General features: G+C 35.3%; 2 protein-coding genes across 5 annotated transcripts; one reads left to right on the top strand and one right to left on the bottom strand.

Moving 5' to 3' along the window:
* Window positions 1-22,016: 22,016 nt before the first annotated feature.
* LOC145675737 (uncharacterized) lies at window positions 22,017-59,891 on the bottom strand. 4 transcript variants are annotated; one of them, XM_081746366.1, is made up of 3 exons: window positions 59,533-59,891; window positions 31,728-32,207; window positions 22,017-23,931 (listed from the first exon to the last, which is right to left on the bottom strand). In XM_081746366.1, exons 2-3 carry the CDS (start codon window positions 32,099-32,101, stop codon window positions 22,242-22,244), a joined length of 2,064 nt encoding a protein of 687 aa, XP_081602492.1. In that variant the 5' UTR covers window positions 32,102-32,207; window positions 59,533-59,891; the 3' UTR covers window positions 22,017-22,241. The 4 variants fall into 4 exon arrangements, 3 of the variants coding, with proteins under 3 accessions (XP_081602492.1, XP_081602493.1, XP_081602491.1); XM_081746367.1 differs by having other exon boundaries at window positions 31,728-32,150; XM_081746365.1 differs by having other exon boundaries at window positions 31,728-32,136.
* Window positions 59,892-76,665: 16,774 nt separating this feature from the next.
* LOC145675735 (uncharacterized) lies at window positions 76,666-87,720 on the top strand. The gene is made up of 2 exons (XM_081746364.1): window positions 76,666-79,178; window positions 82,740-87,720. The coding sequence occupies exon 2, from the start codon at window positions 83,008-83,010 to the stop codon at window positions 87,718-87,720; it is 4,713 nt and encodes a 1,570-aa protein (XP_081602490.1). The 5' UTR covers window positions 76,666-79,178; window positions 82,740-83,007.
* Window positions 87,721-112,899: the final 25,179 nt, after the last annotated feature.

Here is a 112,899-nt window from a genome sequence, read left to right as displayed (position 1 = left end):
CTGCTGGTATCAAAGGTATTACTTGATCGAAATGCATGTAAGACACATCTTCAACAGTCTTGAAAATTTTACCGCAGTCGCGTACGGTCTTCATACGAATTTCCTTGACTTCTTCGTCCTCTTCCATTGGGATTTGTGCGATAGTTGCATGTCTGTTTTCTTTTTCTGTCCACTAGAGAAAAATTCCATCAACAAAAACCGAATGTTTCTTGTGTTATGTCTTCAACAGCTGGTCTAACACAAGCCTTGTTAACATGCAAACCTAAGTCGTCGCTTAGGATAGCTTCATGGCTTTCGGAATCATTTTCAGAATATGAATGAAAGTCTGTTAGAAATTTAAATATTTTATACGGATGAAGCTCTAATTTAAAAGTTCGACGAACTACCAAATTTTCGCTGTCAAATTGCAGGAAAAACTGTTTTGATTTGGGACATTCAATTGACAAGAGCATTTTCCCGTCTTTTATTCAAAACGGCTTTTTTTTTTTTTTTTTCAATTTCTGCTGATCATAGTAGTGAAACAGATATATTTTGAAACGAAGAGTTTAAAGTTGCTACGAAATCAGCAGCACATTCTACAATTACTTTCTTTTGTTTCACAAAGTTCCATACTGTCATTTTTGTACGTACTCCAATCCCATCTACTGCTCCCTTGAAAGGAACAGAAAGGTGACGCTAATGATAATATTTATATGACACTTATTTTAAGTTAAAACATCATACTGACAGTAATACATAATCCTCTATTTAAGTAAATAATGTTCATGCTTAGAAAACTTTATTTTAGTACACATGGAATAATTTTCTATCATGAATAACCAATGTACACAAACTATCCCACCAGTGGCATGCCCACTGTCACGGGCAGGACAAGTTTTCAAATTGAAATAAATCGAAATATATTGTTAGTATTAGTCCAAAATTTGGTAAATGTGAAGTACACGTGAAAATTGTTATTTCTACTAAGTACGAACCACATTCACAAATTTAGTAATTCAGTACAATAACTTTTGGTAGTTTTCTGTCACGGGCAGGACACTCAAGTTGACGTTTATATCTTTAATGATATTATAAACAATTTTTATCCTGTAAACACAATTTCAACTGCAGCTTGTAGCAAAAAGAAGCATCTTGAATAGCCCGAAGTTACTTCAGCCAAACATGCACAATATCCCGTAAAATGTTGCCGATAACAAGAATAAAAAAAATCCTCGCAGCTGACATGTTACAAATTCACAACTCAGACTTAAAATTTTATGTGAATTCTAAGTATAAATAAGTTTTTCTTTATGAAAAAGTAAATTTCGTTCTATTTACTTGATATATACGTAAAAATGCATTGGTTTTGACAGTTTTCGAAAATTTTGGTTCAGGCTCACTTTCGCGTGGAATGGCCCTGGATTGTTTTCTGCAGTGCAATGAAGTTTTGCTTCAGTAACAATTCATTTCATCGTTCATCGAGTGACAATTACTAAAGTGTTTCAGTACGATGTTTTGAATTTCATTGGGACAATACTACAGACTCATATAAAGACAAGGTCGAAAAGCAGAAAGCCTGGAAAGATATACAAACCTTGCACAAGACTTCGACACTATGGACAAAAAGAAACGAGAAGTATGTATATTATAATATAAAACAATAGTGACTCAAACGCTTTCTGTTTACTTACAGTTGATACATAAAATGTAGATTATATGTAAATGAAAATAAAATGTACAATCGAAGAAATGGGCCACTTCGATATTTTCTTCGGGGTACAGACAATTTACCAGCGGTCAATTTGCCACCAAAATTCGACAAAGTGGACAATTTGCCACCAGTTTTCCAAATTCTTGACAATTTGACAGTATTGGATTATGGATCTAAGTATAGGGTTACTACCTATTGTGACTTGTCACAATTATTAATTTGGCCATGTTCTTCTGTGAATGCTTTTGATTAGGCCTATATACGGACCAATTTACAAATTTTTTTTGTGTACTAAACAAAAGATATTTGGTAATTTAGACGTTAATGCTCCTACGTCACTTGATTGACGTGATACAATTAACCTTGTTCTTTGCATTGAGCTATTTCTCAGATATTGAACGACCCTTCCATTTATTCATGCCAGCCTGTAACATTACTAGGCTCTTGCAAAAAAAAAAAAAAAAAAAAAGAAAAAAAGAAAGAAAAAAAAAATGAAACTGAACAGCGCTGAATATGATTACTAATTCGTTGCACTGAGAAATCGAACTTTGTTTAGACATGCGAAAGGAATTAATTAAAATATTTCGAATCATATTTCCGCAGCTTTTCATATAATGTATAAAACGAACCTTCCACATGACGCAATGTCAACAATGGCTGGATCCCAATCTTTCTAGTGCTGCTTTGTTTCCTCTTGCTTCGCCGTAAGTACAGCAAGGCAAGGAGATATCGTTTATTTATTGCTGGATTCATGTTCTCTCTTTCACGTTCAAACTCAAACTACCTTTCGGCATCACCTTTATCGGAATGTGTGTGCAAAGCAGCGCTGGCACCGACATTGCCGAATCCGGCACCGGTTTTGCCGGCTGCGTGTGCAAAGCAGCCCCGGTTCTGGTTCCGGCATTGTCGGTGCCGGATCCGGCATTGCCGAGGACGTGTGCAAATGCTCTAAAGAGCGCATTTAAAACTTTTGCTTTTACAGTTTAATTTCTTATCTGAGTTTTCCTGTGCTCATCAATCATAACAGGATAGCGACACTGCTTAATTTCGGTGTTTCCATACTCAAGAGGGCTAGTGTCTTAGAAACTTTGGGCAGTTCGGGATGCTACAATATCCAATTAAGTTCATTTAAATGAAATGTTACACATTAATGCTTTAACTATATAATTATAGCAGAGTAAGGTAAGCGCAGTAGCAAAAGCCCTTACTAGGGCGAGGTCTAGACTGGTTCGGAAATTTGGTTCGTCGGTCCGGATTGTTTCTCGATCCGTAAAAAAAGGCCGAGCTGCGGACCTTAAGGTCCGAATCTGAACACATTAAGCGTAACCCACTGTCACACACTGAAATGTGAAATACAAATTAAATTTATTTGTTTTTAGTGAGTTACGAAAACATTTCTTAATAAAGTGAAAATAGAAACAAGTAATGAGTAATTATTAAAATGTTTAATTTTTATCAGAGTTCTTCTCTCATCGAATGACCGATTAGATAAATAAGAGCAATTTAATTACACTGTTCAACAACGAAAATGTAAATTGAACAAAATCAGCTAATTCTTATTGAGTTTGTGGTGCTGATCACGGATTTGAAAGTTATTTTCGAATATTAGCTCTACTTTTCGTTTTACAGGCATGTCTAATAATAACGATTTAAAAATAAATATATTCGCTTCGTTTGGGGTAAAATGTTACACTGATCCGGCAACACTGGAGAAACTTAATGAACGCTTGGTTTCATTGTGTTCCTTATCTCAGTAGTGTTCTGCTATTGTTAGAAAAGACAGGTTTAGTGTAGTTATAAGCGTTTTGGGTGTGACGTTTGTCCAGTGCAGGACATAAAAATACAACTACAAGTACGCAAAAATACTGGTGTTTCGAATGTATATTTTTAAATAGTTATCGGAACTATTTCAAGTGACATTTTGAGGATTTCAATAAACAAAAATGCCGCGAAATTGTGTAAACAGTGCGGATAGCTTCTGCTATGTGTGTGGGGAAGTGACATTTTCCTCACGAAAGCAGACTATAACACCACTAATAAGAAAAGCCTATCAATATTACTTTGGTTGTAAGATTGGAGACCAAGATAAATCTTGGGCACCCCACATTGTGTGTAACACTTGTGCCAGCAATCTAAGAAATTGGATTAATGGGAAGGGGCGCTCAATGCCTTTTGCAGTGCCCATGATTTGGAGGGAGCCAAGCGACCACATCAGAGACTGTTATTTTTGTATGGTTCCTTTCGTCAAGAAGGGAATTTCCACGAAGAAGAAGCGGGCCTTGATCTATCCTAACATTCCTTCTGCAATGCGTCCTGTTCCACATGGAGAAGGACAACCTGTTCCTAACCCACCTAAAGAATACGATCTTTTTTCTGATGATCAAGAAGTTGAAGCTCCTGAATCAAGTACTTTGAAGGACCCTACGTTTGTTGTAGAAGAACCTCCATGTGAACCACATAGACTTACTCAAGAGGAACTAAGTGATCAATCAGAGACTTGGACCTCTCGAAAAGCAAAGCCGAAATATTAGCGCCACGCTTAAAGCAATCGAATTTATTGCAGGAAAAAGTAAATATTTCAGTGTATCGGAATAGGGAGAACATGTTCACTTCATTTTTTACTATGGAAGACACAGTTGTGGCATGTACAGATGTAAATGGTCTCATGAGGGCACTTAAAATTAATTACGAACCTACGGAGTGGAGGCTCTTTATAGATTCGTCCAAGGTGAGTTTAAAGGCAGTGCTTATACATATTGGAAATGAACTTCCTTCAATTCCTGTAGGTTACGCAGTTCATATGAAGGAATCTTATGAAAACTTGAAACGTTTACTTCAAGCCATTAAATGTTACGATTTTCAGTGGCTCATTTGTGGTGACCTTAAAGTAATAGCACTGTTGCATGGTATGCCGTTAGGGTATACAAAGTATTGTTGCTTTATATGTGAATGGGACAGTAGAGATCGTGGATCTCATTACCGCAAAAATGATTGGAGTACCAGAGAAACTCTTCAGCCGGGAGTGAAAAATGTGCAACATGAACCACTGGTAGATCGTAACCGAATTTTGCTTCCCCCTCTACATATTAAATTAGGTCTTATGAAAAGTTTTGTTAAGAGCATGAACCAAGAGGATGAGGCCTATAAGTACCTAAGAGGACAATTCCCTCGATTAAGTAATGCCAAAGTTAAAGAGGGTGTTTTCATAGGGCCACAGATTAGGCAACTATTCAAAGATCACAAGTTTGACGAAATTCTCCAAGGTGAGGAGAAAGCTGCATGGGAAAGCTTGAAGAGTGTTTGTTCACAGTTCTTGTGAAGACACCTAGCAACAAATTACCAACAACTGGTAGCAAAGTTGTTATTGTGCTACGAAAATCTTGGTTGCAATGTGTCTCTGAAACTCCACTTTCTTCATTCACATCTAGACTTCTATCCCGAAGATTGTGGAGCAGTAAGTGACGAACATGGTGAGCGTTTCCATGAAGATATTGCAGCCATGGAGAAGATATATGAGGGAAAGTGGAGTTCTAACATATTGACCGACTACTGTTGGACTATTACAAGGGATGCTCCAGATGTAACATACAAAAGGAAAGCCAAGCGAAGACGCTCAAAATAAAATAAACATAATCCTGTACAAGGGATCACTTGAAACTTTTGTCTACATTGAAGTATAGTTCTTGCACAAAAAGGTATTTGTATATATTTTTCATGTTTTGATGTTAATACTGATTTTTATTACGGAATTGTTGATGTTTAACTTGACCACGGTTACTTTATTTTCTGTATCGCTGTGAAACTGGTATTTGCGCAATTTTGAAAAAGGAAGTACAAGGGTATAGAAAGCTATAGGTTAGGGTACTTCTTAACTCCCCAGCTTATCACATCACAGTGAAATAGATAAAAAAAAGTGAAATGTAGTTTTTTTTCTCAAGGATTTTGCTTAAATCTTCTATAAATATTAATACATTTGTATATATACAGCTACTGTTGTACACGGCGTTTTTTCTTCACAACCTGAGCTAAGAAAATTCTTCTATTATCATTTCCTTTCATATTATGCTTAAATGAATGCAAAAATCGCAATTTCAAAGAATTTACATACTTTCGATCAAAATTTGTTGAACAGTGTTATCAGTTCTTAAATGAATTCATAAATATAATATTCCTTGTACATCCCATGGCAAGGTGTGTTCCAAGCATGTTTTTCTACCTCTCTCATTTCAGTGATTATTTGTATGTAAATGTACACTAGATAAGCCTACTGTGCTTAGTTTTGTGAGTGTAAATGACCTCAACTAACTTGAAATTACAAGTTTTCGATATTGTTTATTCTCGAGTTTCGTTAGTTTTTGGATATAATGCTTGCCAGTTTATATCAACTGTTACTCATGAGTTCAAGTAAAGAGATCTTGGTTTGAAAAGGTTATTATCTCGTAATGTAATAATCAACATGAGACGGCAATTGTAGGAAAAAGATACAGGGAAAACCAGCATACAAATCAATCAAATTAAGGTGGAAATTCCTTAGTGAAACCTGCATAGATGTTCAACAAATAATGCTGCAATTTCTTGCTGGAAAGAGCATATTAATTCACAAAAGCTTGCTAGAACCAGCTTAAAATCTAGAAAAACATGACAGAATTCCGTGCTGGAACCAGTTTGTAGTCCAGCAAAGCATGCTAGAATTCTTTGCTGAAAGAACCTAAAATCCAAGAAATAATTTTGGAGAACTTAGTAACACATAGTGGAAGTTGTCCCAATTACGAGGAAAGATGCTGGACTTTCTTTTGCTGGTTCAGCAAGAAATCATTCCTGGATATGCTGGAATTATTTTGTTAGAATATCTACAGTCCACGCTGAACCGGCGATAATTTTCCAGCAAAATTTCAATCTGGAATAGCTTTAATGTATTACAGGCAACTTATGAAATAATGCATACGAAAAAGGAACAATTTATAGTAAAACAATACAAATATACTATTATGCCTTCTTACATTTTTTTCTTTTCAGAAGGATACAAATGAAAGTCAAACAAAACTTCGTTCTTCCTAGATCTGGTCTAACCCTAATCGGGATACGGACAAAATCTCGCGGCCGAAACATCGCCGCCCAAAATCTCGCGTGGCCAAAACCTCGCTGCCCAAAATCTCGCCATCCAAAATCTCGCGAACCAAAATTTTAGAGTAGGGGCGCCGAATTCTACTTCGCCACAGGCGCCGAAATTTCTAGCTACGGCTTTGTATATATATATATATATATATATATATATATATATATCCCACTCCCTCTCCCTTTTGTTGTGCCGACAAAGTGAAATTATAAAAGACATTCTAGGCTCAAACCTCATCTATGCTGAAAATTTGATTGAGATCGGTAGGATGGCTCAAGAGGTATAATGTAACAAACATAGTCATTTATATATATATGGATTTCCAAAGCATGCATTAGAATTTTTCTTGTCATTATTTTAATGTAATTATGTGTTATTACAAAATATATACATATAGTAATATATAGAACATTCTACATTGAAGAAATCGTCGTGAAGAGGTTTTATCCTGGCGACATTTCTTCCCAGCAGACACTACGTCTCGCTTAATTTGGACCAGGCGAGATTCTTTGTCACGAGATTATTACGAGGTTTTGGCAAGGCGAGGTTTTGGCCCGGCGAGGTTTTGGCCCGCGATGTTTTGGGCGGCGAGGTTTTGCCCAGGCAAGGTTTCGGTCCGGCGAGATTTTGGGCCCCGAGATTATGGTCAGGCGAGATTTTGGTCCGCGAGGTTTTGTACCCAAACCGTTCTAATCATTTCACAAAGAATTGTAACATGTGAAATAAGTGTCATCGGCATTAGAAGCACATAGTTCATGATACCAGGTAGTGCAACCCACACACTGTACCCAGTCCTCACCGTTAGCACCTCGTTGTATTGAACCTTATGGGGCAAACGTAGTTGTCGTTGCGTTTGCGCAAGGGTTGGGGAGCTTCGAAATTTCGCTGGCGCGGTCTCGAAATTTAAATTTTCGGGTGCTTCTGTGGCTAGGGTGCGATTGTATTTTTCAAAGACCACCGATATATTCTGGAGACGTCGCTATTGTTCCACCTGCATTTAAACCTGTTTTTACTGCCTTTTTCCTTTGAGACAAATCACTATTATTTCTAGGTGTAGGAGTCAAGTCATGAATAGCGCGCTCGCATCTTTTGGCATGGGGTCCCAAGTTCGATTTCCTTTTTAAAAGTATTGAACTGTAGTGGTTCATATTCTACATTCAACTAGATCAATGTCTTGTGTAGCCTTGTCTCTGAAAAAAGAACTTAACGTAGATCAAATCAAATGTTTGTACGTACATCCGTTACTCATCACTACACTCTTGAACGAAAGCGAATTTTCAAATTCTGTTTCCACTAGAAGGCCCGGTGGATAACCGCATTTGACCTTCGACCCTTAGGCCAGGCCTTGAAAAGTTTCCATGGCCTAAACCTGTCTAAACTAGTATGTTACTAGGTGACTGGCCGGATGCATGCTTTTGGAGGATTGTGTGGATACAGAAACAAGATGAAATATGATTTTTCGTCTTCTTCTCGTCGTGTATTGGGTAGTTATTTCGGATACCCCGCCCCTGCCCCCGGGGAAAAGCTTGATTGTAAATGGGAAAAGAATTTGTAGAAACAAGATGAAACATGACTTGGTGGTCGTTGCTATGCGAAATGGTCATTTCCCAGGTCTAGAGTGAATAGCTTAGGATCACGTGATGAAAAGTAGCGAACAAAAGGATGATGACGTCGTAGACGGAACGCAGAGCGTACATTATGTGTTTGTAAAGATCTTTTCATTAGCAGCTGATACAAAAGAAGAAACGTCAAAATATAGATGGCAATGTCAATGAATTTATTAAATAAGCTTAATATGACATCATTGATATCCTTTACAAAAATGCGAGACTTAGAGATTCGTACCATTTCGTATTTGAAACTGTGAGATAATTACAATGACATATGGCAGGAATGCATGTCTAACATTTGAAGGAGGCGAAAATGTGATTTTACCAGGACGCTGTACTGAAAAATTGGAAGTAGATAATGGTGCATTATTAACGTATTTACAAAATGTATGTTTAACATATAGAGGAATGAAGATTAATCGATCTGGACATAACATGCACGATCTTCAATCTACTGAATTGGTATCTTCATCGTAGGTGTGTAGGACATGTAAAAAGAAGATAAAACATGAATTTTCCTCTTCGTCCCCCTTCATGGATGCATAGATATATGCATTCTCTGATGGTCAGCTACTGGATTAACATGTCTGAGTGCTTGTGCATCCACCATGGCTACTAAAAAAGAGTACTTGTCAAATGTTGAATATGGTCTTAATTCAATGAAAACCAAATTAATTTGTATTGTACTGTATAGTGATACATTTGAACCAGCGATTCGTGTTGATAAAGAATTGGTGTTTGCAATGAAGTTAAACTTGCCAGAGTGGGAGAAACTTGTACATTTGACCCAGTTTGTTTCGGACTATTAATTTTTTTGAATGAAAATTACATTTATAAAATCTCTTGGACGAAAAAATGAACTGGTTGTGCGGAAACTAATGAGTGAAAAATTTGAGATGTTAATAAAGAAAGGAACACTTCATGCTCCTCAAAACACTGTGTACTTAAATCCAAGCGATTGGCTTTATTTCTTGGAAATATTAAATTTATTGAACAGGCTGTGAAAAACAGTAAAGCTTGCAGTGTTGTGCTACGTGATTATTATGACGTGTAATACTATTCGTAATCATGTACAATCACAATGTCTTACATGTAGAGAACTTGCAGGAATTCATGCATGTGTGGATGAACAGAGCATTATTAACAGAATGAACATCAATTTTCAAAGTGTATCTCTTGATATGAACAGTGAGTTCAACATCGATGGGGAAAGTTTGAAATTGGAAATCAAAGTATTTTGCAAACAAAAACTCAGACTCAATTATTGCTGATTTATTTGATAGTGTACAAACACAACCAAGGTTGACGGAAAACGATACTCATCCGTTCAAGGGTATCGATAAACTGGACTGGGGGAAACCGATACTCAGCCTTTGTAGGGTATCGAGAAAGTGGACATCTGTTCATAACCTTCTCGTGCATGATGTATGTGAAACTTAATATTTTTGGCGATTATCTTTCTACATATGTTATACCTCAAGTGAAATCGATAAATTGGACGCTTTCCTTTTTTCCCTTAGTATCCTTGAATTATAGGCATTTTTCAGTCCACTTAAAAGGACATCATGCACTAAAGTAGTATTTGTGGTTTAATTAGAATCGAAATCACTTTCTGAAATACAAAAAGGTTTTTGTGTTTTATATAAAATACATTATACGTTTTATATAAAATATGCGAAAAGGGGCAGGAGTTCCTACAAAGCTATAACTTTTCTTTGTCCAGTTCCGTGCTGCTCCAGGTGCTTTTCTTCTTTTACTGCTGGTCGAGGGTGCAGGTTCATCTTCACCCGACAGGGATGATTCATCTGAAGAAATAGTACTGCGAGGTTCCCAATTACCATCATCATCATCGCTGTCCTCCGATTCACTCGGAAATGATTCGAAGATCTCAAACAAACGGCGTTTGTCCCTTTGAACCTGTACGAAAAAAATCTATAATTAGACGCTGGTAATTTGCAACATTCGATGAAAAGATAAACGTTTAATTCATTCATTCCTGTCAAAAAAGACGTACTATATCATTTGTGTTTCAAAGAAAAATATACTTTCCAAATGTTTTGTGTTAGTAATATTATTATTACTTTCGAATTACCTTTCATTTTATTTTTTATGCATTTATTGTCTTAATGTTTAGTTAGAAATTGTCAGAGTCAATGCGAACATGGTGTATGAACTTCTTCCCTGGGCGTAAATCCTCCGCAACAGAAAATATCATGAAATCAACTACTAGTTTCATAAAATCTCGTACACTTACTCAGATGCAGACCGCACTCATAACATTGGGGGGAGGGGGTCCAAGGTTGAAATCTTACAGATTTACATCTAAATGTATGGAAATGTGTAATTATTGACAAGCAAAAACCTATTATTTCAGGTTTCCAGAGATTTGGGGGGTGCTGGTGCCCCACCTCACACGAACCCGGTGCTCTCCCCTCCCCTCCACTGTGAATGCGCCCCTGTTCAGATATATTTGCATGAAGTTATAGTATACATAACAAAACCCAGAAGCCTTCTGAGGAGAGCTTTCTCCGACAAAAAATGTAAAAAACGGTATAATATGAATATTTATATTGTTTCTTAGCCATAATAACCCCGACTATGTGAAAGTCTAGTTATATATAATTTTCCTGCGGTTATTTTCTTAAAAACTACTAGAGTAATAAATAAAAAAAGTGGCTTACGCAGTAATGGCTAATGTCTATCTCAGTGGACACAACAGAAAGGCTTTTCACTCCATTATTGCATGAGGTCCAACGAATGGGACACATTGAAAGCAGCCTCTTACGCCACATATATAGCTATATTTCATAAACTACATACTAGTCCTACTCTTTAGATTATTATTAGTAAATAAGGAATACATACCCCTCTACTAGTTCCTCCGTAGAAGATATTCGGTGTAATTTCTTGATTTCTCACCGTTCGTTTTTCTACTCTTTGTTCTTGCCCAAGTGGAAAGAAACTGACTAATTCGGGCGCCCGCCAACAGGTGACGAAAAATTGCACCGGAAAACAAGAGAGAGAAGTTTGGCGACAAAGAAGAACCCCAAGCGCCATGAATTGCAGCACTTACGTAAGAACAATATCAGCCAATCAGACGCGTCCACTAGAGTCTGCTGTATGCACGAGAGGGATAAAGAAGAATAAAACTGATTTGTTTTTTCATTTATACTGAACAGGGTAGTAGTAAATTTAGTGCGTTTTATAACAAAAATATAGTGGAAATGAAATCTTTTATTTACAAATATACTTGTGTTCGTTTAATATAATTCAATACGATAGGATCTTTTTATTAGTGTACTAATGTTTTTATGATAACAAAATTCTATCATATTTTCCTTGTATACTATAGGTATTATTATAATAATAAAAAATGAATTAACATGTTTAGTTAAATAAAACAAAAAAAGTTTTTATTTAATTCATTACAATTATAGAACTCTGTTTTAAGTATGATAGACCATTTCTTATTTTTTTTAAAAAAATATTAAAATTTGAAACAAAGTTCGATCATAAAAATAATAATATAAACATACTTGTTTTAATTTACGAAAGAATAACTTAATTAAGTACTTGAATTCATTATTATTATTTAGTTACATGATTACATAATTGAATTAAATAACAGTTGTGGATTCTTTCTTAAACAGTATGAAATAATTTAATTCAATGAGTACAGAAACGCACAAAACATGTGTATGGTGTATTTATTTAATTACATAATTTATCATAAAACATTTACTAGGAAACGGAAGAAAATAATAAATATTTTTTTCAAAGACAAAAAGTAGAAAAAAGCTATTTATAGACGATGATAATATTTGTACAGGAAAAAAATGATGGTAAGTATAGTATACCTTTTTTAAAACACAGTTCGTCACTTTACACACACCCTGTAATAATATTCGTTTATATTCATAATGACTCCACACACACACAGCCCACACTATTTTCATAGCTAGAAGCCATACTGTATCATGTTGATCATCATACCCACTTCACACACACATCATAGTAATATTCTTTCATATTGATGATGATGACTTCATACACAGTTCACATTAACTTTCATCTGCGATTACCGTACAACCCAATTCTGTGGTTAGTCGTTAGTTTACTGTATTAAAAATACCTTAAAGTAAGGATTTGAGATGTAAGTGAACGTTAGCTTAAATACCGGTCGGCAGTCCAGTCCATTCCTTGTTGCCCTTTTGTATTTGAATAAATATTTATTAATTTCTGTCAATATTAAGCCTAATTACATAATCTTTTTTCTTAGGACAAAAACAAGTAATCAATCCAGCAATAAAGGCATTGTCCCTCAATATGATGACTCAACCAGTGGTGTTTGAGAAAGGCACAACATTGAGGGGGGCGGTAAACTTAGGTGAAAAAACGTACGTGTTGAAACGAGTACTAGTAGTGCGTGTAGTAATATGAGAAAGTCAAGTGAAAATATAATGAGTGAAATGAAAATGGGCTCTGATGACAATAATGGGGGTAGTTCAATTGTAAAATTAAAGTGTAGTGGTATCACACCGAACTTTTCTTCCAAGTCGCTTGATCCTGCTGCAGGTTCTGTAGAAGGATCCGATTTAAAGTATGTTAAAAGTCTTATTACAATTTTAGCTGATAGTCATGGCAGAAACATTGCTCAAATGTTAAGCAATACGCTGGATGACAGTTACACAACTTTCAGTTTAGTAAAACCTGGAGTTCCAATGAAGGAAGTACGAAAGGATCCTTCAATTAATAGTCTCTACTCAAAAACAACGGGAATATTAATTATAATGGGGGGAGCTAATGATGTATATTCAAATAGAAGTGAAAATTCTGTCTCAGTCTTAATCAGTGCTCTGTCGTTACTCAAAGATAAAGTTTGTAATATAGTTGTAATAGGCATTCCAATTAGATATAATCTAATCGAAAGCTCGTGCGTAAATGATTTAGTTAAATCAACTAATAGAAAATTTGAAAAAATATGTAAAGGTCACCCTAATGTAACCTTTGTTGACCTCTCAAATCTAGGAAGAAACTGTTTCACCAAGCATGGAATGCACTTAAATAAGATATTTAAGAAACAGGTAAGCCAGCTACTGGCAAAGTATAGCCAGAACAAGAAGAAGGTATACCATGCTATTCCAGCAACATGGAAAGTTCCAACAAATAACAACAGTCTTTGTTTAGCGAGTAATAGTGTAGAAGCTGAACTAAAAGTTAGGAATATTGCAAGTACAATCAGGAGAACAAGCATTAGCACACCGGCTAGGTCATGTAACAGTAAGTTTTCGCAAAAGTCAATCGACGAAACGATCTGTTCTGGAGTAGTAAATGGAAGACAAAATTATGCCATACTATCTAATGAAGAAGATATCAGTGTAGAATCGAATATTGCAACTAGGAGTGCTTCAAGTGACATTCTTTCTTCTCAAGAAATTACATCACATCAGGACAATATACATAGGAAATCAAACACACAAAGAAAGCCTCCAACACACCGTCCGGATTATTTTTTATGGTAGGATCATCAACCCAAAACAAAGACATCCGTAAAGAAAATTCCAGTTTTGATAAAAGTCTAATTGACAATAAATTAAATCTACGGTCTAGAAAGAGTAATACTGTTGGAGTGTAGACATGTTTTCAAAGTATACAGTCTGACAACTTAGGTTACAAATATAATAGCAATAATATAGTTATTTTTCATCAAAATGTACAAGGGTTTACGTTTCATAAAAAGAGCATGTTAGAAGAACTACTTTTGGACAAGACTGTTAGAAGTACATTTATTTTGTATAACAAGTTACGATCAAGTTGCTTAGAATACCTAAGCATTCCTCAATTTGAGCTAAGAGCACAATACTGCAGACATGATAGAGATAGAGGAGTGGCTTGTATATATGCAAAAAGATCTAATAATGAGAGAATGTAGTAGGTTTAAATATTTAAATGTAGAAAAACACTTTGAAAGTTGTGCATTAGAAATTGTAGGTTATACCTTTGTAATTGTATATGTATATAGAACTCCTGACAGTGATATAGAAATCTTTATAAATAAATTACCATACTAAACTATTTTATAAAAATCAAGAAGACTGTCTTAATTTTTGGGGATATCAACATAGATATTTTACAGCCGATAAAACACGAGGTAGAACTTTTTCTAGAATCATTTAATATGGAGGCAGTTGTTAAAGTTCCCACACGAATCACAAAATGCTCCTAAAGTGCCATTGACCAGTTCATAGTGACCAAACATCTTAACTACCGGTACAACACAGTAGACGTCTTCAACAGTGGTTTTTCAGACCACCTTGCCCAAGTACTCGATATACATGTAACTCCTAATAAAAGTTTTTGTAATACAAAAACAAGTAATGTAACGTACAAAAGAAACTTTAATGGTGAAAATATACAATATTTTAATCACCTTCTCAGGGAAGAAAATTGGAACGAGCTTTACTTGTATACGAGCTTTCAGTTACTTCATTGACACCATAACATTCTATTTCAATATAGCATTCCCTGTTGTAAAATGTGTAACTTCAAGAAAACAGTCAAAACCCTGGGTAACACAAGGGATCAGAATAGCAAGTAAAAAAAATGAGACTTCTTAAAAAGGCTAAAACACAAGGAAATCTATCACCATATACAGAGACATATTACAAAAGATAGAAGAACATATATAAAGGAGTTCTGAAAGCAGCAAAACAGTTACACAATAACAAAATCATTAAAAAATCCGATAATAAGTCGAAGGCGTTGTGGAAACTAGTGCAATGCGAGTTAAGTGTAAACACTCGTAATGATGACGGTAGTTTAGAGGTAATTAAAAATGGCAACGTAATTAAAGATCCTAGTACAACAGCTGACCTATTTAATAACTATTACAGCAACTTATCAAAAATGAACAATAGTGAGCCAGCAATGCCCACAAAAATATTCTCAAAAACTTGCAACAAAACAATGTATCTGCATCCAGTTACCAATGCAGAAATAATAAAAGTGGTGAAGAAAATGAAAAGTAAATGGTCAGCTGGCGTAGATGGTATACCGCCAAGTATTGTAAAGAAAAGCATTAAATATATTGCTGACTCCCTGTGTTTTCTCATAAATATGACGTTCTTAAGAGGAGAATTTCCTAGTATATTAAAAATTGCAAAAATAAAACCAACATACAAAAAAGGCGAAAAATCAGAGCTTGAAAGTTATAGGCCTATTTTACTTCTCTCAACTTTTTCAAAAATTTTAGAAACCACAATGCGTATCCGGCTATCATCCTTTTTACTTAAACATGATCTAATAACACACGAGCAACATGGCTTCCTAAAAGGGAAATCAACGGAAAAAGCAATATATAATTTTGTAGAAATTGTACATAAAACTTTAGATAGTAAGGATAAATGTATAGGTGTTTCCCTTGATCTTTCCAAAGCATTTGACTTAGTGTCAGATAGAAATCTTCTTTCAAAGCTCCAAGATTATGGAATAAGAGGCATTGCGTCCAAATGGTTTAAATCGTATCTGGAAAATCGGCAGCAAGTAGTAGAAATTACATACAGTAACAAAGATACAAACCAAACTACATACTACACATCGGGAAAACAAGAAATATCATGTGGAGTGCCACAGGGATCCGTATTAGGGCCATTAATATTTTTGATATACATTAACGATCTACCATGTAATATTGCTCCAGCAGAACTATCCCTTTATGCAGACGATGCTAATGTCATAATAAAAGGGAACACAAATGAGGATGTTGAAGTTAATGCAAGTCAAATCCTTCATAAACTATCTCAGTGGATTAAAGAAAATAAGCTTAAATTAAACATTGAAAAGACACAAACAATCAATTTTCATCATATGCCCAACAAACATACGCAGTCTGTTAATATTTTAATTGAAAATTACGGAATCGACTATGTGAACTCAACTAAGTTCTTAGGAATCTAGATAGATAAAAATCTCTCTTGGGAGGTACAAATAACTAAGCTTGGTAAAACAATTAAATCAAATTTATTTCGCAATTAAAGTACTTAAAAATATTTTAAAAGAGTCTACTTTGAAAACGATTTACTTTGGATTATTCCAGTCAAACTTAACATATGGTATTATATTTTGGGGAAATACTCACAAAGCCAAGGTAATTTTTACAATACAGAAACGTATAATAAGAATGATGGTGGCCGCTAAACCAAAAGATCACTGCAAACCAATATTTAAAAAAATTCGTATACTCCCAGTACCTTGTTTGTACATTTTAAATCTACTGATATTTGTAAAGAGACATCTAGAGGGTATCCTTACACGGGTAGAAGAAAAACATGATCATGATACAAGAAAAAAAAACTTTTCCATTGTAGAACACAGAGCCGTATTATATGAAAAAGGGTGTAAATACGCGGGTATCATGCTATACAGGAAACTTCCCAAAGATATAATCACTCAGGAATCTGTTGCTAAATTTAAAAAAGAACTACAGAAATATTTATTAAAATACTCCTTTTACTCGATAGAGGAATACATGAATTGCTTACAGAAACAACAACAACAACAACAACAAAAAAAAACATTATCTACAGTAACCAGTGTCGTTGCTTGTTTTTAGCATTTGATATATGTTCAAGGATTTCTACAAACACTGCAAGTAATAATTAGTCTTACTTTATTTTTAATAATATAATGCAAAATGTAAGTTGTAATGTGTAATTATTAACCTAATGTGTGTAATTTTCATTATTATTGTACTTTTTACTTTTGTCTTTCTATATAAATGACGTGCCCACTTCATATACATTGTAATACAGTGCTAAACGTATGAAAAAAGGACGAAATAAATACAATACAATACAATACAAAATAGTAAAACTTGTGATCTAGTTTGATACGGGTTGGTTTCCTCAATCTATAACATTGTTTGCCTTTATCTTGTATTCAAGGCTGAGTTAGTGATGGGTACCTAAATTTCCGGGAAGATATTTCTCGGCAATATTCCCAAAATGGGAATTTATGTTCAATCAGAAAGAAAATTGCATTCTATTACTATATTATGATTTCAAAATTGAATTAATTTTTATATCACAGCATATTATTACTGTTGTCCACAGAGGATTCTTTAAAATGTATATTCAATTTTATAACACTTTATCGTATTTAGAAAGTACGCATAACTCTATATTTATTTACAATATGTTCTATGAATTAAATATGTGTGAAAAAAATATATACTAACTGTTTAAATTTATATCTGGACATAGTATACATAAAGCTGCATCAGTTCTCAATGGAGCACGACGCTTATACTTTTAGGGATTATTCATTGAGTATGTACGAACTTACAAAACGGGTAACAAAGCGACTTTTATTTACTTATCAACTGATACGAAAATAAAAAGAACGTAGCTGTACTTTATATGTGTATGTGTAGTGCCCTTATACTTTATCTATGACTATGTGTGTGGGGAGGGGGAATTTAACGCATATCACATGTCTTGTGCACATGGATACTTTTCACTATTGCACTAGGTAGAAATTTATGGTAGTTGATGTAGAATTAATAATAAAACATAGAAGAAACGCAGATCAGGGTGTTCTCATGTATAGGTACTATTACCTTATATGTAAGTGAATTTGTCAAACTTGACTCTATTACTGATATTATAAACACATTAAATTTATAAATGTTATATACCAATTAGATTACGTAAATGCTAGAGGATACATATCTCACCAATTTATCAACATTTGCGCACACATATTTATATTCACAAAATTTGCAAGACACTTACTTATCTTTATATTTTAGCACGTAACATTGCCATACACGACCATTCGTTCTACCTATTTCTCGAAATTCCATACGTTAATTCACATGTAAAAGAAGTCCCAGTACTTCAGCAGAAATTCGAGTTAGAGAAAGGAGACAGCCCGACGTCTACTACTATTGGTGGTTCAGGGTTTATTACTAGTAGTTCATCTATATTTCTACATAATTCTAAATTACTTTACAAAATGGTTGCTTTTCACCATTTGTAAATAAATACATTGCTTTTTTGGCTGCTTTTTTAGCATTGGGGGCCAGCTTTTGCACCTTCTTTTTTTGCGATATTCTATTCCGATGCGCTATTTTCTATTTTATATGGTTTCATGCGTTAAATTACGTTACCAACATTAAATTCAGACAGCGTTGCCGAGCGAGCGTTAGCGAATGAAGGCGGGTTAGGGTCCCGCATGGCACGTTGTTTTCTATCTTCGTTACCAACAATTCACTTTCTTTTCTCACATAAATCACTTCCACTTACCTTTCCGTTTTGTATAAATCACCTGCTGCCCTAAAAGAAATTGTGTTCGGTACTTTCTTGAATACCTGAACATCACTATCAGGTCATTTCTTCCATAAATCATCCTACTTTTTGCTAGTTTTGGCCCCCCAATTCTTAACAATTACCTCACTTTTTAGTGCAAATGGAAATTGAACTTAAGAGATCATATTATTAGTTATAGAAAGTACCGTCAAATAATTTTTAATTTTTTAACTCCAAATTCTTTAAAACGTAGAAGTAAATCAGAATATATTAAAATAAAGTAATTAGTCATATGGTTCTTATAATTTAGAAGATAAAGTACAGAAATGGAAATAAATTACTTCCCGGGAATTTATAGGCCAGAGAAGAAACCCGAGAATATTCCCATTTTTTAAATTCCTTCTCACCGGGAATATTCCCAGTGCCCATCACTAGTTCTGAAATCAAAAGTTTGATGTTTCCTAAAACATATACGCATTTTGATAACGTTTCGCACATATATCATAAGCAAAAATATTACATCTCTACACATGGGAATGTAAACAATCTTTTTTCCGGAAAGCTTCTCCATAGTCATTGCAAGTATATGAGTACTCGGTTTGATTATGCATATGGGACCTTAAAAGACCCGTGTGTTCAAAAGCTTTGTCACACAAATACCAGCGGTGCGGTTTTTCCACTATATGACTAAGCTTATTGTACCACAATCTAGCTTTTGGATTTACACATTTTCCTCCTTCAATACAAATAAATGACTTCTTTCCGGTATGAGTTTGCATATGACACCTTAAATGACCCCTGTATTTTAAACCTTTGCCACGCTCAGTGCTATTACGTTATTTCACTTCTGTATGGGTAAGAAGATGGGATTTGATGTAAGGTTTCATCGTAAATGCTTTGGCACATTCAGCGAATTTATGTTGCCTCTGCTGTATAAGTAAGTATATGCGAGCTTAAGTACTCTTCTTGGCAAAATTCTTGCATCACTCAGCGCACCAATGTGATCTATCTCCTCTTTGAGTAAACATGTGATACTTTTAACAATTCCTTTTTCTAAAACCTTTCTCATGCTCAGTGCATGGATGTAATTTCTGTCGTCTATGATTATGTACATGGAGCTTGAAATGACCATTGTAATTAAGAGCAATGCCGCACTGAGCGATGAAATGTGCTTTTTCTTCTGGATGAGCACACTGGACGTTAAAAAATCTCTGCTGATAAAATGGCTCCCCCACAGTTACTGCAAATGATTGACCCTTCATGTGTATGACTTACGATGTGTAATTTTAAGGCATGCTTTCTACACGCTGAGGAGAGATATGTGGTATTTCAGCTGCTTAATAGGACTTTATTTGCCAACACATTCCTTTATGAATAAGGATATATATTTTAAAACTACTTCTTCAATCAACTATTAAGCCACACTTAGTGCAAATATGATTGCTTTCAACTGTTCCTACAATTAACCATATGAACTACCTTCCACTTTTTAAAGTAAGTCCTTCAAGATTAAATGTAGCGAATTGGGTTTCTGCCAGTATGAACAAACATTAGATTATTTAAAGGTTTCGTAATAAACGCTGTACTATTACTATAATTAATGAAACGTCATTTCGCCTGCAGTGATAGGGATGCGAGTTTTTTTAACGAACTGTCGTACAGAACGCTTCGCCAAAGAGAACACATGTCTATCAATGTATAAATAAATAATTTTCTTCGGATTATCTTTATGAGTAAAGGTCTTCCCACAGGAAGTGCTACGAAGCGTTTTTTCACTAGATTGTAGTGTTTCGTTCCTGCCTTAAGCAATAAATATTTTTCTACAGTGAAACCTAGAATATGATCTGACCGAATAGACGTAAGAATTCACACCTTTTGAACTACTCTACAGTATTTGGAACCGGAGATATTTGTACAGTAAATTTTAAAAAGAAAGTATTTTAAAAAAAATTTATATTCTCACCTGCGTTTGCTTAGTACACTGAAAACAAAATCTTGTTTGCTCTTATGTAGAAAAAGTTTTTAACAATGGGTTCGGAAAAAGACTCCCAGGGTTACAAATTGTTTTTTTTTTATCCAAACGAGGAAAATTATTATTTACATAACACATAGGAGATTTCCTATTACTAATGTTCATCAAAATTACTTCATTAGTAGCATAATATAGTAAGTCCGGGTGTAGTAAGATAAAATGTCCTCTTGATTTACCCTGCATTATTGGTGACGTTGTCTTTCTTCATGGAGAGTTTGGAATAAAAAAATATATTCACAACTGAATAATTTTATGCTAAGACTTATAGCTAAGAAATTGGATTGTTTTGAAGGGCTACAGCCAGTTATTTCAAACCAGAATTACAAGATGACATTTTAGTAAAACCCTAGTTATATTGTGCGCAACTGCTTCGTCTTCTCCTACATGAAAAAGACTGTTTTTTTTATATCACTTCTCTGTTACTTCTTCGCTAAACTTGAAAGAATGGTGACTTTCATATGCATGAGCAATGTGTTCCATTGCATAAGCATTTTGCCACAATTAGTCTAAGCATGCCATCAATCATCTGTATGAATAAGGACACGAACCCTTTAGTTTCTGCTTTAAGCAATCGCCTTCTAAGAATAAGCACAGCGAAGTGTCTTTACCGAATAACAGCCTTGCCGCAATAACTAAGATGATCTAAAGTTTTAAATGTATGGGTAAGAATGCGCGCTATGAAATTGGTTTTGTAATTGAAGGACATGCCACCAAAAAGGATTTAGATTTGGATTTCACCTATATCAATGAACATCTGGATCTGTAAGCAAGTTTTGTTTGAAATTCTTTTGCTGCTTAAAGTGCAACTAATGGACATTCAATTGTATAAGTATTTATAACACGATGTATAGTTAACAACATACTAAACAAACTGCTAGCATTTGCTCTTTCGCATTCGGATTCCTAAACAAGCTTTCTGAATTGTGACGTTGTCACATTATGTGTTGCAATGTGGCCTTGAATCCTATGAGTAAGGATGTGAGTCTTGAAAGGAGCTATCGTTAAAATCGCTTTGCCACATTACGTACACCTGTATGAGTAATGACAAGATCCTGCAAATAATATTTTCAAGTAAACGCTCTTTACAATGAAGGGAAGCATTTGGTTTTGCGTCTCTATGAGTAATAGTGTGTTTTTTTAAAGCAAACATTCCAGAAAATTTTTTCCAACACTGACTGCAAGCATGTAGCCTTGCACCTATATTAGAAAGCAAGTGACATTTGAAAGTATCTTTCCTACTAAAACCCATTCCACAATAAGATTCAAGTATGCCATATAAACCCTGTATGAGTAAGTACCTTTCTGATTAAAAGCTTCTCCACACCAGGTACTCGTGTGCCTTATTTTCCCTGTATGAGTAAGCAAGTGACGTTTCAAAATATCTTTCTTACTAAAACCCTTTCCACAATAGATGCAGTTACGCGATCCTTCCCCCGTATGAATAGACATATGAGTGTTTAAGTCATATATTCTATGAAATGCAATTCTACAATGAGGACATATGTGCTTTTGCGCGTGTATGAGTAATAGTGTGGTTCTTCAAATTAGACTTTGTAGAAAATGTTTTTCCACACACAGTGCATGCATGCGGTTTCTCACCTGTATGAGTAAGCAAGTGACGTTTCAAAGTATCTTTCTTACTAAAACCCTTTCCACAATAAGTGCAGGAATGTGATTTTTCCCCTGTATGAGTAAGCAAGTGACAATTTAAAGTACCTTTCTGACTAAAAGCTTTTCCACAATAGGTGCAGGTATGCGGCCTTTCCCCTGTATGAGTAAGCAAGTGACAATTTAAAGTAACTTTCTGAATAAAACCCTTTCCACAATAGGTGCAGGTATGCGGTCTCTCCCCTGTATGAGTAAACAAGTGCAATTTCAATGCTCTTTTCGTACTAAAATCCTTTCGACAATTGGTGCAGGTATGCGGCCTTTTCCCTGTATGAGTAAGCAAGTGGCATTTCAATGTACGTTTTGATCTAAAAGCCTTACAACAATAGGTGCAAGTATGCGGTCTTTCCTCTGTATGAGTAAGCAAGTGGTAATTCAATGTACTTTTCACACTAAAACCTTTTCCACAATATGTGCAAGTATGGGGTCTTTCCCCTGTATGAGTACGCAAGTGAAATTTTAATGTTTTTTTCGTACTAAAATCCTTTCCACAATAGGTGCAGGTATGCGATCTTTCCCCTGTATGAGTAAGCAAATGACATTTTAAAGTACCTTTCTGACTAAAAGCTTTTCCACAATAAGTGCAGGTATATGGCCTTTCCCCTGTATGAGTAAACAAGTGCAATTTCAATGCTCTTTTCGTACTAAAATCCTTTCGACAATTGGTGCAGGTATGCGATCTTTCCCCTGTATGAGTACGCAAATGACATTTTAAAGTAACTTTCTGAATAAAACCCTTTCCACAATAGGTGCAGGTATGCGGTCTCTCCCCTGTATGAGTAAACAAGTGCAATTTCAATGCTCTTTTCGTACTAAAATCCTTTCGACAATAGGTGCAGGTATGCGATCTTTCCCCTGTATGAGTAAGCAAGTGGCATTTCAATGTACTTTTCGTACTGAAAGCCTTTCCACAATAGTTGCATGTATGCGGTCTTTCCCCTGTATGAGTAAGCAAGTGGCATTTCAATGTACGTTTTGATCTAAAAGCCTTACAACAATAGGTGCAGGTATGCGGTCTTTCCTCTGAATGAGTAAGCAAGTGGTAATTCAATGTACTTTTCAGACTAAAACCTTTTCCACAATAGGTGCAGGTATGTGGTCTTTCCCCTGTATGAACAAACATGTGGACCTTCAAATATGATTTAGAGGTAAACGTTTTGGAACACTGTGTGCAAGTAATTGGACTTGAACCTGTATGTGTAACACTATGAGTCTTTAACACACGTTTTGTAGTACACGTCTCTCCACATATAATAGGAGCTTCTGTTGTTTCGGCTGTACGTGATACGCTTTCATTTACAAATATAGATTCCACAGTGTGCTCTGTCTCATCAATAGGATATCCGCGTAAGGAACATCTGGTATCATTTGACACCTGAATTAATGAAGCGGACCTTTGGCTATCGATTTCCACACTCGTATGGTTTACAGAAGTATGTAATGTCAATTCGAAATTTTGATTAATTTTTTCTGTATTTTTGTACCCACTCCAAGCCTCGCTATGCGATCTGAAAAATATAAAATATACCATTACGTGTGACAGAAACATCAATTACTAAATACGAGACACCGACTGCATACCATTCGTCGACAAAAGACGAAAAAAATGTGTTACAACGATGGTAAAAAAATTAGACACATTGCTGGTTAATAAATTATTTGAGTAATATAACAATTACACACTGATATCGAAATATTATACTGTGACTTAATTACTAAGATGATCAGGGGAAATTAACTATGAAAGGGGAAAAAAACTATCGCTGTGAGATTATTAGTTGGATAAGTGCGGTAAAAGTACCTTTTTGCTTTATCAACAGGTCACTCTTACGTAATAGTATCTCAACTTTAGTAAGACAGAATAAATGCACATGACCCTTTTCATTCTATCGTTACTACCCTGATTTCGGATGTAATCAAATGGCGTGAGTTTTCTTTCCTTGACCGATTACAATTTGCTACATAAACCTTTCCAGCAGCAGATTTCCTTTAGTTTCCAAACACTTTGAACTAAGAATGTGGAAGATACTTAACCGTACCACTACTTACAAGGCTAAAATGTGCAAGTACGATACTACACATCAGATAGTAGGCTTCATTAAGGAGATGTTAATGTAATTTTTAACGAAGACGCTATTTCTGAGAGCGTACTGATCGGCAAATATTTCATAAACATAAAGATATTCACCATCGTAATGAAACCATGACGAGTAATCATGCATCTATTTTTGTGAAAATTGATATAGATCTTGCCTGTATTTCTAGTTAAGAAAATGGTGCAGCCTATCCAGGACAGCTAATCACTGGATCTTGTGCTGTTTTCAATGAGCACCTTCACATTTTTTCCGCGTTCTGATCACGTTTGTCGGGAGACTTGAGGCCCAATTATTAACCCCTTTTGATTTCCGAATGAGAGAGCAAAGTTGCAATAAATCTGAGAAGGCGTAAAGCTAGAAATTCCTGTTACTTCGCAAAGTGTCTGACAATTGCAACTGACATTTGACGCCTGCGACATGAATTGACCAGTGCTGAAGTGTTATGTCCACTTTAAAACATTTACGGAGGTCCTGGTGAGTAACTGATCCGGAAGAAGCCTATAATTGTAACAGACACAAGTATATTATTTTTGAATTAACGATACTCTTTGATTAGTTTGTCCATTTTCGTTCTATTACTGTGCCTAGTTTGATGTGAATCATGGAGTATTAATGACACTGCGGAACTCCTCTCCTGATAATAAGCTTGGACTACTGCAACCCTTTAATCCTACATGGGCAAAAACTTTTCAACCTTAATGAATTTAGGCTTGGATCGTCAAATCCAAAAGCCAAAATCGTACTACAAGCGATACATCGATTAAGGCAAGAACTGTGTCTAAGCAATTTAAAACGAATGAAATCTTACGTTTTCGTCCCACTCTTATGCCGGATAGGCTAAAGAAGATGCTGATTATGACTAATGAATGAAATATTGGAATGAAGTAAATGGGAGGAAACAGTCGAAGCCGAACTCACGAACGCGGTGTCTGTCCACCTCAGAGTCCACTTGGCAGGAGCTAGGATCGAATTCGGGACCTCACGCACCAGAGGGGAATGCTCTACTAGTTAACCACCGCGGCCCCCTCTAAGCAAATTGAGAGCTAATGAACTAGCGCGATATATGTTACCATTATAGCCCTTTCTCCAGAAAATGTTAGTGTCATTTAGCTCTCTCCGATCTACTGCTGACAATTTCATTCGCCTTAAAGGTATTTCTCATAAAGGCCTTTTTTCGCTTAACGTGAGAAAGAAGTATGATGCACCAAAGACGACACATAGCGCAGAAATCATTTTAATTCAGATTGCAATGCGATAACACTCCCTTATAAGAATTCCTTATATTAACAGGGTTTCTGCTTAAGGCATTGACTTCCGTATTACAATATTTGCATTAACTCTCAAAACAGTTACGAAGTATATTCCGGCTATTAAGTCTCGCAAGGATTACGTTGAAGATATTGTCACTTGTAACTGTTTCAGATATCTTCGCTAATCGCAGGACGGCTTGAGTTTAAATAAATTTGCTTGCTGATCTATCATGCATGTCTGTTTTTTAAACAAATACTCTTTCCTTCTTCAAAAAGTTTCCCTGTTGAACCAGACAATTATTTTGATGACACTAACAACTTGTATTCTAATATGGCCACAATTCAGGGTATAATAATTCATCATGACTTATGGTACAAACTTAATAAACTCTTCGACATAAATCTGCTTGTTGAAATTTCATATCATCATGGTAGGGTTCAAGGTGTAATATTTTTGATTCGATGCAAATTATACTACGGTTCTATTGCTCAATCATTTGAACTTTCATTTCAGATGGAACACATCAAACATCTTATCAGAATTTCAAAAGCTACTGAGATACTTCGTACTATTTCTGGTCCTACGATTTCTATTCAAATGATAAAAAAAAAGATCATTTTATTTTATACTTTACAAACTTTACATAAATTACAGTTTATTATGTCTATTATGTCTCTATCCCTGAAGCTCCACTCTGCGTAGTAACCATTTTCAACAGGCTTCGTGGCTGTATGTCATGTTTATGAACTATACGTCAGATGCCGGCATTCCGTTATGAGAGTCTCAACGCAGGTAAATTTTCGTAGCCGTCTGCATGCTTGACATATGTTTAACTTGTATAATATGAACGTTGAAGCCACAAAAATAATGGTCGATTACCATCATACAGAATCCAGCAATAAAGTAACAAGGAATGTATTGAACTATTAAGAAAATTTTTATAACTTTATTCTGTTGTATACGAACGGCACCAGGAAGAAGCATTTTGTTGGCTATTCTTTCGGCATGCAGAAAGAAAGCACGAAATTTGGCATGTACCTATGTGTTCGGTATTTCCTATCGAAATAACCGAAAATAACTTTTCTCACGAACACTCGCTTCAGCTACAACTGTCATGTGCTTATCAGAATTGACGCGTATAGCGTTAATAAAAATGTGGAAATGTTTTAGGAATATACATTCTCCTAGATATCATTTTGCTTAAATGAAACCAGCTACAGCAATATAACTATGCTTTTGTTGGCTTCTGGTTGCTGGAGGTTAAGAATGGTGCACAGAGAGACGTTGCAATACTACAGCCCCTTATCCACATCTCGGTATTTATTTTTATTGGGTGTGCTTTTCTGACAATCTGAATGGAACTAGGTAAATGAAAATACATTCATCTTTCTTAAACTTGCTATCATAACTGGCAATCACCCTTCTATATTAATTTTAAAGCTTCTGGAACACCGGTGCATCAAACATTTCTCTCTCGGATCGAAATTTTGTAAGTTAGTCAAACATTTACTTTTAAACTATGTGTCATATACATGCATATATATAACCTCAGTATACGAAAAATTTTTGGGGGATACTGATACACTAGAAACTACTCACGACCATTTAATATTATTATACATATCTTGATAAACTTTTTCAATGTTCATATTTCATGATTTGTTCGTGTGATTAAAATGCATCAGGTTTTATGAAGTGAATTTTAGATAATTCCCTTTAAATGCTTGATTTGTATTGCTAATTACTTAGCTATATTCTCATTTTTTTGTTTCTTTCATTGTCTTGCTTTATGAAGATAACCCCACGTGTTTTATGCAAACCTTATTTTGTATTTTATTCTTAATTTTTTTAAATTAATGTGTTTTAGACAACTTGTTTTGATATTTTAGAATTGTTACTGATTACTGACCAAGCCAAGAAGTAACGTAGAGAGAAGAAGTTAAAGCTTCCTTAAACTTCAATCAATCTACCAATTCTAAAATAGAATTATTCAAGTCGAAACCACAGTAGTATGACAAGTTATACCTACAGTTGAACATATCATATACTGTTTCCAATTGGAGGTGATACCGAAAAAGTATGATTCTTAACCCTTCCGGACTCAGGTGGTGAGACACACAGATGTGTGTCACTTTTTTAATCCGCACCTGTGTTGACACTAATTAATATATCAGGATAATTTTTTTCCAATTATAGTTGGACACTTTACCATATTAGTTTTATTTCTTGTGAGTGTCGAATTTCCTTCTAAAATTTCAGCTAAAATTTATAAATTTGTGAATTTTCGAATTTTCTTTTACCTTTGCCCTACATAACGCACCATAGAAACTTTCAATAGGATAATTAGGGAAAGACTTGAGGTTACAGTAGACGTTCTCTAAGTGGAAAGATAATTGTTATTCTTTTCGCTAGAATGAGATTTTTTAATGACATGCTTAGCTTATTAGATATAGTCATAACACTTTCAGAATATATTAGTAGTACACCAAAGTTAAGATACTACAGGCGTGTCTAGTAACAGTGTTTCCAATCACAAAATTATTTGATTTTAGGTGTAAAAATCGGAAAATATCCCACTTTCCCTTCTTGTTAGCGACATTGGAACAAGCTTATCAGTATCTCAAAGCCTCGATTCTGGTAAAAACAAAGCAGCACACAATGTTTCAATAGGAAAATTAGGGAAGTTGCAGCACATGTATAACTCTTGATTTTTTCTTCTGAGTCGGAAAAAGTGTACAAATATCCTGTGTACTATGAGAAAGAGATACTTTTCTTCCTCTTTTTACAAGGCAGCCAGCGACTTCAGATTTTCCATGTACCTCGTCAAGATACAAAAGAATTTTTTTTTAAGTGACTTCCACCATATGGGAACAGTGGAGGCAATTACAAAAAATCTTGAAATTCATTAGGGAATTTTTCGTAAATTTTCACTCCTATAATTCTCTCACTGGCAACACCGCAATTTAAATTACACCAAAAAATAGCCACATCCCCCTTCTAACCGCACCAATCGGGTAAATAAATTTTCAGCAAATAACTCACTAACTGAAAATATAGGAAAACGCCAAAAATGATCTGCGTCCGAAAGGGTTAACTTAATTACACCAGTGCACAGTGGGCAAGGAACTTCGAAAACTTGGCCAAAAGAGGAAGTCGTGTTTTAATTTTTATGGAACTTGGTATGCATAAGTATAGAATGTTGCTATGTATGAATTTGATTCTAAAAGGGAAAATGGAGGACAAAAATTAATATATATATATGTTAGTGTGTGTGTGCGTGTGTGTAATATGAGTATAGATATTTAAGAACAAGCGGATGTGAAACTAGCAACAAATGAAATCATACTTGCTATACACTATTATGCTTCGAAACGTCACAAACTCTCGCATCCACTTTTTTTTCGACCTACATCACTTAACAGTTTGTGTATTCTGTGCTGATTGTCTTCGTATTTCGGGTTACTCATCTGTGTCCCAGCTTGACTCTTTTTAGAACATGTTGTCTGATTTCCCGTGCTCCATGTTTTACATTCTCATTTTACATCGTAGATTTCACATTGCTCATCACTGTATTAACCTCAAGGCTGAATGAAAAGGAAAGTGGAAAAATAGATACATAGGTACTTATATGGCTATTTATTCAGAATCAAACTCAATCCTTGTTGCACGCACGTGTTGCTTCAGGAGAGAAACGACTTCCCGACGGTGCTTTCTTCTGTTTCGTTGAGACATTGCCTGTCGGATGGTGGAAGTTAGGGGATCAGGTGTCACAAATTGTAGGAACATAACATTTTCTACTGCCTTTCCTTTGGAGCACTTACGTGAGTAATGCTCTTGGTACTGTTTAATGTGCGCTCGGTATTGCTGATGTACTATCGGGCCTCTTCGAACATTTGTCCTATTGGAAGCAAAGCATGGACGGTGATACACTGGTCAAGAGAGACAATCTTCTGAACTCATTATGGCATGTAGAATAACGGGTAACTTGCAATATACAATTTCTGGATATCATTTGCACAGTTTTTAAATCTGTCTCCCTCGATATCCAGTCCTGAAGATAACGCTTGCAGTAACACAGAGCAGTTTTCGATGAATTTCGTGTGGAGTCCAATTATCGTAGCTACAGTTTCCGCATTCTGAAAAAACCTTCCAGCCATGTTGCGTTCTTTTCATGTGCCACTGCTGCCAGGCTTTGCTTAATCAAGTATGAGACCTAACTTAAGCTTTAAATTGCTTTTATATGTCTGACTTCCTTTCCTTTGCTCTTTTCTGATTTTCTTTCCAAACTTGCCATTTCTTTATATCAAGTCTTCAGGCCACATGAAGAAGCCACCCCAAATACGTAATAAATACATATAATGTAAAAAGTCTAAATGTGAAGGAGTCGGCATTTTTAGGCTTGCTGATAGAAGTCTTCTAACTGTCCAAATCTTTAAGTTTTGTGCCGCTTAAAAAAAAAAAGAAAAAGATTGTGTACACTTTTGCGTCGTCATACCGTTGCTGATTTGCCGCCTAGCATCGTAAAATGGATCCTGTGTTTGACTTGAAACGCCATATATTCAACGCCAGACTTTTACCTGAATCGTACGACGTTGCAGTGTGTCTTTCAGATTGTGTCCAGAACTTACTAATATTGTTCGCTGCAGTTAAACTTGCTAGCTTTCTTGTAGTACTTTTGACTTGTCAAGTTCTCCTTGTTCTCTGCACCTTATCGCTTCTGCGCAAACAAGAGTGTTTTCACACTTGGCTGACTGAATTGCCTGTTTTTCTTCTTTTTAATCTTTCACTGCTTTTTAGTAAGTCTGCTTTGGGTGTTTGATTTTTGCCGAGGTGGGTGGCTATGGCTCACTGTCACCCAGATTAATATCAGTCCTCAGCCAGTTCGCAAAATTTCTCTCTACCTTATCGTACTCGAGATTGCATTTGTCGAGGTTATGGAATATCGGATGGGAAAAGGTGACTACTGATATTTGGCCATTACTACATAACATCCCTCTATCTAATACTTCATCTTCCACGAAACTCAGAAGCTGCTGCTTGTTGGCTTCTCTGTTCTCTTCTGCATTCCTCAAGAAGTCAAATAGCTTTCCATTAGTTATTTTTTGTGGTGTTGCTTTGAAAAGAAATCAAGCTAGGTATTAATATGGTGTATTTTGGTTACAAACTTTCACACACTATCCACAGTAAATATGCGCTTACAATCTAAACATGCAAAAACGGGCAAAATGTTTCATTGCTTCTGAAACAAATAATTCAAGTATCACACAGCGAAAATCTCCATCTTCTATCCGCTTTTCCCAGATTAAAAACCTACGAAACTACAAAAAATGTATTTTTCTTCGTGACTGACAACCTACTTCTCCATAAGCATCCATAATCGACAAATTACATACAGGTATAATGTCAAAACTAGATATGTATCATTGAATTTAAATATACAAATATAGATAAACAATAGTTACTCATCGGTGGATATGATGCTAATCTCCCGAAAATATCGCGAAATTAACTTTTCTAACATAGAAAATACATAGAACGTTTGCAAAGTTTTGTTTTGGCTTTCACTCCTGATCAAAAGAGTGAACATATGTAAATAACACTGACAGCTGTATACGTTTGGGATCTACCTGGATGATATGCGTTAGGTGATAGACCCTTTGACGAACTTTCACTTTTGAGATTTGCGTCATGTTTTCGGGGTTCTTGGCCTACTGTGCAGTGCCAGCGGAATTTCAATGTGAAAAACACTCACATTGGAACTTTGTTTCGGATAAACCTGATATATAGATCAGTGTCTGGGAAAATAAAAATTTATTAAGTTTTATATTGAAGAAATAAATGCTAATACTTTACAAAGAAATACAATATATATATATATATATATATATATATATATATATATATATATATATATATATATATTCAGGATTTTCAAATTTGATATATTACGAAATTACCTTTGAATATAAGGTTCCCCTTTTCCATCTTCAATTCCATCCTCAAATGGCGATGAAACAGCTGATTTTACAGATGAGGCAAACCAATCAATTTTTAATTCGTCAACGAAATTGGTTAAATATGTGTTATCATCATTGGTTTCTGGCTCAGGCTTCACTGCGGGTAGTAATCCCGAAGTTGGAGAATTAACGTTCTGATATGTTATCGGACTCTCATTTCGGACTACTGTCAGCTTGGCTTCTTTGTTATCTCTGAATTGCACACAATCTTCATCAACTGGATTCCCATTAAAACGTTTGCTTTTTTCAGCCGCGTGCACAATTTCCGATAGCATAGAAATTAATTCACATGTAAGTTTATGTTCATCTTCCATTGTGACAATTCCAACATCTACTTGCTATCAATCACCTAAAGAACATGAACTAATTAGAAGATGATTGTTAATTAAACAGTGTTTCCAGGTAAAAGTTATTCGTTTCCTACAAAAAATAATACAGAAAATATTTATCAAAGAGACTGGAAAGTTAAAAAAAATAATAAGGAATCGAGAGTTGTATATACAATCAATGACAAAGGAAAATTTTTATCTCATATCTGGCAAACTACATCAAATTGGCATTAGTACTTAACAATGAATGTGTAATAGTAATAGAGGTATATTCACACGCAATGCATCTAAGTGCGTAGTAGTTTGAGTACGATTGACGTAGACAACAAATCTATGCACATCTCAGAAGACTTCTAATATATATAGAAAATGCCCACACTCTTCTTTACTTTCTGCAAGTTTATACTGCCTTCGCGTATTATATTCTCCTTTAGATCTCACTATCTTTAGCGTCGTTACTTTACGATTTTTCGTGGTATTTCATGTTAACAAATACAATACTGATCTTGTATGGTCAATGTACAAGTTCTTGTACATTCATTCCTGAAACGAATAATCTGTAGATACTGAAAGACTGTATTAGTTTTATTGCAGAATACTTTTTATTATTAGAAAAATAAAACAGAGATTGGTTAGGCTGATAGTGTCTTAAGAACATAACAGTAATTTAGAAGTTATAAAAATGTTACACTTCTCCCTGAAACGAAAATGCTATAGATAGATAGATAGATAAGTAGATCGCTAAATCAATACTGAAATCAAAAGCCGAGGTGGATTTCTATCACTTCTGGTGTAATAGATAATAAAGGATACAGAAAATGTATTTCTGAAACGCTTATTTCATTAAAAAAATTGTTGAATTTATACTTCTACAGTGATGAACAAGAGTTAGTAATGGTCAGTTTCTATCACTTACATTTCGAATACTGCCTCCGTGCACAAACTTTTATGTTCTATCTTTAAACGCTTTGCGTTCTTGGTAAATGTGATGATACAAGTAGTTCTTGAGATTTATTTCGTCTCTTGGATGGACGGACACAGAGATAAGGTGAATGAGTAAGGGAGTTTCCTTAAACACATCAACTGAACAAAATTTGTTCATAATTATAGTACATTTGTGAACAGAATAAAAGTTAGGACCAGTATCTGTAATGAACACTCAAAATAAAATCTATATGGGGAAAGTTATACTTCTTCATGAGACCATACGTTTTTGGAGAGGGTAAACACTGGCATCTTTGTTAATGTACATAGTAGGAAAAGTAAGAGCTTTAACAAATTTAATAATAATTTTATCAAACCTACAAAACAGAAAAAAATGCTACGATTATTGGTTTCCTTAGTGCTTGGGGAATCTTCGGATAGAAACGGTGATCAGTGAACTACATTCTGAACTGTGACTTGTCCTGAAGAAAGAAAGGAAATGAATCATAATATAAGAAACTGTAAACTGAGATCAGCGGAAAAGTACAAGAATAAATAAATACAAGCATCAACTGCACATAGATAATTAACCACAAGAAAGCATTTAATCTGAAACGGTTCACGGTAACACATAATAGAATTCGAGATATAGGGAGTTATCTGATTGCCTGAATTAAGACCTCAATAACTTATTACGCTGCAAGCGAGGTTTCCTTCATCGTATCCCTTGCGAAGTCCAGAAGAACAAGCGCCTAGTACTCATTAGATCGATGGTTCGCGCCTAACACTGGATACTTCTGTAGTTTGTTTAAGACTCTCCTGAATATAAACAAATCACGCATGGTACCTTCCATTTCAATTCAGGCGAAGCATGTAGCATCACCATCTCAGATCTCGTTGAAACCTTTTTATAGCACCTAAACATGTTTTTAAGGCACCCATATTTTTGTTTTGTCAAAACAGTTCCTGCCAAGTAATGGGCCATCAAAGATGAGGAGTACAATGTATGAATTGTAGAAAATATGGCAAATGGTCAAGTTTGGAAACCCACCATTCAGCTATGGAGACAGGCAGAGGTATAATTCTTGTTATATATACATAGGGATATAAACAAACTATATCTTATTATAGTTTGATTTCCGCATGCGTATTTTTGTACATAAATTAACAAATAAACGTCAGTTTATCTGAAAAGTAGAAGTTTGCGAATTTTTGTGAAATTTTTTCGAGCACTTCCGGTTCGAATTTTAAAATTCTGTTTCCACGGTTGGTAAGACCTAGTTACCCGCTTTCCGAGAAAAACAATACTATCGCTTCTGTGTGCAACCGTTTTGTCACAATAAATTGCAGAATTTGTTAAATTTTCCAAATTGCCATTTTTGGGCGCCATTTTCTCCAAAACACCATATTTTAAAATTCTAAAATTTTGCCAGATGGTAAAATTTTATATGAACAATAAACATACGAAATACCATTTTCGACCAATGTTTCATGAATAAACTACAGTCTTTTCAAGTTAGCGAAGTTCCGTTAACTTTGATGTCACAGTTGGCAATATTGAAAACAATAAAATTTCAACGATTTGATGATGTTTGTGGTTCACATTCATTAAATGAAGAACAAAAGATTTTCCTGGCCATTTTTTTATTATTCTGATCAAAAAGGCTCCCTGAAATAATAAAATGAGCCTCCCCCTATTTCTTCGTTTTCTTTAACCGAAGTAATATGCGGAGAATATTACGATTAGGAAACTCACAAATTTTAAGTTTACTTAAAACGGCCATCCAATAAATTCTGATGATCTATAAGAAGCTTGAACTATTACCTCAGTGATGATTTGGAATGTTCCAGATAAAGTCATACTATCTGCGTTGTCATTACAGTGATCGAAAATGTACAAAAATTTAAATCGGAACATTTTCTTACGCGTTCCATTAAAAAAAATTTACGGACTTTTTAAACAGAACAATCCCAGCATAAGAATGGGTCATTTTAAATTTTATTCGACCAAACTAGGTAAGTTCGTAACCTGCGAGGGAAGTGTGTTTGTGTATTGTGCGAATTTTAAAAATTAATGAAATGAAATGAAATCTTTAAGTTTAACGTCCCGCGTTATGCCTGTTAGGCTAAAGGAGAGGGTGATAATGACAGATGACTGAAATAGTGGAATGGAGAAAGTAAGAGGAAACGGGAGAACCCCGAGAAAACCCACGAGCACGGTGTTTGTCCGCCACAAATTCCACATGGCGCGAGCTGGGATCAGACCAGGGACCCCAAGCACCAGAGGTGAACCCTCTAACACTGAGCCACTGCGCCCCCTGCAAATCTTAAGCTAGCTGCTACTGCGTCGCAACAAATAAAAGGTGCAGCCTTTATTGAAGGTGTTATGAGTGACCTATATTCTTTAGTAGTATGATCCGTAGAAAATGACATCTGCCTTAAAGTATGTGGTGAATGTTCTGGAGTGGAAGGAATAAGTGTGGAGCTTTTAATTATTGATCCTGATGAAAATGAAAGTGCTACCATGCCATATGGGAAAACAATGATATCGTTAAAATCTGTGCTATTTTTTGTTTTCTTATCCTACGTTGGTGGTTTAATAGTAAGAATTCATTTTCATAACTACATCAACAAAATCCAAAGAGAATTAATTGCTAAAAGAAACAAATTTATTTCGTGTAGACCACTGAAAACTGCACTGTTATTCTTTAAGTGAAATTCAGAGTTATCATCGTAAAACGAGCAAATTTCCATCTTTACAGAACAACTGACAGCTTTGTAATAATAAGCGACGACAAAACACGATTCGGCTCATATACTCATAGCCATAGACAAGATTCTAAAAATACTCGAAGAAAAGCGAAAATATAGGTTATAGAAAAAGGTTCGAATACGTGAAAATAAGTGTCTGCAATTTCCTAAACCATGTCAGTGATTTCTGATTGTGCTGCATCCATCTAGAAATCGCTTTCAGGTGTTCGAGATGCAGAAAAGTCAGATATAGCTTTGGTTTTTTAGTGAAACCGTCCATGTAAGGGTTTCTGCGACAGTATTGGGGGTGGGTTGTAAAGAATGTGGCAATGCAGCATAACCTGAGGCAAACACACACACACACACACACACATATATATATATATATATATATATATATATATATATATATATATATATATATATATATATATATAATTAAAACTGCAGAGGAATTCGTCAGTATAGTGCAAGTACAAACTCTGGGTATTACTCTTGTGTTGTTGCCAGCAAGAATAGGAAAGTGTGCGACTGGTAACCTGTATTCAACAAAGATACCTTTGGCTTTCGGAAAATGGCGAAGTTTTTATGGCGGTAACGGGTCACCATAAAGTAACTTGATGCTGCCACAAAAATTGAGCTTCTGCAACTCAAACTGAAGATTTAAGATGTCTGCAAAAAGAAACTTTTTTTACATGTATATATGATAACCAGTGCTGGGTAGGAGAAATACTATGCATAAATCACGAATTACGTCAAGTGCTGTCCATGCTTCCACATGGACCTTCAACAGAATACAGGTTTCAAGAAGATAATAACAGAAGTGAAATTAAGTGTTTTGTGACTATCAGCAATGTGCTACGAGTTGTGAATGCACCAAAACCTATTGAAATATCTGCAAGATTAAATGCTGTCACCGAAGAAGACACAAAGCAAGCAAATGATTGGTTCACGTGAAAAAAATGTGAAATTTTGTTTTCTAAAACCATTTGAAATAAGTGAACTTAAAATTTGTTTCGTTAGTTCGGTTTAAGAAAGCAGAGGAGAGGGGCAGGCTAATTTTATTATTTCAGGGAGCATTTTTGATCAAAATAATAAAAAAAACAGTCAGGAGAAAAACGTTTGTTTTTTTTTATTTAATGAATGAGAACCACAAACATTATCAGAGTGTTGCACTTTTATTACTTCCAGTGTTGCAAACTGACACCAAAGTTAACGGAACTTTGCTCAATTGAAAAGGCTGTAGTTAATTCATAAAATACTGGCCGAGAATGGTATGTGGTGTTTATTACCCTTTTAAAGTTGAACCACATGGCAAAATTTCAGAATATGAAAGTATGGTGTTTGCGAGAAAATGGCGCCCAAAAATGGCGATTTTGTAAAATTTGACAATATCTAGAGTTCTCATAAACAACGAAATGATTGCACGCAGAAGCGATACATTTTTTTCGGAAAGCGAGTAATTAGGTCTTACCAACCGTGAAAACAGAATTTAAAATTTCGAACCAGAATTACTCGAAAAAATTTTGCAGACTTCGACATTTCAGATAAACTGGCTCTCGTTTGTTAATTTATGTACAAAAAGATATGCATCTGCAAACCAAACTATTATAAAATATAGTTTATTTATATCCGTATGTACATACCACAACAAGAATTATACCTCTACATGTCTCCGTAGCTGAATGGTGGGAAATCGAAATTGACAATTTTCCTAGCTTCCTACAATTCTTAAATTGTACTCCCCGTCCTTGGTGGCCCATTCCTTGACGGGAATTTTTTTCTACAAAAAAGGGTCTGTCAGAAACATGTCTTGTTGCTATAAAAAAAAAGTTTGAACAATAACTGAAATGGTGATGGTAGAATTTTATTTTTTCTGCCTGAGTTGAAATGGAAGGTACTGTATACATTCGATTTAAGATATTTTTGTTAGTATTTTGATGTTCGTTGGTGCTCGTTTGTTAATTTATGTACAAAAAGATATGCACTTGCAAACTAAACTATAATAAAATATAGTTTATTTATATCCGTATGTACATACCACAACAAGAATTATACCTCTACATTTCTCCGTAGCTGAATGGTAGGACTTCGAAGTAGACAATTTTCCTATTTTCTTACAATTCTTAAATAGTACTCCTTGTCCTTGGTGGCTCATTCCTTGACGGGAATTTTTTTCTACAAAAGAAGGGACTGTCAGAAACATGTCTTGTTGCTATAAAAGTTTCAACAATAACTGAAATGGTGATGGTAGAATTTTATTTTTTCTGCCTGAGTTGAAATGGAAGGTACTGTATATATTCGATTTAAGATATTTTTTTTAGTATTTTGTTGTTCGTTGGTGCTTCGCCGCGTCTCTACCACTGGTGGTATTATTTTCGTAACACAAGTGGGGCCACCCTTGTTCGTCGCAGTGGCGCTGTCAATTTTTGGCGATATGTCGAAAGTTGCCTATCGGTGATCCGCCGACGCTTACGTCATGGGGAATTGTGTTTGAAAAATTAAAGAATAAAGAATCATTTTATCCATGAAGTCCGTTGGAACCACTCAAGTCTGAAACGGTAAATCAGATGTCAAGATAGAAAACACGTTTTTCCTCATTTCAAAGGTACCTGCTATCGAGGTAAAAGCATTTATCACAGGGTAGTCCGTTAGGTTCACATAAAATTTGCAAACGGCAAGGGGAAACAAGTATTATATCATTTAAAAGTATTACTAAAAGAAAGAATGATGGTAAGATTCTCGAGTCCCCATGCTAAATTTGTGCAAAATAGCGATCAAGATGCTAATAAATCTTTCACTGAAAACTCTGGCCACCTCTAGAAATGCGAAATTGTGAAACCGATATCAGAATAAGTACACACCTGTATTACCTTTGCAAAAGAACAATGCACAAAGGTAAAACAAAAAGTGCCCGATTTTAGGTTTTTCCATCACTAACGTTAAATTCTAAATTCCACGTAGTGCCCTTTATGTTAAAGGACAAGTAATTATGAATTATCATTAATGGTAGATCACAGAAATGAAAGGAATGCTAATGGGGTTAGCCCTTACGTAACCAAGTGATTGGAAAAGGTAAAAGCAAAAGAAACGGTGGATATTATTAAAGGTTATGTCGAATTGTCTCTTCTACTCATATATAAAACTCATCTTGCCCCATCGTCCCTCAAAGGATCAGCAAATACACGTTTTCCCGCTTTGACATGTTTTACCGCTTCCGACTTTTAGGGGTGTCAATGGAATTTATGGAGTTTCAATTCTTTTATTTTTTAGATACAACTCCCCTCATGCCGTAAGCGTCGGTGGACTACCGATAGACAACTTTCGATCAATCGCAAGAAATTATCGGCAGCGTTGCCTCAATTAAGTTTTGACAATTACACCACTAGCGTCAGAGACGCGACGAAACAAACGACCAACAAAATTACTCCCACGAAATATGCTAAATCAAATATATGCGTGATTTGTTTACATTCAGATGTCTTACACTAAAAAAGTACCCCGGGATGCCATGGAAACAATGGAGGAAACCTCGTTTGCAGAAGAATAAATCATTGAGGTCTTAATTTAACCAATCACACAAATTCGCATGCCCCGAGTTCTACTAGAAGGTAAATTAATCATTTCAGATTTTTTGCTTCCTGGTATTGTACCTGGTGGCTGTGCAAAATTTGTGTAAAATTGAAGATGTGCACCTTCCGTGCCTCTGCTCTTTAGTACAATTTTAAATTGAGGTAGCGTGGGCAATCAAAACTTGATCCACGACACACTGACACACGAATCACAGTGACCCATTGACTCGCTGAGACACATTTTGATCCACCACCGATTATGAATCAATCTGACTTTTGTGACCAATTCCGACCCACTAAAACTTATCGAAAACTCTGACCCATTATGCACGCCTTCCTCTCTACTGACTAAAGAGTTTACAGTTGTAATAAACCAATTATATTTCCAGTAGATAGCTGCTTTAAATAAGTACAGGCTGCATCACAAATGCCAAGTCGTAAGTCCTCTCGCTATTATAGTTCCAAATATCAAAATCCAAAAGGACCTGAACGTCTTTTCTCATTAGAATCAAATAGAAAAAAGAAAAATAGAGGTGTTGAAAGTTAAACGTGGACACATTCACCAGTGTTCAGATGAAGTTCCCTACAATGCAGTGAGCAGAATGGGTCGATAGATCGTAATAGTTCCGTGAGTCAGTGTGTGTCACGGCGAGTGGTGTTTCGCACTGGGTCACGTGCTGTTGACCCACGATCCACTGACCCACTTACAAATCTTGATCCATTTGACCTACCGACCCACTCCATCTCCTTTTAACATGCCTTATTTCTTAAACATACATTAACTCAACTTTTCTCGATTGCGAAGATTGGCTTGAAACACATACTGGTTCAGATGGCCATTCCTTCTCACGGTGAGAAATTGATATGATTAAAAAGTAGGCAGAAAGTGCACATTTTGAAGTGAAAACAAAATAACCTACAAACTTATTAGAAACGCTTTCCCCAAAAGTATGAAGTCGACAATAATTTCAATAATATTTGATATTTTCCAGATCTCCCCTTCATCCTCTTAAGATGGGAATAAATTTGGATGTAAACACCACTGGGAAAATCACTATTCATATTAACGACCGAGAAAACTATGATAACACACTACGATCAGTCGTTTTACATTATTTTTACATGTCACTCCCCCTAACTTCCGTAACTTGAAGTATCTTTATATCACAATATTTTCTTATATTGAAAGTAATAACTCTCTAACGTTTCGTTGAAGTTGCTTCAGACAGTCCGGAGATACGCTAGAATATACATTTATCCACATACATTAAAATACGTGTAACTCTGTGAGCATCGCCTTCGGTGCTGCCTCTGTAAATTCAGAATCCAGCCGACATGCCCGTTCACGTCTAAACGTGGCATTAAATGCTATTGCGCCTGTTAATCTAATAATTTTACAAACAAAATTATAAATTTGAGACTAATCTCAGTCAATTGAGACATTTTATTTTCCATCCCTTCTTCACTCCACACTAATATCCTCGATTTTGATCCCTATTAAACGTTAACATCTTCCCACCAACGCAGGGTACTAATGGAAGCTAAACTTAGACTTAAATGGTATAGGGATTGTCCAAAATCAATTTAGGCACCCTAGAACTATGGATTCAATACTAATACCAGTTGTTTTGATTATTTTTATCAAGTCACTATTTCTACCAACAAAGGGATACTAATGGCTTAAAAACAAATTTCTCCAGTAGTGTTGCTATTTATCTCAATGATCCCGAAACTATTGACTCTACACTAATATCAATCATTTAAAATCACAGTATATATTACTCCCTTATGTGCTACGGAATCTTACCTCCATTACAAGCTGAATTCAAACTAAAAGCTCCTCCGAACTCCTCATAATGAACCTGCAGACCCAGAAAGATACAGATTCGAAACATTACTGATTTTCAATTATTTCTACATTTCGCCATTTCACACATCCTTTTAGGGTGCTGATGGAGGTTTACCTGACATGGTATCTGTAGTACCACTCGTTATCGAAGCGACCCAAAACGGTCTTATTTTTAATCATTTTTATGTTTGCCTCCTCTCATGAAAAGAATAGTTATGGAAACGCTGGGGGTTAATTTGTACTAAAAAGGCATTACCACTGCTACCAGTTAACTTACCGACGCTGAAAACGTACGGTTCGACACTAATATCGGTCGATTTCGATATATTGTCGTCTCTGCGTAATTTCCTGGGCGCTAGTGGGTAGAGATGAGCACGAGACGAGCTAAAACTCGACTGAACTCGAATTCGAATCAAGTTTATATTCGTTTGAAAGGTAATTTTCACGAGTACAGTTCCGAGCCCAGTCGCTGTTTTTGAGATCGAGATTCGAGTCGAGTCGACTTTGATAAATGGCTCGCTCGTTCACCCCTTTTTAAATCTTATGAAATTAAGAGCTCATTAAACAGGCAAGTGACAGACATGAGGAATGTAAGGCGTTCTGTTGAGTACTTTTAGTGTTCCTCACGAGAGGGAACAATTCTAACATCACGTCTTGTCTCAATAACGAAACGACAACAGATTTTTTTTAACAAGTCAGCTTCAAATGACGTGAGAACCAATATAAGTATACAGGGTGAACCTGAAAGAAGTGCAAAAATTCTGGGTGCAAAGTCTCATCAAAAATAGTCCAAACGTCATCTGCATACTGTCGAATTCCGCATCATGTAAGATTGACAGGGGTACAATCTTAGAATCGAAAATCGACTCATGACAAATGGAATAGAACAGAATGATGTGCACATACTTCGATAGGTGATTAATGTAATCAAAAAAGACAAAACGTATTCTGTATGTTGTCGCATTCCGTGAAGTGTAGGAGTGACAGGAGTGCCAACTTGGCATCGAAATCGACTGCTGACAATACAAGTGGATCAGGAAATTGGGCACCGCAGTATGCTGGGCAGCAATGGCCAGCTCAACACCAGAGTTAAGAAAAAGAAGTCGTTTTACAGAAACGTATTTTCGTATAAGTGCTAAAAGGAGAAAAGAGAAAGACTTAGAACTTTGATTCCATCACATTAAAACTGATATGTTCAGGGGAGAATATTAGTAATAAGAAACATACGTATCATATAAAAAATCTTAAAAATTATATTTCTAACAAATCTCAAGAGAACGTTCAAACATGCTCTTAGTACTTAGTAACATTTAAAACAACGGGTTCTTTTAAAATCTTTGTATCAAGCAAGATAGTATAGAGAAATTTTAGTTTAGAAAACATCTCATTAGGAAGAAATTGTTTCAAAGAGGAATATTTAATTTGAGCTTATCTTTGGAATACTTGATGAACCAAGCAAACTGAAACTAAGCATGAAACGGGCCTGAGAAGTTTAGTATTTGTAAAGTTTAGAATCGAAAAAGTAATGTCCAGGATACAGAAATTTCTCCTGTCACCTTCGAAACGAAACGAGCAGTGTATGTTTCAATAAGAGGTGAGACGAGAAGTTTATGATTCAAAAGTCGTCATATTAAACTCATAGTGAACATCTCGTGACGCGGGAGCGTTCTCATAATTTCCAGATAAAATTAAGAAGGAAACTAGGACATACATTTATAAAACGAGAAGGGAAACAATTCTTCGAGAAGCAAAACGAGACGAGAAGCCAACAATTAATTTAAGAGACGACAGGATAAAACTTTATTTCTCGTCTCGTCTCGTGAGCATTACTATGCAAATTTACCACTAATTAAATCAATTCTTCCGTATTAGAAACGAGGGAGAAGATTGATGGCTCAATAGTAAAGTCTTCACATGTGATGTGAGGACCTTGATTCAAATCCAAGTACAGTAGTGTTCCCCACGACAAAGACGAGAAATAAGAATTTCTCGTATCGTCAATTTTTGTAGAATTCTAGTCTAGTCTTGATTTTCGACGAATTATCTAAAAAGTTTTTCTGGTCTCCTTTTGTCTCGTAAAGTAGCTTCTGGTCTCGATTCAGAAGAAATTATCTGCTAAATTTATGTTGCTTGATAGTAATTGGGGGCAGTAGTACAAATCTGTTTTGAGATGTAATTGGGAGGCGAAACCAAATCAAGTACAATGTGAATTTTAGCTTTCTTATTCAGAACCGAGATTATATGACACATAGATTGTAGATCTTGTAATGGATTATTGGGTCTGTTCGGGCTGCCATTTATATGTAATCGCCAGGTCGAGTTTCTGTTTATGGTTGTGTCCTCCGTTGTCTTACCATTGAGTATCTTCCGAAGATCTAGACTTACCTGGGTAAGACGTTGAAGGATCTCTCCAATAAGGGATTACAAAATCATTTTTGATTTACTCGTTGGTCTCAATGATGAGATGAGCATTAGGCACCGAGAGGTTCGGACGCCTTGTCTCGAGAACCTCACGGACGATCAGACGGTTATCCAGACCTTAATACACACAAGCATCACTCATACACACAACGAAAACACACTGGGTTAAATGACTATAAATACTTACTAGAATACTATTGAAAAGAAAAATAAGGAAGAGAAACGATCACAATACTAACACTGCACATGTCTAAATATTTCCATTACTAAAATCACACTTTACTTTTTCACTGTACTATAGCCCTTCGTCGCTTTATATATTAGATTAAGATTGAAGACTAAATATGCTTTTCTTACATCGTTAATAGACTAGGGGGTTTAGCACTGGGGAAAGTGTCGCCGGGATAATCCCACGGAGTAATACGGTTGCTGCTCAAAAAATAATCAAATGTCGACGTTAATCCTTGGTAAATATAATCTCCAAAGTGGAATGGCAATGTTGGAGGACGCGTTTAAAACTTTGACACACAAGGTATGTGAACATGGGACTTACTGATTACGGCTAGCCGTAAGAAAACGTCCTTTACCGGCTAAAAGCTTGCACCCATTAGCTCATCATCTATCATGTTGCTCGACGCGACTTGCGTAGTTGCTGCCTCGAAACGTGGAGTAACACTCCTCGAAATCACAGGTTCGAGATACGAGCTGCATTGGTCAAAAGACAAATGTTGGCAGTTCATTCTCAAAAGCACTCAGGTTAAATCACCTGTATGTACATACAAATGAATTTATGTTAATTTTAGTCCACTTGCCACGACGCACGGAACATTGCGATAATTAGAGACGTGTGAACGCACAGATAACGAACTGGTAAAACGAAGTGGCCGGCGTCGTTGTGGCTGTCGAAGATCTGGTTAACTACTATTTCCATAAATGATCAGAAAATTCACTTAAGTTGCAAATAACTGCAGAATATATACTGTGCATATTAATAAATCAGGGAGAAACACTGAAAAGCTTCCTCGCTCACTGAAACGTTCTCACCACGAGGTAACCTTTCAGATATATATATATATATATATATATATATATATGAAAACATTATGAAAGACTTCTTTGTCTAATTGCATGGGAAGAAAAACTGTTTCCATCAAAGAAAGAACATAGTTGCGTCGCAGAATATAATATAAATCAAAAAAAAATAATTACTGTCTTTACGAAATATTCAAAGCGTCTACAAAAAATACTTCTGTAACCTGATGGCACTTATAATCTACAGTTTAAGGTGGAATTCAAACCCAAAGTGTCATACAGAAAATGCTCACACGCTAACACTACATCAACAGTCAGGGCTAAGATAATCACTTCAGTTACTTCTATTTATAATTAGTATGTGGTAAACAAATATGACTATCCATTGTGGATGTTCCATCATATATTAAAAATAACCATCCCTCTTTTATGTTTCTCACTCCTTTAGGCTTGTTGATACATATTAGCAGCCTTGCGGGTATATATTTAGCACTTTTGAAATTCATGCACTAGACAGACTACACTACCAAGAGAAATATAGGTTTGCAACCGAAATTAATGTATAAACACATGTCATAAGGCCTCTGTGGTGAAGAGAGAATATGAGAAGCTAATATTTATATACATCTATTTCAAGGAAGTGATTTATTGATCCGTTACTTTAATAATATTATTATTATAATCATTGAATTTGAGGAAGATGTAATACATTTCGGTTGCCTACTTGCAGAGAAGGTTATATGAAATTACCATACACAGTTTCTGGATTATTGGATCCGAAGGGACAATTTGTTGAAATCCTTCCTATTTTAAGGCTACAGGAAATCCGAAAGTTCTGTATTTGTATATAAACAATGCAACAAAGAAGTAGCTTGATATCGTAGGTATTTAAATATTTAAAAAAAAAAACTAGATAAAAATCAATCATTTTTAAGAGTCATTGTTAAGAACTGTCTTGAGGGGAAAGAAACTATAGGCTTACCTTACTAAATTACGCATGAAGTATTGTCTGGGGTGATAATATTGAGCAATTTTTTGTGGATTGTATTAAACTGAAATTGAAGTACACTCACTTTTGGACTGTTTCGGTAATTCACTTTAAAATTAGGTACAAGTAAAATGCACTTTTGCCTCCGAATTATATTTATAAGCACTTGCAATAACAATTTACTGTATTTAACACCACAAACACAACTAAAAGAGCGGGTTCACTAATTCACCACTCGCTTTCAACTCAGGTGAACAACTGTCACTCACTCGCTTTCAGAAGTCGGTCGCCTTTGTTTGTACCTACTCGTAGTGACGTCACGGCAGAATCTAAACAGCTCCATGGCCTTCTATTTAGATGGGCGTCGCAAGACACGAATTTCACAGCATGCTAAGGGACTTGTCTTTTATTGATGTTACAAATCTCCTCACGAAGTATATGCACATCTTTCTGTTTTGCTCCAATTACCATTATTCGACTCTCGATTCCAAATTAGCTCCCTGTTTCTTGGACGACGCGGAATTCGACAATATGCAAAAACGACTCTTTGTTTTCTTTTGATGTCACGAATTACCTCCCGTATTTTGTGTAGATTTTTCAGGTTCAGGTGAGCTTAAGCTGAATCCCGTGTAATGATGTTAATCGCCTCGGTTTGGTTCAACGGAGCAAACGGCTCGGAAGGTTCGGTTGAAATCAGACATCGACTCGGCTCAATTGAGTAGATGGTTTGATGTCTCGGTTAGGATGAACCACCCACTCGGTTCGACTAGGCTCAGGCGAGCCATTGGCTCGAGCCAGCTTGGTTGAAACGAGTCCATTGGCTCGGTTCTATGGAGCTCAACTGAGCCGACGGCTCGAGCCGTGTTCTTTGTTGTGACGCAAAGGCTCGGTTTCGTTTGATCAGCTCACTTCTTGGTTTGGCTGGATAGTGCGAGTCAAGCCGCGCGAGCCGTTGACAACTTTAAACCCGGGCCGAGCCATTTTCAACATGTTTTGAATGCATTTTGCAATGTGCTCAGGGTCCCTGGCCTAAAAAATGGTGTTTCAAATTTTTCCGAGTGACCCCACCGGGAATCTAACCCGGGACCGCTAACAACGAGTGTTGAAGTTACTACTGCATATCAGCGAGGACTTCACTTTGGTACGCTCCCATTCGATTCGTCGAAGAGAATCGCGAAGGGACCAATATGATCTATCAGCAGTCATGTGCATGCGGTTATTATTATACGCAGGATCTTTCCGAAAAGTAATAGGACTAATTTTTTCAAAGAATGTATTCACAATTTTGTCACATTCACTTGATATGCACCTTCTGCATCAACACAGAGTTTCCAGCGACTTTGCGAATCACTGAAGACTCCCTGGAACGTAGAAACTGGAATATTGTTTAGCTCTCGTTATGTCATTTAAAATGGTTTGGACCGACCCGTGCATCCTTCCCTTCATGGTCTTTTCTCTCGAAGGAAGAAGTCTACAGGAGCGACATCTAGGCTTTAGAGTGGCTGGGGAAGCTATGTGATCCATATTTCGTCAGGAAGTCCATGAAAACAAAGCTGGTGTTTCTCAACGCACTGTCGTAATGAAGCTTCTATGGTTGAGAAATTGCTAGACGGACGCGGGCGACTCGTTTTGTGTCTTCCAAGTAGAAGGCAGCATTCACAGTCTGACCAGGCGGTACAAACTTTCTGGTAACTACTCCTCTGCATTCAAAAAAGATGATTAACAACAATTTCAGTTTCGAATTGCTCATGCAGGCTTTTTTCGGGATCACTTCGATAAGCAGTATTGATCATGTCGTAGTCTCACTCGGAAGTTTTACAGAGTATGGCACAAAATTCCGCAGCGTAACGCTGCTCTAACAAACGATTGATTGTAGAGATGACAAGGCACATTGTAAGGGGTTCACCTTATACTTGATCAACCCTCCGTGTACTCTTGGAAAAGATTGTCGACTTGTGCGCTGGTAGCTAAGACTCCCCACCACCTAAGTATCACAGTAACATCCCCCTCCTTCAGAATGTTTTGGCGGAAAAAATCAGTTCTACTACCTCCCGGACAAACTCTGTAATATTTATTTCCTGACGAATTGTTTCTAAAGTGAGATTAAGGGGTCAAGAATAACCCTTGTCACTACACCATGAAGTGAAAATATTGAGATGAGTGCGTATTAATGTATGAATTTAGATGGCAAACTTTGCCAATCATGAGAAAGTGAATATGGGGTAATTATGTAATAAAGTAAATAGATCAGCGTCATTTCGCTATGAAATTTATGGAGAACGCATTTTCAGTTGAATTGAGTTGATTTCAGTTTACCGGCTCTTGCAGCAGCGAGCAGGGACGTACGGAGGGGGGGACACGGGGGTCCGGACCCCCCCCCCGAAATTTCGACTTTTTAAAAATTTAGCCTAATTTTAGGGGCAATTTTAGCAATTTTAATATAAAATAGCTTCATATTTAATTTGGATCCCCCCGAAATAAATTCCTGGGTACGATACTGGCAGTGAGGCTATATGAGACGGGGACTTACTGATTAACGTGGATTCCAAACATAAGTTCCCGGCGAGAAACAAACCCGAGTCTCCACGCCAAAGGCACGTACGCTAAAGGATTAGAGGACGCATTTTACGATCCCAAAAGATTATAGTCGAATATACACTCTTAAAGAAGTATTCTGATTGCCTAAATTTTTAAAAAAAAAAAGAACTCAAGGATTTTCTCCTCTACAAGTAAGCTTTTCTTATAGCCTCCGTGGCGAAGTCGAAACCCGACGCGCCTAGTAATCGTAAGGTTGGTAGTTTGGGCCCATCACATTGTATTTATCTTTTAGAGATCTAGTGCTCTTTAGACTCACCATCATGTAAACAAACACGCATATAGGTGATTTTAATATTGCGCCGGAATAATTTTGTGCTTGATTGGCATTTAGCCGCGTTTCTGGCGCTGGTGGGCCACAAGTGGTATCATTTCAAAATAGAAGTGGGGCCACCGACGATCTTCGCTGCTGGGCCTCTAATTTTTGTTGAGAATTTGGTAGTTGACCATCTGTGTTCCACCGACGCTTACGAAATCGGGTCATGAACGATGACCTTCTGTTCCAGACTTCATGACTACGGAGGTCACCAGTCAACAAGCTTTTAGTAATCCGATACAAACCGTCTATCTCTCACGTTTATACACAGTGTTGTTTTAATAATAATAATAATAATAATAATAAGTTGTAATAGTATCATTGATAATATAATAATTATATTGTCTATATAGGATACTTGGAACTACACATAGGATTTGACTCGTTTTTCTTCGACACGACCCGAAACTCGATCCAAATTCGAGTTGTAAAAAATTTTTCGAGCCAAATTCTAGAGAAGAGCTCAAAAATGTCTGTTTCCAGTTCCAACAGAAAAGCCTTTTGTGCCCATACCTACTAGTGGGAGCTTAAGCGAAATCGAAAGTGACACTATTTGCCTAAACGACCCCGAGAACTATAGATTCGACACTAATATCAATCATTGCCTAGCAATATTTTATATGTATCCCTGTTCCACTCACCATAGCTAACTCAATAGTACTCTTTTCCAGACTGTAAGAAATATGACTGAAATCACTGTGGGCAGACATGAAATTTGTTGTAACACAAACATACACATAAATACATACACTTTTATATATAATTACATTTAAGAGAGAGAGAGTGACTAAGACATTACCACTTCCATATACAAAAGCATATCAGAGCACTGAACTCAATCCTTATGTAAAGAAATTCCATTCTGGCTTGCTTTCAGTCTCTTTACGTGCCTTTTCGATTAGCGAGTTTCTTACGTAATATTTTCTAGCTAGGTAGTTTCCTTTTATTTTATTTATTTATTATTATTTTTTTTCTTGAACCACGAACCGATTTTGAATATGCTCTACATTTCTGACCACATTTAAAGAACGTAAATCACATGTTGTAATGCGAATATTGAGAAGTTAATTGCGTATGAAAATAGCTCCAAATAAATAAACAACGTAACTTATTTATTGCTATTACACGAATTTGTTAATATGTATTTGATATTCACGTATCACATACCGACGTTCTGTCAATATTTAAGAGGTTATAATTTAAACATAATAATTACTAATATTATGAAATGGTTGAATGAATATATATATACAGCTGATGTATTTTCATATAATTATTTTACATAATTTTCATGCATTGAAAAAATAGAATATAAAAAATTTAGAGCCGAATTGGAATTGAACTCATGACCTCATGATTTGAACGATCAGTTTTTACCACTGAGCTAACATGACCATACTTGAGGAGCTCCTACATACGAATATAATTGAGTTCATACGTAGTTTCGAAATATTGTATCATTAAGTATTTCGATCAATGTTACATTTTTCTACGGTTAGTACCATTTAAACATGTCTTATTATATTTACCAGAAGAAAAAAACACATCTGTACATTTTTCCCGATTGCTAAAGTTGGCTTGGAAGTTCGAACCAGTAACTATAGTTTACTATTTTCCGAAGATACCCGAAGTTGGACATCGAAAGTGTTCATCTCAAAACATTCATCGTCATATCGCTCAATCTCTTTGGAATATGGTACATGTTTTCATACTTGTAAAATCAGTATAACAATTCATTCTTTAGACAGCCTTTCATATGTGTTAATGTTGATTTAAGAAAACTGTTTTTAATATTATTATTATTATATTTCTTGCCACATTTTACCATTCTTTCCGCAAGTCGTTGACCAATTCATTCCCCACAATAGCCGTGCCGGGCAAATAACCAATCACATGTGAGTTACTAGTTTTCATCTATTGCTTCCTGATCATAGATCAGAGCATGGGTAACTATGGATAGACGTAAAGCCGTAATTACTTTATAAGAGTTGGAAGGCTACTCTGCAACTGCAGCTAGCAGGCGAGTAGATATCCCGGCCTCTACAGGAAGGTAATAAATTCGGCAATTTGGTGCTTCAGGTCAGAACGGTAATTTACGATCACCTGGTTGTCCTCATGTGTCTACGAGGCGGAGTAAGCGAGATTAGTAAACGATGACAGGTTATACTCACTAAGGACGTGTAAACAGCTAAGAAAATTCTTCACTTTCCTCGCACTACGCAGACAGCTCTGCAAATGTTTCGTCATGCTGGGTTACGTGTCCGTGTTGCTCGCGTTTGCACATGCGAATGTGTGTCGCAACTGTAATAAGTAGTTTTCTCAGATAATTCCATATTGACAACATCGAATGAGGGATGCTGTTTTGTGTACCCAATATGACCCTGGATATGTGACTGCATGCTATCGCAGTGGAAATGTATATATTTTATGCTGGGGTTAGATTTCCAGTCGCGGTGCAGGGCAGCTTCACAGAATTGAAGGACATCTGGACTGCGCTCATTACTTGGACATTATGAGTAATATCATGGTGCCATGCATACAAGTATTTCAGCCGGACGGTGTAGTTCATTTCCAGCCAGACAAGTCGCCAATACGTACTTTCCATGTGGTTCAGGAATGGTTCGCAGGGCAACCTGAGACTGGCCGCCTCGTGGAGAAGACCTCAATCCCATGGAAAATATGTGGGCAGAGGTGAAGCGTACTCTAAGAGACAGTTGGCTTGAGGCAAATCCACCAAGAACTTGAGATGACTTGAGGGATCTTATTTCAGAGACATGGCTGGAGGTAAGGGAGGCGAGAGATTTGTAACCCATTTAATAGATTCCATGTCCAGAAAAATGGAGCATGTAATAAATTCAGAAGGGTCTTGGACACAATATTAACGTCCCCAATTTAAATCCCAAAAACAGCCCTTTTCAGGACTACCCAAGCGTTTCTGAAAATAGATTTAGAAGTAAACCTCGTATCCGATTTTTGTGCAATTCTACTAATAAAAATATTCCTGCAGGGCTTGAACTCAAAACCTCATCATTGGTAATCCCGTAGGGAAATATTCGTAAGTCCGAAAGGGCACAAGACCTAAACGGCATAAGTTCGAAATATATAGTACCAGATAATAGGTACTGTGCAGTTTAGGACTAGTGCCGCAAAATGATTTTTAGGATTTGTGCCGTGTCATTTAAGACTAGTGCCGTGAAATATTTTAGGTCTTATGACGATTAGGACTTCCGCTGATTAGGTCTTGTGGCTTTTCCATTCACTTACCTTAATTCTGAAATACGCCACCACCAGAGGAAATTACGACGATTCAGTACTAGTTCGTAATAAAAATGATACGAACGTAGCTAATCCCAATAACAGCTATGTTTGTACTACTAAAACTATTATTATCATTATCTGTTCTGCAGTTATACATCTAAGAACTAATTACATATCTGGTTAAGTTACTATATTTTGTATTGCATGTTACGTTACTATACATGCAATACAGTTACTATATTTCACAGTGTGTATCGATAGAATTGATATGTATAAGCAAGGAAAAGCAACAAATAACGCTAAATTACTAATGCAATATCCAACACAATACGTTTGCAGAAACCAATCCATAATCATTTAGGAGTGTAGGCTGTAAACTTTTGTAGGAGATCCGGTTTTCTTCATATTAAAACAATACAAAAGTGTATTTCCAAATTACGAGAGCTTCAATAAGACAACGAATATAAACATATTTCACATGTACATAAATACAAATATAATTGTTGTTATTATTACATTTCCAATTTGTTACCTTTTCGAAATTTGTGCCTTGACTAGTGATAGGTAAATTCCCGAGATATATTTTTCGGAAAAATTCCCGGGAAGATTCAAAAAATGAGAATTTTCCGGGAATTTATGTACAATCAGAAAGAATATTGCATTCTATTACTATATTATAATTTGAGAGTTAAATTTGTTTTTATATTACAGTATTATTACTGTTGTCCCAAGAGGAGTCCTTAAAATGTATATTCTGAACGATGTTATGTTCTTTAATTAATATGTTATTATATTTAGAGAGTACGTATAAATGGATATTTACAATATGTTCTATGAAAGTAAATATGTTTCAAAAATTGTATAGTAGGTCCACATACTTTTAAACCGCTAAACAATTTAAATTTACATGTAAGTTGATTTTTTAAACTTGACTCTACTACTGATATTATAAACATATTAAATTTTTAAATGTCATAAACAAATTAGGTTGGGTAACTGCCAGAAGGCACATGTTCCACTATTTTGTCAAAATTTGCGCATAAATATTTATGTTCACAATATTTGCAACATACTGAATTATTTTTAAAATTTTGCATTTAACATTACTACGCACGACCTTTCTTCATGGCAATTTCTAGAAATTTCATGCGTTAATTCACATGTTAAAGAAGTCCGAGTACCTCTTCAGAAATTCGAGTCAGAGAGAGGAGACAGACTGACGTCTACTACTAACGGTAGCTCAGGGTTTATTAATAGAATTTCGTCTCTATTTCTACATAGTTCTACATTACTTTACAAAACAGATCCTTTTCATCATTTGTAAATTAGTACTTTGCTACTTTTGGCTATTGTTTAGCTTTGGGGGCCCAGATTTTGCACATACTTTTTTGCGATATTCTATTCCGATCCGGTTGTTTTATGGTTTCATACGTTGAATTACGTTACTAACATTAAATTCAGACAGCATTGCCGAGCGAGCGTAAGCGAGTGAAGGAGGGTTTGAGGGCCTGTTGTTTTCTATCTTCGTTTCAAACAATTCACTTTATTTCCTAAGTCACTTCCAATTACCTTCCGGGTTTGAACAAAGTCCCTACTGCCCTAAAAAAAATTCTGTTGGATAGTTTCTTGACTACTTGAACAGCACTATCGACTCATTTCTTCCGCTAATAATCCTACTTTTGCTAGTTTTGCCCCCCCCCCTCCCTACAATACTTAACAATTACCCTAATTTTAGTTTAAATGGAAATGGATCTTAAAAATTATATTATTATTTATATAAAGTGCAGCGAAAGATATTAAAGTTTTAACCTCCAAATTCTTTAAAACTTAGAAGTAAATCATAATATATTAAAATAAAGTAAATAGTCATATGGTTCTTACTATTTGCAAGATAACGTAAAGGAATGGAAATAAATTCCTTCCCGGGAATTTACAAGCCAGGGAAAAAACCCGGGAATATACCCATTTTTTTAAATTCCTTCCCACCGGGAATATTCCCACTGCCCATCACTAGTCAAGACAGCACATGAATTTAAAAATCACAGGTTGTAAGAAATGTACGAATAAGTTAGACTTAAGAAAACAGAAACTGTTAATGGAAGTAAACTTGTTTGACTGACTTTAATTTCTGCACTCTTATATAAAAAAAAGTTGAGTGACTTTCTGGGCATACTACTACAAGTAAGTCGAAAAATTTTAATTAAAAAAAAAACATTTTCTTACGAAATCAGGATATAGGAAAGATTATATTAGAAATACGTATCGTAAAAGGTTGGGGCACTTTTTTTAAAAGAGTAGTACATCTCGCAAATCTTTGAAGCTAGTAAAATGAAACTTGGCATGAAAACATTCCACTGAAAAAAAGAAACAAAAAAATCAACACTCAAAAGGAAAAGAACAAAGGGTGAATTTTCTTTAATTTTCGAATTTCCCATTTCTTATTCTGAAAGTATTTATAAAGTACGGAAGGATTTGCGTAAGTTGGATGCGCGGAACTCGGTATCCGAACTCTTAACTGAAGGTAACAAAATATATGTTTCAGAGTCTTGAAAATTACACTTCTAGAAGGGAAGAAGGGCTAATTTCTATAATATAAAAATTTTTCCATAGCTTATGAGATTTGCGCAGAAAACTGTTTTCCTTTAGATCTCGAATTTTCCAGTTAAGCAAACGATTCTTCTGTTTATTAAAGATGCTGACATAGTTTCAATTTTTTCAAAGTGTTTTCTTTCACATTGTATCATAAATATTCTTAATTTGCTGTAATTATTAAACACGTTTAATAATCTCAAAACAGACTAACCCTCATTTGAGGGGACATTAGTTTGTTTTGGATGTTAAGCCAGTATTTGAAGTCCGTGGCATAACCATTTTAACTTCACGCATAATCAAGGCTAAGGTCTTAAAAATAGAGCATATCTTAAATTTATTATTATTATTATTACTGAAAATAATACTAGTTGATTCCAACGTCCAGTGCTTTGATACTAACAATAAAACTAGTATTAATAATGGTAACGAGTAAAGTGTGTTATATTACGAGTATAGAAACTATTTGCTACAGAAAGAGTTCAATACACAAAATATGTGTAAAAATAATTTACTTCAAATCAGCACAAAGAACACAAAATTTATCATGTATATAACTCAAACACCACATTAATTTAGTAAATACGAAGTTAATGGTGTGAAAATAGAAGAAAAAACGACATTATGAATGATCTGGGAATCACATTTGGCAGGCAGTTAAAATTGTGACCATACTAATGCTATCATGCAAAGAGCAAGAAAGGACAACAGGCTTTATTATTTCAGAACTACAGACTATGTACTTATATACAAATTATTTGTAAGAACTGAAATAAAATCTGGCTTTGTAATACGAAACAGTATATCTAGAACGTTGGCTAACAGATTGATAGTATTCTTTGTACGGATGCGATGGTAGCGCCACAAGATTTTTAGGTCTAGTGCCGTTTACGACTTGTGTTGTTCAGGACTTGTGCCGACAAATGATTTTTAGGTCTTGTGGCGAATAGAATTTATGCCATGAAATGTTTTTCAGGTCATGTGCCGTTTAGGTCTCATGACGTATAGGACTCCTGCTGCGAAATGACTTTTAGGTCTTGTTACATTTATGACTTGCACCAGTGACACTTTGGGTGTGCCACAAAAAATCAGTATACAAAAAACATTTTGAACAACCTCCGTACAATTCTATCATTAAAAGTTCCTAATGATATAGTTAAATCCTTTCTAAAAATAACTTCTTTCTTTTCCACTTCAGTCAGAACAGTGCGAAAAAAATCCTTCGGGACGTTCCCGAAGGGACCAAAATGAAAAGTGTCTTAAAAAGTGAATTTTCCAGTTTTAATTATTATAAAACTATAATAGAACAGAAAATGATAATTAATCGTATCCCAATTAATATGCTTTAAAAAAGTCAATATATATTAATTTCTCTGTTAATAGCATAATACCTTACCCTTCTTCTCCAACGTTGTGTACTGCGTAGTTGGCGGAAGATGAGGAAGTGAAGGAGAGAAGAAAACAGTGAAAGTGCAGAATTTGTATACGGAAAACGAAGAAGTAGTTGGATATTGATGCGCCATGAATTGGCGCTCAGCATTATATAATATAGTTGGCTTCTTGCCCCCGTCTTCGCATAAAACTCGTGGCTAACACCACTGATGTCCATTGCAGGGGCGTTATTTAGGGGGGGCAGGAGGGGGCAATTGCCCCCCCAAGAGTTTGAGGAATACATATACTTTAATTGATTATCTATTAATATACTAGTACAAAACGCGAAAGTCTCATGTCGGTGGTGCTCTTGCCCCCCCAAGCGAAGTCCAAAATGACGCCCCTGGTCCATTGGCGTAAACTGTAATTAGCCACTATAATTATTTGACTGCGTTAACAATCGAAAAATATGTACTGTACTTGACAAGTTAATGACACAAACCCACTTTCATATCGTTCTTCTGTCGACGTGTGCCCGCTAAAGAAGTAAAGTTTTACCATATGTGCAATCGCTTTCAAATATACAATTCATTAAAAAAAGTACATCTTTTTACCTATTCAGACGTTTCCTTGGCAACCGAAATCTTTAAATTTTGAGCACAATTGATGTGCACAGATGAATGTACAACAGAAAGGGAAACATACAATTTGCAAAAAAAAAAAAAAAAAAAAAAAAATCAGTATTTGTAATATAGCATACAAACCAATATAAAGATATGAATAAAACATGTATTTCAGATAAATAACTATGTAGAAACGAAACTAAACACACACACTATTTTTTTTTTCAAAACGCGGCAAGAGTTTACTTTCTGCCGACCAGTGACTGGAACCGATTCATCTGAGCTAAGCAAACCCTCCCAAAATGTCGCTGATAAGCACAAAAGGAATTCTTATCCAAAAATGTTCCAGGCTACAAGAACCATTAAAAGAGAATGTTCTTTATAATTCTAGAAATATAGGAATATATTTCAAGAACGTAAATGACATTCTGTAATGAGAATGATGAGAAGGAACCTCAATATGTCAAATAGCTGCTAATAAATAAACTACATACCTTATTGCTATTCCAAGATTTTTATAATTTGTTCAACATTCTCATATATGATACCGATGATCTGTGAACATACCTCAGATGCTATATTTTAAACATAATAATTACTTATGTTCTGCAATCATTCTATGGGTATACATATACATCTGATTTATTTTATTGTAATTATTTTACATAGTTTTCATACATAGAGGAAAAAAGAATTTCATATAATTTCTTGACCCAAACAGGATTCAAACTGATGACTTTACGATTTGGCACGTCGATTTTTAACAATGTGCTAACGACGACGACTCCGCCCACGTTCTTTCTAAAGAAATATAACTGAAGTTCCTTCGTCATTTGTTGCAAATTCTGTGACTTCTTCTTTTTACTATGGATGGGAGAAGTTTGTTCTCTGTCTTCCTTTTCATAGGAAAGGTTCCTTTACATATCTAAATGTTCTTTTACGTATGGAAACCTATGTGACCAACAAGCATGTGCTTAAATTAGTACATGGTTTCGAAGTATTGTATCATTAAATATTTCAATCAATGTTGCTTTTTTCTACACTTAATAAGAAGTATTATTATATTTCACATAAACTAAAAGCACATCTGAAAAATTTTTCTCGATTGCAAAGGTTGGCTTGCAGGTTCGAAATTGGTTTGCGTTTTTCCGAAATTACCTGAAGTTGCACTTAAAAATTTTTACCTCAAAACATATATAAAGATTATAGTCATTCATTATGAAACAGCGTGTACATTTTAATTTGTATTAAATATTTTTAACAAGTTGGGGGAAAATATATATATATATATATATAATAGTTTACAACAGCAACTTCTCATCTCCCGTGCACATCGATACTTCTTACTGTTGTAGTACCTACAGAGATGATTCAATTTCATGTACAGCTGCTAACAGAACACACAACAAACCCAGATTGCTTTACAATAAACTTCCGAAAGAAATAAAAACTCAGGACTCTGTTGCTAAATTTAAAAAAGAACTCCAGAAATATTTAATACAACATTGCTTTTACTCGGTGGAGGAATACATGAACTGCTAAATAAATAGAAACGTTACAGGATGTACAGTAAATCAATGTCAATACTTGCTTTTAGCATTACATATTTGTTGGAGGGTTTCTAAATACACTGCAAGTAATGATTACTAAGTTTATTTTTAACAATGATGTCATGTAAAATGTATAATGTAATAAGTAGCCTAAGGCTTAATTACTAACCTAGTGTATGTAATTTTCACTATTATTGTTTCTTTTACTTTTGTATTCATATATAAATGACGTATCCGCTTCATATGCATTGTATTACAGTGCTAAATGTATGAAAAAATGACGAAATAAATACAATACAATACAATACAATTATGTTGTGCTCACATTCCAACATGGAGTGTGAATTCTCGTGATGCCGGTTTGTTGTGTGTTCTATTACCAGTTGTACATGATACAGAATCATTTTTGTAGGTAGTACAACAGTAAGAAGTATCCACGTGCACGGGACATGCAATATGTGTTTTCGATTGCCCCACACATAGTCATACACTAAGTACAAGGGCACATTATTATTCCTCCCATACGACATAAAAACATATAATCCTACAAAAACACCTTAAGTATGAGGGAACTTCAAGAATGGAATAAAAAAAGAGAGGAAGTACAAGGGCAATATTAATTTTCGCAAAAACCTCGTGGCTAACACCGCTGATGTGCATCAGCGTAAACTGTAATTAGCCATTATAATTATTTGACTGCGTTAACAATCGAAACTATATCGATTGTATTGTACTGTTCTGTCATTGACACGTTAATGACACAAATCGACTTTTATATCGTTCTTCTGTCGAAGTAAGCCAGTTAAGGAAGTTAAGTATTTTCAGGTTTGTAATCGCTTTCAAATATTCAATTCATTGAAAAAAAAAAAAAAAAAAAAAGAATAATCTTTTTACCTTTCAGACGTTTCGTTGGCAACCGAAATCTTTTAATTTAAAGCGCAATCGATGTGCACAGATCGATGTAGAACAGAACGGTAAACACATTAAAAAATAATAATGCCGTATTTAGTATTGTTAATATAGCATTAAAAACAATATAAAGATATGAATAAAAAGGTGTATTTTAGATAAATAACTAGGTAGAACGAAAGTAACCACACACACACTACAAACACACTAATTTTTTTTTTTTTTTCAAAAATCGGCAAGAGTTTACTTTTTGCCGATCAGTAACTGGAACCGATTCATCTGACCTAACCTAACCCACGCAAAATGTCACTGATGAGCACGAAAGGAATTCTTATCCAAAAATGTTCCGGGTACAAGAACCATTAAAAAAAGAATATCCAAGACGTACGGTAGCTAATATCACATTTTTACTTTTCCTTATAAATCCTCCTCCTTTACTTATTCTTTAAAAAAATTAGTATATTTGTTTTGCCAGCAAATTCTAAATTAACGAAAGCATCTTTGCAATAATTTATAAAGAAATAATGGAACTGAACTTGGGTGCTTTATTCTGAAGTATGTGTTTCTCGCAAATGCAACATAAAATTTGCGTTCTTATGTTCTACTTTGTTAAATATAAGTCGCACTGTACAGGACGAAATGAATCAACGAAAAATTTGGAGAGTTACCTGGGAAGTCTATAAGTGTATAGCGTTGTATCACACGATATTTCCTATCGTTGAGTGATCCTATGAAATTATTCTTCTTTAGAGCATCCTATATTTCGTTGAGAATTTTGTAAAATACGTGGCGACTTGTGCGAAAGTATAGCATAGAATTCAGTAGGTCGAAAATAAAACGACTTTCTGATTTTCACTGAATGTATCAACTGGGTCGATTAATTTCTTTCGATTCTGTTCAATTATTAAACCAAAATTCTATTCTTCTTCACTTTATTTGTTCTTCTTTTGTCGTTGCGAAACCCTCCCGTAATTTCAAACAGTGATGCCATCACGTGCGAAAACTCCCTTGCTGAATCGGGCTTACTTTAGCAACAAGCCGCTTGGGAGAGGGTCTCCTAGACGGAGAGTGCCAGTACCATCTAAATTATTTGAATGTGCAATGAAGTGGGCACTTTCAGAAATGGTTTGCGTCAAGGCAACGCTAATCCTAACAATAATCTGCTACGCCGTTGGATGTCGCTACCATCCACATATAACGCGACTCAGCTATTTTACCTACTTCTCATGAGATGTCCCATGGTCTCTATTTCATAATTTTTGCCTTCAGTGTTGCTACTTCAGTGTTTGAAACACGTTCAGTTATTTAGTTCATCAGCATACGCCTATGTGCAATTGAATTAGATAGATATGTGAAGTGATTTTTTTCCAAAGGTCGACCGGAACTCCTTCTACACGAATATATAATTGTTTAATTATTAGTAAACTATAATAACAAGTCAAGTAAATGCTTATGCGAAATTCTTGTTTCTACACAAATAGTTTCGATGCCAGTGCCAACAGAAAATTGCTTTCTTCTAAATCGTAGCAACCACCATCATATTCGATTAAACCATAAGTTTCCCCATCGTTTGTTTAATTTATTCTGTATACAAGGTTACCAGACGTCCCGTTTTAGCCGGGACAGTCCCTTTTTTCCAACAGTTGTCCCGTTTTTTCTGATTATCGAACGGGACGCCTAAATGTCCCGTTTTTAAATAAAAATGGTCTAGGTGTCCCGTAATTATTATTCAAAATATAAATCGTCAATGCAAATTCTTCTCTCTTCCGTACCAACTCTCGTTGCCAAGGTTCAGCCGTGTCTAGAACTTCTGAATTTTCAAATGGGAGTTGTGTGTTCGTGGCTCAAGTGGGAATTCTGAGTGTTCAACTAATTAAAAGAATTGTTGGGCAGAATTTGCAATCGGGAACTATTATTTGTTGTGTGGTATACGTAAAGTTAGAAACGGTGTGTTATCACTCTTACTTGTGTATTTTGTAAATTGAGAACACTGCTGAGTCCCAAAATACAATCTGGAAGTCAGATACCCCCCCCCCCGTAGCCGATTCGTATGCGTCCCGTTTCCGCAAGTGAAAATTCTGGTCACCTTGTCTGTATATAAATAATAATTTCATTTGTAATTTGGAAATGTTTCAATAGTTTGCACAGACTTCGATTAAAAAATAAATAAATAAATAAAAAGTTAGTTGTAAAATATGCTAGATTGGTTTCCTTTTTCCCTCTACTTTTATAAAGCTTAATCATTTATAGTATTGACACGGAATAGATAGTCATAATGTGCATTTCAGAAAAGCGTCTGATTTCAAATAATCAGCAAACTTATTTTAATATATTAATAATTCTGTAAATGAAAATGAAATGAAATCTTTAAGTTTTACTATTACTATATTATGGTTTCAAAGTTCGTTTTTTTTTTTTTAAATCACAGTAGCTATATTATTACAGTTGTCTCCAGGCCCGTATTCAGGGGGTCTAGCCCCCCCTAAATTCTGGCTGCCTGAATTTTGCTCCTAGTTTTTTGCGATATTCTATTCCGATGTTTTTGTTTTATAGTTTCATACGTTAAATTACGTTACCAACATTAAATTTAGAGAGCATTGCCGAGCAAGCGTTAGCGAGTGAAGGCGGATTATAGCCCCGCAGGGCACGTTGTTTTCTATCTTCGTTACCAACAATTCACCTTCTTTTCTCACATAAATCACTTCGACTTACCTTTACGGTTTATACAAATCCCCTACTGCCCTTAAAAAAAAAATGTGTTCGATACTTTCTTGACTACTTGAACACTACTTTCAACTCATTTCTTCAGTAAAACATCCTACTTTCGGCTATTTTTGGCCCCCCAATACTAAACAATTACTTTACTTTTTAGTGCAAATGGAAATTGAACTTAAAAAATCATATTATTACTTATATAAAGTACTGTCAAAGAATTTTAAATTTTTTAACCTTCAAATTTTTTAAAACCTAGAAGTAAATCATAAAATATTAAAATAATGTAATTAGCCGTACGGTTCTTATAATTTGGAAGATGAAGTAAAGAAATGGAAATATATTCCTTCCCGGGAATTTATAGCCCAGGGAATATTCCCATTTTTTAAATTCCTTCCCACCGGGAATATTCCCACTGCCCATCACTAAATAAGCTCACATGGCGCAATCTGTGATCGAACCATTTACTCCTTGCACCAGAGATAAATGCTCTACCACTGACCTTGTTTTTAAAGGACTTAAAATATGGAGTAGGTTCATTAAAATGAGGGATGAAAATTTACACATAGGGTGAATTTTGTTATTCCATACTGCAAAATATCTCGAAAAAAAAATAAGCATCAGACGAAAAAATGTACGAAATAAAATTTATATTTTGCAGGCAGAAATTTCTCTATGCTAAAATTCCCTTCCGCCTTAGAGGTGTACGGCGAAACTGAAAAACTGTTTACAAACCCCGTCATTTTAATTGATGATTCGATACGTAAATTTTATTGGAAACATTTTTCGAATGCTGATAGGCTGGTGTAATCGGTTAAATCTAAGTTCACTAAGGTATCTTCAATTAGGTAGGTTAGATAGGCCTTTCTCATCACCGAAGCTATATAAAATACAGAGAGACCATTTAACTTGGAATTCGAACCACTGTAGTGGGTTCAAATGTCAATATTTTCCACCGGGAATCGAATATTTCGTATGTAGACGTTACTTTATTTGTTAGTTACAAATTTTACTTTAAATAAGTTATATTCTTATTTACTTTAATACTTTAATACTATTATACTTTAATTAAGTAGGCCTATATATGAGGTCCAACTCAAATTGGAAATCCCATAAGGTACCGTACGTCGAATGGTATTGTCGCTGTGCCGCCCAGGGTCGCTCTTCATGGGGGCTCAGGGCCCAACTTTAAAAATTTAAATGTAAATATATATCCAGTAATATCTCGTTCGTTAGTTTTTTAAAAACTAAAGAGCACTGTTGCAAAAGATTTTTCATATCAGTCACCGTTTTCAAAATGGCCGCCAAGACATGGTGCCTGTATCAGATAAAACGTCAAGTACCACTAATATGAAAACTAGGGACGGGCACGAGTCGAGCTAAAACTCGACTCGAATAAATATATAATTACTGTAGTTCTTACCATCTAGGCTGAGACTTGCACGGTCGAATTTTTGAATTGAGTTGATTTTGATTTTAACGTCCCTTTCAGCAGCGAGGCTATATGAGACGGGACCTACTGATTAACGTGGAGTCCTAACCACAAGAGTTCCCGTCGAGAATCGAACCCGCTTAGCCACGAAGGAGCTCTGGTTGAATTTTTTAGCCCAATTAGAAGAAGAACCCGGATAGTGATGGCAACCGGCTCGGCTCGGTGCAAGTGAGTGAACAGCTTGAGCCGGTTTGGTTAGGATTAGCACTGGCTCGGTAGAAGCGAGTCAATCGGCTCTGTTCGACACAGGGGCGGATCCAGGACCTACTTCTGGGGGGGACGATGGGTTGTCATACTGCTACTTTTAAAGGCTCCAAACTTTGGGATGGGCTTTGTTACATATATAAAATAAGAAAGTTTCCTCTTCTGGGGGCGATCGCCCCCCTCCCCTGGATCCGCCCCTGGTTCGACCTGGCTCAACTCAGCAGCCAATGGCTCGAGCCGGCTCTGTTGGGATGAGTCATTAGCTCAGTTCGGTTCTGCTCAAGTAAGCCATCGGCTCGATACGGCCAACTCGGTAGACGTGACATGTGAGCGGTCCTTCTGAGCTTGGCTCTGTGGTGAACAAGCCGTGAGTCGAACCATTTAAACCAATTGCACCATTAGAGTAGGTAAAGTAGGCTCAGGTCATTTAACCTGATCAAATGTTCGAGTTGGTTCGCTACAGGTCAGATGTGGCTTTTATGGAAGTGACTGTATATTTCTTCTCAATGGGTCTTCTTGTATCTGGGGTCTGGTTTAAAGAAATCCTTGATTCGGCTGTGAAGAAGACTATTACGAATCTAAGTTCTTGTACAGTCAGGTGTAAATTTCCAACTTGATAAATTTCCTGTATATCTATCTTGATGAATTAATGGATTGAAGCTGTGTTTAGTAGCTTCCATTGGTTTAGGTGGGTGGGATCATGGGTCCCTTGCGCCTCCTTTGGGTATGACATTGGTGTTCTAAATGATCTCTTTCTGCGCATACCGTTTGTTGGAACCGAGGCAACAAACTTGCTGAGAATAGACAAACTTGATGCAAGGTAATGCTTTGGAATTTAAAAGTAACTTAATCAATATTGAAATCACTTTAGACAAAACATTTCATGTTTCTGTCAAATTATCTTTTGATATCAATAAAATATTTTTTTTCATTTTGCTTTTAATGTGCCCATATTATTCAAACTTACCCTATTTCTAGTCAAAAGATTGGCCTACGTTTTAATAAAATTCATTTCTGATAATTTATGCATCTTCGCGCGTACACTTTGAAGGCTGAGAGAACCTCAGCATGTCGCTGGTGTCCAAATTGATAATGATTAAACACTTTTACTGATATTTCCAACAGCCAAATCCAATAACACTAAAGAAAATGTGAGTTGAGTTGAGTTGATTTTAACGTCCCGTTCAGCAGCGAGACTATATGAGACGTGGATCTACTGATTAACGTGGAATCCGAACCACAGCAGACTCCGCCGACATCAAACCCAGTTCTCCCACGCCAAATGCGCGTACGTTAACTGCTTATAAAGAAAATTTGTGTTAATTGTCATTGGAATACCTTATATATACTTAAAGTATTAACAAATCAAGACAATCTTAAGAATTTAACGACTAGAATTATAAAACAATTATTTTGCCTGTCTTTTGTCTTTTACGTTAATGTATGAACGCACATTAAAAGCTTTTGAGAGAAATTTTGAGGGCTCTAGTCGGGTCAGATGAGTGAGCTGTTGGCTCAGCTCAGTTCTCTGTTCGGCTCGATAGTGAATGAGCTGTGAGCTGAGCCGTTGAAAACCTTAAACCCGGGCCGAGCAGTTTTGAACATATTTAGCCCGCGACCTATGACTAACAATTTTTGGCTCGATCCTGAATACTTGCTCGTCCGGAACTCAAACCATAACCTCGTGAACGATGTCCTTACCTCTTGAAGACTTCTAGACGACCGAGGTCGACAGTCAATCAATAAACAAATTATATAATTTTTAGTATTCAGATATTTTTATACATGTTGTTCTATTATTATTATTATTATTATTATTATTATTATTATTATTATTATTATTATTATTATTATTATTATTATTATTATTATTATTTGTATCATTGATAATAATGGCACTATGTAACTAAAAAAATCGTTTCATATAACAAGATGTGAGTGGTATCATATGTGTGCACAACACGATGTGTGCATAACACGATGGACAATATTAGTGTTGCCATGTTGAGGAATATCGCGGTGTAAGGATTTTTGACGTGGTCAGGGATTATGGGAAGATTCTGGTAAAGCGTCTGAAATATAGGTTGAGTTTAGTTTATTTGGAGTTTAACGTACCGTTCAGCAGCGTGGTTATATGAGACGTGGACCTACTGATTAACTTGGAATCCGAACTACATGATCCCCCGCCGGAAATCGAACCCTTGTCCCCCATGTCAAAGGCGCATACGCTAACCGCTTAACCACGAGGGACTCTATGTATTGACTTATTCATATTTTGTTCACAAATTACTGTACAATAATTAATATTATCTATATAAGCTAAGAATTAACTTGTAATTGCATGTTTACTTTCATTTTTCTGCTCTACTATATATTTTATCTTATTTTGTAATTTTGCTATCACCCCTTTTCTATATTTGTCATTACAATGGTTTGCTTCAATATAATCACGTAATTTAAATATATGAATACATAAAAATAAATTTCATTTGTTAATTGGTAGTCAAATAAAATTCAGAAATCTTATGACGCTGAACGGATTAATGAGTGTTACAGTTACAGAAGTGACTAAATATGTTACTTACAGTATATGGTAGCATTAGAAAGTAGTTTTTCCTGTTCTTTACTATTGCTGCTAATAATGTGTTTCTTTTTTTATCTTGAAATGTAGCCTAGTGTCGTTTCAATGCTTTTATTTTCATAATATCTTTCCACCTTTCTCTTTCTGATCAATCTGATTATTTTATTATATTTGCAAATGCTTACATGTCTTTATACTTCGTTATGTAATCTGCAAACTGTGGATGTATATTTTTTTTAGTGTCTTCGCCTTCAATTCCAATTCATATGTCAGAACATACAACATACATTAAACTCTCTCTCTCTCTCTCTATGGCCTATGGAACCCCGAGATTCTATGCCGCGTTCACAAAAGCTCTCCACTGACTTCTACCCTTAGCCAACTGTATCCAGTTTCTACTTTGTATTCCTGTTTCTGCAAATGAATGAGGAAAGAAAATTAATGCTTCAATAGTATGTACGGTTAAATATTACTTGTATAGTACATGTTAAATTTTTCGGTATCCCGTTATGAAAATTGTCGATTTATTATTATTATTATTATTATTATTATTATTATTATTATTATTATTATTATTATTATTATTATTATTATTATTATTATTATTGGTCAAATCTAAAAATGTCATTTTTAAAGTAACCCTAACAATCTGTCTTTCATTTCACTACAAATTATTGAAACAACTTATAAGATTAAATCGTATATGTTAGAAGCCAGCGCCTCTGAAGCTTTTGCTATGCGACACGATTGTCTTTTTTTTTTTTTTTTTGGTCTGTCCTTCTATCCATTTGTCTAATCACTTCAATTGCTTCCAGTTGAAATTAGTCAATATTGAAGGAACACATACTTTCCAATTTTATATAAATTATATCCCCAACAAGATTTTTTTAACTAGATAGACATACTAAATAACTAGATAACTAGAGATACATATATAGCATATATTATAAACTATTCGAAAAAAAATAGTAAGTTTAGACTTTTCGTTTTCATTCAAAAATTAGTTATTCGTAACATGAAAACTGCTCTAACATAACTATAGTATGGATGTGAAGTCGTGTGCTTATTGATTCTATGAAATTACGATAGTTACGATCGGAGGGAGGGAACTCAAGATAAAGGATATGATATTCAAAAAGATAGTAAATTTTCAGTTTTCGTTTCATTTGATTAAAAATTAATTATTCATTACGTGAAAGGCACTAGTACAAATATAAAAATATAAAGATGTATACCAGGAGATAAATTAATATCCATATAAATTTCATTGGAATGGAAAATGAAATCAAGGCGCATCTGAAGTTTTATGAAAATTCCGTAACTTTTACAATAGTTATCGTTGAACATGTGTATGTACAGACACACAAATGCTAATCGAGTCCTATAGTAGATGCCTCGCTAAATTTTGCTTCAATTAACAGAGGAAATAATGTGCCTTTGATTACTTTTCATACTTTGCAACATTAGGGAACTTTTAATTCAGCAATCTTCTCATTAATGCCCTTCACAATCTATACTATATGACGTGATGCCTACTACTAAATGCTGGACCCTACGAATTTTTAATTCTTTTATCATAAGTTGTGTACCCATTGGGCACCAAATTCTAAAAATGAAATAAAACTGAATTTCAAGTTCTACGTTCCATATTATGTCCTTCAGGATAAATAAGATATATGATTAATGAACATGAATGATACATAACGAATCTGTGGAATGATAATGTGGAAGAAAGGTGGACAACCTCGACAAAATAAACTAAAACAATGTTGTACACGAACTCAGACTGCGATCAAACATGATAACGCTAGATATCCTAACCGTTAGATTATATTCATTTATTACAGTTCAGTGTTCCGTTCAGCAGTGATGCCATATGAGACTTGGACCTACACATTATATTTCTTAACAATGGGATCCGAACTCATGAGCTATCACTAGAAATCATACTCGGGTCTCTCGCGTCAAAAATGTGTATCATAACCATATAGCCAGAGAAAGCTCTGTCATCAGAGATGACTGCTGTATCAGTGCTGCCGATAAAAAGTAGAAACCGTGTTAACTACATCCAACCATTACAAATGCCATTCTTTAAAGATCCGAATAACTTTATACTCCGGAGTAGGCTTGTTTTAGTTCTTCACTGTTCTTCCTTACCTCCCTAACTTCTTTCAAATAATAAAGTTAACGTGATAATATAATCGGAATCTGTGATAATATAATACACGTTGTTGTACATTTTGTCATAAATATACTCAACATCTCAAGATTATTTTATATAAACTTTAGGCCTTCTTTTCTCATATTGGTGAGTTGTTAGGCTGCTTGTCAGATACTATTTTCTTTTGAGTTATGTTTCCTTCTGTTAGTCCTCTTTTTTAAGATGGAGATTTATTACACTTCATTTCCTTTTTTTTCTTTCTTTTTGGTTAGTGGTAATAACTGAAGCTCCAAACACATGTTACAGAGACTCCCTTCGGACGTAGCCGATAGAAAGATTTCCTCCCACATCATTACAGTAGGTATAATCCAACCAATCGTAAGTCTATGACATTGTCAGTTAAATAGTGCCTAAAATAACATCATTTCGTTTGCTTCGTATCTCATCTCAACACATTTTATTTTCACCTTGCAATGTGCGCGGTAATTCTTAATTATTTGGGAGTCGGAGACTCCCAAATGCTACGCGTTTTTCAGTTCGAATCGCAAATTCGTATTAGGAAAGATGGTATGCTTTCGTATTGTTTTACCTAATTTTTAACTAAATTGTTAGGTTATAGTCTACATATATATCACTCGTTACTACGTGGACAGGGCACTGTAGTCGCCTTTGGCGCAGGAGACTTTAGTTCGATTCTCAACGTTAGTAAATGTTGTATCCCACGTTAAGCTATAGTTGTACATCTCACATAACCTCACTTTACATTAAACTAAATCAATATTATTTACATATTTTGTTGCTGCTTCTTGGTAGCACTGTGTCTGTAGTTCACCTATGTGCGTATTATAATATCATTAATGATACATTTGGCGAAGAATTTGAATTTAGTAATAGATGTTAAAGTTCTTACCTTCATGAAAAGTGTATCTTCTAAAAAGCATCCTAATTTAGAAATATCGAAATAGAATTATGTTCGTTTTCAATAATTGACAAATAAAATATATTTTTAAAGATTATTATTTAAATTAAACATGTATTTCTTTCACAGCAAGTGGTGTTCGACGAGTTGGGTTATGCCAAAGTGGAGCGACATCAGGCGCTGTATTAAATCTAATGAAGGAAGATCCACCAGCTAATAAATCATTACTAATTATGGTGGGAACCAATAATTTTCTTAAGGTAAGACTACGGGTTCTCATTACCATAATGCACCTTCAGATAACCTTACTGCTGCAGTTACAATTAGCATGTTACAATTAGCATTAAAATGTGTTAATTTCTTCTTCATTTCCATTAATCTTCAGGCTAAGATACGTTGATTATGATCATGAACAAAATGATGTGATTAAGAACCTGATTTTACGGAAAAACCGCGAAAAAGTCCACGAATATGGTGCTTCTTTACTACAAACCTTATTTGACGAGAGTGGAAAAAAATCGTCGTATTATTCCTTACTTTTGTCTTCAATACGTTCTCTTATCATATCTGTAACTTACATTTTATAGATAATTGCATGATTCACTGGAAGAAGGGCGTATTCCACCATTTACTGATTTGTAGACAAATGCAGTTAACGTAGTTTTGATGTAGAAAAAATTTAAGTAACGTAGGTACTTTAGTTTGCAGGAGTAGATACAGAATACTATTGCATATCCCACAATGCATTTAGTTCAATGAGTATGGATGGTATCGAGACGAGACGAGACTAGACTTTGTACAGTCTCGTTTGATAAATAGCGGTCTCGGTCAGGATATCGTCTCGAATCAAAACTGCCGTCTCGGTCTCGGTCTCGACTCTGTTAATAGATGCTTGTGTCGATGTCGGTTTCGATCTCGAGGACCAAGTCTCGGTCTTGTCTCGAAAGTCTCGAAGTTTATTATTGTACAGTCTGTCATTTCCGCTTCTTTTTTGCCTTCATTGTTGACTTAGAATTATGGTACGGTGTGCGTCTTCATAGCTAATTTGCAAGCGTTAATGCTTTTCATGCATGTATTTCATGTTCAATCATCAGCATGTACATCATACCGGGCATAAAATCCTATTAATAACCCACATTTCACTTTCAGCAGTAGACTTTGTCTCGTATAGCCAAAGTACTGCCTTTAAACTATATTTAATTAACTCCAGTATTATACAGTACTTTATTTCCTTTCTTCGAATCAAAATTGTTCAATTCATCCTAACGGATAACGCATCACGTAGCAGCACGAATTTATTAAATCATCCCGAAATTGAAATTTTACAAGTTCTCGTTTATTATCCAATATATTCTGCTTTGACTGTCATTTTAAAAACAGAATATAATGTTCATTATCTTAACAACTAGGATTCATTTTTACTACAATAAATTTTGTTTCAAATTGATCAAATGCTTATTTACCGCTCACATCTACGTACTTTATTGACACTTTCTAACCCGAACTTCCTGAACATTGTGGTGTGAGCTACGACACTCATATTTGCTATATATGGTCTCAGGTTGGAGTACCTAGTAAGTTAGATTCAAAGTCCGATGTTTCGTATAGTTCGCGTCTCATTTTAAGTAAATTTAGTTTCTTATACAAGTTCATAATGTTGTAATACAGTATATAAGCATACATCTAGTGTCGTAACTAGGCAGAAGCAACTGGGACAGTGCTCAGGCATCCTTACCCATAAAGGCCTCGGAAAACTAGTCCGGTTTACAAAATTTCTACTCTCAGAATTTAATAACGGATAATACGAAAGAATTTGAAGAATTTAGTGCTATAATTTAAATAAATTGTCATTGATACTGCAAACCTATATGTTTGTACGCTAGGAAAAATGTCTCCCCTCGTTGGCGACGAAATCAGCTTTGGGGGCCACAGACTTATTGTTACTCAACTAAATAGGACAAAGCAATAATTTGTTTCCTTTCGTAAATCTTATTTTACTCTTCATACAACTGTTCGCAGTCGTTTATGAGAAGTATAAAAAATTTAAAAATGATTTTTTTTCTGCTTTGATTCACCATAGAATTTCAATGATATCATGCAGAGACGTAAGCAGAAATTTATTTCGAGGGAGGTGGTCCAAAACTTTTCGGGGTAGTTCAAATTCAATATGAAGACAAAGTGTATTAAAATTTGTAAAATCGCCCATAAAATTAGGTAAAATTTACAGAAATGTCGGGATTTCAAGGGAGGATAGAGTTTGGACCCGCAGGACCTACCTCCTGCTCATCCCTGATGGCATGTATCTTTTCATTTCTACACATGTGGTCTGCAAATACTTCAAATTCGCTACTTATGGAGCACAGACACACTACTTTTGATCTTCGGATATGGTAACAATTACTAAATGATGTAAATCAACACAATGTTAAGTACCCCCATTTGGTCTAGCGGCTAGTACTCCTGACTTTGGTTTGCGTGGTACCGAGTTCGAATCCTTGTGTGAGTACAGAAGAATAGTGTTGCCACGAGACGAGACGAGACGTCTCGTGAAATATCTCGTCTTGTCTCGTGTCTCGAAAATGAAAAAGCTGGCGGGAATGGCCAAGATTGAAATTGCCAGTGGTCATATAGATTGCAAAAGGAAAATCCCCTTTGTGAGAAAACATGTTGAAAAGCCTTCATAGAAAAGTGTCCTCTGTCTATTGTATGAAACAATCATGATACATGAGCTTCCAGAAATATTATCCTTAATGTCTTGTCCCCAATTCCCCTTGCTGTAAACTGAGGAATTCTCATGTTTTTTTTTTCATTTCTGGCTGGAATGATGACAAACAAAATCAAAGACAGGGAAGATTTTTACAAGGTCAAGAAACCGAACTACCATCACCATCTATTCAATTTGAAAACAGGGTAAGGTCTACACTCATTACAGGCTGTTGAAAGTTCTGGCTGAGATGGCGTAAGAGAAAATAACAGACTACACTTGTCTTTATTCTCTGGTGGCGGTATTCTTTTTGCTATATGAACCGAAAACGGCAATTGAAGTATGTCATCTTGCAACTAAAATTTTGTCTTCTTTCTCTCTCTCTCTCTCTCTCTCTCTCTCACACACACACGCATACACATAAAAGCACACTTTTACCATTTTACCAATCACTCGCTTATCATACAGCAGTCATGTTGTACAATTCACCTCTTCGTTTGGAAGGCGGGCGAAGGACAAAGAAAGCAAAGATATTATCGACGAACCCTTCAAATTGTTTGCTTTCAGCAAATTTATGATACCAACAATAACACTTTAGGTGAAGAGGTTTTACAGGGGGACCTTTGTTACGCGGAAATGTTTGATCTGACCAGAGTGTGAAATTGCCCTCTGCTTCCATGTTGAGAGGAGGGGAATACTTCCCTTTCCTAGTGAATAATATTCATTAGGACCTGAATTATCTTCAGAAATGGTTTCTTACAGAGTGTAAAGAACATTTGGTATAATATTCATGGAACTCCGTTGAAAGCAGAAAATATCATGAGAATGATCAAAATTCGAACATTGAAGAACATAATTAACAGAAAAGAAATAGGATACCCAAACCATATTTTTAAACCTGCTATAAAATGTATATCCTATATTTTTACTAATTCCTTACTCCCATGAAAGTATCCTGGGGAGTATATTCTCTCCAATTTTTTCAGACTGAAATCCTTTTATCCCGTACGATTTCGCCCCTTGACACAATACGAAAAAACAAATGCTGTTAAAATCCATACACATGACCCTTCCGGGACTCAACCCGGGGCCTTCAAGCCGATGGTCTATCGCCGCCGACCTCGGCTTGGTATGAAGATGTACGTTGTATGATTGCGAATAAATCACGGCAATATAAGAAACTTTAATCCAAAATGCCCACCCAAAAATCAACTATTTTTAGACCACTAGCTAATCTGGATGTACTGTCATGAGTTGGTTTCATAGTAGCACACACCCCGCGGTTATGGGAACAGATTTGAACCATGGAGGGGAAGACTGACCCCAAGCATTGTTTTGTCCGATGTGTCGTTCAACTCCCATTACTATGGCACTTTAAGTAGAGTTTACTGTGCAGTAACATATAAAATTTCAATCAAATACTTTCCATTACTCAATAGAATTATTTGGTTCCGAGCTTTTTTCTTTAAAAAAAAATTGCAAGAAATCTAAACATGCCAAAATGAAAAGTAGTTTTTGGAGTGGTATGGGTTAACACTGTGAAACCTAAAGGCTGGAATATATGAAATGAAAGTGTACACACACATATCTATCTCTCTATTTATCTATATATATCTTTCCATCTCTCCCTCTCTCTCTCTCTCTCTCTCTCTCTCTCTCTCTCTATATATATATATATATATATATATATATATATATATATATACACTATAAAGCAAGTGGGCTGATAGTATACGATAGTGTCGGGGATGGTGACACCTTTACATCGAACTTTGCTTGTCGTGTAAACATTATTTGACATTAGTGTCTTCATCTTCGACGTACCTATGAGCAATTTACTGTATATTCGTGTATTGAAACTGGTGAAACAAATTTCAATGTTTCAGAATGTAAAAAAAAAAAAAAAAAAAAAAGAAGCAAGGGTCGAGAAGCCTCAGACAACTAAGAGATATATTATCTTGTAAACTATTTGTCCTTGCCTTGTGAGCTTATTTGAATTTATTTTTAATACCTTTAGGCAACTTTGGCCGAATGGATGATGATGGGAAAATTAGTGGAATAAAGAAAGTGGTAGGATACTAGAAAACTTCGACAAAACACACACATTCGAAAATGAAATGAAATCTTTGAGTTTTACGTCCCACAATGATGACGAGTAATGAATGAAATGGTGGAATGAAGAAAGTGGGAGGAAACGGGAGAACCCCGAGAAAACACACGCACACGGTGTTTGTCCACCACAAAGTTCACTTAGCGGAGGCTGGGATCGAACCCGAGACCCCAAGCACCAGAGGTGAACGCTCTACCACTGAGCCACCGCGGTCCCCACACACATTCGATGTTTGTCCACAACAAAGCTCACATGTCACTAACCGAGATCGAACCGACTACCACATACACCAGAGGTGAAGACTTCACGGTGTAGCTACCGTGACATTTCTTGTCTTGTGTGTTCTGGGTAGTGCTCTCAAACGGGTCGGGTCAGCTCGGGTCGGGTTGCGCGTCGGATCGGGTCAGGTCAACTCGGGTCGGGTCAGTCGGGTCGGGTTGTCGGGTCAGGCTACTCGGGTCGGGTTGTCGGGTCGGTTCAATCGGGTCAGGTCGGGCGGGTTGTCGGGTCAATCGGGTCAGCTCGGGTCGGGTTATCGGGTCGGGTTGTCGGGTCGGATCACTCGGGTCGGGTTGTCGGGTCGGGTTAGTCGGGTCAGTTCACTTTGGTCAACTGAGTTTAGGTTGAGTTTAAACTCGGCTGGAGTCGAAAGCTGCTGTTTTTCACTAGCTGTCTAATTAAAAATAGCAATTTTCAATTGATTTTATAGAAACCATAAATCTATTTTGAACACTTGCAGCTAGTGTTTTTATGATAAATGTTTATTTTTCTACTTGTGTGTACTTTAATTTTTAAATGTGGAAGATTGATTTTACCAATCGACTGTAGGCCCTAATATTAATATCTACGCCAATATGGAGTGTGGATTTAGAAGAAAACTAGAAGTTGTTTAAGGAACGCCAAAACAGATATTGGATATGGACGACCAAGCCCAAGCAGGGCCGCGGTGGCTCAGTGGTAGAGAATTAATCTCTGGTGCATGGTGTCCAGTAGCGTAGCTAGAGTTTTTTCAGGAGGGGGGCAATGAAGGGCCCAAGAGGATTTTGAGGGGGACATCTCCAATATATATATATGCGTGTGTGTGTGTGTGTGTGTATTCAAGGTGAATGTTTCCATCTTTATTGTTCATGATTTTACTCTTTGGAAAACAGTGAAAATATAAGAATTTAGTACCTCAAACAACTAGGATTCATTAATGCAATTGATTTCTAATATAAGTAAATAGTTATTTAATCATGGCGTTTAAAATATGTGTAGCTGGTTGACTTAAGTGGAAGCAAATACACTTTTACAGGTAAAGAAAATAACTTATAGGTTCATGCCTCTACTTGAAGAGGATCTTTCTATTCGTGTGGGCAGCAGCAAACATATCCACAACTTGTTAAAGATCTAACGATTTAGCAATTTTCTTCTCAATATAAAGTAACACTAAGTTTTTCAACCTATCATGAGTCATTGAATTGCGTATACAAGTCTTTAATCTTTTCAAAGAAGAGAATGACCTTTCACATGTAGCACTAGAAACTGATATAATCACAGAGATGATACCTAGCTTGTAGGTTTCTAGGAATGCGTTTTTGTAGACACAAAGAAGATCAACGAAATTCGTTAAGGAATCAGCTTTCGTTTTCTTCTCGTCTTCATACAACTTAATTGTTAGAGCAACCCACATTATGCTTTATTTCTTGTTTAATTATGCTTTTTTTAAATTATGCTTTATTGTTAATTTCAATGATTATTTTACCTTAATCGTGTATAATGTATATTTATTATACATTAAATATTCTAAATATATTGATCTATTTATTGATATTTTTTGCAACTAGTTTCTCTCATATTTAATGAGCTTTCTACTTAATTCATTGTAAAGAGATGTGCTTTGCTCGAATAAATTTTTTTCTATCATTTGTGTGCGCCTTACAGGTAGATATATACAGAAAGGGAAAGTAAAAGATGCCACCAAAAAGTACAGAAAGTGCTTAAGTTCAAAAAGTAAACATAACAATACAGTGACGACGCCAGAGGGGGGCAAGGGGGCGAGCGCCCCCCTAGTAGCTACTTCTGCTCCCCTGACTGCCACCTAGACTGCCCCTCGAGACTCGTACAATCTTTAAACATTCTTCACGTAGTATTTTATATCAGTATCATAACCAATCTCATTGACAAATTGTAGTCTACTTTCCATGAATTTACTATGTGGCAGATTAATCCTCAAGCTTTCTTCTTTAAGCGTCTGGGTATGCACTAGGGATGGCCAATTCCGGAATTTTTACTTTCCGGAATCCGGAAAGTAAAATCGGAAAATACCGGAATTCGGAAAAATTTCGGATTTCGGAAAAATCCGGAATTTAGAAAAAATCCGGATTTCGGAAAAAATCCGGAATTCGGAAAAATTCCGGAATTTAGAAAAAATCCGGATTTCGGAAAAATTCCGAAAATCAGAAAAATTCCGGAATTCTGAAAAATTCCGGAATTCTGAAAAATTCCGGATTTCGGAAAAATCCGGAATTCAGAAAAAATCCGGATTTCGGAAAAATTCCGGAATTCGGAAAAAATCCGGAATTCAGAAAAATTCCGGAATTCGGAAAGAATATTTTTTCTTTTTGTAATCCTAAGAATTTTGATCAAATGCAAACGAACAAAGGACCTCGCACTTTTCTTATGGAAAGTGGCTTTCGGCTAATGTTGTTGAAACTTCGCTGGTTGATAGTTCTTAACATGTGGATCAAAAGTCTCAATGGGCACAAAGACCGAAATCCTCTCCTTCCCCCCCAAAAACCGCCTCCAAACTAGCTGGGTGGGATTGAACTGATTTCAGCATGTAAAACAATTGATTGTTTTAATCAACCCAACAAGGACTCCAAACAAGAACAGTTTTCACTATCAAACTACTACTCCACTTGACCCCCCCTCAGAGTTACCCTACGGATTTTTCAGATTACTGTATTTTATTGTTGCACGTATGGGTTGAAATACCTACTGTTTTGGTATCACCGATATAGTGGGTTTCGCGTATTGCTGATTACGAATCTGCGGTTAGTCGAATCTGCAACTCAGTTTTACGAAAGGGCAGGAAAATGTTTATTAATTGATTGTTTAGATAACTGTAGAAAGACGTTTTATGCAAAAAGGTTCGAATAAAAGTGTTGTTTATTTCAATGAAATCGAAAAAAAAAACTATTCTTGTGGATTTTGTTCGAAAAGTCAATGTGTTTGCTTTAAAACTCCACCGAAGTTTAACAATGAGTATACCTATTGCAGCCATAGATATACACGTGTGTTAAGTGTAACAGCGTTTTACAGCTTTCATATTACTTTCGTGAAACGTTTTGTAGATGTCAACATAAATATTGCTTGTAGAAAATAACAAAAATAAACTACAGCTATATAAACAATTAATACTTGACCCGATTTCGAGAATGGAGTTACAGATTCGAATTCAGCGTGCAGAAAATACGTCTAAAACACCTATTCAATCATCGAGACCTCAAAGAGCCAATGGGAGGTCTGTAGTACCATTTATCACCACATGGTGGCGCAGGGCAGTACTGGTGCTTCCAACAACGAAAAGCGCCCCGAGGCATATAACACTAAGGGCGTCGAACACATGAGCCAGAGCCTGCTGTCTGGAAGCAATACCTTTTGCTCGCCCCCAGCATTGGTTCAGCAAGTGTACGTTTCGGAATTGTTGACGAATATTAATTTTGACCTCAGATTCGTAACCAACGACCCAAAATACCCTAGTAAACAGCTATTTGTGGCTACATTCAGGAGTTTCGTGTTTTTGATCCGCCATATTGATCCTCCATCTTGAATTCTAGAACTCTGACCTCAGAGTAGAATAGAGGGCCTTCATAAGCGTGGGAAAATTTTGGCCGTGGGAACGTTCCAATGGGGCTTAAATCGTTGTAAACCAGTGTGTTGCTATGCTCATAGTCTTGGACGCCTACCAGATGTAAAAAACAAGATAAAACATGCCTTTTTTTCGTCTCCTCATCTTATATTGTTTAGTTATTTGAACCCCCGCCACCCCTGCTTCTCCTGGAAAGCCGAATATGTCGGAGTCAAGTTTCGACAAGCCTTTAGTTGCTATGTTCATAGCCTTTTACAGCTAGCACAGAAACGCGTGGGAAAATTTTGGTTTATTTGAACCTCCGTAACCCCTACTCCTCTTTAGTTGCTAGGTTCATAGCCCCTGGAATTGGGAGGCAAGTTTCGACAAGCCTTTAGTTGCTATGTTCATAGCCTTTTACGGATAGCACAGAAGTTATCATGATCGAAGCTCCCCAATTGAAAGTCCTATCAGTTATCATGATCGAAGTTTTCCAATTGATTGATTGATTTTTGCTTTTCGTTATGTATTGAATAGCTAGATGCTCTTGGCCTTCATAGTCTTGGATGCTCATACTGGTGGACGGATCAGAGTCCTATCAGTTATCATGATAGAAGCTTCCCAGTCGATTGAATGATTGATTTTTGTCTTCAAAGAGCATAAGCGATTAAGCCCCTTGGTCCTATTCCCACGAGATGTCTGGAGAATATGAACTGAAAGCATGATATTCAAATGATCGAAGCTTCTCAGGAGATTGTATGAAATTGGTCTTAGTTGCTAAGGTAAAGATTATATGTCATAATTTTTTTAAAAGCGTGAGATGAGACACACTATATGAGTCTCATAACGAAACACATACTCATGCAAAATCATGTTGATTAGCCCCTTGGCCCTATTCCCACAAAGTGTCTGTAGAAGACGTGATAGTCAAATGATCAAAGCCTCTCACGAAATTGGCTTAGTTGCTAAGGTAAATATTGTATTTCACAATTTTTTAAAGACGTGAGACATGAAACCAGATATAAGTCTCATAACGAAACACATACCTATACACTCCTTTCCCCCACACCTCCTGCGAATGGATTCCATTGATTGAGCAAATTCTAATAATGGAAACTTCTCATAGCATATCATATTGTTTAAAACGTAGGGTGTGAAGTGTGTTATATGAATATTCACAGGATGATATCTGCTATGCTAAGTAAATCGATATCACTTCCTGTTTAGTTGTTATGTTCATAGCCTTTGAGAACATCATGTTGCTAGAAACAAGATGAAACATGCCTTTTAGGGTTACCATCAGCTATAGGTTCATGAAAAAACACGCCTTTTCTAGTCGCCTTGTATTGGTTAGCTAATTTGAATTCCCAAGCCCCGCCCCCCTCCCGCAAAGACTCTTGAACGTCTACCGGATCTTCATCAGAGTCCTTTCAGTTACCACGATTGAAACCTACCAATTGATTGTGTTTTCAGCTTAAACTGTAGTGAGTGTTTTGTGCTTTAAGTTCTTAGGATTAAATCCTATCAATTGATTGTGTTTTCAACCTAAAACTGAAGTGTATGTGTGTTTTGTGATACCGCTCGTTCTTATTAAAATAGGTAAGTAAAATATATATATATATATGTTCTTTCTTCATTTAGTTATAAAGGCAGTTGAAAGAACAAGTGTATTTATTCAAAGTTCCGTTCATGTTCTAACATTTAAAAAAAAACACACAGACACATATGTGAATGTCTGTTTTGTTAGTCTCTTTCTTCCTCTGTTTTGTTAGTACATTGAACTTCATCTTAAAATGGTTTAGTTTCAAGAACAACAGATAAGATGCCATTGTCAAATGTTTTGATGATACGTACTACAACGAGATAACAAGACTGCCCTAGTTAAAAACACATAAGCGAACTTCTATGATGCTTCTAAGAAAAATGATAAGATGGAATTCTTGAATGTTTTCTGGTTCGCATTGCAATTGTCGCAAGAAGTGTCTGTAGACTTGGTATTTTAATTTTGATAATATGATGTATACGTCTGTCTTTCTGTTTGTAAATGAAATCTTTTAAACAATGAAGAGATTTACGTCCAAGAATAAAGCCAACAAGGTCTGTCTGTCTTTCTATGTCGGTTATGCTAATGGAGGCGATGGTGATGAGTTGAGTTGATTTTAGTTCAGCGTCCCTTTCAACAGCAAGGCTATATGAGACGTGGACCTACTGATTATCGTGGAATCTGAACCACTAAGTTTTACGTCTTACAGTTATGTCGGCTATGCTAATGCAGACGGTGATGATGAGTTGAGTTGATTTTAGTTTAGCGTCCCTTTCAGCTGCGAGGCTATATGAGACGTGGACCTACTGATTAACGTGGAATCCGAATCACATGAGCTCCAGCCGGGACGATGGTAATGAGAAATGAATGAATGAAATGTTGCATTAAATTCACGTACACGGTGTTTGTCCATCGAGTTTTACGTCCTACGGTTACGTCTACTAGGCTAATGAAGGTGAGGTGATAATGAAAAAATGAATGAAATGATGTAATGAAGAAAGTGGAAGGAAACTGATGAACTCCGAAGGGAAATCCACGCATATGATGTTTGTCCACCACAAAGTTCATAGGGCACGAACTGGGATCGAATCAGGGACCCAAGCACTTGAGGTGAACGCTCTACCACTGAGCCACCGTGCCCTCTGGAACGTAAAATGAAATGATGAGGACGGTTTTCCGGGGACAGTCAATAGCATCTTTTCGTTAAGTTGTAAAGGAAGCAGGGAATTTGTGGTCGCTAAAATTAATGACAAGTATATAGAAAAAAAAAAGACGTGATTTGAACACGGGACCTCATGCACCAGAGGTGAACACTCTACCACTGAGGCACTGAAGTTAATTTCATAATTTTCTAATGTTAATAAGAGTGAAATCTAACGTTAAATACACATACACAAGTCAACGAACTGAGAGAGAGTTTCTGTATCTGCAATGTCTACTTGCAAAGAGCAGAAAAATAAGATAACAGAACATGTTTTGTATTTCAATGTTGTTCTCCAGCTGTCGCGTCAACATTATCTTAGGTCATGGTTTCAGACAACACGAAGCGAAGATATGTATGTGTGTGTGTGTGTTTTAGGTAATATTAAAACAGTGTTTGAGATCTAAAACTTTACAAAACTAGTGTTGCTTATTCATCTCGGATGTCGTTACCTATGTCATATGATGTTGATTGATTTTTGAGTTTAACGTTCCGTTCAGCAGCGAGGCTATATGCACCACAAAGTTCACACGACGAAAGTTAGGATTGAACCAGAGACCCCAATCACCGGAGGTGAACGCTTTACCACTGATCCACAGAACCCCACGATTTCAACATGGGGCACAAATCTTCAAGTTAAAACAATTGTCTATTCTCAAATAAGAGAACATTTCTCCATTTCTTTAAGTTGATCTAGGAAGTTGAACTTTATACAGTTTTCTCCATATTATAGTCTAAGCTGTATGTGATATTACTTTAAAAGGACGAAAGTAGTTAAAATATTCCCTATTATTATCATCAATTTCTTCTAAAATGCTCAGATTCCCGTCATAGAATTCGTATACTAGCTATGTACACAGGCGTGCATTAAGAAATTTTTTGTTGGGATAGGTCCAAGCTTTGGGCGACGGGGCTCAAACACTACAAGCCTCTGTGTAGTATTGAACGCGTATTATTTTGCACTCGAAAAGACAATAAGTACTTGTAAAATACTTTCATCTATATTGTCATAGCGTCCCTTTCAGCAGCGAGGCTATATGAGACGTGGACACTAAATCACCAAGGTCCCCTATCGCATCACAAGTGAACGCTTTACCACTGATTCACCGAGTCCCCTTAGATCAAAGTACAGTACTCATGTAATAATATTATGTAACATAAAGTTCACTTGTCGAGGGGCTCCCTGGGGGTAATATTCATACACGTAAAATATTTTAAAATAAACAATATTAGTACCGATTCCATAGTTTTCGAAGGTGCTGTATTCAATAAAGACACTTTGAAAATAGTAACATGACATCTAAGGGGTAAAAAAAAAAAGTGGTGAGCTCATGGGGTCTCCCTAGGGGGTAATATTCATACACGTAAAATATTTTAAAATAAACAATATTAGTACCGATTCCATAGTTTTCGAAGGTGTTGTATTCAATAAAGACACTTTGAAAATAGTAACATGACATCTAAGGGGTAAAAAAGTGATGAGCTCACGGGGGATGATATTCATACACGTAAAAATAATTTAAAATAAACAGTATTAGTTTCGATTCCATAGTTTTCGAAGATGTTGTATTCAATAAAGACACTTTGAAATCAGTAACGTGACATCTAAGGGGTAAAAAGTGTTGAGCTCCCGGGGGGTGATATTCATACACGTAAAATAAACAACATTAGTATCGATTCTATAGTTTTCGAAGGTGTTGTATTCAATAAAGACACTTTGAAATCAGTAACATGACATCTAAGGGGTAAAAAGTTGTGGGCTCCCGGGGGGTGGTATTCTTACACGTAAAAAATAATATAAAATAAACAATATTAGTATGGATTCCATAGTTTTCCTAGTGTTGATTCCATATCGTGACAGGATTCCAATTTGTGACTTCCCGTGCACTAAAGATGAACGCTGTATCACGTAAGAAAAAGAGATGAAATCTTTTAGTTTAAAATGTCTTCCATCCCTCATTCACACGTTAAGGGGAGCATATGAATAAGACACATGTAGGAACGGTTTTCCGGGGAAAGTCAATAGCATCTTTTCGTTAAGTTGTAAAGAAGATAGCATTGAATTTGTGGTCGCTAAAATTAATGACAGTATAAAAGAAAGAAGTGTAGAGAGGAGGAGGAGGAAATACGGATTTCGCGTTCACTAAAATTAACGATAAAATTCTAAAACAGAATAAGTATAAAAGACCGTGTAATCTACATATCTTCATTAGTCAATACATTTGAAAGAGATTGTGAGCATACATTTGTTTCACTCTTCATCCCATGGAATAGGAAGAAAAGTTAAAAATATTTAAAAGGTATGATGAGAGATTATTTCATTGACATTATAAAGTTCTGTCTTATATAGTATATATTTATATATCTAATATATATTGATTTATAAGTAACAAAATTCATTTCTTTTTTATTTTAGGTTGCATACAAATAAAGATAAGTGTAATCCTTTTCCCTATTCCCGTTGATATTATTATTATTATTCCTTTTTAATTACTTATATATATCACATTTTACTTACTCGTATATTCTTTTAAACGCTTATATACCCTTTCAAAATATTTATATACATATATATATTCCATTTAAATAAGATTTATATATCCTATTATATATCATATTCATATACTATTACATATACCATTTACATATATTGCATTACGTATATATACATCTGAGGAAGAAAAATGGCAAAAGAGAGTACGCAAGATTTACTGAAGGAGATTACGGTCTTCATTAATGACATTGAAGAAGAAGAAGAAGAAGAGGTAGTGGGCGTAAATAACGAAACGCAAGTTCTTTTAAGTGAAATAAATGCCATAATCGGGATAGAAGAAGAAGAAGAAGAAGAAGAAGAAGAAGAAGAAGACGCAAAAGAAGAAATGGAAATAGATCATCATGAAAAAATGCAAGAAGAAGAAGCCGGAGAAGAACAAATGAAAATAAAAGAAAGAATAGAAGAAGCAGCAACAGAAGAAGAAGAAGAAAGAGAAACTATTGAAATTCAAATTCCAGTAGAAAAAGAAGAAGAATATGATGAAGAAGAACTATTACAAATATTGAACAGTGCTAGCAATAGAACGATAACAGAAGAAGCATCAGGCCGTATTAAAGAAATTATAAAGTGGTTACAAGAAGGAACAGAAGAAGACGTCGAAGAAAGGAGAAATGAAGAAGAAGAGCTGCTAAATTTCACGTTTTCCCAAATAATAGGAGAGGATTACAATAAGGAAGAGATGAAGATAGAAGAAGAAGATGATAAGTTTTACACGAATGAACTAGAAAATTGGATTAACAATTTGTTTCCCGATCCCAGAAAAGAAGAAGAAGAAGTAATATATCCCTCAATTATGGAAATATTAGCAGAGGCTAATACAGAACACGAAGAAATGGAAGTCGATTTAGACGACATAGAAAAAAGAATGGACGAATTGCTAGTCGTATTTCAAGCACAACGAAATTCAAATATACAAGTAGGATTCGGAAATAACAACCGTAATGATGGACACAATAGATTTCATATAATAGAAGAACGAAGAAGACAATACAGAAGATACAATATGGAGGGTAGAATGCTACGATTCCGTCTAGCCCCCGTACGTGCAGATGAAAACCCTTTTACGGCAATTGAAGCAAGTCTACGGGCACTAATAGATTATTTGCTACGTAATGTGGACCAGCATGATTACGTAGGAATAACAATTACAAATGAGAGAGAAGGACACCGCCCTTTTTGGTTGTCATTCAGAGAAGCAAGAAATCTTTCAGCAGAAGTTCTATGGATAAGTTATGAGAAAGTACTGCAAAGTAATGCGGCTTTTCTTATAAATGAAGATTGCATCGTGAATTTTCATCATGTACGTATGCCAAGAGGACAAGGTCCTTTGAAACAACATATTATGAATACTGAAGAATACGTAAAGGCAAAACGTGGTATTGTTACAATTAAGAATAAAGGTACAAGGTGTTTAGCACATGCAATCGTAGTTGCCATAGGACTGAAAAAATACAAGGGAAGAAATCAAGCTGAATACAGAAGATATGTAAATCAATATAAATATATAATTGAAAAAGAAGCAGAAGACCTATGTGAATCTGCTGATGTAGATCTTAGTCATGGTGGTGGAATTCCTGAAATTCGTAAATTTCAGGAATATTTAAAGGATTATAAAATCACAGTGTATAGGGGTTTTTCAGGAAGTGATGTTATGTTTGAAGCACCACCAAGTGATAACGAGAGAACTGCTTTAAATTTACTGTTTATAGATAACCACTACAACGTCATTGAAAGCTTGACAGCATGTTTTAGCTGTAGTTATTATTGTGAAAGTTGTCATAAGAAATATGAAAACAAGCATGCACATTTGAAACATTGTACAGCTGTATGTTTTCGTTGTCATCAGAAGCCACCATGTGACTTTAAAGATATCCATATTACTTGCAATGATTGTAATCGAGAATTTTATGGACAGTCATGCTATGACTATCACAAGTCAGCGCCGTATCAAAATGGAAAGCCTTTATGTTCCATTGTGAAATGTTGTGACCAGTGTTTGAAAATTTATGTAGTAAAAGAGAAAGGTTCTCACGTATGTGGAGAAACTTATTGCAACATTTGCTATGCTATAGTACCACCCAATCATGAATGTTACATGAAAGTGAATGAAAGAAGAAAATCGAAAAAAGCCAATGAAAAAATCATCATGGAGAAGAAAGCTATGATTCTGTTTTATGATATTGAATGCACACAAGATACGAAAATAGAAGATGAGGACGCAAACATATATGAACACATACCTAATGTCTTGGTTAGTCAACATGTATGTTACCAGTGTTATGAAGATAACAACATCAAGAATGATTGTGTCATTTGTGGAAAGCGAGAAAATATTTTTGACGGAGAAAATGTAATAGAAGATTTTCTAAAACATCTGCAACAACGTCGACCAAACATTAAATCAGTAACCTGTGTTGCCCATAACTCAAAGGGATATGACGCACATTTCATCATTAAGACCATGGTTGAGAAGATGAATTGGACTCCAGAAGTAATCATGAATGGAGCAAAAATTCTCTCTCTTAAAATAGGAAACGTAACCTTCATCGATTCACTAAGCTTTCTTCCTATGCCCTTAAGTAAATTAAGTGGTGCATTTGGACTTCAATCGTGCAAAGGATATTTCCCACACTTCTTTAATCGACGTGAGAACCAAACCTATGAAGGGCCGCTTCCAGACATTAAATATTATGGAGCAGATACTATGAAAGTAGACGAAAGACGCAAGTTTCTCCAATGGTATACCGAACATCAAAACGACACCTTTAAAATGAAAGAAGAACTCATCAAGTATTGTGTACAGGATGTCGAGGTATTACGTCAAGCCTGTATTTCATTTATGAATACATTTGAATCTGAAACTAATGTCAATCCCTTACTTGAATGTATTACAATTGCCAGTGCATGTAATTTGGTATATCGTAGAAATTTCTTAAAGGAAAATACAATTGGTATCATACCAAAGAACGGATATCGATGGAGAGATGTACAATCAGTTGAAGCAGTACAATGGATAGCTTGGGAAGAAAAAACCAGAAACATCCAAATTACCAATGCTGCACGTAGTAAGGAAAAACGAATAGCATCAATGAAAGTAGATGGTGTATGGACAGATCCCAACACAGGAAAAATACACGTCTGGGAGTATGAAGGCGATTTCACACATGGTTGTATCTACTGCTACCCTAACGACAGAGATAAACCCATCTATAACAATGCTACAGATACCATGGAATTTCGATATGAAGCAACAAAGAAGAAAATCCAAAAATTAAAAGATTTTGGCTGTGAAGTGCATGAAATATGGGGTTGTGAATTTAAAAAACAATTGGCAGGAAATGAAGAGATGAAGAAGTATGTTAGTAATCATCCGTATACAAAGAAAACACCATTAAAACCTCGTGACGCTTTTTATGGAGGACGTGTGAATGCCATACGTTTGTATCATAAAGCAGAAGAATCTGAAGGAGAGACCATAAAATACAAAGATGTTATTTCCCTTTATCCTTTTATCTCTAAGACTAAGAAGTTTCCAATTCGTCATCCTACTATCTATCTGCCTGGAGATTCAAATATTCCCACCATTGAAGAAGTAGAAGGATTAGTTAAGCTCAGTATTTTGCCTCCAAAACAACTGTTTCATCCTGTCCTCCCTTATAAATCAAATGATAGATTGATGTTTCCACTCTGCCGTACATGTTGTGATGAATTAAACCAAGCACCTTGTAATCACAACGATGAAGACCGAGTGCTACATGGAACATGGGTAGCAGATGAAGTAAGAAAGGCATTAGAAAAAGGATACAAAATAATAGATATTCATGAAATATGGGCATATGACGTTGTTCAATATGATGAAAAAACAAAAAGTGGTGGCTTATTTGCAGAATACATAAACACCTTCCTGAAAGCAAAAACAGAAGCAAGTGGATGGCCAGCATGGTGTGAAACAGATGAATTAAAGAAGAAGTACATTCAGCAATTTTATGAAAAGGAAGGAATACGTCTAGATGAGAACAAAATTAAACATAATCCAGCACTTAGAAGTTTAGCTAAATTAATGCTAAATTCATTTTGGGGAAAATTTGGTCAACGTGAGAACATGGGTCATGTCAGCATTATTAATGAACCCAAGGAATTATATGAAAAATTAACATCTCATGATATAGATGTTCATCAAATATTCCCAGTAAATGATGACATGTTATATGTATATTGGCAATACAACGATGACGTTCCTGTTTCACTACCAACAGTAAATGTTGTCATAGCCGCATACACAACAGCACAAGCAAGATTAGAATTGTACAAATATTTAGATCAACTACAAGAAAGAGTATTATATTTTGATACTGATTCCGTCATTTATACGCAAAAACCTGGTGAAAGTACAATTCCAACTGGTGACTTTTTAGGCGATTTAACAAATGAAGTCCTCGAATATGGTAAAGAAGCCTATATTTCAGAATATGTATCGGCGGGCCCGAAGAATTACAGCTTACGTATTTTTGATCCCAGCACGAAGAAGGAGTTTCAAGTATGCAAGATACGGGGCTTTTCATTAAACTATGAATCTTCAAAACACCTAAATTTTGATGTAATGAAGAAAATGATAGTAGATAATGAAGAGGATGCAGAAGAAGAAGAAGAAGAATCTCGTCCCACGGAAGTCAAAATTACCAATGAGAAAAAAATTTGCCGCAGGAAAGACCATACTATCGTCAGCATGCCCGAAACAAAAATTTATAAGATAAATTATATTAAACGACGTAGAATTCCAAATTCATATGATACTTTTCCATATGGCTACACTACTTCCAACAAAAGAAGAAGAGAAATGTAATAAGGCCCTTTATAAATATACGTATAAGGAAAGAATGATCATACTCTTTAACATGGACACGACGTGGAAACATCCCTTTTCATGTATTGTTGCCGGACCAAGTGGATGTGGAAAAACTTCCTTTGTAATACGATTCCTGTCCAATTTACCACGTATGGTTAATACATCGTTTCGTCATATTTATTGGTACTATGCAGAATGGCAAAATGCATACAGAGAAATTTCGACAAAAGTACAATTTATTGAAGGATTACCTCGAACAAAAGACTTTTTACCTGAAACTGGACCACATCTTATTATTATTGATGATCAAATGTGTGAAGTGAACCGCAATATAGTTGATTTCTTTACAAAGGGTTCTCATCATAGAAATCTTAGTGTACTATTTATTACACAAAACATATTTCATCAGGGAAAAGGAAGCAGAGATATGAGCTTAAATTGTTCTTATCTCGTATTATTTAAAAATCCAAGAGATAAATCACAAATTAAACATTTGAGTTATCAATTAACTCCTGAGAATCCAAAATTTCTTCAAGAAAGTTTCAACGACGCAACAAAGTTACCATATGGATATTTCTTTATTGATTTAAAACAGGATACGCCAGATGAACTTCGTTTTCAAACAAATATCTTTCCTGATGATATTTATCATTACGTTTATGTTCCATCGAAATAGAAGAAGAAGATGTGTTTATAATGTTTGTTTTAAACTGTGTTTCTTCATTCTGACAATATGTCTCCAAGAGTAAAACACGGAGATCTTCTTCGTACGCTGAGCAAAGCAAATCCTAAATTACGTAAAGCTATATTGGCCAATGCAGACTCTTCAGTGATTCGAAGTATTTGTGAATGTTGTTATAATGTATTAAAAGGGAATGTACCTCTTACAAAGACACAGAAAGCAAGATTAAAGCGATACAAGAGGACGCTTCGATATCTTGTGAAGAAAGGAAACTCCATCCAAAAGAAGAAGAAGCATTTATTAGTACAGCAGCAGGGTGGATTCCTACCGGCATTATTAGCTCCTATTTTAACTGGTGCATTATCAAGTTTACTATTCCGTTAGTACAATGGAACATGCAAAGAAGATGATTTTAGTTCCACCTGAAGTTCTGAATCGTATACAAACACCAACATCATCATCATCATCAGCCCTGGAGAAACGTGAATCTAATTTGGATCAAGAAATGCAAGAGATTTTACAGTTATCATCGCTTAGTGATGAAGAAAAGTGGAATCAGTATAATAATATTCTTCAAAAATATTTACATTTAATACGAAAACAAGAAGAACCTGTAACACTTTCAATTACGTCAACTAAATCAGAGAAGCCTGAAGTAGAAGAAGAAATATTATTATCTATACCCAAAATGTTTCGTAAAAGAGCTGAATTACTACTACATAGAATGAAACATGATGATAATATCACGTGGGATAATAAAGGAACTGTTTACATCAGAGGTGATAAACTAGAAGGATCTCACATTGTAGATTTAATTTCTGATGTGTCGCGACCCCGGAAACACACAAATCCACCGGGATGGGAGAAATTTTGTAATTATTTATCTTCTAATAACACACCTCAAGAACTTATTGGAAATCCAAAACGTTTGTCATATATTTTACGACGAACTAAAGCATCACCAACAGCATCATCGTCAAGGGAAAAAATACCTCTGAAATCGTTTGCAGAAGACGACGAAGAAGAAGCAGAAGAAGAAGAAGAAAAGGAAAAAGTAATATCTCCTATAAGGAAAAGGAAACGTGCCTGTAAACGTCCAGTATGGTCAAGGTGGAAACCGTAAACAAACAGTTAAGCAAGATTTACTACAACCCTTCACATCCTGCCTCGTTTTCAACTGTTAAAAAATTGTGGATAGCTACAAAAAAGAAAATTCCTATACACTGTATAAGAAGATGGTTACTGCAACAAACAACATATACGTTACACAAACCTGTACGTCGTCGTTTTAAAAGAGATTTCTATGTAGTGAATAACATTGATGATGAGTGGGAAAGTGATATTAATGATCTTCAATCTCTTCATAAATTTAATGATGGATATCGTTATATTCTGACAGTGATAGATGTGTTCAGTCGATATGCATGGGCTGTGCCATTAAAATCTAAAAGTACAAATGATGTCTTAAAAGCATTGCAAATTGTGTTCAAAGACAGAAAACCAATTACATTTCGAACAGATAAAGGAAGTGAGTTTACTAATAAAACAATACAGAAGTACTTAGTGGACAGCAAAATAAAACATATTACAACTAAAAATCCTGATATAAAAGCTAGTATTGTAGAACGTTTTAACAGAACTTTAAAAGAAAAAATGTGGAAGTATTTTACAAAGTATCAAACGTATAATTATTTAAATGTATTACCTCTTCTTGTGAAATCATACAATGAAGGTTATCATTCAAGCATAAAGATGTCACCTGCAAATGTTTCTCAAAATAACCTATTACAAGTATGGCATAATCAATATGATAATAAAATAAAGAAGAAGAAGACGAAGAAGAATCCAAATTTCTCAAAACATCTTAAGATTGGTGATACAGTACGAATTAGTAAAACTAAACGTACATTTGATAAAGGATATATGCAAAATTGGACTTGGGAAATATTTAAAGTGAAGAAGATAATACCAAGAGATCCACCTGTTTATGAAATTGAAGATTTAAACAAGGAGCCACTGGATGGATTATTTTACAGAGATGAATTACAACCTGTGACGTTATCAAAGACATTTTACATAGATAAAATCATACGTACAAGAAGAAAAGGCAGCAGAAAAGAATATCTTGTTCATTGGAAAGGATATCCTTCTTCTTTCGATTCCTGGATACCTGCATCATCCGTAAAGAAGATCGAGAAGTACAATGGAACCTGATGGAGATTTTTACGTCACGCTTCCCAGTAATAGTTCTATGGAATATTTTCCTGACAACACCTTAACATCATATACTACGAAACTTCATCAAAGAATGGAATTCCATGAAAAGTGGGAAGTGGCTATTGTTGAAATTCATTATCCTCATTCAATATTAAATATTAATGACGAAAATAATAAAATTTTTTACAAACCTGCAAAAAGTGATGAATGGAAATTTATAACTATTCCTGTACGTTATTACACTGACATATCAGAATTGATAAAGATAATAAATACGTACAACAGATTCACAAATTTACATATTTCTTATACTCGTGAGAGTAATACCTGTTTTATACGACGTCTTCATAAAGACATAGATGTAGACGTTGCATTATCACCAAGTGTTAGTGCGATGTTGGGGTTTGATCCAAGCGTTGATTTAAAGGATATGCAACAAGGCCAAAGCATTCCAAATTTACGTTTAGGCCTTCCATCTACAATGTATGTGTATTGTGATATAATTCAATCTGTATTTGTTGGAGATACAGTAGCACCATTATTACGTATCATAAATATGAATCCTGTGAATCATACATTTGGAAGTAGTGTTATAGAAATTTTTAATCCTCCACATTATGTGCCTATAGAGAAGATGCATTTTGAACACATCAAAATAAATATAAGAGATAGTACAGGCTCTCCACTGGCATTCACTTTCGGAACTGTATGCGTTAAACTACATTTTCGACCAGTGCGTCAACATCGACAAATATGAATAATCCATATTTACAATATTATCAAAAACAAGCTCTTTCTGGAACTGGAAACGTTTATGTTGGCTCCCCTTATCAAGTTGGACATGGTATTGGAAGTTTCCTTGGAGGATTATTTCGTTCTGTCATGCCACTAGTAAAACAAGGAGCTAAAACAGTAGGAAAGGAATTATTAAAATCTGGAGCAAACGTTATTACTGATGTCATCATCGACAATCAACCTATTAACGAATCCTTTCATCAACGAATGGGTGAAGCGAGATCCGTCTTGCAAGACAAAGCAAAAAATAAACTGAAATCTATGCTAGGATCTGGATATCAACGAAGGAAAAGAAGAATTACACATCATTCCATCTTTAACCCTTCACCATTACACATCATCAAGCGCAAGAAGAAGAAGGAGAAGGGCAAGAGGAAACGTACACAGAAAACAAAGAAATATCAGTCTTATAAGAAGAGGAAGTTATCACACGATATCTTTGATTAAATCATCACCATTATGGCTTTCTTACATCATCAATCCTGCGAGTGTGTAAAAAGTGAACTAGATATTTTTTCTACAAAACCAACGCAAACCAGTATATTGGATAATCATGTTGTTACATACAAACCAATCAGTTCACTAGCTGATAATGCTCCTATAGAGTTTGTCATCCCAGGAACAAGTGATGAATACATAGATCTACCACATACTCTTCTTTACATCGAAGCTCAAATCGTTAAGCCTGATGGATCAGCATTTGGTGAAAGTGATAAAGCTGTGGCTCCTATTAATGACTTTTTAAATTCTATGTTCAGTGAAGTGGAAGTGTATTTAAATAACAAACTGATTTCATTTCCATCTCATAATCATCCATATCGATCATACATTGAAAAACTGTTAAATTATGATGATTCTGCTAAAAATACTCATCTTCAATGTGCATTCTGGTTTCAAGATACTGCTGGACATATGGATGCAACATCTAGTGGTAATAAAGGATTTCAACAACGTTATGAATTAACAAAAAAAAGTGCAAAATTCGACATGCTTGGACATCTTCATTGTGATATTTTTAATCAAGATAAATTTTTAATCCAAGGAGTAGAATTACGTCTCAAGTTAATTCCTGCAAAGCCAAACTTTTGTCTCATCGCTAGTGATGCGTCTGTTGAGGCTAAAGTGAACATTTTAGACGCTGCTTTACATATTAAAAAGATTAATGTTAGTCCTACAATAAAACTAGCACATAACAAGCTTCTACAATCAACAACAGCCAAATATCCTCTCACAAGAGTGCAAATGAAGTCGTTCGTCATTCCAAAGGATCTTCAATCAAAAACAATAGATAATTTATTTATGGGAGTATTACCAACTCGAGTGATTGTGGCGTTTACACAAAATGATGCCTATACAGGAACAATAACTTCAAATCCATTTCATTTCAAACATTTTGACATCAATTTCTTCTCTCTATACATTGATGGAAAACCTGTACCTTCAAAACCATTACAACCAATTTTCGAAAACAACCTCTATGTTTCCTCATATCATACCTTATTCTGTGGATCAGGCATTCACTTTTCTAATCATGGCAACAATATTCCTCGCCTTGACTTTCCTCAAGGATACACTATCTTTGTTTTCGACATTACTCAAGATGGAGAAGCCAGCGCTGTGCAGCATTGGAATCTTATACGTCATGGGTGTGTTCGTCTGGAAGTTCATTTTACGAAGCCTCTACCAGCACCTATCTCCTGCATTGTGTATGGAGAATTCCAATCTCTCTTAGAAGTGGATCATCAGAGGAACATCATCATGGATTTTTAAAGGTACGTTATTTAAATATCATATCATATATGTACATGTCTGCATTTTTATACATGATGTCCTCTACACTAGATTTATTGAATGCTTTGCAAACAAATTCTTTATTTCACAATCATTTCGTTGGCGTATATGCAGCCAATGAATTACCAGCACATGTTCCACTACCTGCAGCTATCATCATAAATACAGATCCCTCGAACAAACTTGGCACACACTGGATTTCCGTATATATTCATACTGATGGCCGTGCCCACTACTTCGATACATTTGGATTTCCTCCATATGTAATGCATCATATTCAATTTCTACGTAGAAATTCCACTTCTTATACATTTAATAATAAACAAATTCAAAGTGTGAAATCATCCTTATGTGGGCATTATTCATATCTTTTCCTATGCTTCAAAGCTAAAGGAAAGTCCTTAAATGAATTTCATTACACTTTCTCATCAACTCCAGAAAAAAATGATCGTCGTTTGCTGTATTTACTTCTACAGGTAATCATGTCTTCATTCTTCTTCTTCGTTTGTTTTGATTACTTTCTTTTCATATTATTGCAGGTAGCCATTTCTTCTTCTTCTTTATTATAATGTGTTTGTATGTATTATTATTTGTTCATGATTATAGATAAAATAAATTTTAAGTTTGTTTTTCAATTTTTTTTTCATTTCAGAGAGTAAAAGATCGTCATCGTGTGTATGGACATCATCTTCAATGTTCAGATTGACTTGTATCTACGTTTCATCATCATCATCAACAGCAGTAGTATCATCAGTGAACAGTATATGGCAGTTGTAAAGTTATCATCACATGGACAGTGGAAACAAAATCTAACGTTCTTTTAAAATGTACTATACTTACCGTCGTTTTAATTGTGTAAATAGTTTCATCAGCAATAAACACTTTGTATTATTTTTTCTCTTTGAAAACAAATGTTTTATTTCTTATTTTCTCCGTTTCCTAATAAATAAATATGTTTTATGATCAGTTATGTAATTAAATACACATATCATAAAACATATTTTTAAGTCATTGAATTAAAGAATTTCATAGTGATTTAAAAAAAAGATTCTAAAACTGATTTTTAATTCAATGATGTAATCATATAACTACATAATAATAATAATAATGAATTCAAATACTTAATCAGTTATTCTTTCGTAAATTAAATCAAGTATGTGAATTCAATATTATTATTATTATTATGATAGGACTTTTGTTTTTAAAATTTTAATATTAATTATTTTAATTCCTTTTTTTAAAATTAAAAAAAAGTCCTATCATACTTAAGACAAAGTTGTATAATAATAATAATTTCAAATACTAATTTCTATTTTAACATTCATTTCAAGAATTTGAATTCATTATGATTATTATTATTATTATTATTGTACGTATCACTTATAATATACGAGGAAAAAAAATGTTAGGATTTTTTCTTATAAAAAAACTTTAAAATCCTAACATATTGAGGTGTATGAAACGAACACAAAACACACACAAATAAAACATTTCACTTTCCACTATATATATTTTTATTACATTTAATATTACGTTGTTTAGCATACATGAAAAAAACAAATCAATTTCTCCTTCTTTATGAAGAGTCGTTCACTTCATTGATACCCTCCGAAGGTTGAGTTTCGGTTTCCCCCCACCATGGCTGTGTCGATACACTATCAAATAAATCAGCCATAATTGAGTCTATGAGTTTTTGTTTGCAAAATACTTTCATTTCCAATTTTAATCGTTCACCATCAATGTTCACATCACTGTTCTTATCAAGAGAGACACTTGGAAAACTAATGTTCATACCATTAATAATACTCTGTTTATCTACACAGGTATGGATTCCGGCAAGTCCTCTGCATGTAAGACACTGTAATTGTACATGATTACGAATAGTATCTGTACACAAGTCAAAATATTCACGTAGCACAACACTACAAACTTTACTGTTTTTCACAGCATGTTCAATACACGGTAATATTTCCAAGAAATAAAGCCAATCACTTGAAGATAAGTACACAGTGTTTCGAGGAGCATGAAGTGTTCCTTTCTTCTCTAACATCACTAATTTTTCACCCATTAGTTTTCGTACCACAAGTTCGTTTTTTCGACCAAGAGATTTTATAAATGTAATTTCCACTTGAGAATTTAAATAGTCCGTAACAAATGGGGTTAAATGTACAAGTTTCTCCCACTCTGCCAAATTTAACTCCACTCCAAACACAAGTCCTTTGCCAACACGAATCACTGGTTCAAATGTATCACTATCCAGTCCAATGCAAATTAATTTGGTTTTCATTGAATTAAGTCCATATTCAACATTTAACAAGTACTCTTTCTTGGTATCCATAGTTGACGCACAAGCACTCAAAGACATGTTACACCAGTCGCTGGTCAGCACAGAATAACGACACTATGCATACAGATGACTGCGCATGCATGAAGAGGAGGGGGGCGAAGAGGAAAATTCATGTTTCATCTTGTTTGTACATGACACCATACACTTACGATGAGTAAACCAGTTCAGTAAATTCAAGATCGTGCATGTTACGTCCAGATACATTAATCTTCATTCCTTTATATATTAAACAGACATTTCCACTTTGTAAATACGTTAATAATGCACCATTATCTGCTTCCAATTTTTCAGTACAACGTCCAGGTAAAATCACTTTTTCACCTCCTTCAAATGTCACACAGGCCTTCCTACCATATACCGTTGTAATTATCTCACAGTTTACAATACGAAATGGTACTCCAATCTCCAAATCTCGCATTTTTGTAAAGGGTACCATTGATGGCTTATTAAGTTTATCTAATAAACTCATTGACGATGACATCTTTAAAATTTTTGACGTTTCTTCCTTTGCAACAGCTGCTAACAGAATGATCGACACAAGCACATACGTTCCGCTTACGCTCTTCGCAGGAGGGTGGGGGGTTTGGGGATTCAAATTATTAACCAATAAACGACAAGAACACGAAAAAGGCATGTTTTATCTTGTTTTTTACATCTGGTAGGCGTCCAAGAGTATACTTCCTTATTCTAGCATAGCAACACACTGGTTTACAACGATTTAAGCCCCGTGGGAACGTTCCCACGGCCAAAATTTTCCCACGCTTATGAAGGCCCTCTATTCTACTCTCAGATTCGTAATCAGCGATACGTGAAACCCATTATATCGGCGGTGAGACCAAAACTGTAGGTATTTCAACACATACGCGCAACTATAAACTACAGAAATACGGAACATCCGTAAGGTAATTCGTGGGGGGAAGGATATGTGGGGGCAAAGGGCAATGTCAAGTGGGGTAGTTTGATAGTCTAACATGTGGTTGTTTGGGGTCCTTGTTGGGTTCATTAAAACAATCAATTGTTTTACATGCTGAAATCAGTTCAACCCCCCCCCAGCTACTTGAAGGCGGTTTTTTGGGGGGAAGGAGTGGATTTCGGTCTTTGTGCCCATTGAGACTTTTGATCCACATGTTAAGAACTATCAACCAGCGAAGTTTCAACAACATTAGCCGAAAGCCACTTTCCATAAGAAAAGTGCGAGGTCCTTTCCTTTTTGTAATCCTAAGAATGTATGATGCAAGTTAAGCTGAAACTTACATCCTAAAGTATACATTACTCAATCTTCCCATGTTTAATGAGATGTAGTCCAAAAGTACGGTTTACTCCTAATATTTAATTTATGTTTTACTGTGATATTGTCCAAAAGTAAGACATATATCACACTGAGATAAACAACTTGACATAATGAAGATGTTATCATACGTAGTTTTCCAGAAAATCGTGAGAAACGAATTTTTATGAAGTTAAAATATGCGTTGCTTGCTGCCAGTGTGATGCAATTGATTAACTTTTATGCTGGAATAGTCTTATTATTATTATTATTATTATTATTATTATTATTATTATTATTATTATTATTATTATTATTATTATTATTATTATTATTATTATTATTATTAATCGTTTATGTACTGTAAAAGAAAAATATGAACCATTAAGTAGTAGATTTTATCTGTTGTTTTTTGATATCTTCTAACAGTAATAACAAACTGCTTGTAAATACGCAATGATTATCAAGGACAATGGCATATTAATGTAAGGACTACTCTGCAGATTAGCAATAAACAATAAACAATAACAGATAAATAATAGTTGCAAAAAAAAAAAGTAACTAACTTGGGCACGTCAGAATGTTCGCGAGAATATAGGGACGCATTGAGACTAGCAAAGAGCGTGTTGTTATTATTACTCAAAGAGCCGTACGATGGAGGCATTAACGTTAATGTTAATGGCACTAATGAGCACTTACTTGCTCTAACGGTTAACCTCAGTTTTGTGATGATTCTTAGAAGTGGGCGTGTTGGCATGCAGTTAGAAGACTTATATCCATTATTTAAAAAGCACACGTTATCTGTGGAGTACTAACGATTTGCGTCACTATCGAACACTAACGTAGCACTAGCGACGTTTTAAGTCGAAATTGGAGTCTGACATAAGTGGCTTGTCAACTTCACGGACATTATATTTTCCTTGAATGCGAGAATTTTGCGCCCGGGAAATTTGCGCCCTACCACAAAAATAGGAAAAAATGCGATCGCAATATATTTGCACTGGGATGTTTGCGCCCTACCCCAAAAAGAGGGGAAAATGCGCCGGCTATATATTTGCACTGGGATGTTAGAGCCCTACAATTCAACTTATTTTTGTATTATGTAAAGTAACTTCCACTCACAATTGAACTAGGCTTGCCTCTCATCGTCTCAGTGAGTTACTCCATCCGTTATAATATTCCGAACAAATGAAAAAAATACAATTTTAGTTCACTAAAGTGCAATCCATACAAATAAAACTTTTCATTATACTACAAAATTTACAATAAAAGTATAAATGACTGATATATAATTATTTATTAATATAATCAAAGAGTATAATTTAATCTATAAAAGGCTGTTTGGCTCTACCCAGATATCTCTGTTCACAATCCTTGCGAGTTGTATGGCTTTTCAGGACACAAAATATAGAAAAAAATGTAAAGTGAATGTAAAATCAGTTCAGTAATATTATCAAGAAAACTATGTACAGTGTGTTTACTTGCTGGAATTACACTTCAAACACACAATTGCGTTCAGTCGTTCTTTCAGAAAAAATGTTCCGGGGGGCACACTTAGTATTCCGGAGGGGGGTCACTGCTGGTACTATTCTATTTATTATTATATTATAGACGTATTATTTTTTCTCCTCCGAGGGGGCACTCTAATAGATCTGGGGAGGCCAGTGTTCCCCCAAAATCATCTCTGGAAGAAGCAGTGATTGCGTTGATCCGTTGTGTTCTTTTGGCTTATATTGAAGTTTATTCTCCCCTTATATAGCCACAATGAAAATAAATCACAAATGGCATGGTTGTGGGGGGAGGATTGTTTATGCTGTAATGTCAGCCCCTCCGAGCAAATGCGTAAGCTCGAATAGGTTCTTTTATTTCGCAGGGCTTAAACTTCCCGGTGAGGTACATCGCAGGCGCAATTTTCCATGTTCTTGAGGTAGGGCGCAAATTTCCCAGACGCAAAATTCTCGACACCGTTCGAATGACCTCGGAAGACTATATCTTTTTCAATACTTTTTTATATTCTTTTACTCGAGATTTCTTCATAGCTTCTTATTAAAATACTTACTAATATATCCTCATTTTATTGTCTAACCAATCAATATGGGTATGTTGTCAGTAAAATATTTAGATTGATCGAGCCTCTTGTTGTAACAACAGTATTTCATATCAACCTCCCATTAGAAATCTTGGCTAAACGAACCAATATATGTTGCCAATAAAATAGTTTAGAATGATTGAGCCCCTGGTAAATAACCACAGTATTTCGTGACAGACCCCCCCCCCCTTCCTATTACCATATTCTAGCTACGTGCCTGCTCAGCTAATTCTCTACATTCTTTACAAAGCACATATTTTCTAAAGCGGAAAATGCTCTCTAAATACCTAAGCTCATGATTTTAAGCAGCTGCACAAATTGGGTAACATTCTATCTACATGAATGTTATATATGTCGATTACTGCAAACCGCTTCTCGCTATCTATTACCATATTTACTATATAATGATTAACGTTAAAACCGGAAATGGTTGATTTGTACCGCTTCCGGTTTGAATATTACATTCATCAGGGAACTCGATTCTTAACTATTGACTCTGCACATCATGGCCAAAATTGATTGGTAATCCATCAGATAGTTCTTGAGACTGTTTCACTGACGGACAGAATGAATATATGGCTATAGAGTTTTGATAAACTAAATTCGTTAATGAGTGATGATGGAACAAATATAAGAAATATAAGAAAGGGAACCAAGAGTAGGCCTACCACCGGGAAAATTTTCGAACACAAAATTAGCCATCGAAAACCCACATGTCGTGGGTTAGAATACCATAGATGAAAACTCTTCCACTTAGTCATCAATCACCCGCTTATTAATTTTATTAATTATTATATTAATATAAATTAATGAATGCCTGCTTATGTTAATTATTGAACAATTACATTGTATACTTCGTAAAGTCAAAATTATAAATTTGTATTTACTGTACATACAGTGAGCGCAGAAAGTGTTCGTACACCTATGCTATTGAAACGAGAATGCCTGCGAAAAAGAAACAGAAAATTTAAGAAGTGTAATAACACACACAGTATGAATAACGAAAACTAAGCTTTATGAATATATATCAATAAAGAACCACAAAGACAAGTTTAATAGCCAGAAAGTAAATAAATTCCGTAGAAAGTGTATAGAGTAGACACAAAAAGTGATCGTACACCTGACGTACGAATACTAAACAAAGATACCATAACTGGGGTTCACTAGTATTCACCTGAGTATACACCTCTGTATAGCATGACGAGTAACAGAATGAGTTTAGTTGTGAATAGGAGTGAAAAAACTGCTCGGTGGGCTGTCAAAATGGGAAGCAACCGAACAGAAACAAATGAGGAGACAAGAAAAGTAATTATTAAATTGCATAAGAAGGGTAAGTCTTTGAGAAAGATAGCAAACCTTGCAGACAGGCCTCGTTCAACAGTACAAACAATAATTGCGATGTATAATGTTTCTATCACTGTGCGAAACAAAACAAAACAAAACAAACAAACAAAAAAAAACTGGAAGACCAAGAGTGTTGAGTGAACAAGATAAACGTTACATTATTAGGGAAAGAGAAAATGTTCCAAAAAGTAGTGCTGTGCAATTGGCAACGGATCTGGAAACACGCGGTGTTAAAGTATCAGCCAGTACAGTGCGGAATATTTGCAGGGTATCATGGTCGGATAGCCAGGAAAATGTTCTGGGTGAACAAGACAAATCGTATAAAGAGACTAAAGTTTGAAAAAGAGTATAAAGATAAGCGATCAGGCTTCTTTCTGGAATACGGTCATATTTTCGGACGAAAGTAAATTTAATTTTATCGAGTCCAATGGGAGGCGTATGGTATGGCGCAAGGTGAATACAGAGATGAATCCTCAAAATCTCGTCCCTAAAGTAAGACATGGAGGAGGGTCCGTGCTCGTCTGGGGTTGTATGAGTGCCTTAGGAGTGGGTCGTCTCCACCTTATCGATGGAGTGATGATCCACAAAGTGTATATTAACATATTAAAGGAAAATCTCCATACTAGTGCGCAGAAGATGGTTCTTGAAAACAATTTATTGTTCAGCAAGGCAACGACTCCAAACATACAGCGGAAAATAACTCTATAATACCTTGAAACAGCTTCGCACACCTCCCCAATCCCCAGACATGAACCCCATAGAACATCTATGGTCTGTTCTGGAGATAAGAATCAGAAGGCACAGCTTCTTTACTAAAGAAGGCCTGAGAAAAGCTATTCAAGAAGAGTGGGACATAATCAGTCCCGAAGCTACAGAACTACGAACTACTAAAGGTGAAATCAATGCCACGAAGACTACAGACAATCATTAACGCACAGGGTAATCCCACAAAATATTAAATTACGTAATATACTTTATAAGCATTAATTCAAGCATAAGTGTACGGTGACTTTTTGAGTTTACAAAAAAGGAATTCTCTCTTTTCTTCTGAACAAAACAGTAATTGTGTTTGTTTGGCCTTTCTCTTGTATATAGAAATAAAATGTATGAATGTGTAGTCTTAATTCTGGTTATATATATATTTTCCACCTCCCGTTCTCATGCTAGCTGTTTTCAATATAAAGTATGCACGGTGTAATAACACTTTCTGCGCTCACTGTAGGTATGTTGACAATAAGCGAATGTTATTAGAATATTTGTTGAGATTTCTTTTCCTTCACTGCCTTTCGTCTGGTTAAAAAGTAGTTTGCAGTGCTTTGGAGCAGCTGCGGGTGGGAACGCGATAATGTTTGAGACATACCGGCGACTTTTTTGTGTGTGAAAATAAGACCTTTCTCATAACGCAGTAAATAACTGCAGTAGCAATTATCTACGTAAGTGATAAAGACATATCCAACTACAAGAAACTAATACAGTATATATATTCATTATTGTGTTTCTCTTTTAACAGCTACTAGCTAGGGATGGCCAATTCCAGAATTTTTACTTTCCGGAATCCGGAAAGTAAAATCGGAAAAATTCCGGATTTCGGAAAAATTCCGATTTTTTTCTAAATTTTGGATTTTTCCGAATTCCGGATTTTTTCTGAATTCCGGAATTTTTCCGAAATCCGCAATTTTTCTGAATTCCGGATTTTTTCCGAATTCCGGAATTTTTCCGAATTCCGGATTTTTCAGAATTCCGGAATTTTTCTGAATTCCGGAATTTTTCCGAAATCCGGAATTTTTCCGAATTCCGGAAAGTAAATTTTCCGATTCCGGAAAACAAAATTTCCGTAATTCGGATTCCGAAAAATTTTGGCCATCCCTAGTATGCACGCATATTTCTGTTTTCTAATTTAGCCCCTTTTGAGGTAAATTTTAGTTATACTTCTTTCTTATGATTTTTAATAATTGTGCCTAGCGAACAATAGTAGATTTGGTCGACTTGTTGTCTTCTCATTGGATCAACTTCGATTGGAAACAAAAGAAAGGTAAAACCAGTTACGTAACTTGTTTGTATTTATCCAGGTTTGAAGTTTTCAGTTTCATATTTTGTTTTATTTAAAACTTCTTTTTTCTGAAACATTATTCTCGGCTTCCAATATTCAGAGGATGTGCTTATAACAGCTTAGTTTGCAACTACCAGGGCTTAATTTTTTGAAGGAGATAAAAAGAGTTGTGTTTTCCCTTCCTGCAAATGATAATAATAAAATTATGGAATGAAATTGATTCCCAATAAAATGTATTGTCAGAGTGCTGATCTTTAGTTAGTAATTGGTTTATACTAGTGCTCCTTTACTTATTTTGTTTCAAAGTACTGACGTGACGTCTACCATATTAACTAGGAACTGCTGAAAGATTCGTAGCTCAACCCAGAAGGAGTGCACGTGGATTGGTGAAGTTTTACTTCTTCTTCTCTTTCCCCGAGAGTCAATATACTACCTTGTACAGTGCTCCAGTTTTTGAAGAAAAGTTTAAAAAATCTAGATTTCCTCGCACCACTGTTCGTAGCACTACCCCTATCAGATCTAAAATGGCGTCTTTCAAGTGTTATTTAAGTTTGGGAAATAAGTACACGTAATAGTTAGACGGAGCTAAATCTGCGGAATAAGAATGATGATCTAGACATTGAAATCCTAGATTATGCAATGTCAGTTACGTTCGCAGGGGCTTGATGGACAGGTGTATTCTCCTGAAGGAATAGAATTCCTTTCTTTTCATTTTCCGCAGCGTTGAACTTTGTATTTTTCTTTTAGTTTTGTAAGTAATGTATAGATTCTGGATTAAATATCTGACCATTGAGGAGGTAGTCTACCACTCCATACTTATACCAGAAGAATGTTCCAAACAGTTTCTCAACCTATTTCTGTGTCTTGAACTTTTTGGGGCGATGGAGAAATGAGTGCTACTACTCCATTGACTGTTGTTCCGATTCAGGATCATAGTGGTACAACCATATTTCATCTATGGTTACTATTCGTCAGCGAAATTGATCAGCATTACGGTCAAATTGGAAGAAGACTTCTCTTAATGCCGTTACCCTTTTATTCTCCTGAAATATATTTTGGGAACCCATTATGCCGTGAACTTGCGCATACGCAAGCCATTCTGAATTATGCTGCCGACGAGTTAAAAAAAAAATGCCCAGAATCTCTGACACAAGTTTTGCTGAGAAGGTAAAAACTGAGAAAGCGGGATGCAGACCTCAGACTATAATAAATATATCGTGAGTTTACTATACACTTTAAAAACTATATAAATAATAGCTTAAATTATTTTTGTCACACAAAAACTGTTGTGGCCTAGGCCCTCCGGCCCCGGGCTATATCCACCACTGGCTGAAATGCTGCAATTTTCAAGAATAATGTCACAAATTGCATCCATGATTCCAGGAAGAGTCATTGCTTTTAATCATCCTGGATGTAAAGCATAATTTGTTGAGAAATTGCTACGTTTATACTAAGCCACTTACTTCTTCACCACCATATATAACGGAGGAGAGTCCCGTGGTGTTTCACTGATTTCCTAATTAATTTACTTCGGTGACTTTCCTTGGTGGAACAAAAATATTATAACAGTAAGGATCTGGATGTTTGTGAAATTATCTGTTTGGGCACACATAATCACTTCAGAGGTCTGAGAAACAATAAGAATTTCATTATTAATATGAAAATTTATATTTGTACATACAGAGATATGTTTTTCTAAACTACGGTTTCATTTTTCTACCTAGTACCTACACTCCTTTTGGATTGGACTACGACATTTTCAGCAGCTCCTCGTAAATTCTCTCTCTGGCTATATATATATATATATATATATATATATATATATATATATATATATATATATATATAGAGAGAGAGAGAGAGAGAGAGATACGTAGGATATAGACGAATGTGTTACTTGTAGCATACGCGAAAGTAATTCAATTTATGTTTAGGCTTCAAAAGTTTCATTGAAAAATATTTCATGTGCAGACGTTACTTATTTGTTAGTTACAAATTTTATTTGAAATAAGTTTATTTTATAATCATATAGATCTAACATAAAAACAGCAACGAAATACACAGTGTAATGCAAAATAAGTCAAACGTAATAAATATGTCATTTTTGGTATGGCAAATAGCCGCCCCCCCGAAAATGTATCTGCCCCTCCTTTGCCCCCTTAAGAACTTAAAGCTGGCGTCGTCACTGTAACAATATAGTATGGAGTTCTATACTATACTGTAACAATATAGTATGGAGTTCTTGCATTGTTGCCAGAAAAATTTCTTCTTTTACTTTTTTTCTTTTCTCCACATCAAAGGATTTCACCGAAAAGTTTACAGAAATGAAAATAAGCTTTTCATTGTTGCATTGTTATGTTCTCAATGATTTTGCATTGTAAATATTGGCTTTAAAAGATATTAACACAGTATGTTAAACTTTCAGTTAAAGAGAATTTTCCAAGAATTGTGCTATATATTTTAAATTATGCTTTATGCTTTATTTTCTAAAATTATGCTTTTAAAACTAGTTTCCCAATGTGAGTTCATTTTGGCGTTCACCCAGTGTCGTGACCATAGTGCTCTCAAATGGGTCGGGTTGACCCGACCCGACCCGACTCGGATCGGGTCAGTTCGGGTCAACTCGGGTCGGGTTGTCGGGTCGGGTCAGTCGGGTCAGCTCGGGTCGGGTTATTCGGGTCGGGTTGGGTCAGCTCGGGTCGGGTTATTCGGGTCGGGTTGTCGGGTCGGATCAACCGGGTCAGCTCGGGTCGGGTTATCGGGTCAGGTCAATCAGATCGGATCACGGTTCGGGTCAGTCGGGTCGGGTCGGGTCAGTCAATTCGTTTCACGGGTCGGGTCGGGTCGGTCTTCAACCCGACCCGACCCGACCCGTTGAGAGCACTAGTTCTGGGTAATACTTGTAACTTAGTTGTATCTTGATTAGCATGGTGCAGCCTGCTACATTTTACTTTCGTTCCCATGGTATGCTGCTATATTTTTTACGAGACAAAACGAGACAAAACGAGACAAACGAGACGAGACGGGACGGGACAGAACCTCTCGAGACGAGACGGGACGAGCACATTTTTTCGAGACGAGACACGAAACGAGACATGCTTTTTACGAGACGAGACGAGAAAGCCTGAAGTCTCGTCTCGTGGCAACACTACAGAAGAACGACCGACGTGCTTCAGATTTCGCTATCATTAGTAACTCCACGTTCCTTTTAGCCGCCCTAGCATAATTAGAGCTTTTTGTTAAGCCCGGTTTAAATCTAAAGCATACGCCAGACCTAATGCATAGGCGGAACAACTTGTGTTACTGAAAAGTTAACAGTTACATTTCATTTAAGTAACAATTTACATGAACATTTATTGCTGGAACGAAAACTTTGACATTAATATTACAAGTAACCCAAAGACTATGACAAACGTCGACTTTTGAAAACATTTTTGCATCCTAAAACAATTTACGAGTAATTTTAAAATATTTTGCAGTTCACCTACGTTATTTGTACTATTTTTTCTATATTTAGAATTATATGTAGCAATTTATTTAAGTGGGGAACACTGCTTACAATAATGTAACTGCGATTTGTTGTAATTTAAAACCACAAAAAACTATTCTTGTAATGCTATAGAAGCAAAGGAAAGCAACAATCATTATAAAAATTTAATACAACTACGTCATTTTAAGCAGTATAACAATCACTACTCTTGTATTTTGTAGCTCTAAAACGGTTTGAAATAACAATTGTTATACGTAAATGGTATTATTATCATTTCAGTCTTTTGGAAGCATCTACATGATCGTACTTGATATGTTACCACGTTTCCGAAGTAGAGTCTTCAAAAAAAAAAAAGTTAATTTCTCATGTTTTGAATTTTTTTCGGCCTATGCTTAGCAGAAGGGGTACAGCTCTTTTCTCTAAAAAAAAATGTTACAATTCTGCTAATTTCTGTTCACATTAGGTTAGTTTAGGTTAGGCTCGGTTCGTTTTTGTTAGGTTAGTTTATATTAAATTAGTGTATGGATCTAGCATAATTTTCCAAAAAGAAAAAAAGAAAAAATAAAATACATATCCATGCCTCGAGATGTTTTTTCTACTTAGGTATGAGGATAAAAAGAACTAGTACATAGTTGTTTAAATTGGGGAAAAGGAAAAGAAACAATAATAACTTAAAAAATACCCCCCTTTTTTCCGATGGTTCGTGTCCACATTATCTTACGTTATCAAGTTGTACGATAAACCGATTTGGAATGCTGTCTTGACACATGCATACCAAAACCTATGTAAAATTTGCGATAATCCTTTAAATTCTCTTCACACAAATGGTATTTACAGATCTGTTGACCCATTGAGATGTGCTTGCAGATAATTTACTTGCACCATATGAACTTCAAAAATACGTTATTTCCTATATTTTTTCCAAGTGTAAGTGACATGCAGTAAGCTGGAATGAAGGAGTAGATTTTTTTAGTAACATTTATCGTTATGAAATATAAAGTAATTAACTTCATAAACTTCTTTCTAATGTCCTAATTTACGTAGATTTACTTTTTATACGTCGCTGATTTCATGATGATGTAAACTTTGGAGTAATACCACACAGACATGTTACTATCCCTAAATTTGTGACGAAATTGGGACTCTAATACCAAGTTTTTTTTCTTTTTTTTACTTGTAACTATCATCGTGACTCTCAACATCGATTACTTGCAATACAGGTACAACGAGAGACAACAAATATCGAAGTACACCAATAACCAACACTTTCTAGAAATATCATTCTTAGTTATAATGACAACCGCAATTATCAAAAATGTAAATACAAATTTTAAACAATCTTCCTGCTTCTACTATAATTATTAGATTATCACATACCTATGCATTCGATTATGCTCCATGAAACATGAACTCTTGTTCTGCCGAACACTAGTAAAAAGGGTATTCATGTTCAGAAACATATATAATATAAGTGTCCATTTTATGATAGTTGCAAGGTCACCCACAGCAGGTATACATATGCAAACCATCATTTGTTTTCTAACGGCCATCAGTTCTTTAGAGTACATGTTAAGACATACAAATTATATATATATATATATATATATATATATATATATATATATATATATATATATATATATGTTACATACTACACTGCTATAGTTTATTAACTACAGTTAAGGATACATGTATCGAGACCCTTCTCATTTCGATTTTAGATTTATTTAATCAAGCTTCATTTTTTTAACGGCAAGCATTTGGAGATACAATATTCTTTGGCAGGGGTAACAGCGAATCTGAAAATGTATGGGATGCATGACGTCACGCCGTACCCATGCCTATATTTGCCCATTACAATTTCTTTTAAGGAATTGGTGGACGCCACAGTTATTTTCTGTAAGTGAAGTAACGGATTAAGCCTTAACTTTTAGGGGGGAAATTTAAACCTCTCTGTATTAATCTTTTAGGATGGATACTTTGAAAAATCATTTGTTAGTCCTTGTTTTCGTGTTACATGTATTATTCTCTTCAAATAAAACGTTCATACCTATAGTAGTTGCCCTGTGCTTTGAGAGCAAAATTTGAGAGCCAGAGATAATTATGTCAGGTATGATTTTCCGGTCGTTTTCCATTTTAACGTATACGGACTGCTGAGTGGGGTTTCCTGTTTTGTTGGCTTCTGATAACAAAAGCAATGTGAAAAGCTGGATACTTAGCATGCGAGGTTAATAATGTCCGATATTGACTATATGTGAAGTCAACAAGAAACGAATTAATAGAAAGCCTGTAGTTATGTTTTCATTAGAGCATGATTAAAAATTGGAATAATTAAATTTTAAATTAAATTGAATAAATCTGTGTAATAATAAATGTGTTTTTCATTGCTTTTCCGCTTGATTGATTCTCCTTTATACCGAAAATGATATTATACTTTAACTGAAGAGAAAAATTTGAGAGCCAGAGCTAATTATGTGAGGTATGATTTTCCGGTCGTTTTCCATTTTTACGTATGCGGACTGCTGAGTGGGGTTTCCTGTTTTGTTGGCTTCTGATAACAAAAGCAATGTGAAAAGCTGGATACTTGGCATGCGATGTTAATAATGTCTGATATTAACTATGTGAAGTCAACAAGAAATGGATTAATAGAAAGCCTGTAGTTATGTTTTCATTAGAGCATGATTAAAAATAGAAATATTTAAATTTTAAATTAAATTGAATAAATCTGTGTAATAATAAATCTGTTTTTCTTTGCTTTTCCGCTTGATTGATTCTCCTTGATACAGAAAATGATTTTATATTTGGCCTGAAGAGAAAAATTTGAGAGCCAGAGCTAATTATGTGAGGTATGATTTTCCGGTCGTTTTCCATTTTAACGTATGCGGACTGCTGAGTGGGGTTTCCTGTTTTGTTGGCTTCTGATACTTAAAGTAATGTGAAAAGCTGGATACTTAGTATGCGAGGTTAATAATGTCTGATATTGACTATATGTGAAGTCAACAAGAAATGGATTAATAGAAAGCCTGTAGTTATGTTTTCATTAGAGCATGATTAAAAATTGGAATATTTAAATTTAAATTAAATTGAATAAATCTGTGTAATAACAAATGTGTTTTTCATTGCTTTTCCGCTTGATTGATTCTCCTTGATACCGAAATGATATTATATTTTGACTGAAGAGAAAAATTTGAGAGCCAGAGCTAATTATGTGAGGTATGATTTTCCGGTCGTTTTCCATTTTTACGTATGCGGACTGCTGAGTGGGGTTTCCTGTTTTTTTGGCTTCTGATAACAAAAGCAATGTGAAAAGCTGGATACTTGGCATGCGAGGTTAATAATGTCTGATATTGACTATATGTGAAGTCAACAGGAAATGGATTAATAGAAAGCCTGTAGTTATGTTTTCATTAGAGCATGATTAAAAATAGGAATATTTAAATTTTAAATTAAATTGAATAAATCTGTGTAATAATAAATCTGTTTTTCTTTGCTTTTCCGCTTGATTGATTCTCCTTGATACCGAAAATGATTTTATATTTTGACTGAAGAGAAAAATTTGAGAGCCAGAGCTAATTATGTGAGGTATGATTTTCCGGTCGTCGTCCATTTTTACGTATGCGGACTGCTGAGTGGGGTTTCCTGTTTTGTTGGCTTCTGATAACAAAAGCAATGTGAAAAGCTGGATACTTAGCATGCGAGGTTTATAATGTCTGATATTGACTATATGTGAAGTCAACAAGAAATGGATTAATAGAAAGCCTGTAGTTATGTTTTCATTAGAGCATGATTAGAAATTGGAATATTTAAATTTTAAATTAAATTGAATAAATCTGTGTAATAATAAATGTGTTTTTCATTGCTTTTCCGCTTGATTGGTTCTCCTTGATACCGAAAATGATATTATATTTTGACTGAAGAGAAAAATTTGAGAGCCAGAGCTAATTCTGTGAGGTATCATTTTTCGCTCGTTTTCCATTTTAACGTATGCGGACTGCTGAGTGGGGTTTCCTGTTTTGTTGGCTTATAATAACAATAGCAATGCGAAAAGCTGGATACTTGGCATGCGAGGTTAATAATGTCTGATATTGACTATATGTGAAGTCAACAAGAAATGGATTAATAGAAAGCCTGTAGTTATGTTTTCACTAGAGCATGATTAAAAATTGGAATATTTAAATTTTAAATTAAATTGAATAAATGTGTGTAATAATAAATGTGTTATTCTTTGCTTTTCCACTTGATTGATTCTCCTTGATACCGATAATGATTTTATATTTAGCCTGAATAGAAAAATTTGAAAGCCAGATCTATTTATGTGAGGTATGATTTTCCGGTCGTTTTCCATTTTAACGTATGCGGACTGCTTAGTGTGGTTTGTTGTTTTGTTGGCTTCTGATAATTAAAGTAATGTGAAAAGCTGGATACTTAGTATGCGAGGTTAATAATGTCTGATATTGGCTATATGTGAAGTCAACAAGAAATGGATTAATAGAAAGCCTGTAGTTATGTTTTCATTAGAGCATGATTAAAAATTGGAATATTTAAATTTTAAATTAAATTGAATAAATCTGTGTAATAATAAATGTGTTTTTCATTGCTTTTCCGCTTGATTGATTCTCCTTGATACCGAAAATGATATTATATTTTGACTGAAGAGAAAAATTTGAGAGCCAGAGCTAATTATATGAGGTATGATTTTCCGGTCGTTTTCCATTTTTACGTATGCGGACTGCTGAGTGGGGTTTCCTGTTTTGTTGGCTTCTGATAACAAAAGCAATGTGAAAAGCTGGATATTTGGCATGCGAGGTTAATAATGTCTGGTATTGACTATATGTGAAGTCAACAAGAAATGGATTAATAGACAGCCTGTAGTTATGTTTTCATTAGAGCATGATTAAAAATAGGAATATTTAAATTTTAAATTAAATTGAATAAATGTGGGTAATAATAAATGTGTTATTCTTTGCTTTTCCGCTTGATTGGTTCTCCTTGATACCGAAACTGATTTTATATTTGGACTGAAGAGAAAAATTTGAGAGCCAGAGCTAATTATGTGAGGTATGATTTTTCGGTCGTTTTCCATCTTAACGTATGCGGACTGCTGAGTGGGGTTTCCTGTTCTGTTGGCTTATAATAACAATAGCAATGTGAAAAGCTGGATACTTATCACGCGAGGTTAATAATGTCTTATATTGACTATATGTGAAGTCAACGAGAAATGGAATAATAGAAAGATTAATATTTTGCTTATATTAGACATATTTTTTGATCATATAAAAAAGTATTAAAATATAAATTAGTAATTTAGAATTGGTATTGAGTTCTAGAAATTGTTGGAGTATGTAGTTTTTATTGTATGGTGTGTCTGCTATCATAAGGATTGATAATAAACTTAATAGAATAAGTATTAAACAATATTACGAATGGGATGTTTGAGATTTGAGTATTTAGTTTTTGATCACTGCCACCCTGCTTTTGTTTTCAAAAACATGTTTGTAACTTCCCTCCGGTCCTTGCTGAGGGAATTTTCGACATTGAATGGGATGCGTTAGAACTCTCCTATTTGAGCTTTTTCGTCCGTTTTTTTTTTCTCTCTTTCTTTGTTTCTTTGTTTTTCAAGTTCAGAGGCATTGTAGAAAACCTTACGTATGGTTTCACACTTTCCTGCGTTGAGTGATAGGAGGAGATGACGTCATATATATATATATATATATTCTTTTATTAAGCCTATGTTCGTTATTTTTTGGCTTGCTTATTTTTGTACGTAGAAGATTAAAATTTTGCACAAACATTCAGTCAACCGAGTAGTATTTACCAGATTTTTTCAGATTTCTGCGTTAAAACAGGGTTAGGGGGATCCAGAGAGGCAAAAAGTTGAAAAAAGAGATATTTTACCAAAAAAATCCCTTTCTTCGGGTTTTTCCTGCTTTAGGTACATGATGGAGACATGTAAATAATGCCGCCTAAAAGGCAATTCTATTCTGAAGAGAATGATGTGTAAACCATGATTCTCGGGTAATTAGAGATGTGTCAGGGATTTTTTACAAAATATCCTTCTGTATACGGGAATATGGGACATTGTCGGTATATATCTTTTTGGCGAGCTTACTTTTGCACCTGGAAGATTGAAATTGTGCACAAACATTCAGCGCACCTAGTAGTAGTAGATTGTTTCCAGATCTCTGAGTTAAAACAGGGTGGTCCAGAGGGTCTGAAATTTGAAAAAAGGGATATATAAACCGAAAAATCTCTTTTTCGGATTTTCCCACCTTAGATACATGATGCAGACACTTGAGTCGTACCGTCTGAAAGGGATTTCTATTCTGAAGAGAATGATGGGCGAAACATGACCCTAGGGTAATTAGGGATGTGTCAGGGAATTTTTATCAAAATATACTTCTGTATAGAGGAATATTGGACATTTTCGGTATTTTTGGGGGGGCGGGCTTATTTTTGCACCTAGAAGATTGAAATTGTGCACAAACATTCACTCCACCGAGTAGTATTTAACAGATTTTTTTTTCAGATTTCTGCGTTAAAACAGGGGGGTCCAGAGGAACTAAAATTTGAAGAAAGGAATATTTAGACCAAAAAATATTTTTTTCGGGATTTTCCCGCCTTAGATTCATTATAGAGACATGAGAATGGTACCGCCTGAAACGCAGTTTTATTTTGAATAGAATGATTGGCGGATTATAGTCCTAGGGTAAATAGAGATGTCTCAGGAAATATTTGCGTAGACGTAAACCTCGTGTAGCTTAGGTATAGGTTGCATAATTACTTTATTACATCACTGTTAATGTACATCGATAGAGCAGTTGGGATAGAGAATTTTCCACAGTTCAGATTAACAATACGTGGACAAATTCATATTACTTTGAAACACATTTCTTGATGAAAATAGTTTCATCACGTCTTCTAGACTGTACATGTGTTGGCGCATGTCAGTGATCAACCAGGAACAGGTAAAATTCAGGGCACTATTTGTTTTTTTTTTTTTAAATTTATGGGTACACACTTAGTAGTAGTAATAGTAGTATTGATAGTATAGTAGTAGTAAGGCTGTAGTATTAGGGTAGTAGTTGAGTACTAGCCAGGCCTGCA

This window comes from Thermobia domestica, chromosome 18 (assembly GCF_964235325.1).
Source record: "Thermobia domestica chromosome 18, izTheDome1.hap1.1, whole genome shotgun sequence".
Lineage (NCBI taxonomy): Eukaryota > Metazoa > Arthropoda > Insecta > Zygentoma > Lepismatidae > Thermobia > Thermobia domestica.
The sequence above is the reverse complement of the archived record's forward strand: the minus strand, read 5'-3'. Positions and strand labels throughout refer to the sequence as shown.

Excerpts from the sequence above, each read along its gene's own strand:
- LOC145675737 (XM_081746366.1), bottom strand. The coding sequence starts at position 32,101 with ATGGAAGATGAACATAAACTTACATGTGAATTAATTTCTATGCTATCG. Across the intron at positions 23,932-31,727 it reads GGGGAACCTTATATTCAAAG|ATCGCATAGCGAGGCTTGGA; the intron begins GTAATTTCGTAA and ends TATATTTTTCAG.
- LOC145675735 (XM_081746364.1), top strand. The coding sequence starts at position 83,008 with ATGGCAAAAGAGAGTACGCAAGATTTACTGAAGGAGATTACGGTCTTC.